The sequence below is a fragment of the Leucopleurus acutus genome, assembly GCF_964270905.1.
Source record: "Leucopleurus acutus genome assembly, chromosome: 20".
NCBI lineage: Eukaryota > Metazoa > Chordata > Mammalia > Artiodactyla > Delphinidae > Leucopleurus > Leucopleurus acutus.
Window position 1 is genome coordinate 25,638,037 of NC_139162.1, and position 144,179 is coordinate 25,782,215.

The window sequence follows — 144,179 nt, forward strand, 5'->3', positions numbered from 1 at the left end:
CTTTTCATTTTCCTTGTAATACTTTCATTCATTTTGAAAATGTATTGCATATAAAAGTGATATCCAGAAGTCAACAAGATAGAATTTCTTCCTTAAGGAGCTCACTTTCCTTTGGAATAGTCTGAGAGTTACTCCAAAAAAACGTATTATGTCATATTAAGTAGTATAATAGAAGTATAAATAAGGAGCTAGTATGAAAGATTCTTAGAGAAACTGATGCTTGAGTAAGATGTACTTTTTTTTAATTGCTTCCTCCTACCAGGACCAGATATTTGGCCTTACAGATTTAACACAAAGGCATCACGACTATTTTCCACATATAAGAAGAGTATAGTAGAAACAGTAATAGTAAGTATGATTATTCCTTACGTTTGTATAGTACATAGAAGCTCATAGTCACTTTTATATTCGTTATATCCAAAGACAGCCTTCTGGGATATAAAGGATCTAACAACCACGAGTCAAGTATATTGTATACATGCAATCCTGCTGCCATTTTATTCCCAAATCTCTATTCTAAGATGCTGTTTCCCACTGACTCCATTCTCCCCTAACATTACTTCTCAGCCTGAGGCTCTTTACAAACTCCACAAGATCTGACATGCAAGTTTAAATAAAAATGTGCAGGGCTTCCCTGGTGGCGCAGTGGTTAACAATCCACCTACCAACGCAGGGGTCCCGGGTTTGAGCCCTGGTCCCGGAAAATCCCACATGCCGCGAAGCAACGAAGCCTGTGCACCACAACTACTGAGCCTGCACTCTAGAGACTGCAAGCCACAACTACTGAGCCCACGTGCCACAACTACTGAGCCCACATGCCACAGCTACTGAAGCTGGCGCGCCTAGAGCCCGTGCTCCACAACAAGAGAAGCCACCGCAATGAGAAGCCCGCGCACTGCAACGAAGAGTAGCCCCCGCTCGCCGCAACTAGAGAAAGCCCGCATGCAGCAACAAAGGCCCAACGCAGCCAAAAATAAATAAATAAATTTATTTTAAAAATATGCAATCCTTTCCGTAAATTACAACACCTTAAAAATATAGCTGTTATGCAATGGCATGGCCACTTGGGAAGTGTAATCAAGTGAGAAGAAGTAAAAAGTATTAGGTAATTTTTATTATTCCTCCTTCCCAAGGGTCTCAAATCCAGAGCAAACCATCCTCTCTAAAATACTAGAATTGTATTTCCAAGAAAAATAATGTGAAAATATGAATATTATTTGGTAATAAACTTTGCTCCTGTATCTGCAATTTCGGATAATTCTGGCCAGTTCACAGTAATTCTTGGATCCTCTACGCTCTTCAAAGTTGTAAATATCAGGAGTCTTAAGTGCCCCATGAAGATCGACATTGGTTAAAAATGTCTTTCCTGAAGATATCTTTATTCTTTCATTCTGGTTTCACTGTGATCTCCAAATATTAAATTTTAAGTGCATTGACTGGGATAAAGTGTTAAGGGAACAATTTATTTTCTTTACCTATAGACATGGGTGAGAAAGTGTCTTTTAACTTTCTCACCGTAACAGCTTTTATAAATAAATAAATTCTTCATTTAGCCAGGGAAATATTAACACTACTATGTTTAACATCTAAACCATGCATGGAACATGATCAATGAGACCCATTTTTCCAGCATATTAAGACAGGAAGAATATCCTTCATAAAAGAAAACTGCTTTGGCTACGTTAAAATCTCCCAAGTTCGCTCATGTTCTTTCTCCTCTGCTTTTCCAAGTTACAAAGGGCAAGACTCCGAAGTGCCTCATGAAAAGGAACATTTCTGTTACTTCTGTTAAAAATTCTCTCACTGGATAACTTCTTGCTTAAAAGTATGTTAATTTCCTCTGCCCACAACTGAGCATCAGGGAGAAGGCAAAAAGAGCCCAGGATTTCTAAAATCCATGTTGCAGTGGGCAGACACCGAAGTTGATTATCCTTTCTACATTAGAAAATCAGTTTTCCACCCACGTTGTTGTTGTTTGTTTTAACTCTCACACTACTATCACATTCACAACACTCCCGACCCAAGTTGTGTGAGGGTTTTCTCTTACCAAGAAATTATCTTCAACCACAGCTGGGTTTCTTACAATTTAACTCAAGTCTGACACTATCTACCCCGAGACAGTGTCAGATCCCACAGGTTAAGGGCTTGGACATGACTGCTTCCACCCCACTTCAGAGGCCAATCACAAGTCCAGGTTGTCACCTGTCCCCCTCCTCAGGTTTAATTTGCTATAGTGGGTCACAGAACTCAGGGAAAATACTTCCTATGTTTACTGCTTTACTAAAGGCTATGAAAAGGATACAGATGAAGAGCCAGATGAAGAGGTCCATAGGGTGAAGTTTTGGAGAGTCTCAAGAGAGGTGCTTCTGTCCCCATAGAGTTGGGATGTGTCACCCTCCTAGTACATAGATGCCCTCACCGACCTGGAAGCTCTCTGAAATCCATACTACTGGGATTTTTATGGAGGCTTGCTCACAAAGGCATGATCAAACATTAGCTTCATTTCCAGCTCCTCTCCCCTCTTTAGACAAGTGCAGGGCTGTAGGGCTGAAAGTTCCAAGCATCTAATCATGGCTTGGTCTAGGAGCCCACCCAGAGTTGCCTCATTACAACAAAAAGCACTCCTATCACTCAGGAAATTGCACGGATTTCAGGAGCACTGTGTCAGGAACTGGGGTCAAAGACTAAGTATCAGATAGAAAGCCCAGAAATAAACCCACACACCTATGGTCAATCAATCTACAACAAAGGAGGAAAGACTATACAATGGAGAAAGACAGCTCTTCAATAAATGGTGCTGGAAAAACTGGACAGTTACATGTAAAAAATGAAATTAGAACATTCTTTAACACCATACACAAAAATAAATTCAAAATGGATTAAAGAATTAAATGTAGGAACAGATACTATAAAATGCTTAGAGGAAAGCATAGGCAGAACACTCTGACATAGATCTCAGCAGTATCTTTTTGGATCTGTCTCCTAGAGTAATGGAAATAAAAACAAAAATAAACAAATGGGACCTAATTAAACTCAAAAGCTTTTGCACAGCAAAGGAAACCATGAACAAAACAAAACTCCCACAGGATGGGAGAAAATATTTGCAAACGATGTGACCAACAAGGAATTACTCTCCAAAATTTACAAATAGCTCATGTGGCTCAATATCAAAACAACAACAACAGCAACACAATCCAATCAAAAAATGGGCAGAAGACCTAGACATTTCTCCAGAGAAAACATACAGATGGCTAAGAGGCACACAAAAAGATGCTCAACATCACTAATTATTAGAGGAATGCAAATCAAAACTACAATGAGACATCACCTCACACAGGTCAGAATGGCCATCATCAAAAAGTCTACAAATAATAAATGCTGGAGAGGGTGTGGAGAAAAGGGAACCCTCCTACATTGTTGATGGAAATGTAAATTGGTACAACCACTATGGAGAAGAGTATGTTTAGTTTCTTTAGGTTCCTTAATAACTAAAAATAGAGCTATCATAGATCCAGCAACCCCACCCCTGGGCATATATACGAAGAAAAACATGATTCAAAAGGATACATGCACCGCAATGTTCACTGCAGTGTTGTTTACAATAGCCGAGACATGGAAGCAACCTAAATGTCCACTGACAGATGAATAATGAAGATGTGGTACATATATAGAATGGAATATTACTCAGCCATTAAAAAAGAATGAAATAATGCCATTTGCAGCAACATGGATGGACCTGAAGATTATCATACTAAGTGAAATAAGTCCAACAGAGAAAGACAAACATCATATGATATTGCTTATACGTGTAATCTAAAAAAAAAAACTGATACAAATTACCTTATTTACAAAACAGAAACAGGCTCAGAGAACTAACTTATGGTTACCAGGGGAGAAGCGTGGTGGGGAGGGATAGATTGGGAGTTTGGGATTGACAGGTACACACTGCTATATTTAAAATAGGTAACTAACAAGGACCTACTGTATAGCACAGAGAACTCTGCTCAGTAATTTGTAATAACCTAAATGGGAAAAGAATTTGAAAAAGAATAGATACAGGCATATGTATAACTGAATCACTTTGCTGTACACCTGAAATTAACACAACATTGTTAATCAACTATAATATAAACATTTTTTTATAAAAAGGAGTTTACAAGGGTTTCAGAAGCTTGCGCCAGGAACCAGGGGCAGAGGCCAGTATGAGTATTTTCTATTATCTCACACTTTCCTAATGGGGTGTGTCTCTTGGATATTCATTTAGAACTGTGTCCCTGCTTTTGCCACAATTATGATAATATTGCCATTAGATTTCTTAGTTTATAAAATACTTTCAGCAAATTTAAAATGTTAGTTACTAGATATAGGCACACTAAAAGATGCTAAGAAATTTTAAGTGACTTGAAAAGAAGTAACAGATTAACACAAAAATTATTCCAGAGAATTTTAATGTGAGGGATCCTGAAAGAGCAAATCCTTAAGGGTCCTATACCAGCATCATTCTCTAAGGAAATAATACATTATTGTTGTTTGAAAAATTATCCTGAATTTGACTGAAGGGTTATAATTGTGATGTATTTTATTCTCTTTATGTTGTTTGTATGTGTTTACTAAAAAATACCTATTTTAATACTTATAAACTTAAAGTGATCTTAAAATATTAATGTTCAAAACATTGCATTGCAACTTTTAATTACCTTTTAGGTGCAATGTACTGTGTACTCAGTGACAGGTACTTTTAATGCACTATCCCAGTTACTATTATTATTATAAAGATAAGTGACACATGTCATGTATTGAAGTTGAGGTCCATATTTACTAAATATTTAAAGTTACACAAATAATAAATAACATATCTGAAAATAAAATTCAAGTTTTCTGGTTTCAAGTCTAGTGATCTTTTTCTCTTTATCACATCTGCTTCTGTAAATGTTTTCTTTACCCCTTTGAAAAAAAAAATTCTATGTGAAATTCCACCTATTTATGGATTTCAGAAATTCCAAGAGAGCACAAACTAAAGTATATTATAATGATGCTGTGAACATCCTTATAAACTTATTTTTGTTAACTTTGAATTAGTTACTAGAATTAGAATGGATAAAAGGGTATGTGCATTTTAATCTACTCTTTGTTATGTATTGCTAGTTAGTCCTCCAAGAAGATTTAAACTTTTAAAAAGAAAAATATTTCAAGTGCATCTTGCATTGTTGAGGTACTCATCGGTTTTTTTTTAACAACTTTATTGGAGTATAATTGCTTTACAATGGTGTGTTAGTTTCTTCTGTATAACAAAGTGAATCAGACATACGTATACATATATCCCCATATCCACTCCCTCTTGCATCTCCCTCTTACCCTCCCTATCCTACCCCTCTAGGTGGTCATAAAGCACCGAACTGATCTCCCTGTGCTATGCAGCTGCTTCCCATTAGCTATTGTACATTTGGTAGTGTATATGTCAATGCCACCCTCTCATTTCATCCCAGTTTCCCCCTCCCTGTGTCAAGTCCATTCTCTACATCTGAGTCTTTATTCCTGTCCTGCCCCTAGGTTCATCAGAAACTTTTTTTTTTTTTTCAGAACATATATGTGTTAGCATACGGTATTTGTTTTTCTTTTTCTGACTTACTTCACTCTGTATGATAGACTCTAGGTCCATCCACCTCACTACAAATAACTCAATTTCATTTATTTTTATGGCTGAGTAATATTCCATTTTATATATATGTGCCACATCTTCTTTATCCATTCATCTGTCGATGGACACTTAGGTTGCTTCCATGTCCTGGCTATTGTAAATAGCGTTGCAATGAACATTGTGGTACATGACTCTTTTTTGAATTATGGTTTTCTCAGGGTATATGCCCAGTAGTGGGATTGCTGGGTTGTATGGTAGTTCTATTTTTAGTTTTTTTAAGGAACCTCCATACTGCTCTCCATAGTGGCTGTATCAATTTGCATTCCCACCAACAGTGCAAGAGGGTTCCCTTTTCTCCACACCCTCTCCAGCATTTGCTTGTAGATTTTTTGATGATGGCCATTCTGACCTGTGTGAGGTGTTAGTGAGGTACTCATCTTTGAAATATGTTCCTTTTGACAAATCATCCTACTAATTCCTAGGAACAGATTAAAATTGATTTAAGATCCAAAGTAATTGTAATTAGGCCAGGGAATGAGCCATGACCCCAATTCCTTTTTTTAAATCATTCTAGCCAAGAATAAAAGATAACTCTACAACTGAAAATAACAACTCACAGATTCAAAGCTCACATCAAACCTTTGCTACATGTCAGACCCTGTGTACAAAATGATGTGCTTGACTTCAAGCCCACATTACATCTGTGGGCTGGGTAGACGGATTGCAATTTTGGCTACAATTATTCTTTTACTTTGTACAGGACTCTTCAAAGTGTAACACTGTGACTCCCCCCATGAAGAGGTAGAGTTTATTTCTTACCACCTTGAATCTGCATTGTCCCTGTGTCTTGTTTTGACAAACAGAATGCGACAGAAATGACGTTGTGCCAGTTCTGAGCTGGTACACCAGCTCACTCTTGGAAACTAGCTTTGTCGCCATTAATTAATTGGCTAGCCTGCTGGATGATAAGAGACACATAGCCCAGTTGCCCCATCACCCCAACCAACAGCCAGCCAAAACAGAGCCACAGATGCATGAGTAAACCCAGCCAAGATCATACGACCATCTAGCTGAGTGCAGCTCAGACTTCTAAACCACAAAACCAAAAGCTAATATTTAGTGGCTGTTTTAAACAGTTAAGTTTGGGGGTTGATAGTTATACAAGAAAAGTTATCTGATACTTACAACATCTTTCCCACAAATTTTAATTAAGAAGAGACAGGAAAAGAACTCCTATATCCAAGAGAATAGGAATTTTTTTTTTTTTCTGTATAGGTATCTGATCCTTTGATTTGATCCTTGAAGGAGAATCTGAAATTAAAAACCTGATGTTTATAGAGTATTCCAAACAAGTGAAAGAACCATCCCACAGTTATCAATGTTGGAGGCTATTTGTGGGCATTATTAAAAAGATGGAGCATTTTATACCAGAGGTTAAATCCCATTCACGGTATTAACTGTAGGAGCATGGTACGGTTCTGTTCCTTAGTTTTCACATCTTAACTGAGGATGACACGTAGCACTTGTATCGTAGAATTACTGTAAGAATTAAACAAATCAACAGACGCGAAATACCTAAAATAGCACCTAGTATGTAGTAACTATTAGCTATTAGCATCAGATACCAAGTTTAGAGTTTGTTATGTTTACCTATCTGATTCTGTATATACGTGCATATGCATCCATGTATGTGAGCTGAAGGTAGCCAAGCACAAAAGGTAGGAAAAGAAATGTCTGGAAAGACAGAAGCATGAATACAGAATTGGCATATGTGGCTATGCATCTGAATAGTGATTTGTAGTTTACAAAGAATTTTCACACCGTCGTTTTATTCACAGCCAAAGAAACCAAATAATTCAGCAAATATTTATTAAGTAACTTCTATATTCCAGGCATTGTATTAAATAATGCTTAGGGAATGTAGGAGCAGCTATAAATAACATTAAATTTATGGACCCTGAAAACCTTATAACTCAGCAAGCTTCCCTCTTTACATTTCCCAACAGGAAGTTTAAATTTAAAAATTCTGCCCAATTCTACCAAGTGTACATCTTTGTGTATTAACATTGTCCCAGTATAAAATTATTCTCCTACTATTACCCTTTTATTTTTCTAATACACTAAATTAGTGACTTTTTTTCAGCTTTTTCTTTTTCGAAGGAGGAGAAAACAGACACACAGTGAAAAAAATCCTTTACAAAATCAGTCACTCCTACATTCCTTTGCTTTAGGATGTGAGTCACAAAGCTCCGTTCAAAAACAACTTTTCATAATCACAAATCTATAGACTGAACTGACAGGAGACTCAAACAAATTGGCTTGCATTTATAAAGTTTGCCTCTGCACCTTTCTTGTGTCAGTTGCTCCCTACTGTGTCAATATATTGATATTTTAAAATCTGCTTTTTGATTTTTATTACTGATTTAAGAAAGGGTTTCTCAACCTCAGCACTATCGACATTTTGGATATAGATGGTAAGGGGATTTTCCTATAGAATGTTTAGCAGTATCCCTGGCTTCTGGCATCCACTCCTTTCCAGTTGTGACAAGCAAAAATATTTCCAGACATTGTCAAATGTCCCCTAGGTTTAGAACCACAGATTTAAGGAATGAACTTTGTGGCAAAATGTTTTTGTTAAGAGTTTGCTTCATTCATTTGTTTATTGAAAATATTTGGGGCAATAGCATGGAATAAGCTAAGAGCCTAAATGACCTCACAGCTGACACAATGAGTAAACACATGAAATTATAAAGTATGTCATTGACTTTCAAACTGTAAAATATAGAACCAAACTGTCTCCAGAATGACCAAGTTTATAACCAAACAGTGGGAAGTATATTCCCTTTTAAAGAAACATATATGTCTCATTAATTATTATACCAACAGGAAAAAAATCCTATTTATTTAGCAAATAGTGGAAAGAACTATATATTTTTATTCAAGATTTTCTCCTTTTATTTACAAAATACCCATAATTCAATTCTGCTGAGTCACTGCATTTCATGTGCAATAACACCATTAAGTTAATATAACAGATATCTTTCAAACTGTCAAACATTACAATTAACTGAGTGTTTTAAAAATAAGATTAAATTGTGACTTATTTTGAATTATGGCTCAACAAGCTAATATTCTTTTTTCAAAGACTGAGTATTGACTGATCATGGTAAATAGTGATTACAAGATAGATTTTTTAAAAAAGACTATCCTCGGGGGGAAAATGTGATATTTTGTGTGCTATCTTTGAAGCAGTTCTCAGTCTTTTGCATGGAATGAAGTATATGTTTGCTACATCCAAAATATAAACCTGTCTGTATTTAATAGAGGTTGAACAAAATGCCAATTTTCAAATCCCTATCAAGACTTACCAAGGGCTCTAAAATCTTTTAATATAATAATTTTTGATAAATTTGTAATAATTTGTTTTTACCCACAGGAAAGGAGACTTTAATTTTTAGATATTTCAAGCAGAAGACTCAAAATAGTAAAACTACTATTAAATATTCTAATATCTGAGTAGATCAGCGTTTGCCTCATAAATGCAAAAATCCCTGAAATGCACTCATATAATGCATATCTATTTGACTTGTAACCTTATGACTTATATTACAAATCTTACTATAAAGATACTGAACTTGAATATATTAAAACTAGCATGAAAAAAGCTATTCTCTAATTTAGATATTGCTTGAGCTCTGATGACCATATATAACTCATTATTCTAAAATGGTGGGAGTGGAAATTATGTGGTACTCTTTAACCTTCACTAGGTTTCAAATCAAATTTAATCTCCAATTCCTGATGTACTGCTTACTATGGAAATCAACATAGGCAACTCGTCTAATCCCTACCTTCATCTAACTGCCTTGTCTATAAAGTGGGGATAATTAAAATAATCCATACCTATCACTTTGTTGCTGTTCTTTGTTTTAATTTGTTGTGTATTTTGCTTTTGCTTAGCTCTATCCTAGGAAAATGTTGAGCGTATATTAGCTCCACTAAGTTTTCATATGGGGAGAACCAAAATTTGATCTATGACCCAGCTTGCTAACATTCTTGGTATATCCCTGGTATTTGTAGACAAAGGATCCAATCATTCTAATAAAAATAATATGTAAGAGATTTTTGAGCTTCTGACCTCCGCAACTGTAGGATAATAATGTCTTGTTATTTTAAGCCACTGAGTTTGTGATTTGTTATGTCAGCAACAGAAAACTAATATAGATTTCTGTTTATGCTTTTTCCCAAAGATATCTCTTTTGAATCCACCCTCCTTTTCTTCACATACTTCCCTTGTATCCTTACACTTTAAAGAAAGCAAGCCAAGTTTTTAGCTTGACATCCAGCACAATCCAACTCTTGGTTTCAGCCAAACTTTCTCATCTGATCTCTCAGTGTTTCTAAATAACACTATAAACATTAGAGTTTCATCCGAACTACACTGATCTTTTACTCTTAAAATTAAATGCATACACAGGATTTTGTTATTATTGTAAAAGAGAAAAATACCTCAAACAAAACATTTTGAAAGGGCATTTCTTGGTTTATGTAACCGAAAAATCCAGTAATAAAGCTTGCATTAATCAAAGCTATATCCAGATCCCTGAATAATATCTTCAGGTATCTGTCACAATCCTTTGTCTCTATGTGTTTCTGTTGACTTTCTTCTCAAACTTTCTTTTCAAGATAGCACCAGGTTTGCATTCTACAGATATTGCAAACTAGTAGAAAGAGTACTTTCTGAAATGCTCCAACAAATGCATCAAATATGGCTGCGATTTAGACTCAATTTCCCAGAAAGCAGAGATCGAAACAAGGATTAAAGTGCTAACACCATTTTTTTTTTTAGAGGTTCAAGCTAAGGCAATGAAGGTAAGGGAAAAACACAAGTGAGATAAATAATGATGTGCTACATCGCACTACAAGGCTTTAACACACTACTTATTCTTCAGAATGTGCTGCAGAGCGACAGCTGCAGTAGTCCCAGTTGGCATATTCACTGGGCACATGAGACTTCCCAACGACTGAACGGAGAACCCTTACCTGTGACTCATAACAAGAAAAAGAATGTGGAATCTGCCTATTTCCCATTTTCTATCATTTGATGTTGCTCTCACAAAGTCAGATCCTCTATCTCACACTATGGTATTTACCCAAATCTCACAGTGGAGTGACAACCTGCACAGTGAGTGTTTTCAATCTAAAAAGAGATAAAAGAGAAGAATGTGGTTAAGGGAATCTGGGGAACACACTGTTTATATATCCAAACAGGCTCTTAATGGTCCAACTTGGGTTATGTGCCTATTTCTGAACCAGTTGCTCTGAGGGCTATGGAGTTTTGACTGGGAAGCCTTTGGCCACATGTCTATCCCTGAAGCCAGAGATGGGTGGGTATCTGCTCACATGTAAAAAATGTGGATTTATAAGATCAAGTGTGCTATTATTGCAAAAAGGGGTAAAGGATGCCGGACAGGCTAAAGCAACAAATATCAACCTCTCAAATCTCTAAGTCAACAATAACACCTAAAACTATCCTTCAAGATTCACTATCAACGCTTCTAAGAGATCTCTGAAAATGTCTCATGACGACTCAATACGTACAGTGTTATATCGCTCACATCAACTCATCACTCACTGTTTATCCTATAATATTTTATATCATGTAGTAGACTTTAAGCTCTGGATGTGTTATATAAGATTTGTTGAAAAACATGTAGATACACACACACACGGAGAATTTATTTATGTATTTTTAGAAAATATTTATTTAACCTCATTACATGCTAGGCACTATTCTGTACAAAGAAGAGTACAAAGCCATGACTTTCAGAAGATCTTTGTCTAGAAAAAAATTTAAACAGACCATTATAATTTGATTTGAAAAGTTACTATAATACTACATACTACACATACTGCATGATTCAGGCCCTCAGCAGGAAACTGAGCCCAATCTAAGAAACTATATATAGACTACATATACATGTGAGCAGGGTTAAGCGGTGTTGAGGTATCCATAGACTAGCAACAATAGGAATACATTCCTAAGATGAAATCATCCCTAAGATGAAAAAGAGCAAAAAGAGGAAATAGAGCTCTGTAAAACAGTGTGAACTAGAGTCATGGAGGAAAAACTGACAATGGAAAGGGGTCATGGTTGGACACACCTACGTTTAAGGAACAAAGCTTAAAACATGTAGAGATCAGGAAAAAAGTCCCCTTTTCCCACTGACTCCTTTCTTCTCCCATCTTGCAAGATTTCCTCTGGGTACGTCCCATAGACTTAGCCCAAATAGGTGCTCAAAGGTAATAGTGGTGAAAGTGGGAAAGCACTTGGAGTCAGGCCCCTGGTCACTGGGCAGGAAAGAAAAGGGTGAACAATGGATCTGGGTACCTGGAGTGATGGCTGGGCAAAGGCAGAAGAAGATGAATGCACACTCACTTTGGAAAAACATGGAAGAATGTGTGTGTCTGAGTGTGTTTAAGTAGCAGGGAAGGGAGACCCTCAGGGAGGAGACTCAATGGAAAGATAGCAAAGTCATTCCAAGTGAAGACAACTGCACAAAGACGTGAGAAGATCTGGGATGGTATGATCAGAGTGCCTCCAGGGCACAGGTATTGCCTGGAGGAATCTGGAAAAGTATCCATAACCGATACCATATTTCCTCTTTATTTCTTGAAGAGCCGCAAATACAGGCAGCTGTTCACTGAACAGTATTGTTGAATGAATGACCAAATGGATTAACTAACGTTTCCCTTATGTTGATTTCTACACAAATCAAGAATGACAGGTCTGGGGACTTCCCTGGTGGTCCAGTGGTTAAGACTTCACCTTCCAACACAGGGGGTACAGGTTTGATCCCTGGTCAGAGAGGTAAGATCCCACATACCTCACGGCCAAAAAAAACCAAAACATAAAAACAACAGAAGCAATATTGTAACAAATTCAATGAAGACTCTAAAAATGGTCCACATCAAAAATAATCTAAAAAAAAAAGAATGACATGTCTGGTATTTCTGATCATCATAATACAATTCTGGTATATACTCTCTTGTGAAATATGTCTTGATAATCCGACCTCACTGACTGGATTACCATTTTTATAGCATTTTTTTCATTGTTTGAAATAAATAATTCACTCTGGGATGGAGATATTGAGTAAAACTTTATACCAAGATTTGTATATGATTTTTCTGGTAGTATCTTAAATTTCAAAGGAATTGGAGAATAAGTAGCCTTTGTAATTACTATCACCTTTATTTAATTAAAATGAACTTCAGAAGTTTACAAAATAAAGCCTAAAATGTTGATAATTATTAGAAACAAAATAAAAATTGAAAAAAAGAACATATAATCAATATTTTTCCATTCCAATACCTACAAAGTGCATCGGTTCTGATAGATAATCCAGTGTCTTTAAAGTCAACTGAAGAAATAAGAACTATAAACTACTTGAGTTAAGTCCCTTTAGGACAAACTGACATTTGGTGCTACCCTATGCAAACTCTACACTTATCAGCTTAGGCAGATGTCATCATCACAACAACTTTTCTTGAGTTTTCTAATGCACTTATCTCTAAGACAAGAGCATTGCCATTTCATTTAGCCTTCACAATGATCCTGTGAAGAAGGGACTTTTATAGGTGAGGAAACTGTTTCAAAGAGTTTGCATAAAAATAAACATATTAAACCGTGGAGCTGATATTCAAACTGATATCAGTCCACACCCTGAATCGTTAGGCTTTCCTGAATACATGGTATACTGTTTTTCTAATGGAAGTTCTTGACTTATTTATACATGTCTGTAAGGCAACCAATCTTGAGGATCTAGTTCAAATGTTCTGCTCCCTGAAATCACTGCCTACTGCCCCAGCCAGAAGGGACTGCTCTCTATCTTTGAGTTTCTATGCTTTGTGATTTGAGCATAATTAATATTTGTTTTGAGTATACCATGATAGAGGCTGTATTTTACAACATTTCTATTGAAAAAAATGCATTCAGAAAAGCAAAAATATAATATACAACTTGATGAATTTCTACATAGGAAACACACCCTTGTAACCAGCACCCATACCAAGAAACAGAACATTACCAGAATAACAGAAACTCCTTTTTGTTCCTTTCCTACTCCTATCCCCTAAAATAACTGTTACTCTGATTTCTAAGAGCATACACTAGTTTGGGGCAGGTACTACTTTAAGTGCTGTATATATAATTTAACATTCACAACCATTCTAGGCACAGAGAGAGAGAGTAAATAACCTACTCAAAATAATACAGCTGCTGAATAGTGCAGAGTTAGGATGACAGGGGCAGAGAGAAAGAGAGAGAGATTGGAGGATAGTGTGCTGTTGGGAGAAGGATGGGACCATAAGCCAAGGAATGCAGGAGCCTCTATAAACTAGAAGAGACAAAGAAATGGATTCTCCCCTTGCGTCTCAAGGAGTACAGCCTTGTTAATCCATAGATTTCTGACCTCCAGAACTATAAGATAAGAAAGATATGTTGTTTAATGCCACCATGTTTGTGGTGATTTGATACAACAGCAATAAGAAATTAATCTCCTTGTGCTAAAAATTGTGGGAAAGAAACTCAGATGTTCTGATTGCATGGAAAGAAAAGAAAGAGAACCTCAGATTAAAGTAGAAAAATAATTTAATAGCTGGAATAGTTTAAGAATTTACATCAATTATCTAGAAAGAAATTAGATAATAGAATTCACTCCTTTATCCTTTATTGTATTTGAATATGATAATGTTCAATTGTATGGAATGGTAAAAATTTTATATAATTTCCCTGGCACAGACTGGTTAAATCAATCTCCAGTTAAATAAAACATTGTCATCTTCACATAAAAGCTTGTATTGAAGAACTTCTGCAACATTTACTATAGATTAAAGTATGTTCTTAATTTATTTTCGCAAAATCTAAAATTTTAAGAGTGAGGAAGATTTACAGTGTGCCAATTTAGGCAGGCATGTGTGTATGTTTGTGTGTGTGTGCTGAATCACCATCTGGTTCCATGTTAACAAGAGTTACTCTGAGTAAACAAAAACAAAAAAACCTTAACAAAATTTAGAATTTAAATGTCATGTATTCTCCTATATGAAATTCTTTCAGTCAACTAAATTTTAGAGGTTGCAAAGTGTCACACTGGGGCCAGTTATGGAAATAACTTGGTACAGAATTGGAGTAGGCAGAACCACAAAGGTTAGGGTAAGCATGTGGTAAGCTGAATAATGGCTCCCTAAAAGATGCCCATGTTCTAATGTCTGGAATCTGCGAATGTTACCTTCTATGACAAAAAAGGACCTTGCAAATGTAAGTAAGTTAAAGATCCTGAAATAGGGAGATGATCTTGGATAATTCAGGTGGCACTTAAATGCATTTACATGTACCCTTATAAGAGAAAGTCAGAAGGAGATGTGACACAGAAGAAAAGGAGAATGTGGCCACAAGCCAAAGAGGGCCAGCTGTCACTGGAAGCTGGTAAGGCAAGAAAGAGATTCTGTCGTAGAGCTTCCAAACAGAGTGCAACCCTACTAGCACCCGGATTTCAGCCCAGTTACACTGGATTTCAGACTTCCGGCATCTAGAACTATTCTAGAATACATTTCTGTTGTTTTAAGCCAACAACTTTATGGAAATTTGTTACAGCAGCTGCAGGAAACTAATTTAGATTTCAGTACCTGAGAATGGGGCACTGCTGTAACAAATACCTAAAAAGTTGGAAGTGGCTTTGGAATCAAATAATGAGTAGAGGCTGAAAGAAGTTTGAGGTACAGGATGGAAAAAGCTTACCGCCTTAAACAAACTGTTGGTAGGAATATGGGCATTAAAGGCTCTGTTGGTGAGGGGTCAGAAAGAAAAGCATGAAAAAGAAAGAATATATTATCTTAGACAACACTTATACTGTCATAAACAGAATATTGGTAGAAATATGAACGATAAAAGCACTGCTGCCTGAGAACTCAGAAGGAAATGAAGAACATGATTTTGGGAACTGGAGAAAAGGGCATCCTTGTTATATAGTGACAGAAAGCCCAGCTGAATTCTGCCCGTCAACTATGAGGAAAGCAGACCTCATAAGCAATTAACTTGAGTATTTACCTAAGAATTCCAAGCAATGTGTTGAAGGTGTGGCTGGATTTCTTTTTGATGAAAATAAAATAGATGAGGAAAGAGATAAATTGAGAAAGACAGGGCAAACAAAAAGAAAGCAGGTCTTAATGATTCAGGAAATTCTCAGACTATCCAGATTGCAAAAGATGTTAAAACTAGGAAATTCACTGTTAGGAAAGTGTGCTCTGAAGAGAAAGCCGTAGGTATGGTTGGGCAACCACTAGCTAGTGCCTCAAAAGGATCAAAAGGTGAGAGCATCACCTCACACAGAGGGTTCTTTGAAGAGATTAAGCCTATGACTCATGGATGCCCTCAAGTATCTCAACAGAAGCCAAGAATAAAGATGAAATTATATACAAAAAGATCCAAAAACCAAACAAACAATATTCATCAGGTTCCTTTTAAGTTTTATTCTCCAAGCCAGCAGTTTTTTTTTTTTTTTTTTTGCAGTACGCGGGCCTCTCACTGTTGTGGCCTCTCCCGTTGCGGAACACAGGCTCTGGACGTGCAGGCTCAGCGGCCATGGCTCACGGGCCCAGCCGCTCCGCGGCATGTGGGATATTCCCGGACCGGGGCACGAACCCGTGTCCCCTGCATCGGCAGGCGGACTCTCAACCACTGTGCCACCAGGGAAGCCCCAGTAGTTTTAATATATATTATTTTATTAAAAATCGATATCACCTTTGCAAGTAAAGTATAATTGTTCCCAATTTATATGTACAAATATATCCGTTTTTTGGTTACAAGCAACAGAGACCACTGCAATTAAATTAAAAATGGAAGTTAGTGAAAAGTTATCAGGCAGCTCATAAAAGTGAAGGAGAAAATAAAATATGACATTGGAAGGAGAAAATCCAGGTGAGTTTTGGGCAACCAGGACAAATAGATAATGCCTTCAGGAAGATTCTACCAGAATGAATCAGTTCTAAATCTTTTCTATATTTGCATCACTTTGCTCAGGAGTTCATTTCCGTGTAGGGAGAGGCTGGTTGACTTAATTCATGTGAAGAATTTACACCTTGCTCCTCATGAGGGCAGAATAACTGAATGAAAAGTCCCATTAAGAACATACGCAATGGGAAAGAGAAGTTCCCAGAAATGAAGGGAGATGCTAAAGGAAAGTAGAATGGATGCTAACCAGACTAAAAACACACAGGAAAAGAATGTCTCCTTCAGTGATGGCTAGAGTGTCCCACTGTCTTTCCCAAAGCTGTCTATCTAGGTCATAGCTGAGCCCTGACAAAGACTACTTGATTTAAATTAGAGTCTATGCATCTATAACATAGCTGCTAACCTTCTCCCAGGGGGTTCAGTTCTTCCATATATACAATGAGGAAATAAGGTATGTATAACCTCTAAGGGATCTTCCAACTTTTGGTGTCCTTCTTATATGATCCAGCTTGTTGCTTTGAGGCACTGGATGGTTTTTTATCATTGACAACAGATATATTCACTTCATTCTTATTTACATAGATGGAAACTATGTAGTGGCAAGGTCTCTTCAAGGCTGGAATACTTCCTTAATAACACAAACAAAATTGCATATGGTATCAATCTTGTCCCACTGACTTGACTGTAGTGATTTAAAAGCTTTCATTCTTTGAATTCAAAAATCTAATTTTTAATGCACTCTCTGTCAGCTGTCTTCATGGATTGTAAATTAGTTTCTGTCATCCTGACAGACTCTCAGATAAACTGAAACTTAACTAGGGAAAAAGGATAAAATGATAAAAAACAATTTGGTTCTGACTAGAATAAACGTGATATATATTTTGGTTACTTTCCCTCTAAATTGTCATTGGTTTCTCTGCAGTGGTGAGCTGATGAGTCCACGTGATGATCAACTACTTCTGTAATTTACTGTCTGACAACAGATTGTAAGCAAATTGCCAGGCTGACTTTGAGTGAACCCATTAAGCATTATTCCTTTCAAACACACTGACCTGAAGAAAAGACTCAAATCATTTTATTCACCAGCATAACCTAAAATTACTGAGCATTTCAGCTATTATTTCCTCCAAGTGTTCACTGTAATTGGGTGAGTAATCATTTTACTTGAAAAAAAAAATCCATTAGGTTGACCAAAGGTGGGTGAGAAGGCTATATTGTGGTTCTCACTGGTAAAGAACCAGAAGACAGGGAAATTCAGCTAGGGAGAGAAGGGGCATGAGAGAAGGGGCATGACCTAGGGAGAGAAGGAAGGATAGAGTGGGGAAGAGAGACAGAAACACAGAGAAATTAGGAAAATGGTATTTAATGACATAGGAAAGTGTGACTACCCAAGGCTTTCTATATTAATACTCCAAAGTGCTGGGTTCTCTCAAAATACATATAACCATCCACATTTGTAAAGCAATTTACTACTTAAATGTAAAGCCACCTCCCTCCTCAGAATCTCAAAATACACTTTAAGTTACAAAGAGCTCCATTTACAGGTGGGGAACCTGAGGCTCCATGAGGACAAGTGATTTAATCCACAGCTGGTTGATGGCAGAAACTACATCAGAACCAGGTCTCTACCTCCTCCACCCAATGTAATTTCCATCCCACCTCACTGCCTTTATACCAGAGTTCCTTAATTCACTTCCACCATTCAATTAGATCCTTCTTTCCACAGAACTTCCTTGAGAAAGCTTTTGCTGTTGTTTCTGAGAATCTTCTCCACCAAGTAACCCTATAATCTTTGAAGACAGCCTTAGATTAAGGCTCTGACATTTCTGGACTCTACAAGGATGACTACCACCTTTTCATACTGGTTGAGGCGATAAAGACTTTGTCCACTTTAACCTGAAGAAAACTACTTAACTGGCAGAGAAGAAGTGTTGTGTGGGCACCCTCCACTTGGGTACCCTTCCTTCTAATACTTAATTGGCTATCTGTCATTGGAAACACAGTTAAACCATTTAGGTCCCATGTCTAAAATGAGAATAGGAATATCATTCCTGTAAGAATTATATGAGCTAATGCATGGAAAAGCATGTTGCCCATGTAAGGTATTACTATTAATGAGATAATTCTCCAAAATGAGGACTAATGTTTACTTGAAACAGTCTGTGTGATGACTGAGCCTTGTGCAGAAATGGGGAGAGTATGTGGCAGAATGCCTATAGCAGATACTATTAGTACCTCACCCATGTCTCGTAGGGACTCACCAATCCCATACTCACTGTAGCTTCCTAAGGCAACCACTGGAGGAATTTCTCTGGCCTGCTTGGCTAGTGACAGTGACACCAGGATTGTAGGATCTGATATCCCCAGAGAATACCCCTCAACCGAGAGTTGAAGGACAAATATTCCAGATTCTTCTCCCCTTAAGTGGAACAATGCTAAGGAATTGCTTTTTAACTATAATGTTTGTTGTACTAGAGTGTCAATAACCTTAAAGAAATAGGTCCCGAAGAAGGTGAAGAAATCAAATGGAAAATTTTTTATGTTTACTCTCTCCCCATGTCCTCCCTTTGTGACTGTCTGCATCACTGCCTTCATGCAGAGTATGTGGACATGCCAGTTAACTAACCATGGCATTTTATGACCCTATGAGAGGAATAAATGTCAAGAATGTACAAATATTAGGACACTTTCCTCTATAAGTCATAGCGCTGAGGGCTTCCCTGGTGGCGCAGTGGTTGAGAATCTGCCTGCTAATGCAGGGGACACGGGTTCGAGCCCTGGTCTGGGAGGATCCCACATGCCGCGGAGCAACTAGGCCCGTGAGCCACAACTACTGAGCCTGTGCATCTGGAGCCTGTGCTCCGCAACAAGAGAGGCTGCGATAGTGAGAGGCCCGCGCACCGCGATGTAGAGTGGTCCCCGCTCGCTGCAACTAGAAAAAGCCCTCGCACAGAAACGAAGACCCAACACAACAAAAATAAATAAATTAATTAATAAACTCCTACGCCCAACATCTAAAAAAAAAATAAAATCATAGCGCTGAACTCACTGGCGGTGGTGTAAATCTTGAAAAATCAAAGAAGGTAGCCTCAGGATCTTCTCTTGTATTTTTTTTAAATGGTTGATAGGATGAAAGGAGGGGCAACTAGAGTAAAAAGATGGAAATTTATTTCCATTCCAGAGACTATCAAATCTTTGTAAAATATTTTCTTTATTTTGTCTTTACTTCAAGCTTTAACTAATTCATTGCTTGACTCAAGGAACACATTAAATGTATACGACAAATATCATTAAAAATCTTCTGGTCTAGTGATCTATTTCAAAGGTCAATTGTAAGTCACTACAGTACACTAAGGTCATGGAAGCAAAAGGAATGTATCCTAATAGTCACACCTGTATCTGTAAATCTAACTTCACCTGCATATCTATTTATCTACCTTGGAACATAATTATTATTCATGCAACAAACAAACCAGCTCACATGCACACATACACACACAAATGTACATATATACATAAATGTATGTGTGTGTGTATATATATATACATACATACGTATATAAAAATACACATATTTATGCATGTTTGTGTGCATGTGTCAGTTTATTAGTTATTAATTATTAATTACAGAATTAGTATACAGAGAAGCCCACATGTTTTGGAACCAGACTGCTTGTGCTTGAATCTCAGTTCTGCCACTTATGATCTGGGTGACCATGAGCAAGTTACTTAATCTCTCTGTGCCTCAGTTTCCTTATTTTTTTCCTTAAAAAGGGATGACAATTGTACCTGCCTCTTAGAGCTATTCTGAGGATTAAATGTGTTAATATAGGTACATATAGAGCCTAGCAAAGAATAAGGACTATATCAATTAGCATTACCTTCACACATATTCTATCAACCTATATTATACACACATTACCCACATATATATATATAAAAATATATATATACACACACATAAGAATTCATCCATATATGTTGCTGAATACTATACAGGTATAGTATAATTATTACATGCATGTAGCATAATGAGTAGACAATGTGATTTTGGTGATGATGTTGACTATTCCCATTAACAGGCAATCCCCCTCCTGTGGTGAGTTAAGCAGGGCCTCACTGGGTGCTCCATGATAACTCCAACCCTGAATAATTAAAAGCCCTCCTAGCACCACTTGAAATACATCTTCTAAAATCATTATTCAATTCTCCCCTTACAGGTCAAATTATTTGCTTCCACTTTCAAATGAAGTTATCAATCCCTTTAAAAGAAATAAAAAACAAAAATAATAACATAAATAATCATAAGCTGTCACATTAATTGGAGTCATTTCCTCCTGGGTGTCTCTAGATAGTATATTCCTTCCCTGATCGGCTCGCTGATCTGAGATTAATATTCAGTGCACCCTGCAGTCACTCTTTTCCACAGAGTTCTGATAGGGAGGATCTAATAGAAGAACAAAGAGAAAATTCAACTATTTGGTGTCGTGGCTACCCAGGAACTCCCATGCCATATTATTTCTAGGAAGGACTATAAAGATTTCCATTACACACTGTTGAAATCATCGTGTGTTGGGATAATTACAGGAAAATTAGAAAATAAAAGGACAATAGAAAATTTAAATCCTACCCATGCTCACGTCTCTGAACTCATCGCTTCTCCCTCACTGCCCTGAGTCTCTTCACCCAAATGACACTGTCAGACCCCAGGTGGTATCTTTGCCTAGCACCCCCTGTGAACTCTGCATTGATTCTAGTAAATTCAAATATCTGCTCCTTATTGGAAAATGTTAATGCTGGATATGTATGTGTCAGGATAACCGCAGGCTTCATTTGGAGGAAAAAAGGCCAAAGGGAACTAATATTTATGGAGAGACGACTATGTTTCAGACATTTTACTTTGTGTGCTTTATCTTACTTAATCCTCAAGTCTTTGAGACATTATTATATTCATTGCATAACTGAGGAATCAGAAGCTTAGATAGGCTGATTAATTTGCCCAATTCCACATACTGACAAACCACACAGGCAGGATTTGAATCCAGGCCTATCCTACACCAAAATTCATGCTGTTCTACTTTTACGGCACTGCTGATGTAACAGCAATTTAGGGCAAAAAATCTCATGGCTGGATTCATTGAATATAGAAACTTTCCCATGACCATTTCACAGAAACTCATTTTTATACACAAAAAGTAGCTAAATGTAGAACAGTAGTATGGATTATGTTCTTTGACGTATCTCCCATCAGAGGCAGGGTCTGTGTGTCCTCTCCTTGAACCTGGATGAGGTTGTGACTATTTCAAGCCATAGAGGATGGCAGAAGTGACAAAAAGGATTTCTGAGAAGGGCCATAAAAGGCATCTGAATTTCCCACATGTTTGCTGAAACACTTACACTTAGAGCCCTGAATGGCAATGAGAAGTTGGACTTCCCTGGGGCCACCATGTTGTGAGGAAGCCACGCCAATACGGATGCTTTGGTGGAAAGTCCTTGTCTTTGAGCCACCCCAGCACAGAATCCAGACATGTGATTGAATGTAACTCCCCAGCCCTGTCATTTTCCCAGCAGAGGACCTAAACATTTTAAACACAGATGGGCTCTACCTTGTCTGCTGCCTGAATTCCTGACCTGAGAATTCTTTGGGCATAATAAATGAGTTATTTTAAGCTAGTAAATTTTAGTATGCTTTGATATGCAGCAAAATAATGGAAACCAACAGCTGAGCTATAAAAGTATGTAAGGCACAATTCTCAACATTGCGAAGAAAACAAAGCTGAAAGTCATTGTGGTCCCTGAATACAAATCTACAAAGAAAAAGACATATACGCTATTATTTCTGATTCTAGAACGAATCCAACAAAGAAGGAAGTTTCTTTCAAGTTAGTTCGTAAAAATGAAAAATGAGTAATACTTTGAGAGAATCAGAAGTACAATAATGTTCCAAAAAAAGGAATCACGTGAACTAACTTCATAGCCTCTTTTTAGAAAGGACACTGAGTACAGAATTATCAGACTATTTAATCTTCGGGGAAACGTGAGAAGTCAGATAAAGCTAGGTCATTAAGAGTTTTTAATATCCTGCTTGGGAGTTTCCATAGATAAGGTAGATCCTCAAAGATACTGAGCTTTACAAGGACATTTCTGATGGTATTCAGAGGACAGATTGGAAGTCAAGAAACAGATGATAGGAAAAATAATTAACAGATTTTTTTAATATTCTGGATCAAGGATGACAAAACCCAAATAAAGTCAGTATTCATGAGAATATAGAAAATGGGAATGTACAACTAATTTTTTTGTTTGTTTGTTTTAGGGGAAAAGGAAGTGATGCAACCAAAGAAAGTGAGGAAATCATGAAGCACCTGGTACGTCACAGTAGAGGAAACGCATGGTGATAAGAATATGATTTTAAGATACATTCTGTATATTTTAATAACAAAGAAGTGTGTGTGTGTGTGTCTGTGTATGTGTGTGTAAAGAAATCCAGTCACTGCTGATACAAGGCAGAGTGCATTAGAGATTCCTTTCTATTTAACTTTCCTTGAGCCTCTACAGTACATGTGCACTGGGCTTTTGTGTTCCTTTCACATTTACTTCTAGACAAAACCCTTGGAAATGTATTAGTACATTTCCCATCTACCCACATTCTTTAATGCAATTCAATTTCACTTAAAATCATCATTTTTCAAAATGGCTTAGTTAATATAAAATTTCTGCATTTTCCCACCTCAGTTCCAATAAATTTTATAATTATTAGCCTAAAGGAGGTGGGGTGGGGAAGGCAGGGAACTGAAGCAGGCTCTTTATTACATGCTTTGTAGGACTACATGTGATCGCCTAACCACTGAAACACATCTGCCATATCTTATACTCCTCACATGTCTCATTCTATACCTAATATAATCATATCTGATTATTTGTCATATATGATCATTAAGTAAAGTACTTAAAGACTGGTGTTCTTACTATAATGAGGCTATAGAGATGAAAAATAAACTTTAAAAATTATGAAAATAGAGAAAGAAAATGAAATAGAAGAGTGTAAAGGTAAGAGAAATGCATTCATTCACTCAACAAATACTTACTGAATATTTACTATTTGCCAAACACTGTTCCAAGTGCTGAGAATGCAATAGTGAATAAAATAGGTAAAGTCCCTGCCTTCAGGGAGCTTACACACACTTGGAGAGAAAGTGGAGAAAATAAGCAAGTAAAATTCAAGTATATTAGTTATATGTACTTTGGCAGACATTCAGTAGGTGAAAGAGGAGAGGGACTTCTGGAGAAAACAGTAGGGATGGCATGACATTTGATCAGTCAATCAAATAAGCAAATGGAGGTGAGAAATGAAAATGATACAAATTTCTGGGGAGAAGGCATTTCAGGCCAAACAAGTAGAGTCCCTGAGGCACAAGCATGCTTGACATATTGGAGGAACAGCAAGGAAACCTCGGGAGAGGAATGATCTAGCAATGAAACAAAGATTAAATTAGAGAAATGATAGGGAGTGAGAGGCTGTCAGATCATAAGTGGTCTTCCAAGTCAAAGAAGCTTGGAGAGAATTAAAAGAAGCCTGGACTCATGATCTGGTCCTGTCTCTGCTACTGCCTAGCTCTGAAATCTTAACAAGTCACTCAACCTCTGAGCCTTATTTTTCTCTTGCCTTAAACAGAGATGATATTGAATTACACTCATTTCCTGTAGGGGCCAAGTGAGATAATGCAATGTAATGCTAGGAAGTGCTTAGCACGGCGTCTGAAAACAATGGGAAAAAATAATGTTATTGCAGTTATTTTAGATAATACATAATGAAAACCTCAAATATACTACTTTTGCGAGTGGGATGGTGGGGTTAGTATCCTAAATTTTTCAACTATAACATATCCTGAGGATTCTTTGACTACAAGAGATGAAAAACTGTTCAAGACAACTGGTAAAGGAGTTTTGGAAATGTGATGAGGGATGGCGAGGATTAATAGAAGTGTACTTTTGTACCTGCATCCTCATACCTATGGCCTCTCCATGACTCACTGTGCCATGAAGAAAAAAGAAAACGTAAGTTGCAATAATAGTTTTTCAATAATTATTACTGAATCAATAATAAGTAAAAGCATTGGCTAATATGTAATTAATATTAATAGTATTAATAAATAAGATTCAATGATAAATAGTTATTCTTATCTCTGTCAATTCTGTTTAATACTTTGTTAGAATCTGAGGAACAGCAAACATTTCTCTTGGATATTTAAAAGAAGTGACCATTTAACTAGTTTTGGATTGCATATAATTTTTCCACCTTTCAACCACAAGTTGAAGCCCAATCTTTGGAGTTTATGATTTCTATTCAAGATGGTATCACTCTAAAAACTTAGCTGGCATTTGAAAATTTTCCTAATTTTTAGGAATGTGGATCAAGATAATTTTTAGAATCAAGATCAACCTTAATCTTGACGTTTTTGTCTCTCTATGTGTAAGACTGGAAGCACCTAACCATTGATTTCTGCACTACATTCAAGGGCTAGTACACCAAGTGGAAAGGGGTTGAAAAGGAGAGGAAAGCTATCTGTTCTGAGTATTGTCCAAAAGTGAGGTAATGTCCAGAGGCACACCAGCTCTACCCTTCCCACTCCAGGCAGAGAATCTCATCACCTAGAACAGTCTCCCCAAATAGTTTGCGAATCCCACATTTCCAGGAGTTCCCTTTACTTCTGATGTATTTCTCTGATGTGCTTTTCTTTGAAAAACTGAACTTAGATATCTCTCTTGCTTCTCTGTTCAATGTCTTTGTATTTGAGACAGGATAATATCACATCCTTGTTAAAAACCTACTGGGGATCCTTATTGCCTAGAAGAGTACTTCCCAAAACTGTTCTGGGGGGCATCTTCAGGACCTACATAGAAAAAGTTTTCTTGGTCAAATACATATAGGAAATGCTGGGTTAAATCAAGGTAAGCAGATTTCTGACTGAAAGAATTCTCGGATCTTCTTAGTGGTAAATGTGTGTTTCAATCTCCCAAGAGGAAGATATACAGTCAAAAATCTTCTAATTTTATGTACATTGATGAATGACATTTTTGAGATGGCTACTAGGTGTTCTGTGAAATTTAGGTTGGGAATTTCTTAGCTTGGACTTCAAGACTGTCCACTATCTGGTATAATTTACTACTCCATTCACATTTCCTCTCACTCCTCATAGCAATTTCCATGCTTTGACCACATAAACTAATGCCTATTCCTTGAAGACAGAATGTTTTTAATGTTCTCTGCCTCCATTCCAGAGGGAACACTGACAAGTAAACAAACCATTTGGATATAGAGACTATCTTAATGTCTTTTCATATCAAACCCATAGCCTAGCAAAGCCATTAGTACTTGATTACTAGAATAAATAATTGAATCAACTGATACAGCTATAGATATAGCCAAGCTAAAGATTACTCTTATTCCTCATATTTCTTCTTTCTCATTACATGAGTATCTAATTTTCTAGACAACATAACCAAGATCATTTCATTTTGATGAAAAATTTTTATCATCCATTAAGTAAGAATAAGCATTCTTTTGTCTGAAAATGCACAAGCTTTCCTATGAGATTCGATTAGCATTTTTCTCCAAAATTAGAGATTATCAGTGCAAATTTATTACATTTATTACGTTTCCATATTTCAAATTTCACTGGTGTGAACCCACTGAGGGAAATTATAGTATGTAATAATAATAGAAAAATAAAAGAGAGAGAGAGAGAAAGCCGAGGAGAAAAAGGAAAAGAGAGGGACACACTTGTGAACATCACACAATAGATAAAATAAACAGATTCCCGGCAACTTAGTGAAATATACACAAATGGAAAACAGCATAAAATTTGATGCCCAAAATTACAGTTCTACAAATTTAATTCAAGGAAATAAAAACAAGTGTGCAAATATTTCTATACATATGACAAATGCTCGTTGCTTTACTTGTAATAGGAGGAAAATGAAGACCACAGTGTTGTCCAACAATAGAGCATTTGTTACATACATGATAGTATTACATTCTATGGATAGTTTAGATAGTCATAAAAAATAATGTTACAGACAAAAGGAAAAGACAACCTGCTGAATGGGAGAAAATATTTGCAAATGATATGAACCATAAAGGGCTAATATCCAAAATGTATAAAGAGCTCGTACAACTCAATATCATAAAGCAAAGAACTGAATTTTAAAACGGGCAGAAGACCTGAATAGATATTTTTCCAAAGAAGATATACAGATGGCCAACAGGCAGGTGAAAAAATGTTCAACATTACTAATCATCAGAAAAATGCACATCAAAACCACAATGAGATATCACCTCCCACCTTTCAAAATGGCTATCATCCAAAAGTCTACAAATAATTAATATTGGTGAGGATGCAGAGAAAAGGGAAACCTAATAAATGGTTGATGGGATTGTAGATTGGTGCAGCCATTACGGAAAACAGTATGGAAGCTCCTCATAATACTAAAAATAAAAGCACCATAGGATCCAGCAATTCCACTTCAGGGTATACATCCAAAGAAAACAAAAACATTAATTCAAAAAGATACATGCACACAAATGTTCATAGCAGCATTATTTATAACAGCCAAGATATGGAAGCAAACTAAGTGATGCATATATAAAGAAGACACAAGATATAAACATACACACACAATAAAACATATTATATATATACACACAATGGAATATTAGTTATAAAAAAGAATGAAATTCCGCCATTTCCAACAACATGGATGGACTTAGGGAGTATTACCCTTAGTGAAATGAGACAGAGAAAGACAAACACTCTATGTTATCATTTCCATGTGGATCTAAAAAATAAAACAAACAAATGTATATAACAAAACAGAAAAAGACTCACAAATACAGAGAACAAACTAAGTGGTTACCAGCGTAGAGAGGTTGGGGAGAGGGGAGAGATAGAAGTATGGGATTAAGAGACACAAACTACTATGTATAAAATATATGAGCTACAAGGATATATTGCACAACACAGGGAAATACAGTCATTATTTTGTAATAATTTTAAAATGGAGTATACTCTATAAAAACATTGAATCACTATGTTGTACAACTGAAACTAATATACTGTAAGTCAACTATACTTCAGTTAAAAAAAAAAACTTCAAACCAGTTTGAACTTCACATGCTTTGGGGAGATATCAGAAATATTATCAAATGAAAGAACCTATTCAATTCAGAATAGCATTAAAATAATCAACTTTTAATTAAGGAGCTAAAACTAAAAAATATATATTACAGAACACTCTTTCAAGCTCTGTTTCAAAGAGTCATCAGGGGATTGCTGGTTCAATCCTAACCTAACAATTTAAGTTTATAGGTGTGCATAGTCTGTTTCTCAGAAGGGCATAACTTTGAGAGACATCTGGACATTCTATAAATACGAAATTGTTCTGCACACCTCCCTTTAGTGTCAAGACAGGCACAAGATGAATATTATTTTTCTCTCTCCCCCTTTCTTGCCTCAGGATTCCATAAACTGAACTGCTGAGATTCTCTGGGACTGTTTTGGAAGTAGAAGAAGGTTATTGTCAAGTGAACTGTGTCTGTTCTGCTTCATGGTTCTGTTTGCAGACCTGAAGCAGATGTGCAGGCAAATTCAATTTACCTTAATTCATCCCAGTTAATTAGCAGCTGGGTTACTCCTGGCTCCAGGAAAGCAAGAGAATGACAGTATAACAGAGTGTCTGTCCTCTAGAAACAACTTTCCCCTCCGGAAAGCTACTTGATCAATAGATAAATCTTACTATGTTGACACCAAAAGGGACAGACTTCTAATACCAGTTAATTCTAAACAAAACCACTCTCCTCAGCTTCAAGAAAAACTTGTGTCTTATGTGAATATATGTTGTATTATTGGAAATGGCAGATGCACTAAGACATAATCCTCTAACCAAAGTTGAGAATTAAGTTCACATTTGCAAATTCCCCATCATCTAGGAAATTTGGGGGGAGCAGAAGGTCTTATGGAAATTAATCTAAGGTAGAAGGGAGTAAAAACGATCAGGTATAAATCTATTATACCATTATATTAATTAAGTATAGAAATATCACGCCTTAAGAAGCATCACTCTATTTCTCTTTTTAAATTTATTGTGGTAGAATGCACATAACATAATCTTAACCATTTTTAAGTATATAGTTCAGTGGTAGAAAATACATTCATAATGTTGTGCAACCATCACCACCATCCATTTACATAAGTTTTCATCTTATAAAAGTAACACTCTATGTCCATTAAACAATAATCCCTCATTTCCCTTCCACTCAGCCCCAGGTAACCACTATTCTACCTTTTGCCTCTGTGATTTTGACTACTTTAAGCGCCTCATATAAGTGGAATCATAAAATATTTGTCTTATTGTGACTGGTTTATTTCACTTAGAATAATGTCCTCAAGGTTCAACCATGTTGCAGTGTGTGTCAGTTTCCTTCCTTTTTAAGGCTAAATAATATTCCATCGTATGTATATAACACATTTGCCTATCTATTCATTGGTCAATGGACACTTTGGTTGCTTCCATGTTTTAGCTATTGTGATTACAGTGCTTACTGAAAAGGCATAAATGTGCATAAGCTCATAATATAGTAGCTAATATCAGAACCCATGCTGGTTTAAAGAAATGAGTCATAACCACTGAGTAACCAGACAACAAAAGTTGGAAGTGACTTGGAGGAAAAAAACTCTATAAGACTGTCAGTCAACAATATATATAATCCTCAGTGATGATGCTAAAACCCTGTGCATGTGTTTTTCTTCTATTATGTTCCAGACACTGTGTCAGGGGTGTGTGTGTGTGTGTGTGTGTGTGTATTATATTCTGTTTACCTTTGCAGACACTCTATTAAGTAGGTATCATTATCTTTATTCAGGTTTTTTTTAAGAATAGCTCAGATATAAGTTATGATTAACCCCAAAATACTGAAATATGAATCAGTTTGATTCATTTGCACATATTACAGAAATAAATTTTCACAATAGGGAAATAACACAAGGGCAAATGCTAGAGAGTCAAGTTTGTACTAGTGCAAATTATGAAATTTAATTAAATAATCCATAAATCATTGAAATGCAACTATCGACAGAAAAAGGCTTTTTTCCTTCCATGTTGAGTGTGTTAGAAAAAACATACATCTTTGAGCGACAAAGGAGAAAAACTCTGATGAATTAGGTGTGAGAGATATCTGTGAAAAGGGCCTGAACCCAAATTCCCTTCTAGTTCCCTTTGAAGCACTTTTTCTCCTGAAATCAGAAATTACAGACAATTCGCTGTGAGAATGTCTTGTAATAAGAAAGACTATAAGGGTTCCAATCAATGGAAACATACTGAAAGAAAAGACCATATGACCCTACCTGGAGACCTTGGCAAATGGAAGCAGTATTTATTTATATATTATTGATAAGTTAAAATGTCTAGGTTATGTATCTTTTAACTGATGCTCAGCTTTCAATTAAATAACTTGATTTGATTAGGTCCCATAAAAGGAACAAAAACAAATCTATGGTTATCAAAGGGGAAACGTTGGGGAGAGGGATAAATTGGGAGCTTCGGATTAACATACACACACTACTATGTATAAGAGAGATAAGCAAAGAGGACCTACTGTATAGCACAGGGAACTCTACTCAATATTCTGTGATAACCTATATGGGAAAAGAATCTGAAAAAGAATGAATATATGTATACGTATAACAATCACTTTGCTGTACACCTGAAACTAACAACACTGTAAATCAACCATACTCTAATAAAATTTAAAAAAAAAAGATAGTGGTGGGTGGGTCTTCTCAATCTATACTTCACTATCTAATTTTGATTTTAAAAGGTAATTAAAAATTAAATTTAAAAAAGGAATTCAGGGCTTCCCTGGTGGCGCAGTGGTTGAGAGACCGCCTGCCGATGCAGGGGACACGGGTTCGTGTCCCGGTCCGGGAAGATCCCACATGCCGCGGAGCGGCTGGACCCGTGAGCCATGGCCACTGAGCCTGCGCGTCCGGAGCCTGTGCTCCGCAACGGGAGAGGCCACAACAGTGAGAGGCCCGCGTACCGCAAAAAAAAAAAAAAAAAAGAAAAAACAAAAAAGGAATTCAGCTTTACCTATATCAGACTGTTGAGTACTTAATGAGACAATGCACATATTTCCCATAGAACAATTATCTAGCATATATTAATTATCCAATCAATGTTGGTTATTATAGTTCTAATAATGGCATTAGTAATAAGGATGATAAAGCAAGATACTTAAACATAGACATGTAAGAATATTTAACTTGTCAGTTGAAGATGCAAATAATTTCGACAGGACAGGTAAGTTAAAAGCTACAAAAAGGCAGGCCACACATTGCCCTAATAAGAACATTTCTGCCCGTATTTGGATGGGCTTTCTCAAAAGTAGTAAGTGTTGTGCTATAAGAAACTCACTCATGGACTAGATAACCCTATGAAAGTGATTTTAAAGAAGATGGTTTGGGAGCCCTGTGTAAGAATCCTGAAAGGGTTCCTCCATATCTGAGCATTAATCATTTCAATGAGTTCCTTTAGTTTCCTCCCTTGACAGAGGTGATCCATCAGCCTTGGGGACCAAAGGCTGCTAAGCATATGCTTTTGCCCTTTATAAGCTCTTAAGGATACACAGACAAACACAGGCAGCAGTAAAAGTGACTCAACTTCATACTTGGATCATTTATCTTGCAACACAAGATGTATTGATTTGCTAGGGTGGAAGTGAGGGGTGGAGGACTGATTCCAGAATTTGTAAAATATGAATACAGGAGCAATGACAAAATTGACAACAGTTGTTAAACCATCCTAACCATAATGGATTTAGCTCGATAAAAAAGCCCAACATACCTGGCCCAATATCTGCCCAGCAATGTCAGATTTGCTTTTGTAAAAAAAAAAAACAAACCATCATCTTCCCTCCAACCAAAAAATACAGAAGACTACTGGGATATTCTAGAATCCACATACAAGTCTGAGAAACTTATTTCAAATTTCATCTGACCTTTTGTGAGTGCAGCTACCACCAGCATTTGCTGATTTTTCTGCCCAAACTTAGACCCCCAAAACACTTCTAGTGCTATGGACAACACCTTTAGAATTTCAAAATGAGTCAAAAGTTTAGGCTTCAACTTCTTCGGAGTGTGACTTGTCATAACACGGAAAAAGTGCTTTGTGAATATTTAAAGGAAGTTCAGATCTCATGTATATGACCTGCCTATTTGGGGTTTTTTTAAATGGCTGAATTTTATCAGTATATCTGAAATTAAGATGTCTCAGTGTTGATCCCAATGGCCGTTTTCCTGTACTCAACAATTACCTCTGAAAAAGTGGGAAATACAGCCAGTAGATAATGTGAAGTGCTAGACATTTTTCTACTTTGCTACTACCTCGCTATATATTGGGTGGAATTTATCAGCATGAAAATCTTATATCTAGAACTCTGTAACATTTGAGTATGTTGAAACACATATCTGCCCATCTTTCCAAATTTTAATAAGCATTTATAGAACACCTACGATATGCCAGGTACTGTGTACTGAGTGGCCAACAAATCAGAAAATTCCGATTCTCTAGAACCTTGAGCTAGCAGAAACGACAGCTATTAACTAAGGAATTTAAATATTTCGTCTTCTTTTTTAAACGACATAATTGTTAGTTTTAGAAGGTATTAACAAGTATCATCATGTTCACATTTGTATCAAAGGACCTGGTTCCTGACATGTAATTGATGCAAAGTAATTATTTGATCAATAGATGAAATATATTTCTGAGAATATATAGTGGGGAGTTATATCAATCGGCTCTGATAGTCTGATTTCCTAAAATATCCATTATTTCACTAACTAAAATTTTTAGCATACATCAAGGTGCAGAGGAACATGAAAGAAGGCATGCACCACATACTGCTCCTTGCCAACTGCTCCACCTTTGGATACTCAGCCAGATAACATGTAATCAGCTTTCCCCACTGCAGGCCATGCTGACATTGTTTCTCCTGTAAACATGGGACCTTGGAGAAGCATGTAAAATCTTCCCACATCGCTGCCTCCAGCATCCATCTGGAAACCGATGGTTTCATGTTCTTGGTGGGCATCCCAGATGTATTCTGTCACTCCGTTAAGATATGCTTGTGTCACTTGCTGACACCACATAAATCTCTAATGTCACCTGCACTTTCCCTGGCTATTCTTTCATGAGCACTTTCCCCTCTCCCACCATCTCCACCTCCAGCTCTGCAGAGAATTAAATGCAAGGCATGTGTAATGTGTAGAAAGATGTCAAATACTGTGAGGTGAAAAAGATGTGTAGAGAGAAGTCATATACAGATAATGAACAGCAACTTGCCTTCATACCATTAAAAGCCTGGCTTCAGTGGGCACCAATAATTATTTCACACTATTATAACCTCATGTTACTATGGCTTACATAGGTAGGAAAAATCATGTTCCTAGACTGTTATACTTTAGGGGACTACATTGGACAGGAGATTTTGTTTAGGTTGGATGGGTTTCTTTTAATAATAATGACTGATAAAATCTCAATTATTCATTCATCAAACATCTATTGGACTCCTATGTGCCAGTCAATGTGCCTGGGACAAATTCCGCACGAGTAACTCAAAGAACTTTGATAGAAAGAATAATCTACATGATAATTACTACAATTTATCACAAATCCTATAAACAAATAAGTGGAGGAAGCTATGCAAATACATACATGTAAGGGCTCCTAAACCAATATCAAGGGTTGAGGAAAGATTTTTCTGGACAAACGAAAGTCTAAGCTAAACCATACAGGATAATTAGGAATTGGCTAATTATTTATTTACCCTATAATGATATATTGAGAACTTTGGCAACATGCAATATAATATTCCAAGCATACTAAGAGTAGAAGAAGAGAGTGCAGAAAAAGACAATGGCATTGCATGGAGAAAAAATAAGTACAAACTAATGAATGTTTCAAGCCTCATAAAGCTTGTGAATGGAGGAGTCATTCACTGGTGTAAGTAATGCAAGACGAGAAACAAGTTTGAGGAGGATAGTTTTATCTTGGACTTTAATTTGAGGAGACGGGTCATTTAAATGTAGTTAGTTGGTTCTAAGTTCAGAGCAAAAATCAGAAAACATTAATAAAAGTGAAGGTCACAGATGAGATCAAAAGTCTCCCAAATTCCAATATTTGCTTTATATTCTTCTGAATAACTAAATTTAATTCACTATTGAGATGGTCCCTCATCCTGTTCTTCCTAGTACCTTAAATCTAATGAATTATTGGTCTTACGCATTCATACAGTTGCTAGGTCCAGGCACTAGGAACGTAGAGATGGATAAAAATTAATTCCTGTCATTGAAAAGCTCAAGAGGATAATCTATTCAATGTGTTTTTCTCAAAAATTATTCTTTGACAGTCAGCAAATATTTCCCCAAATACTCTACCTCTCTGAAATATTAATGGGAATTTTTGAAGAGGAAGTATTTACGGTCAAATACATTTAGGAAACTGCTTTTTTTTAGCCCACTCTTGTTGACTCACAATTCAATTGGCATTATAACAGTGACAAGAAAACCTAAAGCAAAGAAACTTGCTTAACTTAGTTTATTTGGTCATGAAATCCATTGTTATTGCTTCTTTGTGTGCCTTATATTAACATCACATTAATAACATTCCTCATTATTTGTCTCTCATGCCAATTTACACTAATGTACACCCTCTAGCTTGTATGTTTTTCATCTCCTTCCAGCCACTTAAATAACTGGACTCTCAATCCCACATTTTCCCAGAGGGTTTTTTTTTTAATTAATTTATCTATTTTTTAATTTTTGGCTGTGTTGGGTCTTCGTTGTTATGTGCGGGCTTTCTCTAGTTGCGTTCAGCAGGGGTTACTCTTTGTTGCAGTGTGCGGGCTTCTCACTGTCGCAGCTTCTCTTGCTGCAGAGCACAGCCTCTGGTTGCAGAGGCTTCAGGAGCTGTGGCATGTGGGCTCAGTAGTTGTTGCTTCCAGGATCTAGAGTGCAGGCTCAGTAGTTGTGGCACATGGGCTTAGTTGCTCCACGGCATGTGGGATCTTCCCGGGCCAGGGCTCGAACCTGTGTCCCCTGCATTGGCAGGCAGATTCTTAACCACTGTGCCAACAGGGAAGCCCTCCCAGAGGGTTTTATGACAAACTTTTTAACACACCAAGCACAACCTCGATTGGGAGTTTGAAAACATCCTTCCCCAATAAACTTTGATTTTACCAACAGCTTGCAAAATTCTGTATTGCTACATCCCAGGGAGAGGACTGGGGTTGGCTGTGTGAACACAGCCTGAAGGGGGCTAGTGCACCACAGCTAGCTGGAAGGGAGTCTGAGAAAAAGGCTGGAACTGCCTAAGAGCCACGAGACGACTGTTTCAGGGTGCGTGAGAAGAGGGGATTCAGAGCACCACCTAAACAAGCTCCAGAGATGGGCATGAGCCACGGCTATCAGGGTGGACACCAAAGACAGGCATGAAATGCTACGGCTGCTGCAGCCACCAAGAAGCCTGTGTGCAAGCAAAAGTCACTATCCACACCTCCCCTCCCGGGAGCCTGTGCAGCCCACCACTGCCAGGGTCCCGTGATCCAGGGACAACTTCCCTAGGAGAACACACAGTGCCCCTCAGGCTGTTGCAACGTCACGCTGGCCTCTGCCGCCGCAGGCTCGCCCCGCATTCTGTACCCCACCCTCCCTCAGCCTGAGTGAGCCAGAGCCCCCTAATCAGCTGCTCCTTTAACCCCGTCCTGTCTGGGCAGGAACAGACACTCTCAGGCGACCTACATGTAGAGGTGGGTCCACATCCAAAGCTGAACCCCGGGAGCTGTGCGAACAAAGAAGAGAAAGGGAAATCTCTCCCAGCAGCCTCAGAAGCAGTGGATTAAAGCTCCACAATCAACTTGATGTACCCTGCATCTGTGCAATACCTGAATAGACAACGAATCATCCCAAAATTTAAGTGGTGGAATTCGGGAGCTACTGTAGTCTTGCGGTTTGCTTTCTGCATCTAATTTATTTCTGGTTTTATGTTTATCTTAGTTTAGTATTTAGAGCTTATTGTCACCGGCAGATTTGTTTATTGATTTGATGCTCTCTTCCTTTATATATATATATATATTTTTTTTTTTTACTTCTTCTCTTTTAGTGAGTGTGTATGTATCTTTGTGTGATTTTCTCTTTATAGCTTGCTCTTACCATTTATCCTAGGGTTCTGTTTGTTTTTTTTTTTTTTTTTTGTACAGATTTTTGCACTTGTTATCATTGGTGAATTTGTTTATTGGTTTGGTTGGTCCTTTTTTTATTACTTTTTAATTTTATGTTAATAACTATTTTTTTAATTTTACTTTCTTTCTTTTTCTCCCTTTTCTTCTGAGCAGTGTGGCTGACAGCATCTTGGTGCTCTGGCTGGGTGTCAGGCCTGAGCCACTTAGGTGCGAGAGCCAAGTTCAGGACACTGGTCCACCAGAGACGTCCCAGGTCCACATAATATCAAACAGCAAAAGCTCTCCCCGAGATTTCAATCTCAACTCTAAGACCCAGCTCCACTCAAAAACCAGCAAGCTATGGTGCTGGATACCCCATGCCAAACAACTAACAGGAACACAACCCTATCAATTAGGAGAGAGGCTACCTAAAATCATAAGTTCACAGACGCCCCCAAAACACACCACTGGACGCAGTCCAGCCCACCAGAAAAACAAGATCCAGACTCATCCACCAGAACACAGGCACCAGTCCCCTCCACCAGGAAGCCTACACAACCCACTGAACCAACCTTAGCCACTGGGGGCAGACACCAAAAACAATGGGAACTACAAACCTGCAGCCTGCGAAAAGGAGACCCCAAACACAGTAAGTTAAGCAAAATGAGAAGACAGAGAAATACACAGCAGATGAAGGAGCAAGGTAAAAACCCACCATATCAAACAAATGAAGAGGAAATACACAGTCTACCTGAAAAAGAATTCAGAGTAATGATAATGAAGATAATCCAAAAGCTTGGGAATAGAATGGAGAAAATACAAGAAATGTTTAACAAGGACTGAGAAGAACTAAAGAGCAAACAAACAAGTATGAACAACACAATAAATGAAATTTAAAATACTCTAGAAGGAATCAATAGCAGAATAACTGAGGCAGAAGAAACAGTAAGTGACCTGGAAGATAAAATAGTGGAAACAGCTACCACAGAGCAGAATGAAGAAAAAAGAATGAAAAGAATTGGGGACAGTCTCAGAGACTTCTGAGACAACTATAATGCACCAACATTTGAAGTATAGGGGTTCCAGAAGAAAAAGAGAAAACAAAGGGACTGAGAAAATATTTGAAGAGATTGTAGTTGAAAACTTCCCTAACATGGGAAAGGCAATAGTCAATCAAGTCCAGGAAGGACAGAGAGTCCCATGCACGATAAATCCAAAGAGAAACACACCAAAACACATAATAATCAAACTATCAAAAATTAAATACAAAAAATATTAAAAGCAGCAAGGGAAAAGCAACAAATAGCACAGAATGGAATCCCAGTAAGTTTAACAACTGATTTCTCTGCAGAAACTCTACAAGCCAGAAGGGTGTGGCAGGACATACTTAAAGTGATGAAAGGAAAACACCTGCAACCAAGATTACTCTACCCAGCAAGGATCTCATTCAGCTTCGACGGAGAAATTAAAACCTTTACAGACGAGCAAAACCTAAGAGAACTCAGCACCACCAAACCAGCTTTACAACAAATCCTAAAGGAACTTCTCTGGGGAGGAAACACAATAGAAGGAAAATTCCTACACTAACAAAACAAAAACAATTAAGAAAATGGTAATAGGAACATACATATCAATAATTACTTTAAACATAAATGGATTAAATACTCTAACTGAAAGACACAGACTGGCTGAATAGATACAAAAACAAGACCCGTACATATGCTGTCTTCAGGAGACCCACTTCAGACCTAGGGACACATACAGACTGAAAGTGAGGGGATGGAAAAACATACTCCATGCACATGGAAATCAAAAGAAAGCTGGAGTAGCTATACTCAGATAAAATAGACTTTAAAATAAGGAATGTTACAAGAGAGGAGGGCCACTACATAATGATCAAGAGATCAATCCAAGAAGAAGATATAACAATTGTAAATATTTATGCACCCAACATAGGAGCACATCAATACATAAGGCAAATGCTAACATTCATAAAAGGGGAAATCGACAGTAACACAATCATAGTAGGGGACTTTAACACACTACTTTCACCAATGGACAGATCATCCAAAATGAAAATAAGTAAGGAAACACAAGCTTTAAGTGATACATTAAACAATATGGACTTAATTGATATTTATAGGACGTTCCATCCAAAAACAACAGAATACACTTTCTTCTCAAGTGTTCATGGAACATTCTCCAGGATAGATCATATCTTGGGTCACAAATCAAGCCTGGGTAAACTTAAGAAAATTGAAATCATATCCAGTATCTTTTCCAGCCACACCACTATGAGACTACATATCAATTACAGGAAAAAAATCTGTGAAAAAATATAAACACATGCAGGCTACACAACACTCTACTAAATAAGCAAGAGATCACTGAAGAAATCAGTGAAGAAATCAAAAAATACCTAGAAATAAATGACTATGAAAACACGACAACCCACAACCAATGGAATGCAGCAAAGGCAGTTCTAAGAGGCAAGTTTATAGCAATACAATCCTACCTCAAGAAACAAGAAACATCTCAAATAAACAATCTAACATTACACCTAAAGCAATTAGAGAAAGAAGAACAAAAATAACCCAAAGTTAGCAGAAGGAAAGAAATCATAAAGATCAGATCAGAAATAAATGAAAAAGAAAGGAAGGAAACAAGAGCAAAGATCAATAAAACCAAAAGCTGGTTCTTTGAGAAGATAAACAAAATTGATAAACCATTAGCCAGACTCATCAAGAAAAAAAGGGAGAAGACTCAAATCAATAGAATTAGAAATTAAAAAGGAGAAGTAACAACTGACACTGCAGAAAAACAAAGGATCATGAGAGATTACTACAAGCAACTCTATGCCAATAAAATGGACAACCTGGCAGAAATGGACAAATTCTTCGAAAAGCACAACCTTCCAAGCCTGAACCAGGAAGAAATAGAAAATATAAACAGACCAATTGCAAGCACTGAAATTGAAACTGATTAAAAATCTTCTAACAAACAAAGGCCAGGACCAGATGGCTACATGGCTTCACAGGTGAATTCTATCAAACATTTAAAGAAGAGCTAACACCTATCCTTCTCAAACTCTTCCAAATTAAAGCAGAGGGAGGAACACTCCCAAACTCATTCTACGAGGCCACAATCACCCTGATACCAAAACCAGACAAAGATGTCACAAAAAAAGAAAACTACGGGCCAATATCACTGATGAGCATCGATGCAAAAATCCTCAACAAAATACTAGCAAACAGAATCCCACAGCATATTAAAAGGATCATACACCATGATCAAGTGGGGTTTATCCCAGGAATGCAAGGATTCTTCAATATACGCAAATCAATACGATGCACCATATTAACAAACTGAACAAGAAAAACCATATGATCATCTCAATAGATGCAGAAAAAGCTTTTGACAAAATTCAACACTCATTTATGATAAAAACCCTCCAGAAAGTAGGCACAGAGGTAACTAACCTAAACGTAATAAAGGCCATATATGACAAACTTACAGCCAACATCGTTCTCAATAGTGAAAAACTGAAAACATTTCCACTAAGATTAGGAACAAGACAAGGTTGTCCACTCTCACCACTATAATTCAACATAGTTTTGGAAGTTTTAGTCACAGCAATCAGAGAAGAAAAGGAAATAAGAGGAATCCAAACTGGAAAAGAGAAGTAAAACTGTCACGGTTTGCAGATAACATGATACTATACACAGACAATCCTAAAGATGCTACCAGAAAACTACTAGAGCTAATCAATGAACTTGGTAAAGTAGCAAGGTACAAAGTTAATGCATAGAAATCTCTTGCATTCCTATACACTAATGATGAAAAATCGGAAAGAGAAATTAAGGAAACACTCCCATTTACCACTGCAACAAAAAGAACAAAATATGTAGGAATAAACCTACCTAAGGAGACCTGTATGCAGGAAACTATAAGACACTGATGAAAGAAATTAAAGATGATACAAACAGATGAAGAGATATACCATGTTCTTGGATTGGAAGAATCGACATTGTGAAAATAACTATACTACCCAAAGCAATCTACAGATTCAATGCAATCCCTAACAAACTACCAATGGCATTTTTCACAGAAGTAGAACCAAAAATTTCACAATTTTTATGGAAACACAAAAGACCCTGAATAGCCAAAGCAATCTTGAGAAAGAAAAATGGAGCTGGAGGAATCAGGCTCCATGACTTCAGACTATATTACAAAGCTACAGTAATCAAGACAGTATGGTACTGGCACAAAAACAGAAATATAGATCAATGGAATGGGATAGAGAGCCCAGAGATAAACCCACACACATATGGTCACCTTATTTTTGATAAAGGAAGCAAGAATATACAATGGAGAAAAGACAGCCTCTTCAATAAGTGGTGCTGGGAAAACCGGACAGCTACATGTAAAAGAATGAAATTAGAACACTCCCTAACACCATACACAAAAATAAACTCAAAATGCATTAAAGACCTATATGTAAGGCCAGACACTATCAAACTCTTAAGGGAAAACACAGGCAGAACACTCTATGACATACATCACAGCTAGATCCTTTTTGACCCACCTCCTAGAGAAATGGAAATAAAACCAAAAATAAACAAGTGGGACCTAATGAAACTTAAAAGCTTTAGCACAGCAAAGGAAACCATAAACAAGACGAGAAGACAACCCTCAGAATGGGAGAAAATATTAGCAAATGAAGCAACTGACAAAGGATTAATCTGCAAAATATACAAGCAGCTCATGCAGCTCAATATCATGAAAACAAACAACCCAATCTCAAAATGGGCAGAAGATCTAAACAGACATTTCTCCAAAGAAGATATACAGATTGCCAACAAACACATGAAAGGATGCTCAACATCACTAATCATTAGAGAAATGCAAATCAAAACTACAATGAGGTATCACCTCACACAAGTCAGAATGGCCATCATCAAAAATCTACAAACAGCAAATGCTGGAGAGGGTGTGGGATAAGGGAACCCTCTTGCACTGTAGGTGGGAATGTAAATTGGTACAGCCACTATGGAGAACAGTATGGAGGTTCCTTAAAAAATGAAAATAGAACTACCATACAACCCAGCAATCCCACTACTGGGCATATACCCTGAGAAAACCATAATTCAAAAAGAGTCATGTACCACAATGTTCATTGCAACTTTATTTACAATAGCCAGGACATGGAAGCAACCTAAGTGTCCATCAACAGATGAATGGATAAAGAAGATGTGGCACATATATACAGTGGAATATTACTCACCCATAAAAAGAAATGAAGCTAAGTTATTTGTAGTGAGGTGGATGGACCTAGAGTCTATCATACAGAGTGTAGTAAGTGAGAAAGAGAAAAACAAATACCGTATGCTAACAAATATATATTCTAAAAAAAAAAAAAAGGTTCTGAAGAACCTAGGGGCAGGACAGGAATAAAGACACAGATGTAGAGAATGGACTTGAGGACACAGGGAGGGGGAAGGGTAAGCTGAGACAAAGTGAGAGAATGGCATGGACATATATACACTACCAAATGTAGATAGGTAGTGGGAAGCAGCCACGTAGCACAGGGAGATCAGCTCGGTGCTTTGTGTCCACATAGAGGGGTGGGATAGGGAGTGTGGGAGAGAGACGCAAGAGGGAGGAGATATGGGGAAACATGCATATGTATAGCTGATTCACTTTGTTATACAGCAGAAACTAACACACCATTGTAAAGCAATTATACTCCAATAAAGATGTTTTAAAAAAAGAGGTTTCCCAATAGGAAAAAAAAAAAAGAAATTCTGTATTGCTTTCTCCAAGTTTCCAAAGCCCTTACCATCTATATATTAATGTTTTCTCTAAATCCAGTTTAAATCTAATAACTTTTTGCAATCATCTAAGCAATAATATTTGTGACATAATGGGTTTGAGATCAATTGCATTTGCTAATACACATTAAGTTAAATACATATTTTAAAGAAAGTTTATGTAGTACCTAAAATCATCTCACACTCCACAAGTATCATGGGGAGAACATTTTGAGAAACAGTGAATTAACTAATAGAAATTCTCTCTTTTCTGCATCTACTTATATATATGCAAAATACTAAGATTTCTGGAACAGTTGGACAATAAAATTCTAAGTTGAAGAAAAATGTGATTTTAAAGTCAGTTTCCGATATTCTAGACAATTCACGTGAAATGAAAAAGGTTATTGGTAATTAACCAAATATTTCAGTAGGATTCAATAAAAACAAATCTATTATCATGTGTTGAAGGCAACCTTATTGGGAAAATGTATGTCCTGAAATAAAGACCGTAATGAGAAACTGAAAACAATCAAACAAAACCCAAATAAAATACTTAAAAATTCAGGCAATGGAATTGTGGTTGACAAATAAGTAACCTATATTTCCAATGACATTTGAAAAATAAACAGAATCCTTACTTTCCAATAGCAGCCTAAGAGAACTGATTCAAAGACTGATGTGGGACCCTTGTTTGTGGGACAACACGGTATGCTAGAAACGCTCAATAATTATAATGTCTACATCTCAATAGCTTTATGTTATCATCACTTTGGAGTACTACTATAAAATATTTTTGTTAAGACACATTGTAAAAATTGGTTGATTTTGGTTTCTTTGGGGAGAGTTGAAACCCTAAATGGTAGAGCCATAAATGTGCAGAGATGATACTTCAGGAGAAGAGAACTATATGGTCCTATGAAGAAAGTAGTCCAGGACTATCAGAAGTTAAGTGAGTTTTGTGAGCCTTCTTGAACTCACAATATCACCTTTTCAAAAAAGGTGAAGATGCAATGTACTTTTTATATGCATACAACATTAGAAATACTAGAAACATTGGGGGTACACGTATTAACAAGCTGGCAATTTTCTGTCCATTACCTCCACCACCACTACCACTCTAAGAGCTACTGCTAATTAACTTCTATTAAACACATTATCTGTGAGCTATTTTGCTAAAACTTTTATATGGTTTCATTAGTCCTTAAAGTAATCCTACCATGAAGTTACACTATTATCTTCAATTTCATATATGGACACTGAAACTTGTAGAGACTGAAATACTGAATGATGGATCTACACAACACATAAGCAATGGCTAACATAACATTTTTTCTTTGAAGCAACTTCGAGGGCAACGTTTTTGAATAAATGTAAAACACAAAGTTCGGTCCCTGGCATATATTAGGTGCTGAATACATTTTAGTTCTCTAAAACTCTATCAAATAAACTTTGTATAGTAAAATAGATGGTGCCTATGCCTTTGTGCATTTCTCTCATTGGGCTTGCTGAGTCATTGACAATTATTTAAAGTAGATAGTATAAGTTATTAATAAAGGGAATTGTGATTTTCTCATGTCATACAGCTGGTACGTGATGAAGCCAGAATGAAAACCAGGTTTATGAATTTCAGATATAATGCTCTATTTGCCTTCAATGTAGAGGAAGATCTCACACCCCTTCGAATTTGAGGTGAATTTTTTTTACCCTATAAGAAACATAGGTGAATTTCAAGACACACTTAGGATCATAAAGAATGGGAACAGAAAGAAATGATAGGTACAATGAATAAGAGGAATGATGATACCACTTTAGGCATGTCAATCTGCTAGGAAAGCCCACAGTTTCAGAAAAAGTGAATGGGGAATCTACCCTATAGCAGCAGCTTCGGAAATGAAAACTGGATTGTAAAAGTGTCTTACATTTCAACTAAGTGTTCAACATATATAAAATGGAATGCTTGCAGGAGTTTAACAGGATTAAACCAAGGATCATACCAAAATGACAGTTCCACTTAAAGGATGAATTGTAAAGTCACTAAAGTACAGAGGGAGGTCAAGCCACAGCAGGAGTTTATTGCTAAAGGATTGATGAAGTGACATTTTCCAATAAAGGGAGACAACAATCGTTTTGAAAAATAAAATCAGAAGTATATTCAGGGCTCATGGGAAAGAGTCAGGTAGTATTATCAGGAATCTTTTAAAAATCACAAACTATTTTATTTAATACGTGACCAAACATCTCAAAATATCCCTACTTAAATTCACAAATACAATCATGTATTAAGACAACATTACCCTCATTTTAGCCCACTAACAGGGTTAGTTGTTAATTAGTTCTGTGTTCCAAAAAATGAACAATAACTGAAAAATTATCTAATTAGTATGCACAAAAACTAACCAAAGAATTTTGCTTTGAAATATAAAAACAAAAATGGAAATAATTACAAAGGATGCAACTTATTAATTATGGACACATTTTATAGCATTTGTGTCTAAAGATTCAAGTATTACCTCTGCCTTAGGATTCCTGGGTAACTTTTCACTGACTTTTGAGACCCTGGGTAACTTTGCATAAAAACAGTCATTAAAAAAAAAAAGTTTCATTTAGGACTTTTTAGTTCAGAGTTTTAGGTGCTAAGATGTATACCTAAATTGGCGTCATCACCAATGAAATAATGAAGGTGAGAAGAGATGTATGAACATCGCATAGAATCTACAGGAGATAACAGATGAATCCATACAAGGAAGTGAAGTGACTATCAAGGCCACGTTACTCTAAAAGCAAAACTGCCACTAGTTGAGTCAATTCCATTTGAAAAGTAAATCATGACTCAATCTAAAGGATTCCCTGTGCTGACTATTCTTGACCTTATTCTAATATTACAATACCTTGAAAATATTTTCTGTATGCATGGACTTTAATTTTAAACTACATGGGGATAGGACTGTAACAGTTTTGCAGATCTTATTTTCTTAGTTCACATCTGTATATATTCTTGTTAAAATGTGACTGCTTGTTTGTCCCACTTCCTCAGGGGGACTTTCAAAGAGTTTTGAGCTACCCTGGAACAAATACAATACTCTGGGAATACAATATTAAAGAGTTATGTGTAAATGGGCAACCAAATTTTAGGTTTGGTTAACAGTACCTTCAATACTTTGTGACTAGTCTTGCAAAAATCCCCAGACATAGAGCCTAGGTTGTGGAGCGTATGTTTTCGCTGGCTTTACTGGTGGCTGCTTCTGGTTAAGGTCAAGACTTACTGATAACATAATCAGCAGAATAAATGGCAGCACAGATAATAATAAAAATCATCAAGCTCAACAAGGGCTATGCAACCCATATTTGATATTAATACATTAAAGTGGAAATCTGTCATCTGAAACCCAAGCACTTAAACCTTCTAAGTCACTTTAAAGAATGAAACATTACTGAATAAAATATAAATTCCTCTCTGTACACTCAGTAAAGCAATTTTCTTTTTAAAAAAGCATACAATTACGGGACAAGTAGAAATATAAAAGAAAGATGGGCTATTCAAGCCACTTTTTCACCCAAAGAACATAACAGGGCTACTTCCTCAGTTGATCTTACTCCTCAGGTATTTCTTATGTTTTTTTTGTTTTTTTGTTTTTTTTGTTTTTTTCACGCAACTTGGTCCCTTAAAAACAGCCAACTGCTTCATATGGGATTCAATAGAAGAAAAAGCAATGTGTTTCCTTATTAGAGGAAAACATTCTGCTGGACTCGTGTGGGAATACTTTGTGTCTATTTTGTACATTATGAATAATTTAAAGTCTTTTCAAGGGTAACTTTCACCCTACCTGCTGACACTGGGGCCACTGTTCCTTGTAAATCAGTAACTATATACAGTCATCCTATCCTGGATTTATGATCTTGAGAAAGACATTTACCTTCTTGGACATTAGTTTCCTCATCTGCTAAAGGAGATAAATTTTCTTTAAGGTACCTTTTAGTGGTAACATTCTGTGATTCTAGGGAATACAGTTCAATGCATGGAATATATGTAAAAACATTTTGCTCAGTGAAAACTTACATATTTGTATATTCTTATTCTCAGAGCCACTACCCTTGAAGAGTCTCTTTCTTCATCTCCTACTTCTTACCTCACCCAAAAGCTGCCCCATGGTCAGGGAAGTTAACTGTCCATTTAAGAATGTTCCAATATCAATACTTTAAAATTTGGTTATCGTCACTTTTTTATTATAACCTCAGTTTCAAAGTTGAAATATATAAAAAGCAAATAATTTGAGAATGTGACTCACTGTTAAAGGTATCAGCAGAGTTAGTGTTAAGTGATGACAAGTTTCCATTTCACCCGCTTACTTTTGCTGCATCAATTAACAACACCTGGATGACAAGATGTGCACTGACTTCATTGCTCACCCCAGCATGCTGCATGAGCCCATCGAATCAGAGCTACTCCTATTAGATAAATGAGCAGTACACATAGGTGCATGTTATAAAACATGAATCACGTAGAGCTGTGGGGTTTTACCAAGTGGTATGCGTGTGGCTTTGTTTATGTTTTTCTTTTCTTTCTTTTCTTTTTTTTTTTTACTGTGCAAAGATGGGAAATGCACAGACTTCTCAACGACTAGAGTCTGAATAACTTTCCAAACAGTACTTGAACCCTTACTTTAAAGTCATCCCATCATATTTTATAGCCACTGTTGCTTCCATTGTTTATTTTCATTTTTAAATGGTTTCCAGTTTTGTTTTTTTTTTTTTTTTTTTGGCGGGACGCAGGCCTCTCACTGTTGTGGCCTCTCCCGTTGCGGAGCACAGGCTCCGGACGCGCAGGCTCAGCGGCCATGGCTCACGGGCCCAGCTGCTCCACGGCATGTGGGATCTTCCCGGACCGGGACACGAACCCGTGTCCCCTGCATCGGCAGGCGGATTCTCAACCACTGCGCCACCAGGGAAGCCCTCCAGTTTTTTAAGTGTACAACCTGAAGTTTTGCTGGAAGTTAATAAATTCATTCATATCTTGAAAAAAAAAGATATCAATGTAGATGAGATCATTTAAAACCAACAACTGAACTCACAGATTTTGCATAATGTGGGGGAGGAGGAGGGAAGATCAAAACAATATGTTTTCAGGCCAAATGGGTCACTTTTACTCATAATGTACAAATGTTTGTATTATGCCCAGGAACAGCAGGTATCTTGTAGAACAAAAAATATCAACTATAAAAGGATGAGTTGTAACAATTCATATTTTCTAGTCTCAAAACACAGTCTTTGATCCTTAGTATCAAAAGGACACTTGATTTTTATATTGTATATTTTTCCTTTTTTTTAACCTTAGCTTCACTCTACTTTTGATGATAAAAACCTTTAAGATAATGATTTGTCATAGCCACAATCTGAAAGTATTCAATAACACACAAGTACTTTGGATTAGATTTAAAATATTTTTAAAACACATGTATCACCTAAGAAAGGCATTTTTTTTTTTTTTTTTTTTAGAGAGGATAAAATGAAAAATTTGAAAAAGAAATTCTAAAGGAAATTCTTTTAGGATATGTAGGCAGAAAGGACTAACGCCTGTGTACTCTTCTTGGTGTTATTATTTTCTTAATGGGATTACATAATGTGCTGGGGTCACAATTAGAAGATCCTTTAGATCCCCTGCAACCGTACATATGACTTAGTGAGCAGGGAGAACTATCAGCAAAATGGGATTCCAGGGCCTGGCTGCTCTCTTTTTTTTTTTTTTTTTGCGGTACGCGGGCCTCTCACTGTTGTGGCCTCTCCCGCCGCGGAGCACAGGCTCCAGACGCGCAGGCTTAGCGGTCATGGCTCACGGGCCCAGACGCTCTGCAGCATGTGGGATCTTCCCGGACCGGGGCACGAACCCGTGTCCCCTGCATCGGCAGGCGGACTCTCAACCACTGCGCCACCAGGGAAGCCCAACATCTTCATTTTAAAAAATATTTTCTTTGATACACACATATATTCATTGTAATGTTACCTAACAGTCTGTGTAGAATCATTGTATCTTTCCAAACAAAAACAATGCATGTCCTTGTCGGACAAAAGTATACTGAGTATAACAGGACAGTTATTAGAAATGGAATAGCTTCAGAAAATTTGTATTACATATTTTCTACATTAAAATACATATTTTCTGCTTGGCTCATGGAATGGTTTCACTGATATAAAAAGTAAAAGATTTTAACATAATTTTAGGCAGTCTCTTATTTAGTTTTGTTGCATAAGAAAGATAGTATCTGTCAAGTCAGGTCCATGAAACTGAATTATACTAAAAGATATACCTTCTCTTCCTAACTAATTATAAAAGGAACCAAAACTCAAAAAAAACCATATTTGTCATAAAAGATATGCATCCACACAAAATTTTGTAATAAATCATCCTAGAAGATTATTGGAAATAACGTGAACTTCAGAAAGACTAAAATCAGAGCGAAGCCTGAGGTCTTCTTATGTTTTACCCATCAATTGGATATTTCCTCTATTTTCTATCAACAGAAACGAAAGTAATCTGGCTGTTTATCAATAGTAGGAGCCAATTTCTATTTCATCAGAATTTTATGTAGTACAAATAATTGACAGTATCAAGCGACTTTGATAAGAACACCTCTAGGTACTTTCAATTAAGCCAAAATAGAGCATCACATTGACAGACTCAAAGGTAACCAGCGAGTTGGACTTTTACCAAATTTCACCCAATGCAATTCACCACTGAAGTGGCAAAGTACGCAATAGTGTCAGTGGGATGTGAGATAATGCTACTTGAAGTTTGCTTTTTTGTGAAATAAAAGCATGTATACAAAATTTCATTATTTCATATGAGAAATGCCTATGACCATATTAGAGATTATTTCAGAAATAATGAAGAAAAGGCAATCATTTTTCCACATCAATATTTTACTTGCTAATATATGACAGACACTGTTCTGCATTATGTACTACTTTATGCTTGCATTGGTACCATAATTTTTACCATTTAAAAAAATTCTCCATCCCTTTCCTTCAGTTTTACTCCAACTTTCTGCTCTTATCTTGTTCCTTTCCTATAGAACTTTACTACTTTATTACTCTATGAAGTAGTTCCTTGAGTTCATTTCCTAAAACAATGATCAGATTATAAAATTCTGAGGGCAGAGACTGTCTCCAATTCATATTTGTACCTATTCTACAGTAACTGTTATTTTATCTTGGAGAACTTAGGGCTTTATAGTTACATCAGTTTGCTTCTACTGCTTAAAGCATCTCCCAAAATAATGGTTTACAAAAAAAATATTCAGCTTATTATATGGGGGGCTGGGATTTGGGGCTTGGTTAACCTAGGTAGTTCATTCTTCTGGTCCTTGCTGGGCTCACTCAAGCATCTGCAGTTAGGTTCCTAGGCAGTTCTGCCAGTTTTGACTGGGCTCTCACACGACTGGGATGATGACTACCTGAACCATGTGGTCATTCATCCACACAGCAGCCTATCTTAGATTAGTTCTCAGGGTAACAATGAAGAGACCAGAAGTCTTCAAGACCTCCAGGGGCCTTAACTCCAAATTGGTACAACACTGCTTCTGCTTCATTCTCTTGGCTAAAACAAATCACAGCCCAGATGAAGGGGACTGGAAAACAGACTCAACCTTTTCAAACAGGATCTGGGGAGTCACACTGGAAGGGCACAAGTACGGGAAGAGGAAGAATGTATGGTTATTTCTATAGTTTACCACAACAGTTTTACTATTTTTCAAGATAGCATGTCTATTATTTCATATATTTTTTCTCAAAATAGGTAGTTTGAGAATTTACAACCATAAATGCTACTTAACATTTAATATGGAAATCTCAAATCATGCACTTAGAGAGCTGGATAGGAAATATATTTCCTAAATCTTTCTTTTCAGATGAAAATTGATGCCTGACAAGCGTGCATGACTCGCATACAGTCAATGGCTAAATCAGCCCTAGAGACCAGGTCTCCTGATCTACTCCATTTCTTAGCAGACTACACTACAACCATGCTGATGTTAAAAAGTTATCTCTAATATTTATTTTCAGTTAGAAATATTTCAAAATATACTTATTTTAATGCCAACATATCTATCATCATACCATAGCTGGAATTTACTTAGAATTGACATATTTGATGGTCTTTTAAAAAAATTAATTATTCCCAAGGAGCCTCACTTTGCGTACCTGCTCACCAGACTTCTGTTGTCCTCATTCAAGTTTTTCAAATATGTGTATTAAACATTCAGATACAAGCGGCTAAACAGACACATAAGTGCTGTTTGATTTAAATGGCCCTAATTAATACTAAAAAATAGTTAACATGCTATATATTGTAATTTTAAAGAAATTGTGTGAAAATGATAAATTATATATAAAAAGCTAAATATTAACTGCTTCCCTTATTCATCATACATTTTCAATGTCTCAATATCTCTTTTCTATGAATTCTGTCAAAAATGAAAGTCAGATGATGTCCGTAAAAAGAAGGAGAAACAGGCAATTTCTAAGCAAACTGCCATGTTTGCATGAGTAACTCCAGAGAGTATAGTATTTAAAATATCTAACATAAGAAAGTTATAGCAGTAAGCTCAATTATATAGATGAAAAATAGACAGCATCGATATGGACTAAAATTTTTTATTTGGAGCTCTCTAAAAATATGAACGTAGGAAAAACCCAAAAGATCTACTCACTACTTCTAAATTACCAGAAGGAACTGTTTTGGCCAATCATTTATTTATTCATTCCTTTTTTGTCCATTTATATTTCCATTATTTCTATTCAAAATCAACCGTAACCATACCTGGCCCATGTGCAAGGCATCTGAATGTCAGGGACTAATAAGATATGCAAATCACATGAAAGACTAAAAGATAATAATGATATCACCAGTTTACTGATGAACAGGTTGCCAAGGCTCTGAACTCTGAGTGTAAGGACTATGTTTATCTTCCTCCACAATGAATCTCTAGTGCTGAAGAACAAGAGCCAGGCTCATAGCAGAGATTGAAAGAAGGCTTATTGAATAAATAAGTAATATGGCTAACACTAAGTTAGTATCGTTCAATATTACAACACATCGGGACTTCTCTGGTGGTCCAGTGGTAAAGAATCTGCCTTACAATGCAGGGGATGCAGGTTCAATCCCTGGTCAAGAACTGAGATCCCACATGCCACGGGGCAACTACGCCCGCGTGCCACAACTACTGAGCTCACATGCCTTAACTAGAGAGACTGTGTGCCACAAACTACAGAGCCCACGTGCTCTGGAACCTGCACACCACAACTACAGAGCCCCAGATGCCCTGTAGCCCGCACGTCACAACTAGAGAAGAGAAAACCCACCGTCACAACTAGAGAGACGCCCACACGCCACAACAAAAGATCCCGCATGCTTCAGTGAAGATCCAGCCTGCTGCAGCTAAGACCCGATGCAGCCAATAAATAAGTAAATAAATAAATCTTTTTTTTTTAAACGAGATTACAACATATCACATGACTCAGTTTAGGAACTGGATTAAATCAAAATAAACATTTTTGTATTATTATAACAAAAAACAACTGAAAAGTATTTTTCCTTTATAGTCATAAACACTCCAAGCTTAAAATTTCTTACTTTATTTATCAAAGAATCAGAAATTAACTACTAGACCTATCATTGAGAATGAGTATGCAATTTATTTTACAAATATTGTTATCACTCCTTTTCTCTATAAAAGTCTGCATAATCATTTTACTATGTTAGAAGATATTTATCAAAATGAAATAAATGTAATTTTAATAGTGAGAATAAATTCTAACACTTCAATTATGTGAGCTGACTCTTAGAATCAGATAGTTTGCAATATTATCCTTCTCTTCCATATTTGATGTATCTACTCCATGTGCTAAACAGGAAGGACCTCGTATGCTTACCCCAAAGTTATGAAGTCTTTTTCCATTTAATCCAAGTACAAATCTCTAGGGAAATTACCAAAGAAATTCAGCATACCCAAACAGGTGAGAGTGAGAAAATAAATATCATAACTGCAATGAGAAGTAGAGAATTTAATGTACTGTAAAGGAGGGTGTGAATTAACTAGCTGATTTCAAACTGCTAAGTTAAATCTATATTATCTGTTTGCCTTGCAATAATTTAGAGTCTACAATTGCCTGGAGGTCACCTTTGAGAAAGCAGAGAAAATCAATACATTTCACTATAAGTTAAGTAGTGTCATTTACTTCTATTAAATAAGGCCTTCATGAGTTAAGGGAAAAACACACACACATGACAAAACAACCAAGACCAACAATGATTTTTTTTGGTTTGAGGATACACATTCCTTATATAATTCTTCCTAGCTAACAAAATATTTCTGACATCCTCTGACATGATGTAGGGGTGAAACTAGCAGGGCTTCTAGTCATGGTGCTAACATTAGGGTGGTATTTCCAGGGGTAGAAATGGTAATCCAAAGTTTAGGAATAGGAAACCTCAAAGGATTAATTGAAAGTTTTGTCCTAGGAAATCGGGAGGATCAGAGGAGAAGGAATCTGACAAGAACATCTATATAGCCCAGAGAATGGGCATAGCATGAGTAATGAAAGACTAGGTCAAAATGATCAGAAGCCAGGCAGATCTTGCATCAGAGTCAAGAAAGATGATTAATAATAAATTATTACTAATAAATTAATTACTTATTTGGATTCAACTAAGCTCTTATAACAAGGCAGCCCTTGTGCAAAACTGGGCAGATAGAACAATGAACAAAGCTTAAATGTTAACTCTCCCAAAGTTTTCACTCTTATATTAGTGAAATTCACACAAATTCCTGCGGAATTTTGATTACCACAAAATATGATATTGAAATGCTGAATTAAATTCAAATCCTAGTAAGTAGTTTCGTTATAGAAATCCCACTTTCACAGTAGAGCTTTCTGAGACTTGGAGTCTGGCTACTTTCTTTAAATATGCTAATGAACTCGCCCTCATAGTTCTATTCATTGAAAATTAATTACAATAGAGTTCGATCTGACAAAATACATGCTACACTCTGTAAGCCTTAATTTATTCTGTTCAGAACCACACTCATTATCAACAGACTGACTTTTTCAATGACTTTGGATATGTGGTGATAATCTACGGCAGAATATTTTCACAAATCCATTAAAATTTAAAAACATTTTATTCTGAATATAAATGGGAAAATGGACTAATTGATTCAAAGTAAGGTAATGGGATTTGTGCTGTAGTTAAGTCACAGAACTTAGATCTAAAGAGTCCTTCAGTTAATTCCTAACTTATCTATTTAGTTGGAGTGTAAACTTGAATAATTTCTGAGATGTAGCCCATGCAAATGAAAACTGGTCAAATCTCTTTATAGCAAAATTCTTGCTTGTAGCTGCAAAGCAACAGCACATTCTTTGGGAAGACTGCATAATTAGAACCAAACCCTTAAGCTGTCAGATGCCCATCATATCACTTTGTATGTGTTATGGGAAAGCCAGAGAAGATATCATAATTTTTTTTAAAAAATTAAGTCTGTGGAAAGACAAAGTGACTCAAGTGGAAAACACTCAGCCCATTCTCACTGAATACAGACATGAAACAACCAGAATCCCCATTTATAGTGATATGCTGGAAGAGGTTGAAGCCAAACCATAAAAGTCCCAAGAGACAAGAAAAATAGTTTTCATTAAAGCCAACAAAAGAAACAAGGTTTTATCTTTTTCTTTAAGGAAGATGACTGATAAATTTAATTAAAATTTAATAAGATAAGCAAAATAAAATAACAAATAACAAGGTGGGAAAAATTATTTGCCACTTATATCACCACAAAGGATGGATATCCCAGATATATAAGAAAATAAAGAAGAAAGAATAAGAATAGAGAAGAAAAGTGCCAAAAATGCCTCAGAAACTCTGGATGGTTCAACTGAAGAGAAACACAAACATCTCTCAACCATCTGAAAATATGTTCAACTTTAGCCACAAAAAAGATTAATGAAAATTAATACTTTGCTAGGATAGCTTTTCTCTCCTATCAGATTGGCAAAATTCCAAAAGCCTGACAACATACCCTGTTGCAAAGCTGTGGGAAATAGACTTCTCATACTTTGCTGATGGGAATACAAAATGCTAAAACTGTTGAGGAAGGAAATTTGGCAATACCTACAAAAATCACATATTCATTTACTATTTGATGAAACTATTACACTTCTAGGAATCCATCCCAAAGGTAAAATGGCTAAAATACTAAAAAGATATACAAACCAGGCTATTAATCACAGCAAACATATAAATGGGATACTGACCTATCAATATACTACATACCTGAGAAGGAAATGAGGAATACGGTTGAAAACAACAACTGAGTATTCTTTAGGATGTATTTTGAAGTGAAAGGAATCAAAATAGAGTGAATACGTGTAGTATGCTCTATATGCATACATCAATTATCTTTTATCTGAAGAAAGCAATTGGAAAAATGAACTATAAAATAAAAGTTACGTTTTAGGAAAGGGAAGGAGAAAAATGGAGGAAACAGAAATAGAAGCCAGACCTTTATAATACACATATCTTCTTTAGTAGACTTGACTTTGGAACTCTGTGCACATTTTACATAATTATTCTACAAAAAGTAAAAACAGCTTCTAAAAAGTAAAAATGGCATGGATCCAGTTGTCAGCATAAGCACATAGGGAGAAATTGTTTAATTTTTCTACACATCCTAGTAGAATATACGCCTCTGGAGAAAAGAACTGCACACACATAAATAAATAAATGAACCAAACAAACTCTTTCCAGTAATCATATTTTTAGCAATTATGTTGATATTTTTATATATGATATGACATAAAGAAAATGAGTAACTTCATTGTTAATTGGAATTTTCACCATGATTAAACAGCAATGTGATACAAGGTGGATGAGAATAAGTGAAAACTTGATTTGGAAGTATCACTGTGAACTCGTAATTTACATTAAAATTAAAAAATACACTATGCTTGTACACTGAAAATCCCAGAAATGAAGACAAAGCCAAATACCAATAAGCACCCATGGTGTGTAGATGGATTGTTTTCTTTGAATTTAATTTTATTTTTTTATAAGGCAGGTTCTTATTAGTTATATATTTTATACATATTAGTGTATACATGTCAACCCCCATCTCCCAATTCATCACATCACCACCACCACCCCGCCGCTTTCCCCCTTGGTGTCCATACGTTTGTTCTCTACATCTGTGTCTCTATTTCTGCCTTGCACCAGTTCATCTGTACCATTTTTCTAGATTCCACATATATGTGTTAATATACGATATTTTTCTCTTTTTTTTGCGGTACGCGGGCCTCTCACTGTTGTGGCCTCTCCCGTTGCGGAGCACAGGCTCCGGACTTGCAGGCTCAGCGGTCATGGCTCACGGGCCCAGCTGCTCTGCAGCATGTGGGATCTTCCCGGACTCGGGCATGAACCCGTGTCCCCTGCATCAGCAGGCGGACTCTCAACCACTGCGCCACCAGGGAAGCCCGATATTTTTCTCTTTTTGACTTACTTCACTCTGTATGATGGTCTCTAGGTCCATCCACGTCTCTGCAAATGACCCAATTTTGTTCCTTTTTATGGCTGAGTAATACTCCATTGATTATATGTACCACATCTTCTTTATCCATTAGTCTGTTGATGGGCATTTAGGTTGCTTCCATGACCTGGCTATTGTAAACAGTGCTGCAATGAACATTGGGGTGCATGTGTCGTTTTGAATTATGGTTTTCTCTGGGTATATGCCCAGTAATGGGATTGCTGGGTCATATGGTAGTTCTATTTTTAGTTGTGCATTTTTTTAAAAATTTATTTCTTTTATTTTTGGCTGTGTTGGGTCTTTGTTGCTGTGCATGGGCTTTCTCTAGTTCTGGCAAGCAGGGGCTAATCTTCGTTGCAGTGTTTGGGCTTCTCATTGTGATGACTTCTCTTGTTGCGGAGCACAGGTTAGTTGTGATTCTGGTGCTCTCGCAAGTGGGAGTGAGTGCACGTCCTTCTAATCTGTCATCTTGAACCCTGTTCCTGTAGACTGATTTCTAAATACCTTTTCCTACTAAAAGAAATCAGGATTTTAAGAAATTCTGATTACTGGTCTAGAGCAGGAAATATAAAATGTGAGCCTGGAACATTTTGTCTTACATGAAAGCAGGCAAGCTATCAAAGGCTAGCTAGATTCTTGTCTAGATCTAACTACCATTCTAGAGGAATATTAGGGTGAATCACATAAAAGTGCCATGTTGCACAACAAAACCAGATAAATATTGACAATTTCATATGACTGGGGCTACTATAAGGGGTAGGGAATCATATCAAGTAACACTACAGAAATGTACACATTAAAACATGAACTGTGCAAAAATCTATAGGACTAGTAACCTAATTTCTGTGTCAAAAATATGCAAGAACAACAATTAGGGAAGCCTATAGAACAAAAGAGAAGAGAAGACATCAAACAATTACAATAAATAGACCTTACTAGCTAATGTTCAAATGAATACGTCTTTAAAAATCAGGAAATGTGAAATTTGATTGAATAATGATTACATTAAGGAGTTAAATATTATTTCAATTCAGTTAAAATTTAATATTTATATTTAATATAAATTAAATATTAAATATAAATATTAATTAAATCTTATTTTCAAGGTCTGATAATGATATTGCAATTATTTTTTCTTAAGAGTTTTCTTTTAGAGAATGATACAAAAATATAAGAAATTATTTGCTTCAAAATAAGGAGTGGAGGATACTGTAGTAGATAAAATATGCATGAAACAAGATGGGTGTCAAGTACATCACATTTATTAGACTCTCTTCTCTAATTTTGTATATATTCAAAATTCTTTGTTATAAATATCTTTAAAAACAAACGAGGGATTGGGTTTTTGTCCACTTTCTTATGGATAAATAGAAATCCTTATAAGATTTCCATGATTTTGATGAGTAAGTACTTTGGGGAACCAAGTAAGAAAGGCAACTACGATTTATTGATTGCTTATTACATTCCAGAAACTGTGCTTGGAAATTTGCATATTAACTCAAAGTAGGTATTATTTCAATGTTATATTAAGCTTTATTTATATTAAGATCATAAAATAAATTGTGTTAGTAAGAAATAAGATGATTGAATTAGATTTGAATTAAAAACACTGTGGCTACTTTTCAATGTCAAATAAGCTGACTCAGGTATATACATTTCTGATACATAACTGTCCAACAGAGGAATGGATAAATAAGATGTAGTACATATACACAATGGAGTATTACTCAGTCATGAAAATGAACAAAATGATGCCATTTGCAGCAACACAGATGGACCTAGAGATTGTCATACTGAGTGAAGTCAGTCAGACAAAGACAAATATCATATGATATCACTTATACGTGGAATCTAAAAAAAGGGTACAAATGAACTTGTTGAGAAAACAGAAATAGAGTCACCAATGTAGAAAACAAACTTATGGTTACCAGGGGCTAAGGAGGGGTAGGGATAAATTGCGAGATTGGGATTGACATACAGACTACTATATAAAATAGATAACTAAAAATGACCTACTGTATAGCACAGGGAACTCTACTCAGTACTCTGTAATGACCTATATGGAAAAAGAATCTAAAACAGAGTGGATATACGTATATGTAAAACAGATTCACTTTGCTGTACACCTGAAACTAACACAACATTGTAAATCAACTATACTCCAATAAAAATTGTAAAAAAAAAAAAAAAAAAGATATTGGAACTGCCATGTTCTTGGAAAACAGTGGGAAGTGAAAATGAAATACTAACTTCCACATGATCCAGGATATGGGCTGGGGTAGAAGGAGCACAAAAGAAAACAAAACATTCCAATCAAAAGCTGATGGACATGGGGAAGTAAGGATTGGTTTTTCCTACTCACCATTCAGCCATTGAATAACTAGATTGTTCTGAGTATACATATGATTGACAAGTTATTGAGCAGGTAATATTTACCTGTCTACTATATCTACACATGCACACACACACACAAACACACACTCCTCATTTAAAATTTTTAAATGCTAAAATAATCTTAATCTTAACTCCATATGATATTCACTGTTAACATTGTTCCTTTTGCTAGTCATATCATCGATAAACAGTGATATGATTAGGGAGTACTGTGGCTCTATGAGAATTTGGCTTGTTACTTATTTTCATTAGGTCATAGATAACTCATCTGTACAAGGAGAAAAATAACAATTGGCTGTAGTGTGATTGTGACGATTAACATCTCTAATGCACGCAAGATTCCTGCCATGAAGTGGCATGTCCCTGATAACCTAGCGAAGTGTTTATAATTAACACAATTAATGGACCTCAGGTCAAAGCCTGGCTCTGTCATTTAGGAGCTGGGGGCTTCTAATGAAGCAAGTTACTGTCACCCTCTGGGCCTCAGTTTCTCCACCTGTAAAATAACTCCTCATAAAATTGTGTGAAAGGCTTCAATGAGTTAGTATAAAATAGTTAAGTGCTCATTTCAGTGTCTGACAAATGGTGCTCAGTGATGGTGATTCTCCTTCATAGGCTTTCAATAATAATTTACTAATATTGTTATAAGGAGTTTTATTCTGCTTTTTTCAATAAACACAGCAATAACATTTACCATGCTATTGAGAACACTTCATAAATGTCCTTCTTACTGGAAAAAGTACAATGTTGACAGGTGGCGACGTAAGCAAGAGGACAATTATCTGATGGAGAGACATCTCCCATGCGTTTTCATGAGCAAGAATTCCTGGGTGGTAGGTGGTGCTCAGTTCATCATTTTGTCAAACTTTAAGGCTTCAAGTTGTCCAGTCACAGCCAAATGCTTATATTAATTTTGTGCCACTTAATTTTGCTAAATGCAGTGTACCCTTTCTGTGTCTGGCTATGTACATGGAAAAGCTTTTCTCTCCTTGAACATAATTGTCCATCAGGAAAGGAGTTTCATTTTGGCTTTTTTTTTTTTTTTAACTACAAGGACAGATATGCTCCTGAGTGACAGTTAAATTTGTTGAAGGTATTAAATTGCTAATGCTAATGCATTTTACAATCTTCTGAACTGATTTAATATATTAGACTGCCACTCAAAGTTGAAATAAACAATATCGCACTCTTAGTCGGAAATCATTCTGTCAGATCTAGAGGCTTTCAAAAATGCCCACCTATGTTCAGAGTTTACAAACACATTTTTATTTCTCTGTGGGCTGCCCCAAAAACCAATGACATAAAGACTTCAATTTGCATCTCTTATTGCAGAGTTTGGAAGTAACATGGAGCCTTAATAAACACCTGGCTGGAAATCTGAAGCTGGGAAATAATTCTCCTCTTACGGAGGTGAAGATGCTATTTCACATAAGGGAAAAACATTTAAAACTTATTGTCAGCTAACTTCACGTACTTGTCATGACTTCATATGTATTTCTCAGGTTTGAATAGAGTACAGTAGGCATACACAGGCAAAAAAAGCCTACTGAATAACCACAAAAACCTAGAGAGAGATGATTGAGATAAAGATTACATACATATAATACATATATGTTATGTATTTTTTCTATAAGGACATGTCTTAGCTGTTAAGAGAAAGTATTTGACTCAGCTTAGGTCAGGAATAGTAATAGCCCAGTAACATTGCATTAAATTTTTTTCAGTGTTTTATATAGTCTACCTCACTTTATTTTCACAGTGAACTTGGGAAAGTGGGTGGGGGGAGTATTATTCCCTTTCATAAAGGAGAAAACTAGAAATTCCAGTTGGAAAAAAATGGCACACCCAGACTTATGTAGGTATATTGTCAATGGGGTCAAGATGAACTCAAATACTCTACCTTACGTCGTAACTTCATTTTTCTTTTCATGTGAAAAAAAAATGAGCATTTTTAATTACAAGTGACGCTGAAAATATTTTCGTATACTTATTTTTATTGTCTCTTCTGTGCTGTGAACATTTTTCAGCTTTATTAAGGTACAACTGACAAACTGTAAGGTATTTAAAGTGTACAATATGATGGAGTTTTTTTTTGTTTGTTTGTTTTTTGCGGCACACGGGCCTCTCACTGTTGTGGCCTCTCCCGTTGCGGAGCACAGGCTCCGGACGCGCAGGCTCAGCGGCCATGGCTCACGGGCCCAGCCGCTCCGCGGCATGTGGGACCTTCCCGGACCGGGGCACGAACCCGTGGCCCCTGCATCGTCAGGCAGACTCTCAACCACTGCGCCACCAGGGAAGCCCCAATGTGATTTAATATATTTACACATTGTGAAAGGATTCCTCCTCATCAAGCTAATTAACACATTCATAGAAACGGAGAGTAGAAAAGAGGCAAGTGAGGTAAATAGGGAGTGGTTGATAAAAGGGTACAAAAGTTCAGCTTTAAAATAATGTCTGAGGATCTAGGACATAACATGGTAACTGTAGTTGTTAACAAATTGCATTTATACATTACAGTGTTAAGAGAGTAGAAAATGTTTTCACCAAAAAAAAAAATTCTGACTTCTTTTTGTATCACAGTGAATGTCTTTCTGAGATGAAAATATAATTAATATACATGAATTTGGATGAAAGCGATAATGAAAATAGGTAAGTTGGAAATCTGTTTTGGGTAATGTAAACCAAAATAGATTTAAGCAAAAGAAGTAGTTCCAAAAAAATGACTGCATGCAGTGGGACTGAAAGAAAGTAGACAATGGCCCTGTCCTAAGGGAGCTTAAATTTTGAGGAAAGAAACAGAAAACAGATAAATATCAATACCTGGCATTATAGTATAAATATTATTAAGAAAAATAAAAGAGGGTCAAGGGATAAAGTTTGAAGAAAGGTGCCATGTCAGAAGGAATAGAGAGGGATGGCTTCCCTGAGGAGAAAAACTTTTCAACAGAAATAAGAATAGTTTGAGAGAATCAATGAGGTGAACACTGGGGAGAAAAATGCTGTAAAAAGAAGCTACAGAGGTGACTGATAGGATGGAATCTTACTGTACTGCTCATTTATTGATTTTATTTTCAGAACCTACTTTGAAAAAAAGTAGGCAAATAGAAAGGAGGAATCAAATTAAACACCAGACATTATAGATGTATTTTGAAACTGCCATGGACTGTTCTGAATGCAGCAAATCCTCAATTTAATTTACCATCCTGTTTTGTCCAATCCCTAATTCATGAAAATGCTAAGCCTTCCACTGGAAAGGTGGTCTTAATGCAGAGGGGGTCACCAGAAAAGGCCAGCTGGCTGCCTTAGCTGGGACTGCATTCATTACCACAGCTCAGTATCTGATCTGGTCTTGCAAACTCAGCAATGCTTTTGTCAATTCAGAAAGTAGTTCTCTATCTCTCCCTCTCCCCTCCCTCTCTCTCTCCCCCCTTCCCTCTCTCCCTCCCTCCCTGCATGTGTGCATGTGCGTTGAGAGACCAGAGGTGGTAGGATAGCAGCTCAGTCATCAAATGCATGCAGTCAATGAATAAAATTAGGGCAATTTATTGCTGCACAATGAGAAAATTAATTGTCCATTGCAATAGAATGTTTTTAAACACAGAGAGTAAAGTAATTATTTCCTACAAAATACCTGACACTTAGTAGGAGTTTAATTAAATTCTGGTTGAGCTGGATGTCCTTGTTGAAGGATGTACTATGTGATTAGCCACATAATAATCAGAACAATAATTGTGAACACGTTTCAGAGCAAAGAGTTTTCCACTGGAAAACTTGGGTAGACTGATTCATGTAGTTATACAATATGGACAGCCCTGACAGTTGCAATTCATTTTTTAAAACCAAGAGTTAATTTTCCCTCTACCTTTGCTGGGTCTTGACCAGATAGTATTGAACAATACTAACTGGTTCTCTACTTGCTTATCTTTTCTCGAGACCTCACTGCTGACCACATCACTCTGGAACGTCCCTATTCCTTCCCCAGATACGTTCACACTTTCTGTCAAGTCTCTCTGAGGACCAACAGCCACAGAGCCTTTTACAGGAGACTGACATGTTTCTGATTTAATCAATTCTGTGCTGATTGAGGAGCCCTTTTTCAGAAGGCTTTCTTAGCTCCCTTTTTTCCAAATGGAAGTATATGGCAAACCTTGTTAAAAAAAATAAATTATGTTTAAAAAATCCTCATATAGACAGGAAATAACTTATCTTGAGGCCACTATTCTCATGAAGTCCTGTTAATGCAAATGACTAACATTCACTAAATAGGGCAGAAAAAAGTCTGTAAAACATCCCCTCCCTTGTCTACTGCCTTGTAGGAGGATCCTTCCTTGAAATGACCAGCTGTGCTGAAATATTTGTTTAAAAACACTGTCATAGGGAGTGATGTCAACAAGATGATGGAGTAGGAAATCCCAACACCCCGCCCCACTGAAACACTGATTCAGCAACGATGCATGGACCGAAGTCCAGAATTCAGTTAAGAAGTTATAGTATCACAGAAGAGCAAACAGCTAAGAACAGCCACAATGAACCAGGAAGGAAGAACAAATTCACTATGCCCACATCAGCCCCTCCCCTCAAGTCCCCACAGCTCAGTGCTGAGAGAGATTGCCTCAGCCTGTGACTTCTCCCCCAGGGAGAAAGAGTGGAGTGTGCCTCCAACACACCAGGACTTTAGAGGAGCTACCCAAGAGACCTGCTTCTGTCTCACCTCATTTTGAATGCTGAGGGAATGCACACAGTTTGAACATCTGAAGGAAGCTAAGAACGAAGGGAAAGGAAGAGGAGTTTACAATAGTTGGCATGGCTCTGTGAGACAGAGAAAAAGTGTGCAACACTGAGACTTCTCCCCCTAGGAAGAATGGGGCAGGATGAAGTGTGCATCCAACATCCAGGTGCTTCAGTGCACTGCACGAAGGAAATGGGAGAGGTGACTTACTGTGGCCAACATGGATTTGCAAGATTAGGAGAAGGAACACAACTTTGAGACTTCTTCCTCACAGTGGAGAGAAAAGAGTGGAATGTATACGACCACACAAAACCTTTGAGAAGCACCTGGAATCTCAAGCCAGGATGACTGGTGAAGACCATTCCCTATTAAAGCCAGCTTGTAAAGAATGGGACAGGTAGAAGCTCATTTCAATGCATAGGCATTAGTGTAACACTAACAAAGAACATGAATAATCAGGAAAATAAGACACAAGCAAGGGAACAAAATAAATCTACAGTAGCTGACCCTAAAGAAACAGATCAATTGCCTAAGAAATCAAAATAATCACCTTAAAGTTGTTCAGCAAAGCACAAGAGAATGCAGATGAATGAAATCAGAAAATGGTATATGAACAAACTAAAAGTATCAGCAAAGACATTAAAAACCATAAAAGAGAGAGCTGAAGTATACAGTAACTGAACAGATAAAAATCAGTAGAGTGCTCCAAAGCAGATGTGATCAGGCAGAAAAGAATCAAACTTGAAGACAGGTCATACAAAATTTTCCTGTCAGAGGAACAATGACAACAACAACACAGGAAAAAAGCGTGAAGAGAGCCTGAGGGACTGATGGGACAGTATGAAAAGAATATGTGCATATTAAGGAGTGCCAAAAAGAGAGATGTGTGCAAAAATTACTTACAGAAATAATGGCTGAAAACGTCCCAAAACCTAGGAGAGAAATAGACATCCAGATTCATGAAACATAAAGAATCCCAAATAGGAAAAATTCTAAGAAATATTCAGTGACCATGCATTATCAAAAGTCAAAGACAAAAAGAATTTTGAAAGCACCAAGATAAAAAAGACTCATCAAATACAAAGAAGCCCTCATAAGATTCTCAGTTTTGGAAAAAGAAACCTTGAAGGCAAGAGGGAAGGGGAATGATATATTCTATTCTAACTATTAATCAAGAATGATATGTCCAGCAAAACCATCCTTCAAAATGAAGGAGAGGTAAAGAACAAAGAAAAACTAAGGGACTGTATCAACACTATACCCTTTACCACTTACAAGAAGTGCTAAAGGGAGTTCTTCAAGTTGAAGCAAAAGATGGTAAACAGAGCCACAGTAAAACATAAAAGTACAAAACTTGCTAGAAAGGTAAATATATGGACAAATACAGAATACTATAATACTGTAATGATGGTGTGAAAATCACTTAATTTTAATACAAATGTTAAAATGCAGAAGTCTTAAGAATTACTATAATTACAATTTTTTTAAATAATTGATTAGAGTAATAATGATGTAAAACTATCAATAACAGGCTTTTAAGTAGAGGTAAACATGCACATTTACTCAGAGGCTACTTTTCTGTTTCCAAAAGCTATGTCAATGTGATGGGATCTACACATTTTGTTAATTACATGATTAGATGTAATTATGGTCAATTTTTAAATTATTAATGGATATATAATATAAAAAGTGTCAATTATGACATCAATAACATAAGGTAGGGGGAGAAGTAAAAATGTAGAGGTTTTTTTTTTTTTTTTTTTTTTTGCTGTACACAGGCCTCTCACTGCTGTGGCCTCTCCTGCTGTGGAGCACAGGCTACAGACGCGCAGGCTCAGCAGCCATGGCTCACGGGCCCAGCCGCTCCACAGCATGTGGAATCCTCCCGGACCGGGGCACGAACCCGCGTCCCCTGCATTGGCAGGCAGACTCTCAACCACTGCGCCACCAGGGAAGCCCAAAATGTACAGTTTTGTATGTTATTGAAGTTAAGTTTTTAATCAGCTTAAAATAGATTATTACTCTAAGATGTTTTATGTAAGCCTCATGACAACCATAAAAATTACTTATAGAGAATAAACAAAAAAAATATAAAGGAATTAAAGCATAGCACTATGAAAAAAAATCAATGAAACACAGGAAGACAGCAAGGGAGGAAAACCGGAGCAAAAGAACTATGACAGACAGAAAGCAATTAACAGAAGTGGCAATAATAAGTCCTTCCCTATCAATAATTACTTTAAACACAATAGATTAAACACCCCAATCAAACGATACAGACTGGCTGAATGAATAAAAATAAAAACACCCAACAATATGCTGTCTATAACAGACTCACTTTAGATTTAAGGAAACAGATAGGCCGAAAGCAAGGGGTATAAAAAAAGATTCCATACAAATTATAACAAAAAGAGAGCAGGGGTGACTATACTTATATCAGACAAAATGAACTTTAAGTAAAAAACTGACACAAGAGACAAAGAAGGACATTATATAGTGATAAAAGAAACAATTCATGAGAAAGATGACAATTATAAATATGTGAGCCCAACATCAGAGAATCTAAATATATAAAGCTAACACTGACATAACTGAAAAGTAAAATAGACAGCAATACAATAGTAGAGACTTCAATACTACACTTTCACTAACGGACAGAACGTCCAAACAGAAAATGAATAAGGAAACAAAGGACTTCAACACTACAGAACAAACAGACCTAACAGACACATACAGAACATTCCACCCAACAGCAGCAGAATACTCATCTCAAGTGCACAAGGAATATTCTCCAGGATAGATCATATGTTAGGCCACAAAATAAGTCTTTACAAATTTAAGAAAATTTAAACAATATTGAGTGTCTTTTCTGACCACAATGGGATAAAACTAGCAATCAATAAGAGAGGAAAGTCAGAAAATTCATAAATATGTGTAAATTAAACAACACACTCCTGAATAACAATGGGTCAAAGACAAAAATCAAAAAGAAAATCAAAAGGTATCTTGAGACAAATGAAAATGGAAACACAACATACTAAAACTTACGGAATACAGCACAAGTAGTTCTAAGAGGGAAGCTTATAGTGATGAATGCCTACGTTAAGAAAAAAAGAGTTTCTAAATAACAACCTAACTTTGCACCTCAAGGAACTAGAAAAAGAAAAAATTTAGCAGAAAATTAGCAAAAAGATGGAAATAATAAAGATTAGAGCAGAAATAAACAAAATAGAGAAGAGAAACAATAGGAAATATCAACGAAACTAAGTTGTTCTTTTTAAACAAAATTGACAAACTTTTAGCTAAACTAAGAAAAAATGAGAAGACTAAAACTTTAAAATTTAAAAACAAAAAAGGAGACATTACAACTGAGGCCACAGAAATAAAAAATATTATAAGAAATTACTAAATAAGAAAACAATTATATATCAACAAACAGGTAACAAGGGAGCAATGAATAAAGTCCTTCAGACATACAATCTACCAAGAATGAAACACGAAGAAACAGAAAACCTTTACAGGCAATGAGTACAGAGACTGAATCCGTAATCAAAGATATCCTAAAAGAAATCCCAGGACCAGATGCCCTCACTGGTGAATTCTATCAAATATTTAAAAAAGAATTAATACCAATCATTATCAAACTCTTAAAAATTGGAGGGCTTCCCTGGTGGCGCAGTGGTTGAGAGTCCGCCTGCTGATGCAGGGGACACGGGTGCGTGCCCCAGTCTGGCAAGATCCCACATGCCGCGGAGTGGCTGGGCCCATGAGCCATGGCTGCTGAGCCTGCACATCCGGAGCCTGTGCTCCGCAACAGGAGAGCCCACAACAGTGAGAGGCCCGCGTACCGCAAAAAAAAAAAAAAAAAAAAAATTGGAGAGCAGCGAACACTTCCAAAAACACTTTATGAGCCCAGCATTACCCTGATAGCCAAGCCGACAAAGATACTACAAGAAAAGGAAACTACAGACTAATGTTCCTGCTGAACATAAATACAAAAACCCTTAACAAAATATGACAAATCAAATTCAACAGCATATTTAAAGTATCATACAATGACTAACTGGGATTTATCCTTAGGATGCAAAGACAGTTCAATATACACAAATCAATTAATGTTACATACCACATTAACATAATAAAGGGTAAAAATCACATGATTGAGAAAGAACTCTGGGAAGATAGTAGAGTAGGAAGCATTAGGAATCTGAGTCCCCACTGAGACAACAATTGCACTAGCAGAATCTGTCTCATGTAACTATTTTGGAATTCTGGAGTCAATTGGAGGCCTTCAACTCCCAGGGGAAGGCTTGGACCTGCCCCATGGCAGACAGCTTTGCACACGTCCTGGGGTACTATACACAGAGTACAGGAGTCAGGGTGGGCAAAAAAGGACCCTGTCCTCCAAATATTGAGGATATGTGCTATGACTGCTACTTTTATCTTAGAGGTGCTAAGAGGCCAGCAGCCATTGTTGCTGTACCTCCCCTGATGGTTGCAAGCCACACCCCCTCTGAATGAAGTGACTTCCAAAAGACTTAAAAAGCCGGCACCTTCCCATACCCTCTTCATTTTCTTTTTTTTTTTCCTTTTTTAGAAGTCAGACATTAAAAACTGGTACATTGAAAACCAACTGAATACATGGGGAAAACTATAAAGTTACTTTGTTATACCCAGGGAAAGGAGTAAGCTCAGAAAAGACTTTAAGTTTACTCATCAAGCTGATCCTTGGCACACAGAACACAAAAACAATAAACAAAAACAATAACAAAATACCAAACACTGGAAAAGTAGGAGAATCTTTTTCCAGATTTATATTGTATTCAAATGTCCAGAATTCAATAAAAATCACAAACCATACATAGAAACAGGAAAAAATGGCCCTTTCAAAAGAAAAAAAGAAAACCAACAGAAACTGCCCCAGAAAATACCTGATGGCAAATTTACCAAAGACTTTAAAGAAATTTCTAAAACATGCTAAAATAACTAAAGGAAAGGTAGACAAAATTAAGAAAATGATGTATGAACAAAACAGAAATATCAGTAATGAGACAGAAACTTTAAAAAAAGCAAAAGAGCTTCCCTGGTGGCGCAGTGGTTGAGAGTCCGCCTGCTGATGCAGGGGACACGGGTTCGTGCCCTGGTCTGGGAGGATCCCACATGCCGTGGAGCGGCTAGGCCCGTGAGCCATGGCCGCTGGACCTGCGCGTCCGGAGCCTGTGCTCCGCAACGGGAGAGACCGCGGCAGTGAGAGGCCCGTGTACCGCAGAAAAAAAAAAGCAAAAGAAAATTCTGAAGCTGAAAAGTACAATTGAAATGAAAAATTTACTAGAGAGACCCACCAAGAGATTAAAGAAAAAAGAATTAGCAAACCTGAAGATAGAAAAATGGAAATTATCAAGTCTAAGGAACAGAAATTGAAAAAAACTGAAGACACAATGAAAAACTATCCATGCTCATGGATTGGAAGAATTAATGTTGCTGAAATCCATACGACCCAAAGCAAACTACAGATTCAATGCAATCCCTATCAAGATTCTAATGTCATTCTTTACAGAAATAGAATAATCTTAAAATTTGTATGGAACCACAAACGACCTTGAATAGCCAAAGCAATCTTGAGAAAGAAGAATAAAGCTGGAGGCATCACACATCCTGATTTCAAACTACATTACAAAGCTATAGTAATTAAAACAGCATGGTATTACCATAAAAACAGACACACAGATCAGTAGAACAAAGAGCTCAGAAATAAGCCCATTCATAAACAATCAATTAATTTACAACAAAGGAGCCAAGAATATACAATGTGAAAAGGACAGTCTCTTCAATAAATAGTCTTAGGAAAACTGCACAGCAACATACAATAGAATGAAACTGGACTATTTTCTTATATCACACACAGAAATAAAATGTAAATGGATTAAAGACTCAAACATAAGACTGAAACCATAAAATTCCTAGATGAAAACACAGGTGGTAAACTCCTTGATAGGTCTTGGCAATTATTTTTTTTAAAGTTGACACCAAAAGCAAAAAAACAAACAATTGGGACTATACCAAACTAAAAAGCTTCTACACTGGAAAGGAAATCACCAACAAAATGAAAAGGCAACATATCAGATGGGAGAAAATATTTGCAAATCATATATTTGATAAGGGTTTAATATCCAAAATATATAATAACTCATACAACTCAATAGCAACAAAAAACAAAACAAACAAAAATATCAAAAACAGGCAGAGGATCTGAATAAACATTTTTTCCCAAGAAGACATAGAGATGGCCAACAGGTACATGAAAAAGTGCTCAACATCACTATCATCAGGGATATGCAAATCAACACCACAATGGACTATCACTTCATACCTATTAGATGGCTATGCCAAAAAGACAAGACATAATAAATGTTGGCAAGAATGTGGAGAAAAGGCAACTCTTGTGCACTGTTGATGGGAATGTAATTTGGTGCTACCACTATGGAAAACAATATGGAGGTTCCTCAAAAAAATAGAACTACCATATGATCCAGCAATTCCACTTCTGGGTATTTATCCAGAAAAGCAAAACCACTAACTCAGAATGATATATGCACCTCTATGTTCATTGAAGCGTTATTCACAATGGCCAAGACACAGCAGCAACCTAAATGTCCATCAAAAGATGAAGGGATAGAGAAACTGTGGTACATATACACAATGGCATATTATTCAGCCATAAAAAGGAAGGAAATCCTGCCATTTGCAACAACATGGATGGACCTTGAGAGCATTATGATAAGTGAAATGAGAAAGAGAAAGAAAAATATCATATGACCTCACTTACTTACGGAATCTAGAAAACAAAACAAAACAAAAACCAGATTCGTAGATATAGAAAACAGATTGGTGGTTGCCAGAGGTATGGGATCAGGGGTTGGAAAAAATGGGTGAAGGTGGTCAAAAGGTACAAACTACCAGTTATAAAATAAATATGTCCTAGTGATGTAATGTACAGCATGGTGACTATAGTTAATTATATTGTATTGTATAGCTGAAAGCTGCTAAGAGAGAATCTTAAAATTTCTCATGACAAAAAAATTTGTAACTATGTGTGGCGATGGATATTAACTAGACTTATTAGGGTGATCATTTCACAATATATACGTATATCAAAACGTTATGTTGTATATCTGCAACCAGTATTTAATGTTATATGTCAATTACATCTCAATATAAATAAGTAAATTGATAACAATGAGATGTCATCTCACACCTGTTAGGGTAGTGTTATCAAAAAAAAAAGTGTTGGAGAGGATATGGAGAAATCGAAACACTGGTATACTTTTGTGGGATGCATAATGGTGTAGCCACTGCGAAAAACCGTATGAAGCCTCCTCAAAAACTTTAAAATAGAACTACCATGTGATCCATCAATTCCATTAGTGGGTATATATCCAAAAGAATTGAAATTATGATCTGAAAGAGATTATCTGTACTCTCATGTTCCTGGCAGTCTTATTCACAATAGCAAAGATAAGGAAATCCATCAACAAATGAATGGATAAAGAAAATGTTACGCACAGTGGATTACTATTCCACCTCAAATAAGAAGGAAATTCTGCCATTTGGGACAAATGACCTGTTAAGTGACGTAAGCGAGTCACAGAAGGACCAATACTGCATTATTCCACTTATATGAGGCATGTAAAATAGTCAACTCATAGAAGCAAAGAGTAAAATTGAGATTGACAGTGGCTAGTGGGAGGGGAATATGGACAGTTGTTGTTAAGTGGGTATAAAGTTTTAGTTATGCAAGATTAATTACTTCCAGAGGATCCGCTGTTCAGCATAGTTTCTAAAACTAACAATGTATTGTGCACTTAAATTTGTTAAGAGGGTAGATCACATGTTAAGTGTTATTACCATAAGAAAAGGGTTTAAAGTAATTTGGAGATGAGGGATATCTTTATTACCTTGATTGTGGTGTTGGCTTCATGGGTGTATGCATACGTCCAAACTCATCAAACTGGATACATTAAATATGTGCATTTTTATATCAATTACACCTCAACAAAGCTGTTAAAAAATAACTTCATGAAAAGCAAGGTTGGATGAAAGTTAAAATTCTCTGAATACCAGATACGTTTAAGAAACTGTGCTTAGTAAAAAAAATTAACACGTGAGCCCTGCCATCAAGAAATACATCCCTGTTTGTAGAGATAAAATAGCTACATAAGACAAATACTTAAAATACCAAGCACAATGGTTAGTAGCTCCCCACTGTTGTGAAAGGCAACTCCAAATTTATTAGCACTTATTCAGCAAATATATATTGAGTAACTTTTATGCTTCAAGCATTGTGCTAGCTGTTGGGGAATGCAACGATAATAAAAACATAGTCTTCTGTGATCTGGTCCTTGAGTACCTCTCCTTCCTTGGCTTGCCACTCTTCTCCTAAAAATGCCTTCAGCCAAACTGAGCAATTCCAGTTTGCAGACTCACCCAGCTCTTCTAAACCTCATATATTTGTAAACATTTTCTTCTCCACAAAATGTTCTTCTTGCCTTTTCTGCCTGGCAAACATCTTTTTTATTCAAGTCCCAAGGTCTCTGACTCACCCAATATTAGTTATTGCCATTGTTTTATCTCCTCTTGTCTAGTACATCTATTATTAATGTCCACTGTTTGCTCATCTGTCCGACTCTTCTTAGATTCTATATGACTTGAAAACAAAGACAATTCTGTCCTCATTTCTGAATCCTCAGCTTCTTATCCAGTACCTAACATTCAATACATGCTGAGCAAATGTTGGCTGAAAGAATTAATGAATATGTTATACCAAAAATAAATGCTGTAAAAGTTAATAAAAGAAAAGGTTCACAGTTGGATGGGGCCTGTGGTATGATGGTAAATGTTTTACAACTGCCTCCCCAGGAAACCAAAGTATCATAGATTTATAATGTTTGCTGATTTTCATGGTGTAAATCTCCCACTACATCTGATTTTTATGCTTTGTCCCTGTACATGGAGCTGGGAAGCAGTACACACCACTGTATAGTATTTCTACCATTCTTATATAATATTCATAAATAAAACTCAGAGTATAGATTACAGTAAAATAATTAGGAAGTAATGATTTTTCAGCATCTATTACTTTGGTTTCTAGTATAACTTAATTAATCATGAGTTTATATAGTTATTTTTAAGTCATGGTCATGTTTAACAATTGGCTTGCAAAATTCCTGAAAATTTTACAATCGACTCCTGCAAGTTGGTATGAGTCAGTGCTAAGTGCTAGCACACCACTAAATGAGGCATTATAGGCAAAGTAGTAAGACAATTTTATAGAGGAAGTAGCACTTATTTGTTTATTGTGAAGCAATTATTTCAAGAAGACAATTAAGTTGGATGGAGAATATATGATCCACAAGGACACTGATTTTTGTATGTTTAATTCAGTGGTTTATCCCTGGTACCAAGATAAGTGCTAGACACATACTTAGTGCTCATAAAATATTTGTTACGTGAACGAATGTTCAATAGAAAGTACATTTCACAGGCCTCTTAACTGCAACACTAAGTCAAATTAGAGAGACCTCTATTGGTAAAGGGCAGCTAACTGAATCCCACTCACACAATGTCCACATGTTACTTGCATTTAAAAATGAAGAACAGTGATGAGAATCCTGCCCAAACAGAGACCTCAGTCATCTGAAAGTGATGGCCTATGTTTAAATATGGTGGCATAAAAAGACAAGAAAAGCTGGTATCACTGAATACACCTGTGAGCCGCCCAACCAGTGACAGAAACCATGCACTTTGGGATTTCTTGCTCTATGAGAAAAAGAATGCACTGTTTGTTTAAGCTATGCTAGGTTGAATTTTTTATTACTCGCAGCCAATATCTAACTAATATATCTAACACAGCCTAATGGAGAACTCTTTCCTGGGCACGTGTAGAGGAGGAAAAGGTTAAAGTGAGCAGAGCTGGTCTGCAGCCCAGAGCAAAATGCCTGGGATTTCTGAGCAAAATACAAACTTCTCTTTCTTCTGGGCTTAGGGCCACTTTATCATGCATGAGATGGTAGCTTATGCAGCGCTTATGAGGAGCTGGAATACAAGCGACACATAAACAAACTGCCTACAATAATGGAAGAATGTCATTGCAGATATTTGACGTTCCCTGTACAGTTTGGGAAACTGATAAAATCATAATTGTAAAAGAGACATTCCATATTGCCAATCCAGAGCTGCTTCTTGCATGCAGTCTGGCACATACGTCTTACTCTTCGGCACAAGCAGAAGGAATGAACAAAAAGAAAAGAGCAATTTCCCCACCGTAAATTGAAAAGTCTGCCAACCAGCTAAATGATCTGCCATCAATCAGTGTTAAATTCTCCTTAGCAGCAGAAGATTCAAGGGCTAACAATTACTGAGAGATTTCACATAGTGACTAATGATATATGACAAACACATTTAAAGTCTGCATAGACCAGCACCAGTTTAAAATGTAACATGAATAATAAATAATTTTAAAGAAATCCTAGCACGCAAAGTAAGATATAATCTTTTCAGACATAAATTACACAGAGAATATTATAGTTCTAAGAAAGGCATTTTCAAACTGACCAAAACAAAGTCAAAAGTGTAATTCATTCAGAAGGGAACTATATTTGATGTTTTTGCACATAAACAGATTTTCAAAGTGTTAGGCAGACACGCTATAAAACAGTGGTCACTGAAGTATGACCAGGAAAAATCTCAGGTCTCTGATCATTTATAAATGACAGTGAGGATTCTGGACAGACATAAATGCAATAGGACAGGCTTTCTGTTTTCCAAGAAATACAATTTTTGTGAGAATAATAAGAAAATGCTTTCCTTTTTTTAAACCAAGCTGAGCTACAAACCTGGAAGAAAAAATGTATAGATGCAAGGTGGGCAGTAAAGGATTTAAACATAAAATCCCCTTATGCTTATAAGACACTGGTATTTGGGAAGCAGGAAAAATAGCACTGTATTTGGAAACCTGAATTTGAGAGTCTATTCCCAAATTTATCACATCTCAGTTTCCCCGTTCATTTCATGTAAAATAACATGACTAATCTCACAAGACAGTTGAGATGGGCAAATAATGAAGTATGTGGAAAAATTATTACAAATGGTAAAGGATTATTCACACATTTGTGTGACTGTTCTATTATTTATTTTAAATCTAAGACAAAATGAGTGTGTGTCAGAAGGAAAAACAGTGGAGTGGAATGGAAGCACAGTGTTCTTGCCTGTCTTTAAAAAAAATAAAAGAGCTTTTATAAAGTACGTAGACAACCACCACCTTGTTGAAATTAAGCTCCTGGAAGTTTTGAGAACTATGGAATCTATATAAAACAATCAACTAAGTAAAGGCAATTTTTTAATCATGAAAACTAAATTTTGTTAATTCACTTCCCAAATATTAACACATTTAGTCTTCAATCAAGTGCCATTATTCACAGGTGTGCCATGATGAACTATTTTTCCTTGATTGGATTTTAATTATTGTTATCAACAAGAGTTTAAAATTTTTTGACAAAATTAAAATTTCCATATATTAGTTTGGTGAACAGTGAATATACAACTTCCTCATTCTGAAGCAGTAGGGAGCAGGGAACAACACGACTAAGATTGTATTTTGTCATATAAAGGAAATTAAACGCCCCTGATTGTGAGAGCACAAATAATAAAAAAATAAGTCTACTGACTGAGACATTTAAGAAGAACATACAAAGTTTTAAAATATCTTTGACCTCATCTGGCCCTGACAAAAGGCCCGGGATGTAGAATGGGCTATCACTCATATTTCCTTTTGAAAGATGAGAAAAATCAATCTCATCAAGTAATGAAATGTTTTTTAAAATCTCCCAGCCAATTCGTAAGAGTGGAATAAAAATTCAGGTCCTTCCATGCTTTTCTGAGCCATACTTTTTGCACCCATCCCAGTAATGTTCAAGACAGCACCCTACTTTATCATCTGAAAAAAAAAGCATAAATCGGTAAAAACAATACTTTTAAATATTCTTAAAATTCAGTTTTACCTCTTAAAATATTCAGAGTGACTGGAACTGGATTGATGAAGTCATTTAAGTCCATTGTGCTCTTGTTTAAGTTACGCATTATATTTCATGAACGTTATTTTTTTTTGCCAGAATAGTACAAACTTATAAGTAGTTTGGTAGATTCCAGATTTCTAAATTATTGTATTAGGGGAAAGACACTTGTGTATTGGGTATTTTATTAAGCAGAAACAGGACAGGTTATTCTGTGGCAACAAATAACCCCAAACCTTCAGTGGCTTAACACAACGAGTTCACTTTTTGGCCATGCAAAGATCACAGGGTCCTGGCCAACCCGCTAGGGAGTACCACCTACATGCTGCATGGGAAGTTCAGGCTGCTTCTATCTTATTATTCCACGACCACTAAAGCAGGGGAAGAGTGAGCTGGAGATTCCAGTACTGGAAACTAAAAGCTTCTACACACAGTTCATTGGCCAGAGTAAGTGATATGTTGAAACTCAAGGGGGTTGCTCTGAACTGAGTTATGTCCCCTTCAAAATCCAAACCCCCAATGCGATGGTATTTGGAGATGGGGTCTTTGGGAATTAGTTAGGTTTAGATGAGGTCATGAGGGTGGGACCTTTATGATGGGATTAATGTTCTCTGGCTCTCTCTCCTTCTCTCTCTCTCCATGTCAGACAACATAGGCCATATGCATATTTCGTGTATATATGTATAATTAAATTTTTAGCCTGATGTTTAGTGGAATTTTTCCAAGGTCAGATGATAGTAAGTGTGTATCCCAAAGGAATAAAAAGTGCTATCACAAAAAAAGTTTTCAAATATTAGATAAATGTCTTACTGTATAACTGATAGTAGACAAAATAAATGGGAGCTGTTGATAAGATCAAATATCATAATTTTTTCTTTATATATTTAATTGCATTTAATTTTTATCATGACCCTTTATTATGAATTAATGAATTAATGAATTAATATAATGAATTAATGTCATTCCTTTCAAAAATAAGGAAACTGATACACATAGAAATTAATTAACCTGTCCATGTTCACACAACTACAAACCAAGACTCAGACCAAAGTCTGAGCTGTTCTATTGCCCCATGCTGCAAGGCAGGTCTTAGCTTTTACAGTAATTTTTTTTTTTTTTTGCTTCTCATATATGCATGTCTTATTTTATGAATGCTTATATTCCAAGAATAATATAATCTTAGGCAGTAAAAATGAAACTTCTCATATTATTTCGGTTTTAAAGAAAACAAAAATACCTCAAAGTACAAGGTTTGCTCAGTTTAGTTGATCACTATAAAATCAGATAATATGAGAAAGGAGTAGACTGCTGCACTACAGTAAGACTTCCATGTCTGAAATTAGCAGATGGCAGCCACTGTAACCTTCTCCTCAACTCCATCTGCAGCAGACACAAGTGTTATGCTAGCATATTTCTGTTAAGCTATAGGACAGGAGCAGTGTTATCAATTCGCTGTAATTGTTCCATGATTCAGCAGTTGAGACACTTAATGACTCCCATGCATATACCAACTCATATAATTTTAAGAAGGGTCTAGTGTGTGGACCATCTGTTACAATAAATCCATGGTGCCTTGAGACATCAGTAGATAATGATTGTGATGCCCCTGGCTTGAGTAACTAGGCTGTACCTTTACTGAAGGTGAAACATACAGAAAGACTGTGTTGGAATTAGGTCTGCTGAGGATTGTACATAGTTCATTTCAATTCATTTATGAGACATTAACAATAAAAAAGAATCCTGCTACTGACCAATAAACGGTGTTAACATTTTTCAGTCTATCAGGTGAAGACATGGAGGTATGAAGTTTCCCAGATTCAAACTCACTGCAGCATCCCCTAAGTGTAAAGATATCCTAACTTCTTTTATATGCATTTGAAAGAGATGTACAAATATGACATTAAAAACCTAAAGCAAAAGACCAATGTAAACCCTTGGTCAATCATATATTAACTTCCTGCGAAGTACAAGACACAGTATTAGGCACTGATCTTGTAAAGATGGGCATGTCATGATCCATGCCACCAAATTGTTCACGGTCTAAAATAGGACACATAATTGTGGCACAGTAATACAAGTGCTACGGTAGAGCTAAGCACAGATTATTATTGAAGTGTAAAAAAACAATAATCTATCCAGACCAAGAATGCAGATGGAGGAAAGAGGCTATCTATCCTAAATATTAAATCTAGGAGATGATGCAATTGGAATGGAAGCCCTGAAGGATCTGCATCCTTGCAGTCCACACACGACATGTGATTTCTTTCAAGCAATACATAGTCCATGTACCCTTCAGATTTTCACTGAAGATTTGAGCTTTAAATTAGTTACCAAGTAACCCTGGCAAAAGCCAAGCTAAAGTCTCATGCAGTGGTAAGGGAATGCAAATGACATGCATTTACTCTGATCTAGAAATCCGATTTCTAGGAACTTACTGAAAAATACGTAGGCAAAAATATTAAAAAGATATGCACAAGACTATTTACCTCAGCACTTCTGTGACAGCAAAATACTGGGGGAAAAAACACAAATATACATCAATAGAAGACAACTTCTGTAAACTACTGTGTAATTACACATCAGAATATTATGGAACTATATACTGTAATACAGAATAGCTCTATAAATAACTATGAAATGATCTCCAGAAAATACTGCAAAATGAAAATAGGAGCAATAAAGAGAGGAATATAACGATACTATTTACTGATAAGAGTATTCTCACACACATACATGCAAACACACACAATGACCTCTTCTTTTAAATGGAAGCATAAATCATATAATGCAATACAGATTATGTATGGAGTGGACAGGAACTGAATAGAAAGGGTCAGGGATAGACTAGTCTATACTACATTGAATACCGTGTTTTGGTCTGACTGTAAAACAATGTAAGTATTTTACATTATTACAAAACACAATTTAAAAGTCTTGAAAAAAAACAGGAATAGAATTAAACAAGTGAACACATAACTGTGTATCACATTTTCAGCAAAAGAGAGGAATTCTTCCAAGGGCCTATAAAACACAGGACTGGGGCTTCCCTGGTGGCGCAGTGGTTGAGAGTCTGCCTGCCAATGCAGGGGACACGGGTTCATGTCCCGGTCCAGGAAGATCCCACATGCCGCGGAGCGACTAGCCCCATGAGCCACAATTACTGAGCCTGTGTGTCTGGAGCCTGTGCTCCGCAACGAGAGAGGCCGCGATAGTGAGAGGCCCGCGCACCGCGATGAAGAGTGGCCCCCACTTCCGCAACTAGAGAAAGCCCTCGCACAGAAACGAAGACCCAACACAGCCATAAATAAATAAATAAAATTTAAAAAACAAAACAAAACAGGACTTTTACAACAGGTTCCTAGTGGGGTATACCTTAATGCAAAATGACTACAAACAAAATCCCAAAGTGCTTTTTTAATAATCATATTATAGGTGGTACTGTACATATTGTCATTTTAATATTGTTCTGTAGGTGAGAATTATAGGACCAAGAAAATGGGTATATATGTTGATGTCACTGAAAACCAAGTTTTCAAATTGGAAGAAAGGAGATAAAAATATGAGATCAACGTAGATAAAAAAAACCTTTATGGTCCTGAAATTTAACAGAAAATATCAGTATAAACAAATGACATATTTTATCTTAAAAACAAAATAAAATTTATATTCTAACACTGCCTACTGAAAAAACCTAGTAACCATAAGCACTTCTAAAGACTTAGTGTGGTCTCTAAATATCACTTCCTATTACAAGGAACAAGCCTTCCATAAAGAAGCAGCTCACTCCAGCTCTAGAGTAAGAAATACCAAGATGACCATGGATCAGAGCAGGGAAGCTGCCAAGGAAAACAGGTTCATGAGGAATCAACTTGCATATGGTACCACTAGCCAAACACAGGACAATTAAGCACAAGTTAATACATTCAATGCATTGAAACACATGGGTATCTCAATTCTTGAATTCATAGTGATTCTAAAACACAAGTAAAACTCTATTATTTTTGGAGGATGATAGAGAATCAGCACCATTCTGAAAACTGATCAAAGAGAAAATTCAAGTGTTTATCTTTTCTTCCTTATAAAATCAGAAGGCGAACATATACGTGTGTGTATGTATATACGTGTGTGTGTATATATATATACACACATACATCCCATATATAGATATATATCAGATAAGCCAATAAAACCTATTAACTATTCACTCCAACAGTTTCTGGTTCCAAAACTATATAGTCCATCAATTATAAAGCTACATGTAAGAACTAGACTATACTGCCTCCTCATATACCTCCATTAAAACTGCAAGTAAAGAGCTCTGTATCAACTTTATGGACCCTCTCAGTGAGGGTGGATGCATCTCTTCAGATATTTTGCAAACCTGTTCTCCAAAACATGAACTTTTAAAAAAATATTGCCCAGTAATTTATGCATAAACACAGATGCAAATTCCTGTAGGAATACAGGATTAAAAAAATAAAAACAATATTGTCTCTATCCTTATGACTAAGTAGTGTTTATTAATATTAATAGCAGTAACAGTAATAGAAGTTGTAGTGGTATTTCAAAGTGAAAGCCACCTGAGAGATTGAGTTTTTAATTATGTACCATATTCTTAGCAGGCAGATAAATTAGTTATAATACACTATTAAAATCGTTTAGAAAGAGATTATGTAATAGTCTGTTCAGGCTGCCATGATAAAATACCACAGACTGGGTGGTTTACACACAGAAATTTATTTTTCATAGTTCTGGAGGTTGGGAAGTCTAAGATCAAAGTGCCAGCTGATTCAGTTCCTGCTGAGAGCTCTCTTCCTGGCTTGCAGACGGCTGCCCTCTCAGTGTGTCCTCATGTGGTGAACAGAGAGAGTGCTCTGGTATCTCTTCCTCTTCTTATAATGGCACCAGACCTATTGGATTAGGGCCCCACTCTTATGGCCTCACTTAACCTTTATCATCTCCTCACAGTCCCTATCTCCAAGCACAGTTACATTGGGGATTAGGGCTTCAACGTATGACTTTTGAGGGGACACAAATATTCACTCTATAACAAATAGTAAAGACAAAAGATATGTAAATGAAAAATATAAAAATAGAATAAGAAAACCAAGTCCACAGAAAAAGGGCAACATGCCAGCTATAGAGATTGCAGTGGCTATCAATGAACATCGGATTCTGAGCTTCCTGGCAGTCAAGGGGAAAAGGGGAATATGATTTTCATATTACTTATCCTTATCAAAATAGAGAAAAAACCTATTTCCTCAAGGATTCTCTACAACTGAATTCAAGGGCATCTCGTAAGTGGGACTTTAGAGGGGACACAAAGATATAATGAAGGCTATGCCTCAAAAATGTGAACATTCCTATAACTACAGTCGACTCTTGAAAGACAGGTTTGTACTGGGTAGGTGTACTTATACATGGGTTTTTTTCTATAGTAAATACTACAGTACTATACCATGTGTGGTTAGTTAAACCCATGGATGCAGAACCGTGGATACAGAGGATCCGCAAATACAGAGTGTGAACTGTAAGTTATATGTGGATTTTTAGCTGCAGGGATGGTTACTGCCCCAACCCCCCTGTGGGTTAAAACTCAACTGTCTTTTTTTTTATATATAAATTTTATTTTATTTATTTATTTATTTTTGGTCACACTGGGTCTTCGTTGCTATAAGCAGGCTCTCTACTTGCAGTGCGCAGGCTTCTCATTGAGGTGGCTTCTCTTGTTGTGGAGCATGGGCTCTAGGCGCATGGGCATCAGTTGTTGTGGCACGTGGGCTCTAGAGCGCAGGCTCAGTAGTTGTGGCACACGGGCTTAGTTGCTCCACGGCACGTGGGATCTTCCCAGACCAGGGCCCAAACCCGGCTCCCCTGCATCGGCAGGTGGATTCTTTTTTTTCTTTTTTTTTTTTGCAATATGCAGGCCCCTCACCACTGTGGCCTCTCCGGCTGCGGAGCACAGGCTCCGGACACGCAGGCTCAACGGCCATGGCTCACGGGCCCAGCCACTCCGCGGCATGTGGGATCTTCCCGGACCAGGGCATGAACCCGTGTCCCCTGCATCGGCAGGCAGACTCTCAACCACTGCGCCACCAGGGAAGCCCAAGGTCAACTGTATTTCTTAATTTGAACTTAAATAATGCTCAAGGGCATGGCACACATAAACCAAAAACAAACAAAAAATGCAGAGAAAGTGGTTCCCCCAATCCCCTGAAGAAGAGAAATACAGAATACGAAGTTTTAGGTATTAAAAGCTGCCACTTTTCTTGGCTTGCTTTTCCTAATGTAGTTTTCCCTTTTCTTCTGACTCTTTCTTAACCTGATTTTGACCTGTACCTGTACAAACAGCTTATGAATATCTTCAATTCTTACTACAAGTTGCCTAAAAACCTCTTTGGAAGTAGTCAGGTTTAAAAAGGCAAATAAACAAGGACATTCCCACCATCTTATTGGAGAGAAAGAAATTGCCCCTTGCTTTTGAATGAACAAGGCAAAAATTTTATTCAAGTCTCCAGGCTGAAGAGGAAAAAAATCAGAAAATTAATGAAATGAAAATGAAACCCAAAAAGAAATGCCTGGAGCCTTAGAAAGTGCAGAGTACAAAGGGACAGCAAGAGCCATGAATAGCAATGAGGTTCCAACTACACTGATATCAGGAGCTATTCTTCTGTGTCCATTTAACCAAAGCCTCAAGTCACCTCCTCTGCCTGGTGAAAGAAACCCAATCTGTTCATTCTTCTCCAGAATTGAAACATTCAGTGACATTGGAAACTGTGTTACCAGCAACCTAAATTTGATTTTTTGTGTGTCACTGGTCTAGATTCATGCCCATTTTGTACAGACAACCGTAGACAACAGACAACTGTAGACAACAGACAACTGTAAATGCTAAATTGAAAAATGCTCCTTAAAATGTGAAAAATATATTGCTAAATTACTTCATATATATTTGGCTTGCCTCATGGGGAGTGGTGTCTTTTACAATAATGATCGTTATGGTTATTATTAATTACTTTACCTGTAACAATTAGCCCAGCATTTAGAAAGAGTTCAAAAAGGGGTAATTATTTTATATATTTCACTTAGCACTAGAAATAAGTCTATGGGATAAATATTATTTCCATTTTACAGATAAGTAGTACACTGAGGTTTATGGGAGCTATGCAATTTGATAAGGGTCTGTCAGCTAATAATTGCAGAGCTGGGAATGAAAGAATTGAACCTACTCTGTGTGACCAGAGAGGCTGAGCTTTTAACCCATAGGTTCACTCAGTTCTCTGAAGCACACAGGTTTAAGAAAAAGATACAATATAAATTTATTATTCAAGTATCTCAAATATTGACTGAGACAACCATGGGGAAACCCCAGGGCTTAAAAGAAAACTACATTATTATCATTAATAGTAACTATTATTAATGATAATAATAATGCTCATAAGTTTTGTTATTAAGTTAACATTTATAGCTGTGATATATATACATTATTGCCACTTACACATATTTTGCAACTAAGAACAGAGCAGAGATGTAGATGGTCCAAGTCTGTAGTGTTAGCAAGCAGCAGGGCCAAAAGTATTAACACACACTTAATCAAAACTTCCTACAGGGAAAACAGTGTCCGTGGGTTAATCTCTGTCTTCTCTTAGAACTGGGCATGTACTCTTGATCAGTTGCTCAGTACCAATGAAATTCTGTTTCTTTGTCATGTGATTTCTGTAACAGTAACTGCCTTGCACTTGCTAATTATGGTACATACTTCGCCTGTGTACTCTTGTGCACTATACCTGTACACCCCTCCATTAGAATGCAACCAACCATGTGGTTTTCAACAACTGAATTGAGTACCTAGGACGCTAGATCATGGCAAGCAAAAAAGAAACAGTTCCTGCCTTCCTGAGGCTTAGAATCTTAGAGACATTTACATTTGTGACTCAATCACACCACAAAGTATGAAATTATTATCAGAAAAGAGCTGCATGGGGTTGTATGTATTAAGGAGAGATTTTCCATAATTCAAGGTCAAGGTAGGCTTCCCTAAGGAAGTTAAGACAGGAGCTTGACTAAGAGCAAACTCTATGAGACAGGTATATGCCAAGCGGAGGAAAGCATGTGTGTAAAGAGCAGTAAATGTTTCCAGGCAATGTGGTCTGAGGAAGCATGACACAGGGGAGGGGCTGCAAGAAGGTCTGGGTGATTGAAGCAGAAAACAGGGTGAGAGGTCTGAGAGGAGGCTACCAAGCTGCATAGGGGCCAGACCATGATTGTATTACAGGCTGTGTTAAAGATTTCCATTTTGATCCCAAGAGCAATGGAGGCCATGGGTTGGTTTTTAACCAGGCAACTGGCATATCAGGTTTGAATTTTGCAACTATCATTCTGGTTGCAAAGCGGAAAGAAGTCTTAGAGTGAAAGCAGTGGGAACAGGCTTCGGTGCAACATCTTTAAGAAAATGGGCCAGGTCTTATGCCTGCATCCTCAGCGACCTGCACCATGCCTAAAAACTAAAAGAATACTAACACTAATAACTGATACAACGTGATAAATGCAGTCATGGAGGCATGCATTGGATACAGCAGAGGGAGGATGGGGTGGGAGTAATCAGCTCTGATACAGGGCATAATAGTTGGACTCAGCTTCTGAGTTACATGGGTGAACCTGTGTGTTACTACTGGCACTGACACTTACAATTGTGTTACGGATTTGTTAAATTAACATTTGTTACGTGGAACACAAGGAGCTGGATGGTGAGCATCGATTCAGAAACAGACCACAAGAGAAACTGAAATAGACAAGGGTATAGCTCACAGATCCTGGAGGAAGTACATGCAGGGCACACCTCAAGGGCCCACACAGAGAGGTCAAGGCAGAGTGCAGACAGAGAGACAGGACGTGGGGCAGACGCCTTTATTAGGACCCATGAGTGGAGTGCTTTGGGATTCCCAGGCTAGGGACAATACTGATCAATTCAAACTAGAAGAGTGGGGTTTGGCACAGGGGTCTTATCTAAGGGGTCCGTAAGGCATACAGGCACTGGCAGTCAGGGAAGACTGCTGATCACAAGGGCTGCTGGGGAAGTCATATCAGAAACATATTTGCTGTGACTCTGGCTGATATCTAGGGCACAGGCTTGCATGAGGGGGTTAATGTCAGTGTAAGGTCCCTGCAGGCCATCTGGCCAAACAAAATGCAAACCAAGGTGGCAATACTATGGACTAACTTAGCTGAACTCTCAACACTGTGTTAACTTTGGTTAAATTCTTGATTTTTCTAAGTAGCCTTATTTTATAGATGAGAAAATCCAGTATATAATTCATAGGGTTGTTATAGAGATTAAGTAATATAACTTAAAGTGCTTAGCAGAGTACCTGAGAGGTATTTAGCAGTCAATGAATGACAAACTTTTATTTTGTTTTAATAATCATTTACTTTTACTATTACCTACAAAAGGGAAATAATTGATATTGATGAATGAGAAAGAATTCAACATGTGGACAGTAGGAATCCTGTGTCTACAAAAAGATGAAAAACTAGCATATACAGATGAGTATTTTTAATACCAAAGAATCAATATGTTATTATCTAGTACATGCAAAAAATCAGGAAGCTGTAATAAGCTGAGTGGCATTTGCCAATCAACTATGAAGGTTCATTAAAACTTCACAAGGTTAAAAAATAATAAAAAGAAACATGCTGAAAATCAAATCTGAATCTAGGTTTGACACCTGCTGCCATGATTCAGCTACTAAAACCTGCTGCTTCTTTTTTTCCATCTGTCTCTACCTTGTGCTCCAAGAGTTTCGTGGTGATGAGCATCTTCAGCATTTTCAGAGCTCTTCCTTCTCTCCATTCTGATTCTGCCCTTTGCCCCCCAAGTAGTAGGACTCAGGGCAAAAATCCTCACAGAGCAGTTTGCAGTTTGACCTTCAGTGTTTCAATTCAACTTTGCCTTTTCTGGCAAACACCAGTTTACATGGAGATAGTGTAATGGTTCCACCCAAACGCACGCCGGCTATGGAAGTGCACCTCCCCATCCCCATGGAGCTACCACCAGTGTCCCCGGGCTGGCATGAGCAAGCACTGTGTGCAAAGATGCTGGGAGTCCTGATAAGTAGAGGGCAAGGAAATGCCAGCTGTGCCCTGGATTTACAGCTCAAGATCATTCCCCACATTCCCAGTTGGGTTCAGGGGTGGGAAGGGAAGGAGAACTTATTCTACAGTGCCACTTGCCCAGCACAGTAATTCTAAAAAGAAATAGGGAGTGATTTACCATAAGAAATAGTTAGTGCTAGGTTGTATTTAGTGACAATGACAGATGTTACATCATTAGTTTAGAATTCTGTAACTGCACCAAAGAAACCAAATAAATAATGAGTAAAAAGAAAAAAAATTGTGTCGTTTCCTAAGGACCTAAATAGTTGTCTATTGCAAACAACTCAAGGTTGGAATTTGTTTCTTATTTCTCCTCACAGCTGCTTTTTATTTCCAAGTGTGACTTCACTTAAAGTTTTGTCTTTTTTCCTGCATAAAGACTTCATAAAAGCTTAAAGGGCTAATATATTTTGGTGTGTATATGTTAAATATTAATGGCAGTTTGTTCTGAGATTCTGCCTTCCCCACAGTCTTTAAAAGCTGAAGACTGGGGCTTCCCTAGTGGCACAGTGGTTGAGAGTCCACCTGCTGATGCAGGAGACACGGGTTCGTGCCCTGGTCTGGGAGGATCCCGCGTGCCGCGGAGCGGCTGAGCCATGGCTGCTGAGCCTGTGCGTCCGGAGCCTGTGCTCTGCAACAGGAGAGGCCACAACAGTGAGAGGCCCGCGTACCGCAAAAAAAAAAAAAAAAGCTGAATTATACCAAAAGTTATGACATTACACAAGAGGAGCAGCAATCTTCCTCATAATGAAGTCATTTGTTCATCAGCCTTAAAATATTCAGTGGCTTGGTTATGCCTCCTTTTCTCCCTCCCTCCCTGAGGCAAGAAAGCATTAGAAATGCAAAGGACACACCTGGCCATTACTTAGCACACATTTTAGTTCAGTTTTCCCCCCTTGATGCCAGACTGTTCAACATAATTATATTAAGAAAAAAAACTGTAACCCTTTTCTCTGAGAATTAAGTGCATATTTTAATGCTCAGTAGCCATTGGTGAGAGGAGCTGTTTAATATCAGAACAAGTGGATCACGCGCTGCACTGGGCATGGCTTTGGTTGGACGTGCTGGGGGTGATATGTGAGAAGGGAGTGTTGGGAGTGCCCACCTATCAAGCCCTGGGTCATTTAGAACAACTTGTTCTCTGCCCTGAAGAAGTCAATATCTGTAAGTATTGCAATAAACTCCTGCAGATTTGCAGGCATTTACTGAGAGTCCACTGTATCCCAAGGACTTTGCACTGTGCTGGAACAGTAAATATGAATAAAGTGTTGATATTCTTGTCGGGATTCTACTCCCCAGGGAGAAGACGGCCATGTGCCAGGAAGACCAAAGGAATCAAACTAACTTATTCATGAAGAGGAAATATCTTGGTTTATATAACTTAGAACTCCAAAGCCCATCTTTGGAAGACAACCACTCTTGCAATAGGTCTGGTCAAAATCCTGTGTGAGGCTTCAGGGATGAGGTTAAGCCAGAGGGCTCTTATTAGTCAGGTTTAGGACATCTGCCCAGCCTTAAAGCAAATACCTGTAGCCGTGGATTGACAGTCCTACCAGGGAAACATGACATGAAGAAATAAGTAGACATTTTCCAAAGGAAGATTATGGATCTATAAGCAAAATAAAAACACTGGATAGTCCCAAACCACAATGCCCCCTTTAAGAATACCTAACCCATTCAAAGCTAGACAGAAACTAAGATTTCCTTAAAGTTAAGGCAGACAAGTCAATATAGGCAATACTCACTATTAAGTCATACATTTGTATAACACTTTATATTTTGCAAAACACAGACATGCAGTATAGCAGCCAATGCTTGCAAAACTGAGATTCATACTGAACACATAAGGCAAGTAAGTCATATGCTCAAACCACAGAGTTAAATATTCCATAATTCCCAACCTCCACTCTATTGCTATGAGGCTGACCCAAGGAGAAATGAAAAATATAATTCACTTCACTTTCCTGGGTCTCAGTTTCTTCTATGAAGTGGGAAAATACAATGACATCTAAATCAATTTCATGAAGTTAGATACTAGCATTTAGTCGATGCATCATATAGATGAAGTAAATGTCTTTATAAAATGTTCTATAACAACATTTGTCATTTAATAGACAAATACGCTTACCTTGCTCTATTGTATTATTTCCATTATATCCTTGTAAAACATATCTTATTAATCCTTCAATTCCTAGTACCAATTATGTCCTCATTTAGCCCTTAACAAAATAAATGAGGAATGGACCGGCCAGATAAATGGATGAATTAAAAAAAACAGACAAACAAAAAAACACTTGCTTTGATTCAGCATCCTACTACTATTTTCTTTGTTACATGGTATTTACTAAAATTAGAGGCATGAGTAATCAATTTTTTTTTCAAAGGAGAAACAACTAGACCTTGGAATCCACGGATGGGCATGTGATTTTACTGCAACGACTTCTTCCAGGGTACACCGCCTCTGGGTACCTGAAGCCTCACACTCAGAGGCTCTGATTTTAGAATGCTTAAAATTAGAATTGTCACCCAAACTGCCACTCAAGAAATGGGTATAAAGACTCCTGGCACTGCGCTAAAGATCTGGTCCTGACACAAACACGAAGCACAACTCACGATCAACTGCCTATCATTGAGCCTGATCATTTGCAAATGCTTATGAGAGCAATTCCCTTGTTAGGTAAGGGACCCTGCATGTGTGATAGCTCATGCATGAGTTCTGTTGCCAGACTGGGGTATTCTGATGCCTGAGGTTAAGTCCTGGCTCTGATAATGTGAACTTGAAAATTTGCTTAAACTCTGTGCCTCCTGAAGAATAGTACCTATCACATAGGCTTACTGTGAGGATTAAATGAGATGATGCATACAAAATACAGCGACACCGGGAAAGTGGAGATTTCTGCAGGGCAAGGTCTGGAAATCTACACAAAGTTTTTATGCAACTCCCTGGTAGGACAAAATCCTAAAGCTTACTCAATTTCAGCTGCTATGGATGTTGACAGAACATCTAGATACTAGAGGCTAAAGCATGCAGCCTGAGGGGCAGCGCTGGGTGAATTTGGCATTTAGGCCCTGCCAGAACGGAGAGATCTTGGTAACACACTGTTAAAATACCCGGTACTCGGTTAAGATAACAGAAAAGTCATGACTTTGGAATATGGACCATGCTTAGGAGTAAAACCTAGGCTCCACTCACTCCCTCAAAGCATAAAAACAAGTCCTACCATAATCATCTGGGAGACAGGAACTTGAAGACTGAGTTTCAACAAGTTTGAGTGGTTTGAGAAACACGTGTCACAAACTGTCACTGACAAAGCATGAGACCAAAAGCCTGTATAAGTTTATCAGGCAGTAATCGAACTGACTGCTAGAGAGTTAACATTCTTCAGAGGAAATTTTCAAAATCCAAAGTCTCTTCAATGTATTAACCAAAATATTATATATCTTTAGATATACAAAGCAAGAAAAATGGGATTCATAACCAAGAAAACAAATCAACTGAAGTGTAACCCAATGGTACGGATGTTGGTATGAGAAGACAGAATACACAGCAATTATTATGAATCTACTCAAAGCACCAAAGCAAAGTGTGATTTTAAAGAATAAAGAGACAGGAAATCCCATCAAGAAAAGGGAAAATTTTAGAAAAAAGCAAATGGATTTTTCTCCTTTATTAAGATAATGAGTTTTTCACTTATATATTTTTGTCCCCAGTATTTCCATCTGTCTGAGCACCAGTCTCTCATATAAATAGATGCAAAAGTCTTTAAAAGAATGTTAAAAAAAAGAAATATATGAAAAGAATCATATACCACCACAAATTAGGGTTTATCCAAGAAAGGCAAGTTTGTTTCAATATTCAGAAACCAATTATTATAAGTCACCAGACTAACAGAATAAAAGAAAAGTTGTGTCATCATATTACACCAGTTGATGAAATTCAATAACCAATCCTTTAAAAATAAAGCCTCTTGGCACACTGGAAATATACTGAAATTTTATCAACTTATAAAGACCATCTATGAAAAATCTACTGACAAAAACTACACTAATAGTTAAAGACCAAATGCTTACCCTCTAAAATTGGAAATAAGAAAAGAATGTTCACTCTTATAACTTCTATTCAATATTGTACTAGCCAGTGCAGTAAGAAAAGGAATGATATGCTTAAAGATCGGAAAATAGAAAGTAAAACATAATTATCAACATAAAACATATACCAAAAAACTGATAGATTTAATAAATCTATAAAGATTGCAGTATACAAAATCAATATACAAATCATTTCTGTTTCTATATACTAGCAAACAATTGGAAAATGAAAAATTAATATCTACAGTAAAGTACAAAAACTAGAAATTAATTTACCAAAAAGTTTAAAACAAACCTTTATGCTAAAAACTAAAAGAGAAATAGGGAAAAAATGTATTGCTGAAATTTTTTAAAGTTGAAATAAATTAAGAGCTATCCCACGTGTATGGATTCAAAGGTTCAATACTATTAAGATGTCCATTGATCTATAGTTTGAATGAAATCCAGTTGAACACCCCAGTGAGCAATTTTGCCAGAAATTGCCAGACTGGGTCTAAATATTTTATATGGAACATACAAAGGACTTAGAATAATCAGAAATACTTTGGGAAAAAAAATGAGATTGGAGGGCTTACCCCTCCCTAATTTCACTAGTCATTGTAAAACTTCAGTAATCAATACAACATGATATTAGCACAAGGATATATTTAGATAAATGGAACAGAATAGACCCATTCATAATCAATTGATTTTTAACAAACTCTTTGACATATCATAACAGTTCAAATCATACAATTCATCTATTTAAAGTGTAAAATTAAATGAGTTTCACTACATACGCAGAGTTATACAACCATCAACAATTAATTTTAGAACATTTTCATCTTCCCAAAAAGAAACCCCATACAATTAGCATTCATTCCCCCTTTGACCCCATATCCCTCCCCAAGCCCTAGGCAATAACTAATCTATTTTCTGTCTCAATAGAGTTGCCTGTTCTGTACATTTCATATAAATAATACAATATATGGTGATTAGCTTTTTTAACGTAGCACATTTTCAAAATTTGTCCATATAGTAGCACATATCAGTACTTCATTCCAAGTAATATGCCATTTTAAGTATATATCATGTTTTCTTTATTCTTTTATCAGTTGGATGGTTTCCAGTTGGGGGTATTATGTATAATGAATGTTATGAACAATCCTGTGTAAGTTATGTGGACATATTTTTCATTTCTCTTGGGTATCTACCTACGAGTAGAACTGCTTGATCATTCTTTAACTCTGTGTAACTTTTTGAAGAACTGCCAGACTGTTTTCCAAAGTAGCTGCATCATTTACGGTCCTACCAGCACGAAGGCTCCAAGTTACCTACATCCTCACCAAATCTTATTACTTTTTTTTTTTTTTTTTTTTTTTTTTTTGCAGTACACGGGCCTCTCACTGTTGTGGCCTCTCCCGTTGCGGAGCACAGGCTCCGGACGTGCAGGCTCAGCGGCCATGGCTCATGGGCCCAGCCGCTCCGCGGCATGTGGGATCTACCTGGACCAGGGCACGAACCCGTGTCCCCTGCATCGGCAGGCGGACTCTCAACCACTGCGCCACCAGGGAAGCCCTATTACCTTTTCAATTTTAGTCATCATAGAGGTATGAAGTGGCATCTCATTATGGTTTTGATTTTCATTTCCCCAATGTCTGATCAATTGATTTTTGACATAAGTAATCAAATGGCTAAATGATAGGCTTTTCAAAAAATTGTACTGAGATAACTTTATTCATAGACATACACACACACACACATGACGCTTATGTCACACCTGCAGAAAATTTTAACTTGAAATGGAACACAGACCTAAATGTGCAAAGGCTAAAACTATAAAACTTTTAGAAGAAAAGTGGTAAGCAAAGATTTCTTAGGACAAAATAGCACAAATTATTATTTTTAAAGCACAAATAAATATGCAAATTCAACTTTGTTAAAATTAAAGCCTTCTGTTCTTCAAATGATAAAATAAAATCCTACAATTGGAAAAACTGTTCTTTAGAGATATGTCAGATCAGTGGTTACCGGGGCAGGTAGGCATAAGGAACCTTTCTGTGGTGATGGTCATGTTCTCTGTCTTCATCGGGTGGCAGTTATCAAATGTATACATTTGGCAAGAATCATATACTTTACATTTAGAGTAATTTTATTCTAAGGAAATTATACCTCGATAAAGATGATATTGTAAAAGGACTGTGAAGCAGTGATTATGCTCCCAGCACTGTGTTATGTGGCGGGTATACAATGATAAAAGAAACATGAAGCCTCTGCTTTCATGGAGGTTGTAATCTAGTCTACTTTCGTGTTATCCAGGTTATTTATTCAACCTCAGAACAATCTTGTAAGGACATATGGGCTTGAATTATTCCTTTTTCAGAAATGAGTAAACAATAGCTCAGAGGTTTTAAATGAATAGCTAAGATCAAAGACATGTCGTTGAGTGCAGAAGGACGAAAGCCCACCTTTTCTGACTCTAAAGACAACCTTTTTTCTACAAACTATAAAGTGACATCTTTTATTATTTCACAAATAGTTACAGAACACACACAGACATACCCATACGTCGCAATAGCAGCATAATTTGTAGGAGAAAGCATAGTTCTGGTAGACCTATATCTAAAGACCTATACCAGCTCTACTTCTTTCTAGTTTTATTACTGTGGAAAATGTACTTAACTTCAAGACTCAGTTTCTTCTTCTCCAAGACTGGAGTGAACTACCTGTTTATAAATGCCATAGCACATACAACTGATTAACCAACGTGGTTTTAGAAAGTTCCTTCCCTACTTTCCTTCATGCTTATAAAAACACACAGGAATATGTATACATTATGGCAGTTTTTGATAATAAAAATTCCTATGTGTGTGCCTGTATCTGTAGGAGCATTTGTGTTTCTGTATCTTTGCAGTATACATTTTATACTGAGTGTAACATACATTCAGATCTATATATAAATATCTACCTTATTCTTTCTAATAGCTACATGATACTTCTTAGCAATGACTTGACATTTTCCCCATTATTCTCCTTGAGGAAGAAGTTCCAAAATGTTTTATTTGGAAGTGGGGAGTGCTATAAAAAAATACTGTAGATTTGTATGCACACCACTGCATTGGTTCTACTGATTCTGTAGGATGGGTTCTCTAAAAGAAGTGAACTGCTAGCTGAAGAGTTATGCATTGGTAATATTTGTTAAAATGACCAAACTATTATCTAAAATATTTGTAGCCATTCAAATGCATTCTCACAGCAATGTGTGACTATAAATAGCCTGTATTCTTGTGCCCTCTATGATGTTTATCCCAAACAAAGAAATTTCTATTTGTCATGTTCTGCCCATCCAAATCCAGTGCCTCTGCTTCCTTTGTCCCAGGCAAGTGTGATCATGTCATAGCTGGGCTGTGGTAAGCCACCGCTGAAACAAGTCTGGGCTCTGAATAGTAACTGTGCCAGGGTCCACGGCGCAGGAACAGCAGAAGCACGCTTTTCCTCCACTCCAGCATCTCGCGTATTTACCCTTTTCCACACGTCTGAGCTAATGACTCTACTGATGTGGAGCAGAGGATTACACTAAGCCACTCTTTGTAATGCTCGCTTGACTGAGAATGAACTCAGGATGAAATGATGTTTGTAATGTTTTTTCAGGAATTGTAGGCCATTGCAATAGAATTTTTCAAATATTTATATTGGGCAACTATCACCTGTCAGTCTCTCTGTCCATCCATGTCTATCTAGAAAACCCTGCTCTTTTGTCCCACACTATTTTCAGACGGCTTACAGATATAACCTATAACCAGATAGGCTATAACCTCACTCAGAGGTATGGAACAGGATTCCAAATGAGGGTGTTGATATTATTTATCAGTTCCACTGGGTTTACATTCAGTCCTTAAAGCATCAGCCGTAGACTAATGCCCCTTGTTCCTTGTCCCCTTTTCTCTTTTCAGTTTCTGCTCTGCTTCACTCCCTTAAAGATCCTAACTTAACTTTGAAGCTATTATTTACCACTGAGATTGTTAGGACTCATCCTGGCTCCATCCTAGGATGGCAACAGCTCATCTTTCGTGAGGAGCATCTTCAAACCTCTACCTTGCTAATAAAAATCATTCTATATAGAAATCTTAAATAGCCACTGTTATAAAATACCTCTCTCCAGCAGGAACAAGGATGGGTGGAACAAAGGTGGGGAAAAAATCTGGAACATACCACCTGTCCACAGGTAAACATGTCAGAGTCCCCAATCTTGAGGTGCTCAACTTCTAGTAAAGTCAGAGGCGTACATAACTAGCTTGAATGATACCTGCTAGAATGGGATGAGGTTAAAGAATAGGAATAAGGAACACAGGGCAACTTCATAGCACAGGAAACTATCTTTCCTTGACTGGACTGGAGAAGGCTTCACACAGGAGTTGGACCTTCAAAGATGGGTCAGACAAGAAAAGGCCAAGCAAAGGACATCAGTGAAAGCACAGATGCTGTAACGTATGGCACTTAGAAGACAGCACCACTTTGTAAACATAAACTGTAATAATTAGAGCAGTTTCAATTCTAGAATTGAAAGACTAAAGTTCAGACTCCACTGGAAGAAATCAGAGGATATTTTGTTAAGATAATAATGAGTACATTTTCAGTTTGTCATTATTTCTCATTTTCCAGCTCAAGCCCAGTGCACACCCTGAATCTTAGTTCCAAAGGTCTCTGCACACAGAAGAGAACGATGGGATATTTATAATCAGGGAAATAAGCCACTTGGGACATACAGAGAGTGGCAATCCTGGGCATTGTTAATTCTGACCCTGTGGCCAGAAAGTCAGAGGACACCAATGTAGGCATAACCAGCCCTTCCAGCTTAAAACCCATAGGGGAATATCTTCATAATCATCAGGGCCCCTGTGAGCCCTTGGTTTCTTGTACATGTGGGAAGGTGCCTGGATGCCTGGTCTGTTAAACCAGGCTCTATCAGTTCCGAGTAAGAAGAATAGGGTTATGACAGGTGACAGACCCAATTGCTGTTAATGCCAATAAAAGGACACATCTGACTTTTCTTACAATTAAGCCAATAGGTCCCTCTTGTTAACACTGCATTGAGGAAAAATGAAAACAATAACAAAAGTAAAATAAATATACACAAAAGTGGAGGGAATAGTCATCTGCAAAAGAAGACCTTTGCTCAAATGGCTTATTTTGGTAACTAAAGTATGAATAATTGGATCAATCTGCTTGCAAAAAAAAAAATCAAGTGTGAACTCAGCATTTTCCCCCAGATAATGAAAAGGACAGGCAACAGGAGCCATTATTAAACACTTCTAGTTAGACAAGCTCACAGCAATTCTAGGGAAAAAAATGTCAGAAAACAGTTTTTCAGCTTCAAGCGGTAATTGCCAATAGATAAAGAGTGTGTAGGAGATAATGAGCTTGGAAGGACAGAGCAACGACACAGCTATATATCCACAGGCCTAGCCCTTGAGACCACTTTATATGTTCACTCCACCCATGCAAATTTGACCTCGTGTTTCTTCCTGTCTGCTAAAAAGGATGACTATTCATTTCCCACTTGTTTTACTCTATGGCATGTGTGTGTATGTGTATGTTTGTTTCAAAGTCACGAGTGTATGCATTTGAACATGTGTATGAAGATACAGGTATTAAGTGGAAAATGGGGAACAACATCCTATATGGGAAATGAACATCCAAGAAAATCAAGTCTTTGATACATTAAGACAGGCTACGTGTTAACACTACTCCAATATACCGTTGTACTGAGATCAGCTTTTTCTTCCTTTGCCTCAAGTCTCATACCAGGTCCAACTTTCGTTAACCCAGTTTCTATCTGTGCCAGGACTCAGAATTAAATGGGCTTAGGCCAAGGCCCTGGAGCGGGAAGGATGTACAGATGGCCCCTCACTTAACAGTTCAACTTAAAGTTTTTTGACTTTACGATGGTACGAAAGTGATACACGTTCAGTGGAAACCATACTTTGATCTTTTCCTGGGTTAGTGATATGCTGTACGATACCCTCTCATGATGCTGGGCAGAGGTCATGCCACAGCTCCTAGTATGCCATATATATGATCGTGAGCCATAATAAATCATTTGTTTCTCACCATAACTCTAATAGGAAAACATTCTACAGAAGAATGCAGAGATCAAAGACATTTATAATAAAAAATGAGAAAGATAAACACTCATCATTGAATATAAAATTATTTACTATTAAAATAAATTAAATTAAAGTAAATTAAAAATAATTTACTATTATTTACTATATAAAATTATTTACTATTATGGGCAAAACAAAGCCATCAGAATAACTGAAGTTCAAGAGATTATTGATTTTTTTTTTTTTTAATGAGCCATGGTGGCTGAATGATTTTGCAATAGTACTTACTATAGTACTTTGACTTGGGGTGGTGGGATTTTATTTTTCAGGCACAGTTTTTTCCTGTGCAAAATTAAGGTTATAGGTTTGCTGTATGGTAGACAGGATAATGACCCCCAAAGATGCCTACATGCTAATCCTCAGGACCTGTGAATGTTATGTTACATAGCAAAGGGGAATTAAGGTTTCAAATAAAATTGATTGCTATTATTTCAAATAAAATTGAGATTGCTAACCTTAAAATAATATTATCCTGGATTATCTGGGTGGGCCCGGTGTAATCACAAGGGTCCTCAAATGTGGATGAGGCAGGCAGAAGGGCCAGTGTCAGAGTGATGTAACATGAGAACCAGACATTGCTGGCTTTGAAGATGGAAGGGAGCCAGGAGCCAAGGAACACAGGCAACCTCTGGAAGAAGCTGTAAAAGGTAAGGAGATAGGTTCTCTCCTAGAGCCTCCTGAAGGAATGTAGGCCCACTGAGAACCTTGACGTTAACCCGCTGAGACTGATTTTAGACTTGTGACTTCCAGAACTGCAATGGAATAAATTTATGTCTTCTTTAGCCATCAAGTTTGTGGCACTTTGTTACAACAGCAATAGGAAATTCATACAAGGTCCAATGATCTTTACAAGGTTAGAGTGGTGATTGCCTCCAAACACAAACTAATGCATTCTTTCTCATTCTCATTAATATTCATCCTCCCTCCCTCCCTCAGAAATCTTTGAAAACTCCCTCCACACCACCTAGCCTTGTTTTACTTGCCTTCTTTATCCCTTTTCTCATTTTAGGTCTCCCTTCTTTCTGCTCTACATTGATTCTATTTATATTCCATTTTTTAAAAGTCAATAACATCTGCCTTGGTTTCGCTCATTTTTTTCTCTTATCCATTTCTCTTGATAAGTCTAAGTCTCCTCCAAACACAAAAGATAAAATAGTCCTGAGGAGGAGGAGAAGTTGTAAATATCAATATACATTACTCGTATTTATTTCTCTCACCACAATACATTTTCTGAAGACCCTAATTTAAAGCATGGGATCATCATGCCTACTTCACCAAGATCATACAGGTTACCACTAATTTATAAATTATTTCTAGTAATATAGAAAATGTTCAAGTATAAAAGCTAAATGAAAGCAATTTCAGTTGAGGTGCAATACCTCGAAATCAACCTTTTCAGCCCTATCGAAATTCTTTTTTATTCACCACATAGGTTGTCTATTAAAAAACCAAAAAGAAAGAAAACCAATATAAAAGGATTCAGAAGACTCACCCCAGCTTTGTAAATAATGCAGTTTGAATATACATGAATTAGCTATTCACTTGAATTTATCAAGATGCAGAGGTAGCTGAAAACTACTCCTGTTTCAAACACAGCTCAATGTGCACTGAAGAAAAAAAGAGATGACTCAAAGTCTGTGGAAGCCCATCTGAATAAGCATTCAGTATAAACTAATAGCAGCTGGGAAATAAAATGCTTTTGGTGCAGATGGGCAAGTGTTCTACAGAAAACATTATCCTTTTTTTAATAAAAGGTTTTTTCTCGCTTTTAATACAAACATAATCATAAAGAAAATTTCAAAGAATTCATTGCAAATTATGCTCTTAGAAAAACCCATCAAGTTTTTTAATTCCCTCTTATCATGTGTGTGTGTTTTCTATAGAAGAAAAATATAACCAGTACCACTAGGTTAGGCTATAAAAGTTTATTCCCAAGCAGTCATTTGAGACTCAATAGTGTTCTCCATGACTTGACTTTTTATCTGGCAAGCTAAAGTATATGTAACCCATAATATACTGAAAGTAGATTTTATCCAAGGAAATAAAAAATGTTGCAATTCTGGGAATAATAAAATTAATAAATATTTTGCTTTCTGATATATCAATGATTTTTAAAATGTGGAGTATACTAGATGCCTCATATTTCAAAACATGTGTGGAACACTGCTTAGCATTCTATATTTGGAATGTTATGAGGTGTGAGTGAAGGAAATTCCTTCACGTTTAAGGAATATTAATACTCCAATCCCATAACTTTAGCTTTTCCCACAATAACCTCTTCCTGGAACAAAGCAAAACATTGTGGCCAAATTCCAAAAGACCCTCTAAATATACCAATACTTATGCATTCAGTAAAGCTTACTGAGTGCCAACTAAGCATCAAGTATCATGTTGGTACTTTCCTTACAATAGCCTTATGAATAGATTATCATCCCCATTTCACAGATGAGAAATTGGGACATTTTAGTCACAGCTAATTTTCCTTACACTCATTGTATGACTCAGAGTTGTGTGTCATCTCGTTTATTCCTCATAACAATCTTCTAAGGTCAGTACTTTTCTTACTTTTCTTACTGTACTGAGGAGCAAACTAGAACTTAACAGAATTTAAGAAACTGACCATAAGCATTTTAGTGATGTAGCCAAGAGTCAGTCCTGAATTTTGTTTGATGTCACATCTCAAGCTCTTAACCTCTATGTTTAGGTGATTTCTCAACAATGGAAAATGACTAAGACGTAAAGTTGGGGTTTGAACCTACATTTCTTACTCCAAAGCCTAAATGATTGATTTAGTGGAGAAGGTAAGCTATATGACCCAGTAATTATGATGCAATATGAAAAGTGCCATAATCAATGTGTGAGAGGTTAAGGCAGGGTAGGCTTTATAAATCAAGTTTATTGAGCTGACATTAAGATGAATGTAAGTTAAACAGAAGTAAAGGGAATGGCATTTCAGCAGAGGGAAGACAGTCCTAGCAGCACAGGTGCATGAAAATAGCATATGTATTCAGGGAACTATGAGACGTCAATAAAATGGAAACACAACGTTCATACTGGAAATGGTGGAAAATCAGACTGGAAATATAAGTGAAGATCAGTTCGTACTCCTCTCATAAAGTTGGGGATACATTTCTGTGAAAAAAAAGCAGCCAGTTTATCTGGCTAGAGCCAATGGTTCCTCACCTGCATTTTGAAGAGCATTTTGAAGGACAGGACAAATAATGCCTGGGTAAGCATTAGAATCTGAACTGAAGAGTACCTATGAGGCAAGATTAACTTTATCAGAAATTTGCTGGAATGTCAAAGAAAGACTTGATTGGTTCACATGAAAACTGTCAATTTAGCGAGAACACAATTTAGAGAGGGAAAACGTAGCTCTGCTCACTGACGCATGTGCGAGATGAGATGCTGGCAGTGGAATTGTGTATATATGATAATTTTTCTATTGCAGGGCAAGGGAGGCCGTCTACCAGAGAATTGCAGCAATTAGATGAGGAAAGTGATTGTTCCATAAAACTCAGCTACGACGTTACAGTGGAGCTAAGAGAAATGAAGAATAAAGAGTATTTCCCAAATCAGAAAAGATTGTTTTATTGTCTATTTTACAAGCATAGTTAGGATGTTAAATTGGAAGCAAATCTAGCTGGAAAGCAGTAACATTCCAGATTTGGCCATCAAATTAATTCTATCATAATGGAACGTGAAATTTGACTGAAATGAAGAGGAATTGGATTTAGGTTGCCTATGCTGGTGGCTTTCAATTATAATATAATCCACTTCCTTTTGTTAAACATAAAAATAAATGCTGAGCAAACAGAGGCAACTAGTGAACACGAAACATAAAAAGAGTTGCCAATCCAGAAATTTACAAAGCTTACCTGGGAGGGCATCAGAAAAATGAGATTATCAGAATTGATCATATCCAATGTCATTTACAGCTCTACTGTAAATGACTGTAGCCATAAATTTAGGTCTTAGGAGGGAATAACATGTCATAGCATGCAATAAAATATTAAAGTTGGCAGTTTTCTTCTTTATTAAACCTGTTCTAGATGATTCCTGTAATGATGTCATGCTTGCTCTCCTGCTTTTGGCTATGCTTTCCTAAGATGAAAAGAAAGTGGTAAAATTATAAGTAGCAACCTGTGTAGCCTTTGTAGCCATGGGAACCGTTGGAGCATCTAGGATGTTCATATTACTTACTTCATGTTTTAGCCCTTGAACACGGTATAGGAAACCTATTACTGTTTTCAGGTCTTTTCCCTCTATCAGCTTCTCTCCTTGAGAGAGTATAACTGGCCATATACTTACACATTCTATTTTGACTTCCCCGTACAGGAGTAAGTGATAGAGGAAGGCTGTCCGACCTCATCCAAAGATCACTTTTCAGACCCAGGGCAAGGGAAAAAGAAGCATCAGTTATGCCCTCTGTTATAACTTTTTGTACTGTTAAAATGTCACATGTGGGCAGATGGCGTTAAGTAAAATATATTATTATAATTAAATTCACTTGTTTTGTTTTTCTGTAATACGGTTAACTAGGCATTTTTAAATTATATGCTGCTGTGCATTTCTACTGAACAACGCTGATCAAGACAACCCACAGAATAGGACATTGGCCAACTATCTGGTGACACCATGCTTACTGTAGCTCAGGAGCAACAAGTGGCAAGTATGCTGGATGCCCTGGTAGAACACACAATCTCTAGAATTTGGGAGCGCCTACAAGGGTTTAGGAGCCTGTTACATTGGTGAGGTTCTTAGGAGTCCAGAGTTCTGAAGCATGCTAACATACCCCCTCCAAAGTAAAGGGTGCTTACTGCACCTGGCACCACCTGTCTCTAAGAGACATGTACAACAGTCGTCAGGCCTCTTTCACACTTCTATACAGGGATTATTATTCTCATGAGCTTACCGGATGACATGGAAGGATGTTAATTTTGAGTTAGTCTAAGAACAAGAAGTAGCTCTGTATTAGTCTAGTCTATAGTAAGAAAGCCCTATAGCTTGGTCCATACAACCTGACAGATCCCATGTGGTAGAGTTAGTACTGAGGGATCAAGTTTGTATCAATAATCTTCCCCTTCACATTTTCCCAGAAAAGGGAAGCTGGGCATGGATGGATTGAATTTAATGTGAAAAGCAAGTAGATCTGATTAATTCAAGGGGGTGAACTGTATTAGATGCTTTTGGTACTTGCCCAGATACCCTTCACTGCGCCAGTGCACTCACCCTTTAGGTGTTATGTGTGACTGTCACAAAATGCCCCCTACCTGCAGAGTTTTCCTTGGATGAATGGAGCTTCCTTTCCCAAGACATCACACTCCTTATAGGGACCAGTCAGCTACCAACAACTGACTAAAAAGGGGAAAAAATGCTAACACCCCTTGCCTCAAGGTGGGACTATCTCTGCGGTACAAATAATGGTCCAGACCTCCCCAAGACACAAGGTTTAAATTATTCCCAGCCACGTCTATATCTTTGCTTAGCTTTTTCCCCGGCCATACCCTGCTTTTCTTACCTGCCATATGCTTTTTCCCTTTCCTCTATTCTCTTAAGAGCACTCTTTTAATAAATCCCTTTAATAAAAATTCTAATCTTAGTCTCAATACCTTTCTGTTGTTGGACAATTAAAATACTGTCTATTGCTCAGTTTGTGCATCTACTAAATGAGATAAGAGAGGTAAATCATCCCGCAGGGGCTCACATTTCTCATGGGCTTGGTTTACTCATCAGGCAAGTCACCAACCTAGACCAGTACAAGTGCTAGCCAAGGGGGAGGGAAGTCTAGAATGGACAGTAGACAAGGAACATAGTATCATTCAATCTATATTAAGTTATAATTTTTGTTATAATTTTAAAATAATGAATGTTAGAAAGGGGGCACTAGTGGTAATTGTGAAGATATTTCAGGGAAGGCAATGTTAGAGCTTAGTTATAAATGAGTAGGGGTTAGCTAGGAAGAAAGAAGGAAGGGGGAGGATATTACAGGTAATGAGAATAGAATAATCAAAGAGGACACAAAAACAGGTATGTGTGCAGTCTCATCTCACAGTAGCTTAGAGCAGAATTCACCATTTGTGCCATGCAAAACAATATTTAAATTTAGGTTTTACAACATGGAAACTTCTTAAGCAGGAGAAATGAGATTTATTCTTCTCCTTACTTTCATACTGTAAGTAATATCAGAACAGAGACTGTGTCCCTGTTATTCCTGTTTCCCTAGTGCTTAGTAAATAACATTAATTACTCTGGGTTCTTGCAACTGTTCTATACATCCCGTTCCTAAGTAATTTCATATTAGGCCATAGTTAAAAAAAAATACTGTGTTATCTCTGAAAACTTTAAAATTTCTCTCTTTCCCTGACCTCTAACTTGAACTCTATATTTGTAGACCCAACTGCCTACCTGATATCTCTACATCAACGTCTAATAGGTATCTATTTGTGAAATGGATGAATAACTACCTTCCAGATGACTTGTTGAGGATTCCAAGGACTGGCACATAGTAGGTGCTCAACAAAATCAAACAAAATAATGTAGTGTGGTTCCAGAAATATTAGCCTGTATTCTTTAGGAATGGAGCAAAAACAAAACCAATATAAAATAGTTTAAGACTAAGAAGGAATTAATTATTTTAAATGTGAATCTTGGGAATTCCCTGGCAGTCCAGTGGTTAGGACTCTGCACTTTCACTGCTGAGAGCCCAGGTTCAATCCTTGGTCAGGGAACTAAGATCCTGCAAGCCACGTGGCCAAAAATAAAAAAAAAAAAAAAACAAATGTGAATCTTATCCTAGTGTATGAACACTGTCATCTATTTTAAATAATGAGAGAAAGGACTTGTGTGCATGAGTATGTGTGTTTGTGTGTGTATCTGTGTTTGGGGAAATTTGGCATCACTGGAAAGGAAGGAGACAGAACTAACACATAGACTTGGCAGGTAGATGAAGCATTTCAATCTAATGTAAAGAATACTAACCTGGAAATTGAAACACTGAAAATGAAATATTTGGTGAAGCACAGAATTTCCTCTTTTAAAATATTACCATCCAAGAAGATGGAACAGATGTACCTTTCTCTGTTACTCCTGCTAGATATAACTGAAAACGTGAGCATTATAGATAAAAAAAACATAAGACTCTGACATGTGGAAAGAAAAAGACCAGTTACGGACCTCAGAACTCAAGGAACAACATAGTGGTGAGTTCCCTGGGTTTTGTTTTTGCCTCACATATCCAGAATTTGGGGCTTAAGAAATCAGCAAGCAGAAAACATCAATGAGTTCTAACAACAATAACAAAAAGCCTCAAATGACAGATGTAAGCCCTAACTTATCAATAATTACATTAAATATAAATGGTCTAAAAACACCAATAAAATGATAGATTGGAAGAGCAGGGTTTTTTTAATATAGCCCAACTCCATACTGTCTACAAAAAATTCACTCCAAATATAACTATATAGGCATATAAAAATATAACTGTATAGGCACATGAAGATTTAGAAGATGGAAAAAGATATATCATGAAACATTTATCAGTGGAAAGGAGTGGCTGTACTAATATCAAATAAAATAGATTTCAGAGAAAAGATTACTAGAAACAGAAAGGAACACTAAAAAGGATAAAAGGGTCAGTTCACCAAGAAGACATAGTAATCCAAAATGTGTATGCACCAAGCAAAAGAGCTGCAAAATAGGGGAAGCAAAAATTGATAGAACTGAAAGGAGGAATAGACAACTCTATAGTTATAATTAGAGATATGAATGCCCTTTTCTAAACAATTGATAGAAGAACCACACAGGAAATCACCAATTCAGCAATAACATCAACCTATAGGATCTAATTAATATATTCAGAACAGTCTATCCAACAACAAAATATATATTCTTTTGGAGTGCACAGAGCATGTAACACGTTAGATTATATTCTGGACCACAAACAAACCACAAAAATTTCAAAGCAATTGAAACCATACAGTATGTTCTTTGACAAAACTGGAATGAAAATAGAAATCAATAACAGAAAGACAGCAGAAAAATTGCCCAACAATTGGAAACTAAATGCACTTCTCAATAATCCATGGGTCAAAGAGGAAGTCAAGGGAAATTAAAAAAAAACACTGAACTTAATAAAAATGGAACTGAATACAAATGAAAATAGACCATATCAAAGTTGTGGGACACCTCTAAAGCAGTGCTGCAGTGAACATTTATAGTAGTAAATGTATACATTAGAAAAGAGGAAAACATCTCCAATTAGTAATCTAAGTTTCTACTTGAAGAACCTAGAAAAAAGCAGAGCAAGGTGAGCCCAAAGAAAGCAGGAAGAATAAATAAAGGTAAGGGCAGAAGTCAATGAATTGAAACTAGAAAAACAACAGGCAAACTCAGTAACACAGCTGGTTCTTTGAAAAGAGTTTTAAAGACTGAAATACCTCTAGCGAAACAAAGAAAACAAAAATTACCAACACTGAGAATGAAATGGGCATATCACTATAAACAGTGCCAACATTAAAAAGATAATAGGGAATACTAAGAATTCTACATATAAATTTGACAATTTAGAAGACATAAACCAGTCTCTCAAAAAACACAAACAACCACAACTCATTCAATATGAAACAGATAATTAGAAAAGCCCTATAAATACTAAGAAAATAGAATTCATAACTAAAAGGCTCCTAAAATAGAAATCTCCAAGCTTGGATGGTCTCATGGGACAATTCTGCCAAATACTATATTTAAAAAAGCAGTGGGCTTCTCTGGTGGTGTAGTGGTTAAGAATCTGCCTGTCAGTGCAGGGGATATGGGTTCAAGCCCTGGTCCAGGAAGATCCCACATGCCATGGAGCAAATAAGCTCATGTGCCACAACTACTGAGCCTGCGCTCTAGAGCCTGCGTGCCACAATTACCGAGCCTGCATGCCACAACTACTGAAGCCTGCACGCCTAGAGCCTGTGCTCCGCAACAGGAGAAGCCACTGCAATGAGAAGCCCCGGAATGAGCCTGCGTACCGCAATGAAGAGTAGACCCCACTCGCCGCAACTAGAGAAAGCCACGCACAGCAATGAAGACCCAACGCAGCCAAAAATAAATAAATAAACAAAGCAGTGACACCAATTCTAAATAATCTCTTCCAAAAAAACAAAGAGGAGGGAACACTTCCAAATTCATTTTATGAAGTTAGTATTACCCTAATACCAAAACCAGAGACAGTACAAAAAAAGCAAACTACAGACCAATATTCCTCATGAACATTAGCAAACAGAATTCAATAACACACACAAAAAATTATACACCATAACCAAGTAGGGGTTAATCCCAGGAAGAAAGGCTCACTTAATATTTGAAAACCAAGGAGTGCAATCCCCGTGATTTTCAGACTAAGTAAAAAAATATATATATGATCATATCAATACAGAAAAACATGTGATATAAGTCAATAGCCATTCATGGTAGAAGCCCTCCAAATACATAGTGAGTTACTTCCTCAACTCAGTAAAGGGCGCATAACCTATAGCTAGTACTATCCTCAGTGGGAAAGACTGAATGCTTTCCCTCTAACATCAAGAAAAGGCAAGCACGTTCCCTCTTACTACATCAACACAGAGATGGAAATTCTGGCCAGTTCAACAGGTGGGGAAAAAAAAAAAAAGCAAAGAAAAATGAAAAGAAAATAAAGTACACTTCTATATACTAACAATGAACATAAGGACACAACATTAAAAACAATACCACTTCCAACTGCCCAAAACATGAACTGCTTAGGTGCAAATAAAAACATATCCAAGACTTTTATGCAGAAGACTACCCAACCTGATGAAATTAAAGATCTACATAAATGGAGGGACATGCCACGTTCTAAACTGAAAGAGTCAACATAGAGAAGATGTCAAGTCTCCCAAATTTACACACAGGTTTGATGTAACTTCTACCAAATTTCAGCATAATTTTCATAGATACAGATAAGATTATTCCAAAATTTATACGTAATGGCAAAAAATTAGAACAGCCACAACAATTTTGAAAGAGAAGAATAAATTGGGAGGAACTGTTCTACCTGATTTCAACTGTTGTTATACAGCTACAGTAATTAAGACTACGTTGTGCCACCTCACACCAGCCAGAATGGCCATCATGAAAAAGTCTGCAAATAAATGCTGGAGAGGGTGTGTAGAAAAGGGAACCCTCCTACACTGTTGGTGGGAATGTAACCTGGTACAGCCACTATGAAGAACAGTATGGAGGTTCCTCAGAAAACTAAAAAATAGAGTTACCATATGATCAAGCAATCCCACTCCTGGACATAGATCTGAACAAAACTATAATTCAAAAAGATACCATGCACCCCTATGTTCACAGCAGCACAATTCACAGTAACCAAGATGTGAAAACAACCTAAATGTCCATCGACAGATGAATGGATAAAGATGTGGTGTATATATATACACAATGGAATACTACTCAGGCATAAAAGAATGAAATAATGCCATTTGCAGCAATATGGGTAGACCTAGGGATTATCATACTAAGTGAAGTCAGAAAGAGAAAGACAAATACCATATGATATCACTCATATGTAAAATCTAAAATACGACACAAATGAACTTATGTATGAAACAGACTCACCAACATAGAGAACAGACTTGTGGTTGCCAAGGGGGAGGGGGTGGGGGAGGAATGGAGTGGCAGTTTGGGGTTAGCAGATGCAAACTAGTATATATAGAATGGGTAAACAAGGTCCTACTGTATAGCACAGGGAACTATATTCAACATCCTGTGACAAACCATAATGGAAAAGAATATAAAAAAGAATCTATGTATATGTATAACTGAAACACTTTGCTGTACAGCAGAAATTAATACAACATTGTAAATCAACTACACTTCAATTAAAAAAAACACTATGTGGTATTAGCTGAAAGACTGACACATTGGTCAATGAAACAGAATGCAGAACCCAGAAATAGACCCACATAAATATACCCAACTGATATTTGACAAGGTACAGAAATATTTCAACAGAGGAAAATTAGCCTTTTCAACAAATGATACTGGAGTAACTGGACATCCATAGGCCAAGAAGAGGGGGCAATTTCAACTTCAGTCTTACATCTTAAACAAAAATTTACTGAAAATAAGCCATGGACTTAAATGTGAACTGAAAACCTATGAAAATTTTGGGAAAAAAAAAAGAAGAAAATCTTCAGGATTTAGGGCTAAGCAAAGAGTTCTTAGACTTCCCACTAAAAGCACAATCCATGAGAGGAAATTTTGATAAGAGTTCATTTACATTAAAAACCTGTGAAATACCATGCTGAGTGGATAAAATGACAAGCTACCCAAGTGAGAGAAAATGTTTGCAAACCATATACGTGACTGAGGACTAGTATCTAGAAAATATAAAGAACACTAACAACTCAACAGTAAAAAGCAAACAGCCCATTAGAACCTGGATGAAAGACATGAAGGAACATTTCACCAAAAAAAGATACGTCAAATAAGTACATGAAGATGTTCAACATAATTAGCCATTATGAAATGCAAATTAAAACCACAATGAGATCATTGCACACTGATCAAAATGGCTAAAATAAAAACTAATGACAATCCCAAATGATGACAAGGATGTGAAGAAAGTGGATCACTCACACTTTGCTGGTAGGAATTTTAAATGGTACAGCCACTCTGGAAAACAGCTTGACAATTTCTTTTAAAGAAGCAAATATGCAACTACCATAACTACCATAAATGCATTCTTGGGCATTTACCCCAGAGAAATGAGAACTTCTATTCACACAAATACCTGCACACAAATGTTTACAGCAGCTTTATTTTAACAGCCTAAAACTGCAAACAACCCAGATATCCTTCAACAGGTGAGTGGCTAAACAAACTGTAGCGCATCTAGACCATAGGATAATCCAGCAATAAAAAGGAATAAACTATTGATGCACATAAAAAGCTGGATGAAATTCCACAGAATGATGTTGACTGAGAAAAAGGCAACCCCAAAAGGTTACCTACCTACATTGATTTGACAAAGTTATAAGTAAAGAGAAGATTCGTGGTTTAACAAGTTAAGGAGAGACGGGATGAGGACAAGTAGGTGTTCTATAAGAGCAACTGAGAGATCCTCGTGTTGATGGAAATGCTATGTATCTTGGACTCTGTTAATATCCTGGTTGTAGTATTGTACTATGATTTTACAACAGTTTACTATTGAGGGAAACTAGGTAAAGGATACATGAGCTCCTCTGCTTTATTTCTTACAACTGCAGGTGATTCCACAATTATTTCAAAATAAAAAACTTAATTAAAAAATATTTGGGGGCTTCCCTGGTGGCGCAGTGGTTGAGAGTCCGCCTGCCGATGCAGGGGACACGGGTTCGTGCCCCGGTCCGGGAAGATCCCACATGCCGCGGAGCGGCTGGGCCCGTGAGCCATGGCCGCTGAGCCTGCGCGTCCGGAGCCTGTGCTCCGCAACGGGAGAGGCCACAACAGTGAGAGGCCCGCGTACCGCAAAAATAATAATAATAATAATAATAATAATAATATTTGAGACTTCCCTGGTGGTGCAGTGGTTAAGAATCCGCCTGCCAATGCCGTGGACACCGGTTCGAGCCCTGGGCCGGAAAGATCCCACATGATGCAGAGCAACTAAGCCCGTGTGCCACAACTACAACTGCGCTCCTGCGCGCCTAGAGGCCGTGCTCCACAACGAGAAGCCACCGCAATGAGAAGCCCATACGCCACAACAAAGAGTAGCCCCTGCCCGGCTCAACTAGAGAAAGCCCGTGTGCAGCAACAAAGACCCAACGCAGCCAAAAATAAATAAATTTCTTAAAAAAAATAAAAATTAAAAATATTTAAGCAAAGTCCAGATCAATAGCAATCGTGGTTGCTATAAGGGAGGTTAGCACAATGGGTCATGATTGTACTAAAAAGGCCTGTGATGTTCCAGCCAATACGAAGGTTCATAAGGCAATCATTTTATGAGCAATCAATTCAGAGTAATTTGAAGACTCAAGAGAAATTACTTTCTTTGGCATCATATTTGGAACATAATTTTCATAAATACATGCTGAATGAGCACATGTTTCATTTTACGAATTTAATTGAACTACACGTATCTACTGGAAAACTATCTTAAATTATAAAATATATAATTATTTTATAAAGCGTTGGGCATTGACCAAGTGTCAGCATCATGATTAGTCACTTTGTGTAAAACTTTTCATCTGATTTTTACAGTTATCCTTTGTGGTAACCCTGGTAACTTTATGAATTAAAAAAACAAGTTCTAGAAGTTTAACTTTTCCAAGCTGATACAACCTTGTAAGTAGCAAACCCTAAATTTGAGCCCATGCTAATCTTGCTACATCCTATAGACAAGCACACAGCAGCTCAATAATAAGAGATGTCCTCTTATAAGCCAGGATGGTCATGAAGAATAGTTAGTATGCAGGTAAATAGAAAGAATCAGGAAGCACTCCTGATGGATGGACCAAAAATGAGGGAAAAAAAGGAAAATCAAAGATCTAATTGGAGGACAATGTTTGTACTGTGTGGCATGAGGAGAGCATTCGCACAAAGAGAAGACGGCGATGAGCAGGCAATGGCAGTTAATTGGCTCCTGTGTCCCACGAAAAGCACAGTTCTAATTTTTTTCAGAGTGGCAAATGCCTCAAACAGGACTCATTACACTCCCCCCAGATCCACCCTTCTCAGCATTCTCTATTTCAAGTGTTCCCACCGTTTATCCAGTTGCTCACGGCAGAAGCCAAGAGCTAAGCTTGACACTTTTTCCTCCTGCAACTCAAATATCCCATCATTAAATTCCGTAGGTTTTACCTCCAAAATTTTTTTCAATTCCATTTCTATATTTTTATACCCACTGCCCAGTTTCTCTCCTCCTGGGCTGTAAGATCCTTGATTGAATTATGTATGTGTTTCCTATTTACCTGTAGCACAAAATTTGTCATATAGCAGGCAGACGCCCCACTGCTTCTGTGTACTTCCACTGTATCAAGGTACAATTCTAAACACACTTTTAAAGCATTCTCTGTTCATTTGTTGTTGTGAAGATTATTGCCCCTATTTTGTAGACAAGGAAACTAAGGCTTAAAGGTTAAATTATTTGTCCAACTAATACAAGTGGGATCTGAAGTGAAACAGACTAACTCCATTAACTAGCACTCTTAGCCCCAAATGACATTGCCTTTGCCCTGCACCTGTAGGGCTCATCTCCTACATCACCTTCCCAGAGGACACAGAAGGGCTTCCTAAGCCTTTTGGCGGCATCCTAAACCCAAGACTCTGACTCTTTTCCTTTAGGATTTTGATCCTAAATGAGAGATCAGCTAAGAACAAAAAGAATTTTGGCTTTGAGAGGCATCATTCAACCTGTGCAAGCTAATAAAAATGCCTAAAATGGCTTACAATAATCAATATCATGACAACCATGAAAATGTGTCACTCAGCTCTCCTGCCGCAGGAGCCCAAGATGCTACCCTTCTGATTCTACCACCTATTTATGTAACTTGCCCAAAGTCAGAAAGTTAATAGGCACAATAATAGTCTGACTTCACCATACAGGTGACGGCTACGCTGAGGCAAGTTGAGACAACCAGGATTAAAGGAGGCATTCACTTTCAGGTGGATGCAGATGCCAACACTGCACTTGCATAACCCTGAAGATGAGTGCCTCCTTAGATGCTCACCCTCAGTGCCTCTTTGCCTTATCCTAGTCCTGACCCTGTCACAGTCCAGATGGAAAGATCAAACTTGCAATGATGGTTCCAGATCCTCTTCTTCCAGGGTTTCCATGTTGAATATATCTATGTACACAACGGACACAAAATGAGCGCTATCTCTGGTTTGAATCTTCAAGCTAATCCACCCCTTCCCTGGTTTCAATTGAGAATATGTGGATACGTGAAAGGTCATGGACTCCATCTCAGTATCATTAGTCCAATCTTTAAGATACCCTGTGACACCTCAACTTTCCCAAATACTCTCCATCTGCTTTCTCTTTCCTCTGCCTTGTTTCTCTTCTCTATGACTGTGATGGTGATTAACTCATACCCACTGCCTACTCCAGCTCTGGCTGGGTCAAAAATGGGAAGCTTTCCTTTCTTATTGTTATTTGAAATCAGGGGAAGAGATCTGTAGCAGTGAACTTTTCTGTTGTTGAAATAAATTACTCAAATTCACTCTCCTTAATATTTTTGAAGTGTCTGATTTAGTGGCACCCCATCATCCATATACCCTAAATACTTATTTCATTACATATATGAATACATATTTATTTATAGATCTGGTTACGGATGCAAAAGTTCTATAACCTTAAACATTTTTCAAGTGGTTACTCCAAACTGAAATTACAAAGCTAGGGACAGAAACTAATGTCTCAACGTGCTCGTTGCAGATAATAATCTTTCCTTAACCAATAAAATGACTAGTGAAAGAAGGGTTTCTTAGGCACAGTGATGTTGAGTATATTGTGATGGGAAATTTAAGGTTCATGGAACCATCCTTCCATTTCTTGCCCCCAGTCTAATACCAAGTGTCTTCAGTTAGATGCTTTTATTATTAAAGTCTTTTTTCCTTTGGAAATTGCAATTCTGAAAGGCTTACGGTATTTTTTTTTAATGGCCTAGCAGTTCCAACTCAATGATATAACATCATGGCTTAATATTTAGCATAGAATATCGAAAAACACCAGAGGGGATAATTAAGCTTACCAAATGAGACACTGGAGTCCTTCATGAGCCAGCAGTAAGATGAAGACTACATTATTAAACTTACATAACAAAAGTTCCAGTCCTCAACTCTAACTACTTGAATATGTTGGCTCCTTTTGGTCATTTTTCATTCTTCAAAGGAAAACAGCCATGAAGTTGATACAATGCAGAAAAGAAAACTTTACATATTGGAAGGAAAGTAATAGCACTCTTATCTGCATTTGCCTCAATCAATTATGCAACCTCAGGAACACAATAAATGCACATGGACTGTTTTTACATCATTAATATTCCAAAATCAACTACATTATCATAAATTTCCTTTACTTATCTCAGAATATAGTCTCCAAAGACTGTAGTCTCCATGAAACAATTGTCCATCTGGAATTCCTTTGGCCCCCTAAATGAGGCTAGTTACTTTTTTCCTATGAGGAAGCCATCCCAAGTTTGATTCCTTTCACAGTCATGTCTCAAATGTCTATTTCTGAATTTATTTTGTTGCAAGCTTACAGTTAGCATTTGACAAAACTTTTACCTTTTTTATACCCACAATAATTTGACAAAACATTGTTTACCTTTTTTATACCCACAATTTGACAAAACATTTTTTTACCTTTTTTACACCCACAATAATTTTGTCCATTTTCAGTGTGCCAAACCTGAAAGTGGGCGCATCACATCTGCCTTTTTATTTTATTTTCCCCTTATTTTTAACACTAACTTTTCCTCTTCATTTTCTACTTGCTCCACAGGGATTCCTGAAACAATTTACAGTGGCTGCAAACCCACAGCATTGCCTCACAATTACTATATGTTGCTGCTTTGGGATTCAAAACTTATACCTCTCCCTTAAAATTTTTAAAAATACCATGAGATGGAACGTTTTTCCATGGAGACTCAGTTGTATAAATCATTCTGTGTATATCTCAGGTCATTATGGAATTCTTTGGAAAGAGGCTGTAATTTTACCAGACTCTAGTGTTTTCTATATATACAGTTTATTAGAAGGTAGAACTGACAGTAACAATATAAGCCTCCAGAGATGTCTAGGGACCATGTAGAGGAGGTTGACAAGAACTCTGAGGGCTAGAAATTTTGTCTGTGAAAGAAAATTTACATATAACCCAGAGGTTAAAGGACTGTCTCTTTCTAAATAGCCTAAGGGCAATAATTATATCAACCTTCCTAAGTACCTTATGCTCTCAGTGCCTAGTATATTCATCCATTCATTCATTTAGCAAATATTTTCTGAGCAGCCCCAAGTCTGAGAGCGCACAAAGACCAAACGTCTCATTTCCAAAACCTTGAAGAGAATGATCTGTGATCCTGTCATTCACCCTTTGTCAGCTTGATCCAGTAAACGTTGTTTTTTTTCCCTCAGCTTGGCATTCTTTCCCAATTCTAAACCGTTACCCAATAATATGAATGCTAAATTTCAGGGAAGTTGCTCACTTTTAGGCCTAGTGCTAGTCTTCCTAGAATGTTCTTCTCTTAGTGAGAAATACCACCAAGAGAACTGAAAATGTGAAGAGAAAGACTGTTTGCTCTCTTCCCGGAAAAACCTAGTAGACAGTCCCCTCTAATATGTAAGAATCAGGTCAAAGCAGAGTATTTTTTGAGTGTACCATATGTCTACCACCCTGCGAGGTCTTAAGAGGATTCTAAGAGAGGAATACTCATTCAAAACTGTTTTCTCTCCCAAAGAAGAATGTAAATAATTTGGGAAGTGATGATAATTATATGAAGGGAATAAAGGATTTAGCTGATGCTGATTTTGTCTTCTCTAAAAGCTACAGAACTTATTCTTTAGAGGTTATATTCAAGCCATGTTTTAATAGTGGGTAAAACTGAGGGAATCGGAATATATGAAGCTGTAGGAAAAAGATAGTTTTGTTTTAGTGGCACTAACGAGTATTAGATGTTATGATTTAGCTGAGGTTGGATCCAGGTTTCAGAGTTTCAATTCCAGGAAGATCAAATGGTACATGGACAAACTCTTCACTCTCCTCCTTAGAAAAGAGCAAAGTCTATTCCAGATGACCCATGTTCTCCCCCAACATTGCCATGCTCCCCTAGTAAGCTCTACTCTGGTCATGACCTTCATGGAAGGAGATAAATAGGAAGAGTGCAAACAAGCTCCAGGATCCAGCTTTCCAACCACAGCTCTGTGTTTCTATTGTGAGTCTAGACAAAGTTCTTAGCTCCTTTAGCTGATGCCAACATTTCAAGGACAAGTTTTGAGTTGTTACTCTAGGCTTAGCCTTATGCTGGGAAATGTCAAAATACATAAATGATATTGCCGTTCCTACCCTTCTAGAGTTTACTTCTGAATAAAGGAGATAAGATATTTATAAAAATAAAGGCAAACATGAATCACACACCAAGGTGATATAGACAGACAGATGCTCCAAAGTTGTAGGTAATCTGAGTCCAATAACAGACAATCAAGAGAGAACTCTAAGAAGCCAAATCTGTTCACTGAAGCCATGAAAATCAGGATGATTATGTATATGTAAAAGGACTTTTCCCTTCAAAGAAACAGGCTGGGTGATAAAGCTGTGAGTGTGAAGAATCATCAAGTATCACATGGATTTTTTTTCCCCCCTCATTCTTACATTAACACCCGAAATCCCTTCACTGAGCACATATTTCAACAGCTACGCAAACAAAGTCAAAGTCATGTGTCTAACTGAATCTTCAATATCCAAGTCAATACCTCACAACTGCCTTTCAGTTTGTACCCCAAGTCTTGTTGGAAGCTGCTAATGGTGAGGACTGCTACTGCAGAAGGCAGGCAGTTGTCACAAGTTAAAAGCACTTCACTTCTGACATAGTCTAGCGGAGGCAAAAATGAGCTTGCTCTTTAAAATCGCTGTGACCATCTCCCTCTCAAGTTGCTCTTTTTTTATATATAAATGAATCACTCTCCAGGGATCGCTGAAATGAGTAAAGCAAAAAATCCCCAGCTCGCAATTTCTACAGAGACCTGAATTCATCCTAGGGACTGCTGACTTGACTCCTTGCAGGGAAATAAGGAAGCCCGAACATCAGTACTAAGAGATGTTTGGCAGTTAAATTTAAGAACAGGAATGGCCCTCAAAGCTTCCAAAGTCTCAGGGGAAGGTTTTTGAACATTCCACTCAACACTTTGGAATTTTACAGTATCAAACAATGATCCAGAGCCTTCCTGAGACATCTACATCCTACCACAGCCTGTGGAAGAGTTATTTAGCTTAACAACATTTATTGACTCTGAACAAGGGTGATGATTAGTTTTCATTCCAGGGGTGAACCAGCGGTATCACCTAATGGCTACTTGTTCTGTATTCAGTAAACTACGTCTGCCTTGGAACTGGAACAGGTAGTGATAGGCATCATACTCTGGTTGTCCTATGTGAGAGATTCAGTAATTCAATGTGCCCAATACAAAGGCAATACAGCATTTGGAGATAGGACTTTAGGAACCAAAATGTCTAGGTTCTTACTACTTTCTACATAGTTTTTCTAAGCTGGCCTTTCCTCATTTGTAAATGAGGATACTTGTATTTTTGTGCCAGGGTTGCTGCAGATTACATTAGGTTAAGGTAAAATAAAGCACTCAGAACGGCACCCTGATGCACTGTGTCAAACAGTATAATTATAATTGTTCCTTTTCTTCACTATTGACATCTTTAAAATTTTACAGTTCAGCTTCTCAACGCAAATAAGTCGTTGTGGCTCTCTTCCTCAACACAGTTGCCATCATTATCATCACCTAAATTTACATTTTCAAAGCATTTTACATTTATTATCTCATCAAATATTTACTGCTTGAACACCTCCAATAATAAGAACAACAAGACAGTCTCATTCACAGATCAGCCCTTAGGTTACAAGATAATTCTTCCTTGTATTGAACAGATACCTGCCATCCTCTAAGTTTCACTTATCAGTCCTTGGTTTCTCTTACCCAGATTAAAGTCTGATACCTCTTCTACATAATAATTCTTCTGAAATCTCAAGGTAGTTATTATTGCTTCTCTAAGAAGTTACACAGAATCATAGAAATTCTCTCATGGCCCTTGTTTTAAAATGCATATTAGAGGCACTGTCCCTTAGACTCAGCAATCGGTTTTTTGCACACACTCAGAATTCTGACACAGCTAGTCCTAAGATCTCACCACCGAAGGACTGAATAGTTTGTTGGATATCTGTAATTCACCTAAGCAGGTTTACTCCCCCTACCCTCTTCACCCTGCTCTGTGTTCTTGGAAGGTGAATCTGGACTATATCGATGCCTCTTTGGCTTCCTTTGAGGTTCACATGACTGGAAGCACCAGCCGGAGGTCATGGACTCCCTCTCGTGGGTCTCTTCGGGCTGGACCAAAGGACAGCTCCTGTCAGGGGTCCCAGCTCATTCTTTCCGATTTCCAGGGATCACGTGTTTCCACTGTACCTTCAGATCTCTGGATGAAAAAGACACCCTGTTCTTACTATTCCCAGAGAGCTGCTCTATACCTAGTGATTTCCCTGCACCCTGTCCCTTCTTTGTAAATGGTAACTTGATTAAACTCTCTGTGAAACTAACCAGTTAGATGGTGTTATTTCTTTCTTGCAAGTTTCCTGGCTGATACACTGGTTTAGACAAAGCTGTTCAAATCCCCTCTTCTCTAAGAATCATAAACTTGGGGAGCTTAAGATCCCAAAGCCTCAGTTTCCTCACTTTGAAATGAGGTAAGAAGACCTACATCCTGGAGGAGTCACAAAAATTGAGTACATGTATACGTGAACTGCTTAACCAAGAGCCTGGTGCACAGTAAACACTCGATGTAACTTGGCAGAACTGTTGTCATTCTTTTCCAGTCTAAATTGGACTTTAAACCCAGAGAGGCTACAGGTGAATTTACGAAACATAAAATAATTATATCAAAGGAGGAGATATATAATTACAAGGTAAATAAATAGTTTAAAGGAGATTTCAATCAAAGAAATTAGACAAACATTTTTAGCTCAAGAAATTTCTGAAGCTACAGAAGTCCTTTCCAAGTAAATATTAGATGAGAATTTAGGAATACATTTCATTAAGGAGAGTTAGGATTCTAAATTAGAAATATAACAAGCTTTAGCTGATGTTTTAAAAAGTCCATTAAGATAAGAAGATCCCCAATACTAGTCATATTCATTGATTTAGTTTGATGAAAGCCAAAGATAAAAATGTAGAAAAAAATAAGGATTAGACCAAATCCCATATAATCTCTCCAGTAGGATTACTGGCGTGTGAGGGTTTTTTTCTCATCTTAAGATAGCACCTTGAAAATTCTGGGCTTACTGGGAACAAGAAGATAACATGAATCCTCTCAAATTTATTTAATTTTTAAAAATAACCCACATTGGCTACATGGGAAAAAGGCTTAGTCTGAGAATAAACCCTGGGGCAACACTAGGATCCACATTCATCGTAGTCTCTGCCAACACCATATCATTACTACAGGTTCAAAGCAAAATCAATAGCAAATCATTTGACTTTGTAATAGCAGAAACACAAGGCGCCACCAGTTTAATCAAAGAAAGCTGTCTGGAAAGAGGTAGCTACATGCACCACGTTTAAACACTGAAGGATTTCAGCATCAAGTGAAATAATTGTCTAAAATCTAGCTTTTATATTTGTGTATTATTTAGGCAGCTAAATGCCTTGACATAAATCTTAGTATTTGACAAATTACCTCTCCAGAAGACCATGTGGGTTGTTTCTGCTTTTATAAATTTGTCAAAAGCCAAAGGAACAATAACAACCACCCACCAAACAAGGGGATATATATTTCTCTGAACTGAAAAAGGTACTTTTATGTGCAAGAATCTCATACATGTGAGCAGAGATGGGCCCAGCTTCTGGCGGCTTTAGCAAATTATTAGCTACTCGCCTATCCCTATTTTGATATTTAGTTCAAATTATTATTTAGTTCACTCATATGATTGAATTATCTTTCTACTGATGCTGGAAAGAAAAGGAAGGGAAGGTTAGCTATCGGGTGGGATTGGCAACTGCCATTTACAGTCTTGTCTGGATTTACAAATGGGCAAACCGGTTAATATCATCAAGAAAAAAAAAAGCTCGAGTGCCACGAGATACTTGTTTTCTTATCTGCTGAGATATTCCCATAGAATCTCCTCAGATCACAAACGTAGGGTGGACCTCCCATCCTAAGCATTAAGACTAGAAAAGAGGAGGTGGGTGTACTGGTGTGTGGAAAATCATTGGAAAGGTTATATATTTCACAAAATAATAAATTTTAACTTCAAAGAACTCGAGGTAATGTGCAATTCTTTTTTTTTTTTTTTTTTTTTTTTTTTTGCAGTACACGGCCCTCTCACTGTTGTGGCCTCTCCCACTGCGGAACACAAGCTCCTGACGCGCAGGCTCAGCGGCCATGGCTCACGGGCCCAGCCGCTCCACGGCATGTGGGATTCTCCCGGACCGGGGCATGAACCCGTGTCCCCTGCAACGGCAGGTGGACTCTCAACCACTGCGCCACCAGGGAAACCCCTCAATTCTCTTTTAAGATGAGGATGCTGAGGTCTGGGGAGGTCCGTGACCTATTAAGAGGCTTATATTTGTTAAAATAATTAAAGCACTTGATTAGTCTAATTCATTTATTTCTCTTTACTCCAATTGCTCTTACCCTCTGATTAAATTTTTCTTCTCATATGCTAAAGGCATTTGCTCACCATAAAGACTTAGAATATACCAATTATCTTAGTGTGGCAGAGTAGATTAATAAATTTGCATTCTGCTTTTAGAAAACAACCAACCAGGCAAAGCATCCAGTTCAAAATTTATGCCTGAAAAAAGTAAAATAATAAAATTAAGCTATGAAAATCCAAGGTAGTTAGATAGCAAATTTTAATCCACTGGTCTAAGGGATGAGGTGGTGATTATATCCACTTGCTAGGCTCCTAGACAATACACAGGTTTTGAACATGCACTTTGTAGATTCATTCATTTATCCCTGCAATCATCAACCATTGTTGGAACTGCTGTCCTCAAGTCTAAGATGAAAAAGATTACAAAACAAGGGCTCTGCTCAAGGAGATCCAAGTCTGTGGGGCTTCTTGATAAGACCTGATAATGTTTCCACTTCAGAAATGAGGAAGCAATAAGAGGAAGGAGCTAGATGCAGTTTCATAGGGAGAGGTGATTTTTTTTTTTTTTTTACTTGTTTTTCACTTATGTTTGAGAGACATTTGAAACTCTCCTTTGGCTATTATCACTAACTTAATGCCATGTGAAGAACGTTTTTACAGTATTTGTGAGGATTTTGAAGCTCCTGGTCTTTCCTACTATGGAAGAATCTGGCTCATTCCTAGAATACTAGTATTAGTAAGTATAACACTAATATTTATTAAATGGCTACTCTAAGGGTCCCTCATGTGTTAATGCACTTAGCCCTCACCACAACCTTGAGAGAGAGTTAAAAAGCATGATCTGTGCCATTTTAAAGATGGGGAACCTGAGACACAGGGTGCTTATATAAGTCCCTAAGTCACCCTGCTAGATCAGAGAACAACCAGGATTTGAACACGTGTTCTCTCTCCAAAGTCTATTTACTTCGCCGTGACATCATGCTGCCTTCCTATGCTCCTTTTGTTATTAAAGTGGTTAAGAGCTTGGGCACCAAGTCAAGCACACAGTTTCAAATTTTATTACCTCTTAAAAGTATAACCTTCAGCAAGTAACTACCCCTCAGCTTACCTATCTGAAAATGGTGATTCAATGTATACCTCCCTCAATGGATTGTTACGAAAATTAAAGAAAACCGTATGAAGCCACTGATGTAGAACCCAAGTAAACACTGAATAAATGGTAAAGCTCTTCTTATTGCTATTGTTAACTGTGAGACGTGTTAACAGCCTAAAAGCAAACAGACTTGCAACCACCCAATAAAGTGAGGTATATAGCAATGGGGGCACAGAGGAAAAAATGGATAAATCTGACAGAGACCACCAAAGGGCATGGGAGATTAAGTGAAATAGGAAAGGAAAGGACCACCTGCTATAGGAAAAAGAATATAGAGACTACTTCTGTCTTATAACAAATGGAAAGAAAGTTTAAAGAAAAAAAAAAGGTAATACAGCTGATAAATTAGGATCTGTTATAGACTGACTGTGTTCCCCTAAAATGCATATGTTGAAGCCCTATCCCCAATGTGATAGTATTTGGAGATGAAGCCTTTGGGAGGTAATTAGGTTTAGATGAGGTCATGAGGGTGAGGCTTCATGACGGGATTAGTGTCTTTATAAGAAGAAGAGAAGCCAGAGCTCGCTCTCTCAGCTGGAAGGTGACAGTTTGCAAGCCAGGAAGAGGGCTCTCACCAGAGCCCGACCATGCTGGCACCCTCAGACTTTTAGCCTCCAGAACGGCGAGAAAATAAAATTCTGTTGTTTAAGCCACCCAGCCTCTGGTATTTTGTTATGGCAGCCTGAGCTGACTAGGAGAGGGTCAAAAATCTGGAAGGCCAAGTGTAACTGAAGAGATGGTAAGAGTATGACAAGTAATCTTGACAAGTAATCTAACACGTGGCAGATGTATACTTTAAACATCCTGTTACTGTTCTAGATGTGTTAGCGTATTACCTCTCTTACAGTAAAGGGAGCTGAGATGAGAGACAGGGAAAGTTGTTTTGTTTGTTTTTAAGATACATATGATACAGATGGCCAGGAGAGTGAGGAACCTAATTCACTAACACGGTAGGGCAGAATGATTTGTTTAAATTGGTGCCTTCTATTTTTTCCTCCCTGTTTTCATCTCTTTTCGTTAACCAGCCCTTTGTTCAAGTCCCAGATGTTGGAAGGGTAAAGAAGCAGCAATCTGAAGTCAGTGGCCCTTGAGACCGAGCTGTATAGCTCAACGTAGCAGGCAGGGTCCCTGCAGCAGTATGACAGTCCACTCAAACTGGTCCACTGAGAAGCACTTAATGAAGACTGCTTGTTAACATCCAGGCAGAATTTAGGGAAAACAACCATGATTAGTGCAGTGCACCAAGGCTAGCAAAAGTGTGGAACTATTACCATTCTTAGGCTTTCAAATAGCCGAACAAAACACAGAGTAGGTAGCTTCATGGAAGATCTTCCCAAGAGGAGCTGCGGCCTTCAGTAGAGTGATGTAGCCAACCCATAGTAATTCAGCAAGGGCAGAACTGGGGGAATAAATACCTTAATCTCACTTCCCTTCCATCCCATTCTCTAATCTCCTGCCAAAACATCCATTGATAGCAGATGCTGGCCATATACATCAGGCTTCTAGGATACAGAGCAGGGCAGACAGGGGTAGAAAGTGGATTTGGAGGGCAAATAGAAGATAATCTACCACAGGAAGACAGAAAGAAGGGGGAGATAATAGCCCACTGAGAAAAAAGATACTGCTGTAGGTTCCTTCAGCTCCCTGACAGTAGGGGAAGTGGTCCCTGCTTCCTGACAAGTGCCTCAAGGAAACTGCAAGATTTCAGAGTGGAAGTCTGCCTGCAGGCCTTAGCTAGTCAGATCTTAAACACAAGGCTTCAGAGTCCGCCAAGAGTGTGGCTTAGGAGTCCAAAGGATCAGGAATGTGAGACATCTAGGGGCTTCAACAATGAGAATATCTTTTCCTGTCTTATGGTGCAGAGAAGGTAAGTCATTTGCTCAGATCACACAATCATCAATTGGAGAAACTGAGCTGTGTCAGTTCTGGTTTGAATGACATTTTTTTCCCCCTTGTACCAATATGCTTTAGAAACATAAGCCCTCTGGCCTTTATCTTCGTTTTCATAAAAATATTTTTACAATAATTTATATAACCATATCCTGTTTGATCAGTTGAAAAGACTCAGTGAAACATCTACGAAAGTGAGAAATGTAAATTTGGCTGTCTTTCAATACTGTCAGCCTCATTCCCCAGAAAGAGACAAGTGATAAGTGTGGGTAAATTACATGACATTTTCTTCCTAATAAAATTATTTATCTGGATACTGTGAATTCTTAACTGAAGCAAAAGGATTCAAAATACTTTTTGGCAGCTGGATTAAGAGATAGATTCTTAGATTTATGATCTACAGATTAAACCTTAACAGGATTAACAGATTTGTCCAAATAGTACTCTAGGCTTCTGGAATGGGGATGAGAATAGAATTAGAAAACTTTGCAGAAGTGAAGATATTTTCTTTGGGAAAAAGCATTGAATATTTAGAAAAGGGCAAGAAAGATTATTGGGTATCCTTTCAGAGGAGTGGGGACCCTCTGGGGATTATCTGATTCCATAGGATAAGCACCTTTGATTGTCTTTCAGTTGGCTTGTTTATACTCCTCTATAGTGGTAGGAGTTGTAGAAAACTGAATGTCATGCAAATAATTATTGTCCACAGCAATAAAAATGAATGTTGTCTAGTAAAGATAAAATCGATTTTCCAAACTGTAGAAAAGATGACTCCAAACATTACATTTTATCACCCAATAGCCTTTTAGCCAGTTTTGCACTTATTAAATTCATTTCTGCATTCCTATTTGCCTGATTATATCTGTCTTCCAAATTCACCTGTGAACCCAGTTTTAGCATCTTCCTGGTTCCCCATTAATGTTACATACATCTTTGACAGGTTTTCATTTTACATATTTTTATAGTAGTCATGATATAACCTTCTTATAAATTATACTTTAAAATTTTATGCAATCACTTTAAAGTTGTTTAGTGATTTTTGAGTAGCATTTATTTTTATTCAACGGGTACTTATTGAGTGCCTGCTTTGTCCCAGCTAGTGAGACTCTGGGGACACAAACAGTGAAGAAGACAGCAAATATTCCAGCCTTAATAGATGTCACAGTCTACTGCAGATGATAGGCAGTGGAATAATTTTTTTAAAACGTACAAATAAAATTCTGGTATATGTCATGGAGGAGATAAATACTGACTTTTAAGGGCAAATAATAGAAGAACTAGACCTGGTAAGGCAGTTCAAAATGATGTTCCTACTGTTTTGAGCTGATATCTGGGGAAAAGTTTCTAAGCCACTGTGAGGTAAGGATGAGTATGAAGGAGGATATTTCCACATAGAGGATTTAATGCACGTAAAGACCTAGGCATGGAAAAGGAAAGTCACTTTTGAGCAGAAAGCCAAGAATAATGTGATGCGAGAAGGAAAAAACATAAAGGGCCTTGCCGCCCATGTTAAATATTTTGGTCCTAAAAATACGAATTGTATATATATGCTTAAAACTCTACAGTAGATTCCCATTGCTCCTATGATTAAGAGAAAAATCTTTCTAGCAGTACAGGGAGGGTGGAACAGAAGGGAATAAAACAGATGTGGAAAGTGTGCTTTTGTTTGGTTTTGTTTAATGGGAACACTTTATTGGATTTCACATAGGATGAGTAAAAGACACTTTGAGATTTTCTAATGGGCACTGATGTAGGTCATTGTACAGAAAGGTCAGCCTGTTAAAATGAGTTAAGATGAAAACTGGATGTAACGAAAAGAAGGAATCCAGTGTGGACACATTCAGGAGCTCTGACAACTTCAATATTTGACCTATTAATCCTACATGTAGGCGATTCTTCACATATTTGAAAGATTTGACCAATTCAAGAGCTGAATTTGAAATTATTTGCTGTTGTGTAAACAGCGAGGCAGAGAATGAACTCAGCTGCAAGGAAGCCCTGTGATATCAGCACTATCTTAAAGGGCACAGTACACACAAGCAGGAAGCGTGGACAGTGTAAGCATCCCCTGAGCAGTTTTAACGCAGGTTGGATGACGCAATGCAAGGTGACTTGGAAGTCTCTGTTAATACAAAATTAGCTGTGGCATTCCTCAGTTTGAGGGAGTGAGGATTATTCAATCTTCTAGTTTCTCACAGCTTCAAATTTTTACACCACATTAGAGCTTCAAAAAGTCATTTGGCCTGAGTTATGTTATACAAGTTCCCCCTAAGCATGCTTTTGCAGTTTTAATAATCTTGGCCTTGGCCACTATACACAAATATATATTCTTGATTACTGTTGATATAAAAAGGCTTTGACCAATATACTGGCACTGTTCACAAAACCAAAGTCAGTGACAACATGGTCCCCTTTGTGTAGAAATTTTCCTTCCTTTTTCTTTTTTTTTTTTTTTTTTGGCCACAACATGCAGCTTGTGGGATCTTAGTTCCCTGACCAGGGATCGAACCCAGGCCCAGGCTGTGAAAATGCCAAGTCTTAACCACTGGACCACATGGGAATTCCCCAAAATGGTCCCCTTTGAGAGGATATCTTAAGTTCTTTTCCAATTTCTTCTTCAGATAAATGTCTGTCTGTCATTTCAAAGAATAAGGAGAACTACTGAAACTAAATTTTTTTACTTTCCCAAAACGAAAGTTTAAAGACAAAACCAAATTACCATTATAGTTATTAACGTGGACTAAATGGTTTGTAAAACAATGATATAAAACATATCAATAATAATGACAGTTCTTAGTATAATACTGATTACTAGACATATGGTAAATAAGCTTTAATCTTTATTTGTATTTGTTTATTTACAAGTAAATACTGGTCTTGTTTATAATGTGATTTTACTAATTTATCAACATATTTATTGCATGCCTTCCATGTGGCAGGCTCTGACTTAGGTTCTGAGAATTTTTTAAAAAAGAAAAACGGTCTGATACATAGTTCCTAACTGCAAACATTTTAAATTTAGAACTGAGTTCCAGCTGCTGGAAATGGGTGAAATAAAAATTAATATTTTGAAATATGATTTAAGGCCACTTCCTCTTCTTATATATATTACCCAGAAATTCCTAACCTTCTAAGAATTTCTGTTAGAACTCCAGATTCCCTTCTCTCCCGAATAAGGGCCAACTTATTAAAATAATTCAAGCAAGGAATAGAAATCAAAGAGAATTAATTGGATATTCCTTAAGTAGTATATAGGACATATTGAAACCTTCTAAAAAAACAAAGCCTTTAGTGCAAATATTATCTATCTCTAGGTAAGGAAATGAAGATTCAGAAAGGCTAACTGTCAAATGCCATGCAGCTTGTTAGTTCAAGAGCTAGAATGTAAACCACATCATTTCTTTTCAAAGTCCGTCTTGCTTCTCCTACACCATGTGGTCTTATGTTGCTATGAAATTATTTTTTAGGGTTCCTTTGAGGAAGATAATGTGGAATCAACAAACATTTTAGTAAAAAGTGGCCAGCCGCCTGCTTTAATCTCATGTGTCATCTTTTCTTTCAGTTATAGCTGTGGTGATATTGCCTAGAGCTTCTGACCAAATACCGCAACAGCTCCTAAAACAAATCACATTATAGGGAAGTCTGCCTGTTTTGAGAAAGCTGTTCAGATGATCCCTTACTAAAAGGAAAATTTACAATCATGGAATCCCCAGACACTGCAACTAAAAGCAGTGTCTACAGCCCTGTTATGGAGAATTATGGTTGTTTGAAGTGCACTGTTAACTGTGAAGATGAAATTGATCATGTCTTTTACTTTCCTGTGGCCTTTCCCATGTTTTTTTTTTTTTTTTTTAACAGGTTATGTAATTTGCTAGACCAGTCTCTCTCACACACATACCAATCTAAATGTGTTCATGCAAACACTCTTTATACTAATATTTTCTTCCTTTTTTCCAGTCCAATTATCTTAGATTATAATTGACTCATTAGTGGGGAATATAGACAAATTATCTGAAATCCCTCTGGTCTAGAATTGTGGTTTGCTCGCTAACATTTTTTTTTTTTTTTTTGCATGGTACGCGGGCCTCTTACTGTTGTGGTCTCTCCCGTTGCAGAGCACAGGCTCCGGACACGCAGGCTCAGCGGCCATGGCTCACGGGCCCAGCCGCTCCGCGGAATGTGGGATCTTCCCGGACTGGGGCACTAACCCGTGTCCCCTGCATCGGCAGGTGGACTCTCAACCACTGCGCCACCAGGGAAGCCCACTAACATTTTTTAAAAGCCTGAGATAATAAGTGTTAACTGAATGAACAAAGAAATGAATGAATGCATCCTTTTGGATAATGTAACGTGCAATGTCAAGTCACTGAGCAATTTAAATCAAGGACAACATGATTTGATTTATGTTGTAATTATGCTATATTTTAAATTCACTTGAAGTGGGGTGACGATGGTAGGAGTGAAATACTAGAATATTATAATAGTCCAGGTGAGAGAAATAAGGAGCTTGAGGTAAAAATTCTTGTTACGTATAAAATCCATTATTAAGAATATATCTTATAGTTTCTATGTGGTATGTGTAAATTTATCTTCATGAGTACCACCAAGTATTTCATGGTAGATAATTACACCCCCGTTTTGCAGAAGAGGCAAATGAGGCTCAAAAGTTTTAAATAATTGTCTCAAGGTCTCACAGCTAGACCTCTGATCAAATTCCAGCTCTGCTGCTTTCTGCTTCAATGCTGAAACCCTTGGCCTGTCAACTGTAGTTAAGTGCCTACAGTAATTACATAGGAATGCATACTAAACCCGAGGCCGGAGACCTCAGCAAGGGCTAGGTTCTGGTCCACGTAATGATACTCTTGATAATTTATTTAAACTACATATATTATCAACACTTTCAGACTTCCTTGATGCTAAACTCATTTTGAGGGACCATCTCAGATTACTTTTCAGTCCCCTGAGAAGCAGTTAGGTTGGCCTTGATGGGGCTGAATAGACTATTATTCAAGGGACACTTTTACCTGACTGTGGCAAGCAGAATAATGGCCTCCCAAAGATGCCCAAGGAACCTAATCTCTGGATCCTGTGAATATGTTGCACTACAGGGAAAAGGGGAATCATGGCAGCAGATGGAGTTAAGGTTGCTACTTAGCTGCCATTTAAATAGAAAGATTATCCTGCATTATCTGGATGAGCCTCATCTGATCACAAGGGTCCGTTAAAAGTGCAAGAGAGGCAGAAGACAGAATGAAAGTGATATATTACAAGAAACACACGACTGGCTGTTGCTGGCTTTGAAGAGGGAAGGTGGCTACAAGCCAAGGAATGAAAGCAGCCTCTAGAAACTGGAAAATGTTAAGAAACAGAGTCTCCCTAGAGCATCCAGAAGGAACCAGCCCTGCTGGTACCTTGACTTCGGCCCAGTGAGACTAACTTTGGACTTCTGACTTTCGTAATTGTATGACAATAAATTTATTTTGTTAAAAAATGAGAGTTTGTGGTAATTTATTACAGCAGCAATAGGAGACTCAGACACTGACTCTGATAAAACTGTTTAAAATGAAAGATCTATTTCCTAGGAAAAAGCACAATGCAACAGGCTCAGTCCCTTACAGGCCTGCATTCAGCCTATCTTCTACAATCCACCATCACCACCCCAACTTGCTGAAAAGTGACTAAGCTAAACCCAATGGTTCGTCTTTCTGGTATCAAATAAGAACATCTGGACACAGGTAAGGAGAGATTTTATTCACAAAAAGTATTCTAATAAGGAAAGGAGGATTATAGCAATAGGGAGAATGCTCTGGCCATAACATCTGCAAGGATCTCAAAGGTCAGACAGAAAAGGGTTTTTCTTTTATAGGGAGGAGTAAACAATTTTATTGATCATATCTTCCTATTCTGCATTTTTGATGCTTTGTTATCTTGAGGACTTGCTGATCTTGCAGAGACTGGCCCAACTAGGGCTAGCCAGTTCCTAGAGATAGTAAACCATTTGCCTGCTAGAGAGTGAATGCCTTTCATATGCAAACCAACCAACGTAGAGCAGAGAAGACCCTCGAAGGCTCTGGGGCTGGTGAGCAAACAAGTGTGGTACCCACAACTGAGCCTACTGTGCTCACTGCTTTTCTCATCAGTCATGGAATTTGAAGGTCTGTTTTTTTCCTTGATCTGAGCTCACGCCCTCTTTGCATTTGAAGCTCTCCCCTTTATTTGGGCTCTATTTTAAGGTTTTGTTCTTGCTGGTTAGGGCTTTGCTCTGTAACCAAGTACTCATTTGACACGTTGGTCTCGCTTTTGAGATCAGCGTTTTAACCAAAGTTGGCTGAGAAGCCATCAGCCATTTCTTCAGGAACAAGGGCTGTTTCACTGAAACTGTGCTAGGTTTTCACCCTTCTGTCCATTCTTTTGGAATAGGGGCTGTTCTCCAGACACTGGCTGAGAAGCCTTTAGCCTGGTTCCTCTCGGACCAACCTATTTCCTAAGAACTGGCTGGTGTTAGCTTGTGGGCTGCTTGAGTTGAAAGCTGTTTGAAATGAACTGCTTGAGCTATAAGCTATTTGAAAATTATTCTTTGACACTGGAGAAAAACCGCTGAAAAATATGATCCCAGCTATCTAAATATTTTAAGACACCCCCCCCCAACACACACACACAGGGACTCTGGCTGATTTTATGTTTAAGAACTGCAGTCCTTCCTCATGCACATTTCTAACTAAATGGACCGACCTGACCTGTCCAAAGGCAATTTAAAATATCAATGGTCATTATGGAGAACTTTTGAAATCTTCCAACTTAATTTTCTTAAACTCAAACTGGACTACAATTGCTCAAAATTTTCCAGCACTGAGTGGAATGCTTACTTTGATTAGTGTTTCGAGGCTTCCAAATGTTATCAGGGGCCAAAATCGTCTCTCCGCAAAATAAGATGTTAAGCTGAACTGAGGCAAACACATAATTAAAGATAAAATGGCTCCTGAAGGCTCAGCCTCTTCCTCCTCAACTGGTCTCACACTCTGCCTCCAGTGTCATCTTCCTTCTTCCCTTCTATGCTGCACATGCCTCCACTGTACCCTCAATTCCCCCCACGCTAATTCTCTCGCTAAACTCCCCCTGTTCTCTCAAACTCTCCCCACTCCTTTTTCCTCTGAATTTATCAGAAACTGTACCTTTAAAATTAGCTTTCTGAGGATCCAAAAGCTAATTCCTTTCATTTCTTATATTCTCTGGATAAAGCTGAACTGTGAGCCAGTCAAAGGTTTTCCCAAAGTAACAAAAGGTCCTCACAGATTCGCTGAGGAATTTAATAATATAATCATTCAAATTTATCAAGCTTGTTTCTCAGCTAGTTCGTATGCTTGTCCGTGAAGGACAGGGTCAGCAATTGAATGAAAACCATTAATTGGGTAAATACTGAAGGGTCCCTAGAATTACAACCAGAGGACCAGCCCACTAACTCATATGATCAGGCTTCACCGATCACCAGACGACTTCACTGATCAACTCCTAGAGCTTTTCCAAAGTCTGTTGACTGGAAAAAAAGAAAAAAATTCAGGCTTGCACACACAAATCTGATAGACCTGTTCATGAGTATTACAAGTGACCTCGGTTTGTAAAGTAAATTCTGGTCTTCCTTCAGATGTTCATATTATCCAGGCAGCTTTTAACTCTATGTTTATTAACGGGCTGAAACGAGAACTTTCCCTTCTAGTAAAAAAAAAAAAAAAAAAAAAAAAGGACCAGGATGGAATGGGAAACTGTCCACTGCAGAGTTAATGTAGCAAACCAGCTTTCTTACACTCTTGATGAATCACCTCAAAGGAAGATGGCTAAAATTCTTAATCTTATACTTCAACTCCAGTGACTAAAGGCTCCTAAATGAAAGTAAAACCCTCCTAGTTTCTGCTATTATTGCAAAGAGCCAGGAAATTAGAAAGAGATTGTTACAAATTCAAGTGCTTCAGGTACCTCCAGCCCTCTAACTAGCTTTCCCAACATCCTCCCAATTCTCAATGATGGGGCTCTAAGGAACAACAGGGGCTCTTCCCAATCCTCCCTCTTAATCAGCTCGGAGGAACATTTCTCCAGAGAGGGGATGAATCTCTTCCAGTCCTAATGGACCTGGAGTCATGCTTTCAGTGCCTGACCCCACTACTATAAAGCAGCCCCTGCCTCAGAGTACCAAAACAGCTCAAATACTGGGGCTCTCTAATGGACCTCAAGAGGTTCCTGCCTCTGAATGTTTTCCCTTCTTTCTAGACCCTTTGATAGATACACACCCTTTTCTCCTTAGTTCCTATGCTCCTACCCATCGATTAGGCCGAGACTTAGAGAATTATGAAAGGTGAAAATAATTCAAGAATTTGATAATAGTCAAAGTAACCAGCCAGGTGAATACATGTCCCTTTGATATCTTTCGTTTGTTTCATCTCTGACAGTACTAGAGCTGATTCTTGAAAAGCTAGCGTGTGTCCCTACTGAATCAGCTGTCACCTTCCTTATGAGCAAAATCTACAACCGATATTGGCAAAATTCACAGCACGTCTCCCATCAAGATTCAAATAGACCCCTCACCTCTTCCCACAATTAATCAATACCCTATAAGTAAAGAAGCTCTTCATGGCATAAAACCCGTAACAGATTACAAGACTCAAGGCCTCACCATCCTTTATACAAGTCCCTGTAACATTCGTATTTTACCAGTGAGAATCTAAGGGCAAAGGATGGAGGTTGTCCAGGACCTCCGGGCAATGAACAACATTGTTATCCCGCGACACCTGTTGTTCCTACCCTCACAAGTTACTAACACTCATTCTCACCAAAAGTAAATCCTTTACTGTAACTGACTTATGCGGTACATTCTTTAGTATTTCAGTTGATGAAGCTACCCAATATGTTTTTGCTTTCACTTGGGAAGAAAAATAATTCACCTGGATAGTAAAGCCTCAGGGTTTTACTGAGAGGCCTTCTTATTCCTTGCAAATCCTAAAGGCTGATCTGGATGATATAAAGTTCCCTAGAGGTTCTATTTTGCTGCAATATGTGGATGACTTGCCTCTTTGCTCTCCTTCTCAAGCCTTCTCACAGGAAGACAGTATCCACTTGCTAAAGCTTTTAGCCTTAGAGGGACATAAAGCTCGCCAAAGAAAAACTGAAGTTTGCCCAAACCCAGATTCAATATTTAGGATATCTGAAACCAGAACAAGGCCTACTCCCAGATACAGATAAGCTTCATGGTGTCCTAAGTTTCCCCAAACCCAAAACTAAGCACCAACTGTGAGGTTTTCTTGGGCTAATAGGTCATTACTGAAAACTGGATCCCAAACTTCTCTCTTACAGCCAAACCTCTATGTTTTACTCATCAATAACAAGCCCAACCCAATTTTATGGGAAGAACTGAATGACATAGCTTTTAAGGTCTCAAAGGAGAGTCTGATGAACCCACCTGCCGTTGGGCAGTCCAATGATCAGATCCCATTCTTCCCCGTTTATATACGAAAAGGAAGGGAATGCTTTTGGGGTATTCACCCCAAACACAGAAACCACCATCAACTCATAGCCAGCAACTGGACCCTGTGGCATGGGGATACCATGCCCTTAACCACTGCCCTTTTGCTTAAGGCCACCAAGAAAGTGATCATGGGATCCCCTTCAACCAGCTGTGTCCCTCATACAGCAGAAGATCTTCTGAATTCTCAACACACTCAACATTTCTCCAGCTGCCTCACCTACCATGCAGTCCCTTGGTTAACTGGTCCTCACATAACTCTTTTACACCGTAGTAACCTTAACGCTACTACTCTTTCCTCCATCATCAACAAAGTCCCTCACGACTACTTAACACTGACAGACCACATCCTGACTCCACCTGGTATCTACAAGAAAGTCCTCTGGGTAACACTGACTTCTCATGGTTCTCTGATGGTTCCTATTTAAAATGTGGCAATGGCAAATACTGTGCTGGGTATGCTAAACTGCCAATATTTACATTGTTAGTATACGTGCTTTTGAAGGAGCTCATGATTTGGGGATGCTGTGGGAGCAACATGATTTTCTTACGTTCAGCAGAAATAAAATTTTAAATGGCCCCTATGTTTAGCAGTTATAGCGTGCAATACTTTTACCTGCCACTTGAGCTATTATTAAGATTACGGGGCATTCTCAACTTCTCTCCGGAAGTTTAGAGAGATCATGTTGCTGCTATTTCCACAAGGAATGCTGCCCTTCAAGGGGCCAACAGCAGCCAAACCTCTGTCATGGTCCAAAGGGATATTTCCCCAAATGATAATTTAGAAAAACTGGCTAGAGAAGCCCAACAATTGGCTTCAGAAAAGGAAAAACAAGATTGGAAATTCAACAACTGTTGGTTTGATAAAAAGAGAAAGCTCTCGTTTGGACCAAATAACTCAGTCTTACTGGAGACTCTAAAATTCCCACTCCTCACCACTGTACATGCATGAAACCATGGTCTACTAACTCATTCATGAGTTAATATTCGTGGGGAAAAATTAGCAAACCTACAAAAAGTGCCTACCTCACTTCTCCCACTTGTCTGAAGTACAACCCAGGGAAGCCTCTTCACATGCTCCCAAATATTCCAAACTGCCTAACTGACCATTTGAGTTCTGGTTAAGTGAATGTCATACAACTTCCTCCTCCATCTAATGGATAAACACGTTACAGTCACAGTTCATGTTTTCACACTGGGCTCAAGAACCTTTCTTTGCAGATAGGCTACTGCCTCTTTTGTGGCTAATGTCCTTTTGGAAAAGATTATCCCCACCTGGGGAACTCCTCTCAAACTTCAAAGTTATTGAGGAACCCATTTTACTGGCCACGTGTTTCAACAAGTTTGTGCTGTTTGGCCAGTTTTACAACACTTGTACCGTGTTTACACCCTCCCTCAATCCTCTGGTTTAGTTGAACGCACTAACAGCATTAAGACTCAATTGGCAAGATTTGTAGAGGTCCGCCAAGTACCCTGGCCAAAAGCATTTCTGTTGTTCCTTCTAAATCTCAGATCCATTCCTTGTGGAAATCCAACTCTCCTCTCACCCTTCGAGATCGTCACAGGACACCTAATGCATTTCGTTCCTGCTTCTTTTCACCCACAACTGACAAAAGGAGAGATACTCCAATACTGCAAAGGCCTAATTGCTTCTATTAAAAATAACCATGTTTTGGTGGAGCAATCTTTTCACAGCATGCTCTCGGGGGACAAAAACCTTAAGCATCATACCTTGTAAACCTGGAGATTTTGTCTGGTGGAAAGGACACCTCCAGAAGAACCCTGCTCAGCCTTACTGGAGAGGCCCCTATCAGGTACTGCTAACCAATCCTTATCCCACCAAACTTCAAAGAATAGACCCTTGGATTCATGTGACACACCTGAAGAAAGCAGAGAACCCTGACTGGAACTGCAAATCACCTAGTGGCCTGAAAATAAAGATTTCCTGGAATTGAAGCAGATGATAACTGATGAGACAGCTTTCCCAAGATATCCAGACCAGGGATGTTGGAAGTTTATTGCCAAACCTTTGATGATGACATAACACTTTAGATAACCTCTAATGCCTATGACCTTGATAAGATATGGACTTTAGATTAAAAGTGCTCAAGAGTTCTCCCTCCTACCCCCTCTTTTACTCAAATGTGACTTCAATAGGTTTACAATCTGTGTACTTTTTCTCTGATGTGAGACACTACACTTAGGAAAGGTCCTTCCTGGCACTGAGGGACAGAAGCTGCTGAAACTAGAAAACCTGACTCTTGATCAACAGTGCTTTCAGGGAAAGGTCTTGATCAAAAGGCGTAAGTGTAAAAAAAAAAAAAAAAAAAAAATTAATAAACAGAAACCTCAACCAAATATAGTCAGGGGACCAGAAGGGGGAGATCTCATGCCCTGCAACAATAGCAGACCCCAAAGAGGAGAAGAAAGACCCCTCTTCCTTCCCAGCAAGGACTCAGCCAGTTAAAAAAACATGGACTCTTTCTTTACTATAACCCTCCCAACTTTCTTTTTCTCTCTGTAAAAGAGCTATCCTTCCCTTGCCATGCAGGGACTTGCATGTGGCTCACCATGGTTGCAGACACAAATAGCAATTCTCTGTTGATCCCCAATAAACCCATTTTCGCTGGAGAAATATCTGGCAGTTTATTTGCTGTAGGTCAATAAACCCATGTCCCAACCACCTCCTTTATCAGGCTCCCCTCATAGGACTTATACTCTGGGCCACTTACCCCAGGGCCAAGTTCCAGACAACTAAGAACAGCCTCCATGCCCCAGAGCATGCCAAAATTATTCATACTAGCCAACTCTAAACCTGTTTACCTACTCCACCCATTCCTTCCTGCAGAAATCACTATAAAGTCTCTTATTCACTCACTCTGCCTCCTGATTGACCCTGGGGCTTCTCTGCATGGCCCTTCATGGCATATCATGCTTTTTGTTTCCTGTTTCTAAGGAGCTGTAAGTATAAAAAACTTCTTGCAATGACAGTAAGTTACATGTCTGTGTGTCTCACCATACTTGATTAAAGCAAATGCTGGGCACTCTTTTAAGACAAGAAGGCTAGAAAGAATTGGATGTGAGGGAGTGATGAGTGTGTTGCATGACTGGACAGTTGATCAAGGACCATTTAAGTGGGGACCATTTAACTTCAACTAATCATTTATGAGACAAAGGATGGGAATTTAAAGGGTCTATAACTAGCCTTGTTATAGATATATAAAATTTGAAGATAACTTCTTGTTTAAATCATATGGGTAAGAGTGGATCTCTGCAATAAACAATTTCCAGAAACACAAAAAGGATGGGGGAGATTTCTTGACTGTTCCTGTCTTCCAGGAGAACAGGGCTCAGGTAAGGTTCCATGATGTCACTAGCCTTTTTAGAACAGAATTCTTATCATGGCAGGTCATATTGTTTAACTTTTTTTTTTTTTTTTTTTTTTTACTTTTTTCTCTACCCTTGTGAGCTTTAACAGTGCTTTTGGAGTGGGACAATATAAAATTTGAGTGTCAATTATAAATATTGTTTGAGATTCCATTAGACTCAAAACCAATTTTGCTGAAACAAATAACTTAGGGTTAATACAAAACAGAATAAAAATTCCTTCATATAGTGATTATTGCGCTCTGTCTCAAAACACTTGTGGAATATTAACTCATTCTACATGTTATCAGACTGGGCTTCAAAACGTTAAAACAACCTAGATCATTACTGAGATTCTTCCAGGGTCTAATACAGATGATTCTAAGATAAAGATGCCTTTATGTTTCTAAGTCCCTGACCCATTAAATTCCACCATGGTCTGTCTCCGTTCCATAGAACACTATGCCTCAACCCCTACCCTACTGAGAAAGGGACAGTTGGTAAAGGGGAAGAGGTTGAGAAAAGAGGATGTGCAAAGAATTAACTCTGATGTATGAATTTGCTTCCTACAGGGTCTCAATCACAGAACAGAGAGGAAATCATAACATAATAAAATTGCATTCATGCATATTCACTTAGAAAGAATTGTATTTAATATTAACAATATCTTAAGTCGTCATGATTTAGCTAATAAACCAGCAAACAGCAATTCATATTGGAATTGTTTGACTTCCTGTCGAATAGCAGCATTCTTGTACATGTAGAAAGAGTGAGATAAACAACTTAGCTGAGAATTAATGAATTAAGAAATACCTGAAAAGCTTTGTCTATGATCTGGGTTATTGGAAGAACTCCAAGGAGTAGTCTTGATTTTGATTAATATTATAATTTATCTAGTTAAGGAAGTACCTCATAAATACTCATGAAGCATTTTATTAGATGACTGTAAATACTTAAAATCTTATTTTGCAGTCCTTTTCATCACAAAGAAAGAGGAACAGTCTGTGAGCTGTATATCATTTAGCCTTGTTCATTGACAGCCAAAGTCACACTGTTTTAAAAACAAGATGTTTCAATACTCACGCTGCCTTTGCATAAAGTTGGTGTTCTTATAGATCTGCCCTTGTACTAATGTGATATATAGAACTTAATTCTGTGATGACACATGCTCTCCTACACCCTCTAGTGGCACATTTTCCCCAAGGGCATCCCAATGATGAGCTAAGGACAGATAGGGTCTATTTACAGCAACTCAGTGGACATTTGATGGCCCAATATATGCCAGCAGCTTGGAGAGAGAAGGGCTAAAAGCAGTATCTCAAACCTACCTCACAGGAAGTAAGGCTCTGCAAAACTTTTAAAACTTTCATCCATCTGCCCTTCTCCACTTTGCAATAACCATCCTCTCTCTGCTGTCCAAACCGTACCACCACTACAGCTAGTGCCCTCTGGTTTCTCCTCTCCATAGCTACACTCTCATCATCATAACAGTACACATCATAACACAACAAAGCAAACACTTTCATTCATCTATCAAAGGGAAAGGAGTAATGACTTTCAGTGATGCCGCCCATCTACAGAACAGGTGCACTTTTGATATGCCGGAACTTACAGATCTTCCCAATCTCCATTTACAATCCCACTTCAATTTCATGGACATTTTCATGCCAGTGATACTTCTGTCCAACATCCATTTATAAACAAGCATGTATTAGTTGAAATTCATCTGAACCTTTTTTTTTTTACTCAAGCCTTTTTGGGTCTTCCACACACTTTCCACATTTTCAAGCAAATATCCATAAAATCTCTGCTTTCTCAACTCAATCTGATCCACTAAGCCCTATAAGAAACCTGACCCTTCCACTCAATCCAATTTGTTCACTGTATGAAAAGTCTCTATAGGTTCTAGGACCGATTTGAGAAATTATCCAGAACATTCCTTCCATCTACAAGTTTCCCCAACTTGCTTTGTCCTAACCAGCAACTGAGAATGCTTATTCAAAATATAAATCCCAAGGATTGACATCCACAAGATGACAGGAATTGTTTTTTTTAAAAAAACCATCCTCAAATAGAACACTGATTTTAACATCCACCCCTACCTTTGTAGGAGTCAAGGAGTCCAGCGGAGAAGTTTCAGCACACCACCAAAGCAAAAAAAACCCTGAAAATAAATGCATTGAAGAAAGTGAGAACAGTTTCAATTTACCCATATCAGTCCTCCCCCAAGGGGACACATCTCAGTGCCAAGAGCAATTTCTTGGCTCCCAGCAATTTCTCCTACATGGGAAAGTAACAGTGTAGTGAGTGCCTTGCTTCCCTGGCTATGTGAGATACTGCCCAAGAGGCACCCTTCTTTCTCACCCAAACCAGAACACTAAGGTGATCAGCACCACCAAGGGACTGAGAGAAGCTAGGAGCACAGTAACCAAGACACAGAACTCAAAGGACTTTGAGTCCTATGACAAACTCCATCAGGAAGATGCCCCATAAGCCACTTGGGACACCTTGCTTACAGGTCCCCCCAGCTGGCCCATGGATGCCCTTGAAGCTGTCTGCCTCACTCACCCGAATCCTCTTCCCCACCACCCACACGGCGGGCTCCCTAAGCATGCGCTGGTGGATTATGAATGCGAGTTTTTGCAGAGGGCTTGTGAGCACGTGCATAAAGTCAACCTGACTGCAGGACTGGAAGAGGGCACAGTTAGGGCACCACCCCCAGGGAGAACAAATGGGAGGCTCTCAAGCACCTGGCCTGGCTTTCCAGAATTCAGAGAAGGCACACAATTTTAGTAATTCACTCCCAAGAGGGAACAACAGATGTAGAGCGGGTGATTCCATCGAGAGCCTCAGAAGCCTTAGCCAGACTGGTGAAACTATTTTTCTCCTGAAGCCAGTCGTCAAAGAACAGAGGAGGTGACTGCTCCTTCAGTAGAAATCATAAAAAAGAACCAAATAAATTCTGGAACTAAAGAATACAAAGAGAGCAAGCTTAAGAGTTTGTGAATTCAAAGGTAAGTCATTTGAAATTATCCAGTCAGAGAAGAAAAAAAGATGGATGAATAAAACCCTGCAATTATTTACTCTCATTATTCCACGACCCCTGCCCTGTCCAGGTGATGACATTATTTTGGAACTACTGGTTCACACAAAAGTGTGGTTGCTTGTTGTTATCGTTTAAATAATGTTGGAAAACCCATCACACCAGACTTCCCTCTGGGATTGTGGTTTTCAATTTTTTTTTTTTTTGGTCTCATGAAAATTCTACATTCTTAAAAATAAATGAGGACTCTAATGAGGTTTTGTTTATGGGGGTTGTATCTGCTAATATTTAATGTATTAAAAATAAAATAGATAAAACAATTTAATTTATTGATTCATTTAAAAATAATAAACCCATTACATGTTAACTTAAATAACAACCTTTATTTAAAAAGAAGAGTGAGAGATGTGGTATTGTTTTACATTTTTTCAAATCTCTTTAATGTCTCATTTAATAGAAGACGGCTGGACTGTCATATCTGTTTCTGCATTCAGTCCATTGTGTAAGTCATTCTGGCTGAAGTAAATGAAGAACATTTGACCTCACAGAGATAGGTAGTTGAAAAGAGAGGGACCCCACTGACCTCCTGAAAAGGTCTCAGGGAACCCCAACCTTCCCCAGACCACTCTTTGAAAACCTCTAAAAACAAACAGACAAAACCTGTTTAATATCCTTTAACCAACCACTACTAAAGCTATTGGAATAACCACGGTTATTGAACTAAGGACATGCTATGTTGGGTTTGAATTTCAAAATCTTAATTAAGGTTTATTTGCCTTTGTTATTGTTTCCTAAATGGCTTTCCTCTTTAGGCTTGAGTTTGCTCCAGGACTAAGTCACTTAACTTCTCTAAATGCCATTTAGTGTGTTCCTTTCCCCATCTCTACTTTCCTGGGTATAGCAGAGGAGTCTAAAAAACAATCGGTGCTGCCCCTCTATTGGTGCCACAAGTGGGATCTCCCCAGCCATTTTCTTTGCATCCTGTGACAGTTCATTTGTAGTACATTCATGCTTTTTAGTTCTCTCTTGGGGAAACATCTCAGCTAGAAACTGAAGCATAAGGTGTGTGTGCACAGACACAGACACTGTTGTTTGCTATTATCTTAGGAAGATGTAGTAGAAGTAAATAAGTTTTATGGTGCAAATATTTTACATTCTGATAAATACAAGGCACTTCCTACTTTATCCTTTTCACATCGACATTCTTACCTGAACACTCTTTCCATAACATAACTAATCCAGAAGTGGTGAGTATAAATTTTGTAGATTAAAACAACAGTATGTCTAATTACATATAATTACCCAAACCATTATCTGCCACTACCAACATCCTTTGAAGCACAATTTGGAAAATCTATTCTAGACTATACCTAGGAGAACTGCTATTAAGATAGTGTTGGAAATCTCTAGTGGGTCACTGAATGCTCCTGAAATCATCTCATTAGCAAGTTCTAAACTATCCCTCCAGATTCTACATTTCTACTTTAAAAAAATGTAGTGATCCATTTTATATAGACAAATTGGGTAAAAACTTACAATAATATTGAAAAGCATGCGGAACATAGAATAGATAACAAATTACTAATTTGGTAATTCTTGCCAAAACACTCTTAATTTTGTTCAGTTTCTGATAATGTGTTTAAAAAATAAGCAAACAAAACTTAACAAAATTAGAAAAGATGCCCAATTCGCAAATAGGTATAAGAGGAAAGAAAAATATATTCCTCCTACTGAGAAAAATTTTCTTAGATACCTACATATGAATGACATATCAAAAAGAAACTATGAAAGACAGGAGAGCAAACTGAGATTAGTTCAATTAGTACGTTGATTATTTCATGCAAGGCACATGTGTACTGAGGGATTCAAAGCAAAATAAACTATGGCCTGTGACCACCTGGAGCTTATGATCTACTGAGTAATATACGACTTTACACAACTCAAATTGCCAAATCAGATTACTACTATTATTGCAAATATTAAAGTATACTGAGTGAATAAAGAGGAAAAAATAAGTAATTCCAATGAGTTCTAAAATACAGTTTAGAGAGAAACTGACATTCAATTAGTTTTTTATAAAACAGACTGAAGTGTGACCAGTGAATCTTCTAAGTTAAAAAAAAAAGATGGGACCAGAGGTAAGAATATAAGAAAACGCAGGGTATGTTTAGGTGTATTTGGGGAAGTTTCTGCTTCAAAGAATTGTTGATTATAGTCAATGCACTATAAAGCATATTTTCCCTTATGACCTGTATTCACTCAGAATTAGATTAAGGTCTTTATAGGTCAGAAGTCATTCGAACTCAGTACGGATGAGCAGCTGTGGAAAGTTAATAACTTGCACAGATTATTTATGATCCCACTGAAGTTTCTTTAATTAAGCGAACTTTCATAATCCCTTTCTAATGCCTTATCAACTTGATTTTTATCTATGTAACCACTGGCTGCCATAGACCAGGGGACCTGTTATGAGACTCAAGACGATACCAAAGAATTTTAGACTTAAATGAACAATTGATGGCTAGCTACCCACTCAGCAGTGGTTAGGGCAAGAATTGGTCTGACTAAAGCTTTCTATCCTGAGCTTCTGGTACATAATGTTCCACTCCTGGAACTGGATCAGTTGTCCTAACACTGCTAGACAATCCTTTGCCCCGTCCAATGCATGGACTTAGAAGAAATCGTCTTAACCTCTTGACTCTACCAGGCCATCATCTGTACATCCTTTTCAGATTTAGTATATTCTCCTCAGGAGGCCCAATGATGCCCTCTATCGTGAGTTTAGTAACGTCTGGCAAACTTTTTCTGTAAAGAGCCAGATAATATCAACATATATTTAGGCTTTCCAGATAATAAACAGTTGGTCTCTGTTGCAACTGCTCAGCTCTTCATTATAGCACAGAAGCAGCCACAGACACTATATAAATGAATGGATATAGTCAGATTTCACCTGGGGGCTGGCTGTAGTTTCTGGTTCCTGCACTAAGGTGTCTGATTTATGAAGGGAAACCTTATAAGATCCTGGTAAAGCAAAATTAAGAGGGAAAGAAAAAAAAAAAAAAAACTATAAAGGTACAAAGAGGGGCTTCCCTGGTGGCGCAGTGGTTGAGCGTCCGCCTGCCGATGCAGGGGACACGGGTTTGTGCCCCGGTCCGGGAAGATCCCACATGCCGCGGAGCGGCTGGACCCGTGAGCCATGGCCGCTGAGCCTGCGCGTCCGGAGCCTGTGCTCCGCAACGGGAGAGGCCACAACAGTGAGAGGCCCGCGTACCTCAAAAAAAAAAAAAAAAAAAAGTACAAAGAGGAGGTACCACAAAGAACTTTTAGCTGCAAGCAACTCATACTCGAGAGAGAAAGAAAAAGAAAATACAATTAATACGTGTTCGGCTGCAGCCCGCAGGCCTGCACGCCTTGTAGTTGCCCAACCCCGAGACTAAACAAAGAGCCCCTAGACAGTGACAGAGACATAAACGGTTTATGAACTGGGGGGCTCTTACATACCCGAAGGAAGGTCCTGGAGCTACACCCCACCGTGTGAGGCAGACTGCGGGCAGAACATGGCGTCAGCCTTCATTACTCAAGGGAGGGGCCAGGGCAAGGACGCTACCATTTATAGGGGGAATTGGCATCAGATGCGCTCAGTTACCAGGGATTAACTAGGCCCTATAATTAAGAGGATTGGATAGTCATGTGAGTGAAGCAGGGACTGGTCGAGCAGGGGACGTACAGTGAGCCAGAGAACAGCCACGTTGAACGGCCTGACCATACAACAGGTAACACAAGCAAAAGAGAAAAAGTCATTGTGCCTCATCACCTTCATTTCTATGCCTCAAAACAGAGTTTGCCAAATACCCCCATCTTAGATTTACCTGGGAGTCTCTTTAGACATGTAATCCTCAGGCTGTAACTCAGGCCTCTTGAATTAGGGTCTCCAAGGTGGAAGATTACCATGTTTAACAAGATTCCAAGGTGATTCTCATATATGCTTAAGAAGAATTGTTGTATAGCTTCAATAACTTTCTCTGCATTCTTTAGCTCCCTAATTGTTAACTCTTCCCTTTATCACTGCATGAAGTCTCAGTGAAGAGGAGAATGTATTATCAGCTCCCTTTGAATTGATGCCTTGGTCTGTAGCTTCCTAAACTTACTCTCACCCCTTAGACATAGGTCTTTGATTCTATTCACTGTATTTAGGGATCACCCCCACTAGCAGACACACCTGATGCTGATCTCCAGACCCAATCAAGATCAGAAACCCATGCTTTTCACTTAATAGGATTCCTCCTGTTATATGTGGGATGAGCATTAAGGAAACAACTTGTATCAAGATTCTTAATAACACTGCTTTCCTATGTAAGTCTCTTCAAAGTAATACAGTTTGGATTCTGGAAATGTCCCACTGGCTGAAAAAATATCAGGAAAAAATAAAACTTCTAGACAAACATGAACTGTAAAACATAACAAAATAAAATCCTTAGAAGGGAATGCTTTCAGTTTTAGGCTTGAGGCAAAAACAAATGTATATCCAGTAAAGAGACAGGAATTCTGTCTTATCCTACCTTTAAGTCAACAACAAACTTGCAATTTTGGACGACCTCAGATGTGTTATTTTTTTTTTTTAATAGACAATCACCATGTAACTAGACACTGAGGATACCAATTTAGAGACTTGGCAATTTATAGAAAAGTGAAATTATCAAGTGGATGGAATCTTAGATAATATTTTTTGAAAGAATTGACAAAAGACTTATGAATAATGGTAAATTTTCTCATAATCTGGTATCTTCCTGCCAAAGTGAATTTATACATTCTTTTAAGCCAATTTATTCTTAGAAGCAAAGTTCAACACAAATTGGGCTGAAATTTAATTTCCTTTTGTCCTAGGGATGGATTTGAGAAGTGACTTTTGTTTTCTTTGATTTCAGAATAGCTTTGAATGATTTCCTCTTTAAGGATTCAGAAATGGCTTTGCAGTCTTCTGTTTCTTTGTTAATCCCGGAAGACTTGTGAATTCTATGTTTGTTTTTTTTTTCGCTGTACACGGGCCTCTGACTGTTGTGGCCTCTCCCTGTTGTGGAGCACAGGCTCCGGACGTGCAGGACCAGCGGCCATGGCTCACGGGCCCAGCCGCTCCGCAGCATGTGGGATCTTCCCGGACCGGGTCACGAACCCACGTCCCCTGCATCAGCAGGCAGACTCTCAACCACTGCGCCACCAGGGAAGCCCGAATTCTATTATTTTTAATCTCATTTTTTTTCTTGTCCACTTTTCTCTGTTGGACTTTGGGATTTATGCAAATCTCATCAAAAGTGGACCATCCTGCTTAAGAATAACACTCTTTTTTTTTTTTTTTTTTCCTACTTCTGTTTCAGCCCGTTTCTTGATCCAGTAACTTTTGGTCCAGAAGCTCAAGTTCATCTTGAAGAAAAGTTATTTATTTCTCAGGAGATATGATTATATTATTTTTCTCTGTCCTCAAATGACCTGTTGAAATAGATTTCTGGGGACTAATTTATATTAGTTCCAAAGTATGACTCTGAGAGCACGAGCATTAATTGAAAGACTATTTTTATCACCTTATGCTCTCCTTTAAAAAACAAATGACATTTTTCCTAGATTTAATTCAACTTTCACTTTTGACTAGGATATTAAATGTCAGGAATTATACTTCTGTATGTATGTATGTTTAATAATTCTCTAACGAATGCAATTAATATCAAGAGAATCAGGTTATAATGCATTTCCTTTAATACCACAAAATTAAAAAGTCACTTTTAATGAGGTAGAAGGTGCCTGGAAGTACGTTAGCCTTAAGCAATGAGTAGCTCACAAATACACATACCTATAAAAAGCAGACATTTTTTGAAGGCTATGAAAGCAAACCTTTAAATAATTTGGATTTAAGGTATACGGCACAAATGCGTCAAAGAATTATGACTGATTTACAAACCTTTAGCTTCAACTAGAAAAAGTTATAACTGTTATGCTAACATTTGTCCAGTGATTACTAAGTGCCAAGCATGGTGCCCATTTGATTTAATAATTACAAAAACTTTATGTAGATATTATTATCCTTAATTTATGTAAACTGCCCAGAGTCACACATCTCATAAGTGGTCGAGCCAGAATTCAAATTCAAGTATTTTAATTCAAAAACTTCTATCTTTAGCCCCACATTATACTTAGATATATCACAAGGAAAAACATTTTTTTCAATTAAACCAGTGTTCCTCACAACTCTACCCATCTCCAGAGCTGAACATGTTTGTCTGCAGGAAAGGATTCTGATGATGGCATCTATACCAGATCAAGGTTTGTCACATTCACACTTGGTTAGATAAAGAGTTCATTCTCACCAGGATTCTGCTTTGGAACAGCTTTTGCATTATAAGATCCATTTTATCTGTAGAACTATGATGCTACTACCTGCTCATCATCTTCTTTGGACTTCTCTTCCAAAAAAATCAATAAATTCAACAAATATTTATTCATGAATGATTGAAAAATGAACTCATGAAATAACCAATGACTACTCAAATGAAAATATCCAAAATGTATATACCCAAATCAAGGTAACTGGAGAAAAAATTCTGGGTAGGGTATAATCTTTTCTTCCTCAAAAAGTAAAACTACATTCTATCATTTCATAGCTCAAGAGCCCTTCTTTCTGCTCTCCTTATTCACACGCACATACATACCCACACACCTGTCCACACGCACGTGTCAACAGGTGCTCAATCTTAGGGGAAGTTCTATTCTATGCAGGGAACTGTGGCACACTATGTGCCACTGTAGGGCATGTTTCCAGTTTATGTTTATATTTATATATTTCTGGTGTGAGGAGTTCTAGCATCTACTTCCACCAAGAACACCACTACTAACCTCTGCCAGAGCAAGAGAGTAGTCATGTTAGTAGAATTCTAGGATACAAAGCATTGAGATTTTCATTTCCTATTTTCTCCCCTGAAAGTGGTGGTATGTCAATTCTTTAAAGTCTCTTTGATATTTAAACATCTGATTTATCCTGATACATTTAAGAATTACAATAAAAGGTAAAGTTTCTTAAGAATCCTAGAAAATCACAAATAGTCTGCGTACCATTTAACCACTGAAGACATTTGGAAACTTAGGTGCAACCAACCATGTTAACTTGCTTCATGTTTATTTGTGAGGTTTTATTCAAATTATCTGATAGACGAAAGCCTAAATTTATCAACCTCAGGGATTAATCTGGTGCCATTGGAGAGAAGGAAAAAAATTAGCCACGAATTCCATTCATACTCCTGTATGCAGAATTCCTGTGGGAACACATTCTGCACATCCAAGTCAACCAAACTCACTTTGAGGTCAAGGACTACTTCAGGTGAGTTTCAGCAGAAAGAATTTTGCCATCTGTTTGATATATTATTCATTTTAAATAGTCAGAGAATTGCAAATGCCAACAGAGGCCATTAGATTGAATGCAAGCCCTCCTATGCATATTCAAACAGCTTTATATATCCTTCATGAGCCAAAACAAAGTGACTAAATGAGAAGGTACAGAGAATAGACCATGGTGAACAAAAGGATGCATGAAGTCTTCCATGTGAAATCTAAATAACATTAGGCCATGGCAAGATCTTCAAGGTCAGGTATAATAAAGAAATTTAATTTTGTACCAGGTGTACTATAATCTTCTAAAAAGTTTTTTTCTATATATGAGTTAAGCTATGACTTAAAATGTAATTTTTGTCAGGTCTTCAACTTGTAATGTGCCAAAGGATGCCTTAAATTTTTCAGTTTTAAGGCCTTCCAAGAGATTTTATATCTGGAAATATTTTCCGTCCTATATTATCCTCAATTCAATAACCTCAGATATCCGGTTAACAGAAGAATGAAGACTCTGGCCCAAGGATGCACTGCTATATATGTGTGTATATGTGTTTGTGTGTGTGCACGTATATTCATATGTGTATTTATATG